At 38.6% G+C, this 121,896-nt stretch overlaps 1 protein-coding gene across 6 annotated transcripts; it reads left to right on the top strand.

Annotated features, from left to right (window-relative positions):
- The first annotated feature begins 255 nt into the window (after positions 1-255).
- On the top strand, positions 256-59,879 carry stpg2 (sperm-tail PG-rich repeat containing 2). 6 transcript variants are annotated; one of them, XM_042420577.1, is made up of 14 exons: positions 257-1,199; positions 1,825-1,928; positions 2,273-2,440; positions 4,339-4,506; positions 7,725-7,840; positions 10,161-10,272; positions 14,672-14,779; positions 22,318-22,477; positions 24,684-24,847; positions 25,082-25,174; positions 46,645-46,810; positions 48,837-48,952; positions 58,853-59,039; positions 59,676-59,762. In XM_042420577.1, exons 1-13 carry the CDS (start codon positions 1,049-1,051, stop codon positions 59,018-59,020), a joined length of 1,794 nt encoding a protein of 597 aa, XP_042276511.1. In that variant the 5' UTR covers positions 257-1,048; the 3' UTR covers positions 59,021-59,039; positions 59,676-59,762. The 6 variants fall into 6 exon arrangements, with proteins under 6 accessions (XP_042276510.1, XP_042276511.1, XP_042276512.1 ...); XM_042420576.1 differs by lacking the exon at positions 58,853-59,039 and having other exon boundaries at positions 256-1,199; positions 59,676-59,879; XM_042420578.1 differs by lacking the exons at positions 257-1,199; positions 58,853-59,039 and adding an exon at positions 1,269-1,342 and having other exon boundaries at positions 59,676-59,879.
- The last annotated feature ends 62,017 nt before the right edge of the window (positions 59,880-121,896 follow it).

Here is a 121,896-nt window from a genome sequence, read left to right as displayed (position 1 = left end):
CTCCACTAACTTCCCTAAGGTGGGGGTGAGTGTGTGTCTATGTGGAGTATGACTTACTACTACTTACAGGGACACACACCAGACTTAAGACTGATTGGGGACGGCTTTGGGGGGGACCAAAACTGTGTTCCCAATTGAGGAAAAGCTGATTTTTAGGTCAGTAGTTAAGCTTAAGGTTAGGTTTAGGCAAGTAGTGGTTATGGTTAGGGGTAAGTCTCCAGGAAATGAATGTAAGTCTATGTAATGTCCCCAAAAGCGACTTAGGACAATGTGTGTGTGTATGTGTTTGTGTGTGTTATGCAGATATAGATTTAGATGATACAGCTAGCATAGGAGGAGAGTGTGAGCATAAATTCTCTAGAGAATCCTTTTCAGGTCTGGAGGTGAACGTTTTTAAATGTTTCTAAATTCAGCATTGTGTGTCATCGTGAGCCCAAAGCAAATTTCCCTCTGGGACAATGAAGTCTTATCTTAAAATGAGGATTCAGTTGATTTTTCTTTTAAATGAACACTCACTGGCCCACATTACAAGATAAATGGGTGGTTGCATGCCTCTCACATTTATCCACTAGATGGTAGAATTGGGCTGTGGTTGCACTTTAACAACATTCAGCCTTAAAAGTTTGCACATTAAATTAATATGCAATAGCCTCAAACATTTTGCAGTAGGTGCAAATGAATTTCAGGATGATTTCACAATTTCACGCAAAACCAAAAAGAGTGAAAATGGCAAGAATATTTGTTAACTGTAGGTGGTATAGACTATAATAAAAGGGAGATAAGTTTTTGTACCCTCATTTGATCAGTTTATTTCTGCATCTGACTCCAGTCGCTCTGTAACTTCAGAATGTAACGACGCGTTGTATCCATGCAACGACGCACGCAAAGTAACGTAGAGTCCAGACAAGACACAGCACCATAGAAGAGAGCAGTGAAGGAACTTTTTAACCTCGTGGCTCAACACATTTAGCTATACAAATGAGAGCTATTCTTCTATTCGGGGCTAAACCTCGCAGGTGCCTCTGCAAATTAAGTTTCATTCATTTGAATGTTTGTTTGTAGTAGGGTAGCTAAGGGAAAAAAAATGTATGGACGCGCTCCAAGAGTCACCCTCTTGACAACAAGTGGAACAAGTGGAACCCCATCTACAGTTGGCCCCGGATCGTACCAAGTCACCCGAGGCAAATTTAAAATATCAGGTAGGATATTAGCCACTATCAAGACTTGACTGAAAAACTGTAGCATGCTGCAGTGTCATTTCAAGATGAAAATGCTACTTTGAGAAAATGAAGCCCACGCTACCTGTTAAGGCTGATTTGCGGTAGGTCGCTCGGCACTTTAGGTAAGTGTTGACAGAAATAACGTATTTTCGACAGATCAAATGTCGCGCACCTGGAGAATTTTGTTATGTCGCGGACACCGTCACATTTTGTCGCTCAGTGTGATTGGGTAGTGTTACTTACGTCGCCATGGAGATTGTAGTTTTCACTGAACTTCCTTATTGATATTTTGGTCTGTAACTTTAGATAACTTCTACCGTCCATGTTTAATTAGTCCCGGTCGGTATGATATAATGTAACTAAACAAGCCGACTGGAGGTTAGCGCCTGGTTACCACGGAGACAACTGAAACCTTACGCCGAAGTGTTAACTGAAAAAGTCGCGCGACCCACCATATATCAGCCTTCTTTAGCCTACAATTTTTAGTGATATGACGCAGCATTAAAACTTCAGTGATTATATGCCGCATTATGTTGGTTAGGCTGAGGCCGAAACAAAAGCATTACTGGCAGTGTAACTAAATAAATTATTTTTTTCTCCCTAGATGGCTATGCTCCTTTCTTGTCCTTGACCAACAGACCGGCACTATTCAGTGTGCCCAGTGAAAGGATGCCAGGACCTGGACAGTATGACGACTCACCTGCTAAGGTACGGCATGATAAAGACAGTTATTCACACATCAGGAAGGCAAGAACTGCTGACCTGAGAGTCACTGAGTTGGGTGGCACTTGATCTGAAGTTATTAGTTATTCCCTGTTACACCCATATATCACAAAATATATCAATAGCGGAAATGTATTATGTAATAATGGTCATTGGGAGATTGTTTGGGTAACACCAAGAGAAAGATATATATATATATATATATATATATATATATATATATATATATAATACTGTTTATATATTGATGCTGAATAACATTTCTTTTTTCTAATCTCATTCTTTCTCCCTCTGCTTGTCTTTCTGTTGAACCCTCCTTGTCTCTTCAGCAAAACGTTCACGGTGGCCGTAGTCTTCAAAACCGTTCCAAGCGTTTTGAGAAGGTTGTGTCAGAGGTTCCGGGCCCCGGGGCCTACAATGTGCTGCCATCCTCAGGAAACACGCTCAGGGCCATGACTGGTGATGCAGGACAGTCTCAGAAGCTCGGCAGGAAAATGGTAGGCATTTGGGTGAATGAGGACAAAGCAAATGAGCAGTGAAAAGTGACTGACGATTATTTATTTATTATTATGAGTTGCTGTTGTATGTTGTCTATATGGAAAACTGCTCTTTAATTCAACCCGATGAGGTTGAACAAAACATCAAGATAGATGTGGTTTTTTAGTTGTTTACTGTGCCTTTCTCTACTCTCTACAAACACATGCTTTTGTCCCATGTGTTATCATCTTCGTAACCCAAATATCCCTCTTTGCTGGTGGAAGTTCAGCCATCTCTCTCCGATCTCTCCAGCCTCCAGTCCTGCCAGCACTACACGACTTTTATTTTCACATAAACAATAAAAAAAAAACATAACATGTAAAACTCTCCTCAGCACTGTGTACTGCGATGTGCTGTATCTGTGCCATTCGTGAAACAAACAATATGAATAACAGTGCCTCCTCCAAATGTAGCGACTGCCAATGCTTGCAGACAGTACCTTGCCAGTACCTTGGCCCTTATCTTTGTCAGTTCTGCCATCTGCAGACCGCTAAACACCAATCTATGGGGATTACAGGCTGCTATTTTAAAACTTTGTAGGAAACAGTTTATCTAGACTTTGGTCAAAACAGTTACTTCTCTCCTGTTTTTATAAAAAGAATACAATCTGCTGTATTTGCTGTAACATTTGAAAATGTATCATATTCAGTAATGCATAATTTGAACATGCCAGCAGAAACAAATGAATTCTTGTATCTTCTCAAAGTAAATATGTCATTATATCACATTTTGCAATGTAAAACCCCTTGTGTATGTGTATCAGTCATGTATAATATGCAACAGACTCAGAAACAAGTTCAAAATAATCAATAGGATGATAAGCACAGGGACGATGAGCTAGTTTTCTGACTTGTACTGTTTTTCTTTATGCCGCTGTTACAGTGTAAGAAAAGTTTTATAAGGGTGAATCTTAATATTCTGAGAAGCATAAACAGCTGCAGAGTCAGACCTCATTCTGTCATAGTCTGACTAAAGACCGAAGACAACCGTGTGTCCATTTCACCACAGTTCTTTGAAAGCCCAAGAAACTTTGCTCACCTTTTTGTGCGAGGTGTCCGTAAACAAGTAGATTTTGGCGAGCGCTCCTGACAGTTTTATTGTCGCCATGAATCAAATTCAACAGATACAACAGCCTTGTAGCTTTGTAAATTTACATTTAGTGCAGTGAACCCACCCTTTTGTTTGGTGTGAAAGATAATGTCTCAGGAGAGTTTAAGACAAACCACCTCCAGTATTAAGCAAGCAAATTATTTTATCACTGAACTCACAAAATACATCACATGATATATGAACTTTGGAGAAAAGATGTTGAATCTTCGATAGTGTAGCCCGTCCACTAGCCTCTAGCTTCATCCGCAGTGAAACATATATGAAGTTCAACCTTGCAGTGAACTCACAGACGATATTGAGTTGCTCTCTGTGTTCGCCTGCTATGTTAAATTTATGTCCCGAGTATACACACATAGATAAGCTTTGAGTTAATACTGAGCTCAGGGCTTTTATCTCATCTACACCGATAGCTCACTTAATTCAAAGAATTTGGAAGAATTTAAAAACATTCACCTCTAGACCTGACCAATCTTTAGAAGGATTCCCCATAGAGCTTATGCTCACACTCTCCTCCTTCTATGCTAGCTGTAATTATCTGCATGACACCACACACACACACACACACACACACAACACCTCCCCTCTTGCTCCTTCTCTCTCTTTCTCTGTCCCTCCCTTGGTCTCACACTATATTGGCCCCAGGCAATGCTCAGCTACTTTGTAAGCCAGGGCATCCTCACCATCACAAACCCTGACTTCTCTCCCCCGCTCTCCCTTTCTTTCCGCTGCTTTATTTCTCTCCGCGCAGTGGCTGGAGGCTAAAAGTCTCCGGCTGGTTCGTCAGTCACATATCCCATCCATTCCTTCCCCGGGCCAGGCCTATGGCTATGAGGAGGACACCCTGGGTGTGCTCCACAAGCAACAGCCTCCACCCAGGGACACAACCCTGGGGCCAGCCTACTACAATCCACTACTGGTAAGGATGAATGCACACACACACACACACACACATACATGCGCATACACTCATGTTGAAGTTTGAATGTACATCCATCAGAGAATGTGAAGTGTTCATTTGTGCACGCATGTGTGCTTTCATTAGTCTGTGCGAGTGTGTGTCTGAGTGTACTTACTCTGCCCGTGAGGCGAGGTCCATTAGTGTTAGGCAGATCTAATGCACCACTGAAACCCCCCTCCCCACCCACCCCACCCTCCCCCCACATTCTGTTGGCCCAAAACCCATTTCCATAGCTAATGAATGCAGCTCCACTTTAAAAAAGCCACAGCGCACCAATGCTCATCCATTTTACATGCCAACAAAGAGAGCCATTAGTAATTATTCTTCAAGCTATATTACAATATTCACTTAAAATAATGCACACGCCTGCTGGTCTGGCTCTCAATTAAGTCATTTTTCATCTGTTAATGACCAGAGGAAGTCAACAGCGTCCTTGAGTGTTGGCCGAGGTTGTGTCAACACACTCGCGCAGGCACAGAGGCGCGCTGTGATTTAGGGCTATCAGCAGTGCATCCATCCACAGCTCTTTTTTTCCCGTCTCAACTTCTGTTGCTCTCCCTTTGAAAGTTCAGCCTCCGTTTCTGTCTGTCTGCTCCCTTCTGTCTCTGTGTCTGACACACTCGTTGCGTTAAACTCAAACACTTCCCTTCGCTCCAACTGAGTTCAAAAGTGCAGAGAGGCGGAATTAAGTGGTTGTCTGAGGACGTAACTTCAAAGTGGCCGTGGCAACCTTTGAATGATAAGACATCAGACGGAAATGAAAGCAGAATAACTTTGTTTTCTGTCTGAATGTTATTGAGAAAAACAAAAACATCTTAATTGGTTTTATCCAGCCACCATACATTTATGTTTCAAGTCTGTATTGACCTAACAATTACTTTGCAGCATAGACTGATACTTACAACTTAGTACACATAATTAGAAACAGAGTGGTGGAGTAGTGATATCATTGGCCAGACATGTCACAGATATATTGGTATAGACATATATGTTGGCTGATATGTGAAAACAACATAATGCAGTACAAAGCACTTTTAATTATTTAGAAACATGATCATGAGATAGTTTGCTAGTTCAGACTCTGTAATATGAGATTTTAGAAAGTGAAAACTGAAAGGCTAACAATGCAGCACTCTCTGACTGGCCAATCAAAGAGCTAACCGTTAGTTATGACAGATCATACAAGTGGAGACAACAGCAGCAACTCCCTCACCAAAGCCTATTCAAGAAACTATGTATTTAATTTTTTACGCATTTATTAGAGAGGTGGTAGCATATAGATGACAGGAAATGAGAGGAGAGAGAGCTATATATAAGTCCATATTTGTGCAGTTCTACTTTTACTCAGTATGTGTAAATTATATGTAATTATAATGTATAATTATAATATGCATGCCAGAAGCGCTGACTCTGAATTCAAAGAGAGAGCAGGCACAGATAGGTGACAGATTCGACTTACTTTGTTTAAGTAAGGTGTTAAGCCACCACAAGCTGACAGAACAGCTACAAGTCTCTGGAAACCTACTGACGTGAACACTATTCTTCCAAAAGATATTCCCTCATTTGGTGCTTTGATGATGGTGGAGGAACATCTATATTTATTATATTTCCTCACTTATTTATTCATGTTTTTCTTCAAATTTGCCACCTTTCTGTATATCTTGTTAGTCACAAAGCTTTTTTTTAATCAACAGACTTTGTCGCAGAGTCTAAAATGAATAATAATTTCATTTTTATCTGTAAAACACTGTGCAATACTAGCCCCGGAAATCAAGTACTGGTCAGTCTCTACACAGAATTTGTCCTGTGATGGAAATGGATATGTGGTCATGATTGTCCTTCCAACTGGACCTGAATGAGATTCAGACCCATGCTGTGCTGTGTATATGTTTGTGGAAAGCACACCAGCAATTTCAGCCTGCGGGATCCTGCCCACACAGGACCCTACAACCAAAAACTTTTATTTCTGGTTGACTTTTTTAAATTCTCATTTAAATAATAAATAAGCTGTCATTCCCTTCTATCAAAGCTGAATAAATATGTTTATAGCCACTAGCTGTGTTTATGTTTTGCCTTTAAAAGCTCTCCTTGACATAAATAGGCACTTTGTGCCTCTGAACTCAATGCCAGCCGTGATACCATCACAGTACTTGTATGTGTCTGCATGCAATGTAGAACAGTTATGTTTTTCTTTTTAACTTCAAGCATCTGAACATCCTTGTTTCCTATCTCTCTTTCTCAAAACTGGATTGGTGGATCACAGGGGATAGAACCTTAGATCTTGGCCTACAGTCACTGCTGAAGTTGAGATAAGGAGACAGGCCCCACATGGAGTTTGAAACTTTTTGAGACTCTCTGCCAGTTCTCCCAAAACCTGTCTCACAGAGTAGAAACAGACAGCTGGGTCAAGCAAAAAGTTAGAAAAGAGACAGAAGAACTTTAGATACTTTGAATTTTGATTCAATAAGTTTTTTCCTTACATGTCTGTTTCATTTTAGCACAGGTGTTTTCAAATTTGACAGACAAGGAGTGTCAGGAACATGAATTTAAGTAATTTGGGAACCCCACTGTTAAGTGGAAGCCCACTGTGAAAATCTACTTACTTGACTAGTCATATTGATGTAAAACTTGACCTGATGATTTGTGTAAGAATCCAAAACCCTGTGGTCTTGTTTTATTTATTTTTCTTTCTATTCAGTTCATTTGCAATCATTGGCATCTCCCACATTGTATCTTTAAAATGTGTTTGGCTATAGCTGGCCAGCTCATTTCAAGACGTAGCCTCCCCTAGTTGTTAAGCTGCAGAGTGGACCATTCCTATCTGAAAAGCCGGAGGCAAAGGAAATCAGGCAGTAAAAGAGAGAGAGATAAGCAAAGACGGAGGGTCTCCCCTAGATCTCTGACATACTCTGGCATTTGGCTGAACTTCACATTTCATTCAGCCCCAACTTCATGAGCTCTGGCTGGAAGAGAAACCACTTTAGTGTGAATGAGTCAATGCTATTTTCTCCTTCTTTGTTCATCCATTTATCCTCTTGTTATCTTGCTCTCTCCCTCTTCCTTCCTCATCTTCTTTCTCTCATTCTTTCTCCATGGCCAATCCTTTCTTTCACCGACTCCTCACCTCCGCTCTTGGTGTCTGTCTCTTCCCTCTCTTACTCTTTCTCTATCTCTAGTTAGAGAGGAGTTCTGCACAGAAGTATAAAGGTGTCCACTTTGGCAACATGACAGAGAGGAGAGATGTGGTGACTGTGAAGGAGGGGCCAGGTCCAGGACAATACTACAATGAGATGTGAGTATCATGTATTTAGAACCACTGGCATAATGAACAAACAACAACATTGCTCATCCTGGCATAACAGTGGCCTGAGAACATGTTAAAGCAATTCACATTTTGGGAAATACACTCATTCGCTCTCTTGCTAAGAGGTAGATGAGACGTTTGCTACCTCGCTCAGCTGGGAAAGTGGTATTGATCTTCTCATGTAACTCTCGTCAAGAAAGCAAATAAGCATTTTTCCCAAACATCTGAACTATTACTCTAAAACTCTCACTTTCAGTTTTAAGATTTTTAAAATTAATATTAATATTTTTAAAATTAATATTTCTCTGTTTTGTCTCTATTTTGTTCAAATGGTTTAAAAACCATTTGAACAAAATAAACAATGACGGCTGATGTAATACAGTATTTTATTACTATTAAAGTAATCAAAAGGCAGTTATGACATCACTGGCGACTGCAGAAATGGAGAGTTTAATTGAGGTAAACTCAGGTGAACTGGGTTTGAAGCGATATTTCATCATCATCAGAACATTTTAAATATTTAAAAAGTGTAGTAAAATAAACTGCCACATGCCAATTTAGTAAGTTCTGATGATCTGTGGACACATCATGCACTTACTTTGAATTTGTAAAATACAGACAAAAAAAGCAAAATGTAAATGTAATATATCTGTTTGGGAATGATGTTGGGGAAATCTCTGTCAAACTACATACTTGTTAGCATTAAAGTCCACTTTAAGAACTGCTGAAGTTAGCAGTCACCTTAGGAGCTTTGCTAACTAAACAGGTATGTAGCATCAACTTTGATGTTGAGATATTGATGGATATCTATTGATGCATGTGTTTGCAAAACCCTCACAAATTCACATTTTGAAGCAGGAACAAAGAGCCAAACAGTTGGTTTGATTAGATACTCTAGGGCATCAAATCTTAGAAGTTCACTGCTCTTGAGGCCTAAGGCTGGAGATATATACTTTTAAACTTTACTTTTTAACCATATGTTCATATAAACAACCAGCTGCGTTGTGAACGTAATTACTCACATACTTGCCTATGTACTTTGTGTGTTACTGGATGATTCCACTAGAGGGCACACCAGAGTACTACAGGTATAAAAAGAACTTTTGGATTTGCATGATGTAAAATCCGCCAAAAAACTCTATTTGTCGCTGTGCAGCGGCAATGACACATTTCACAGATGCGGGTAATTGCGGATTTGGTCTATTAATTTGTTGTCAAAACTTTACGCCATTGTTGTTGCTGCTTTGGTGCCTACTGACCCCTGACCCTGTCAAGTCCCCATACTGCCCCTACACTGCCCCCACCATTCATGTGTGTATTGCATCTTGCGGACACGAGGACGTGCACAACCAACGTTCCAAACGGACGCAGAATACGTAAGGTGTACAGATGTACTACAAGTTGGGCGGTGCTTGGTTTTGGCTTGACAGTTAAACAGTACACTAAAATATGTAACAGAATCTTGATTCATATTTGATCAGCACTGCTCTCTTTCATAGTTTCATCTGAGTATCACGAGCCGCCCGCGTTGCGCTGGACGGACCTCATTTGCATAAAGTTGAGGTTGAGTCATGGTTATGCAAATTCAGATACTCCTGCTCTCTATAGAAAATGAATGGGATCCGTCGATTTGACATCTGTCAACGGATCCAGTGTGTCTGCACCATTACAGAAATGTGTTTTGAACAGAGAAGCGGTTCCACCAAAGGGAAATATTGCTTTAATCCTCCAGCCAGGGCATTACATTTGACATTTCTTACATGGTGATTCTATTGATTGCTATGGTGGATGGGCCTTATTAAGCACCTCTAGATTGGTGGGCACACACCCAGCTCTGCTATTCATAAAGGAATTGACTGAGCAATAGAAGCAAAGGTCTACATGTGAGAAATAATTCACACAAAGGCAGGCAGACATTCACCTTTCCACACAAACATGTCTGTAATACAATCTGATTTTTGATTGAGTTAAAACTGCTGTCTTTAATCCCCTTACAGTTGCTTGCAAACCTGTTATTTCAGTCTCATCTTCTTTTCTCCCCTTCACTCCTCCCTCTCTTGTTCATTCTAACTCTCTTTCGTCCTCTACTCCCATCTGTCTTTGCTTTGTTTATCTCTTTCTATTTACTTTTCCATTTACTCATCTCTCTTCCAATCTCTCAATATATTGTATCTTCCCATTCCTCCTTCTTTCGTCTTCTTTGCTTTGTATGTCTTTAAAAAACACTGCTTTCTTTTTTTTTTTTTTTTTATCTCTTCTGCTTGTTCTGTGTCTCTGTTGTCATTGTCATTGTCTCTGTCCGCCTCAGAGTCCCAGAAACACACTATGTGAATGTGAACCTTCAAAAAGAGCAGAATGGCAGAGCTGAGCTTATCATCCCTCGTTACCATGAACTGGTGCCCAAGCAAGAGGAAAAGAAGGCAAGTATGTGTTTGTGCTTGCGGGTGTTTGTGTCCATGTGGAGCTATGTATGCTAGGTTTGTGTAAATGAGAACTAAAAGAGATAAGATCTCCACAGGGCTGAGATTCAGTATCAAGCTCTACTCAGTAGGGAACATATGGGCTTTGCTTGGTCCCTGCATCAAACTGCACTCCATCTCATCTACGTAATTAAGGAGGTTTGCGTGTGTGTGTGAGATTACCAAACTATGCAGCGGGCCTTACTCTTTTAAAGTGAGCCTATGTAAATTTTGTTGAACAGCGGCCATTATGGCCACAAGTGAAAATTACATGACAGTGGTAAACAAAACATAGTGTACTGGCAGCAGTACAGGAGGAGAAGAGTCATAAAGTCAGCAACTGACTCACTAATGTCCGTTATACAACACTATCTATCTAAAGATAGCTAACATCAATTATCCTTAGCCATCATATGCTAGTGGACAACGTAAAGCTGTAGCAGAAAAACCCTGAGTGTATTGAATTGATTAAGGGTGAATTTTTTTGGCTTACTGTTTTCATTTGTAGGAAAAATTTAATGTTTGTTTTTCCCTCTTTCAAAAGTTGCACAGTCTTGCATTAATAATCATGGAGGCAGGTCAGCTCAAATTCCTGTTCATGTAATTTATTTGGACAGCCCATCCAAAAATATTTTCTTCTCTAAAAACTAAAAAAATAACTTAGTAAGTTGTATATTGAAATTTTTCACTTTATTAATCTTGGGGTATTGGATCGTAAGAGTATAGAAATTTACCTTATTAGCAGTTCATACAGGAGACCCTGCATCATATAAAGATCCCTACAGTTGTAAAACAGATGTAAAAACAATAATCTTAGAGTATTTTATTGTGTGAAAGTCATAATAACCACATTATGAATAAATTAGACTTAGTGCACTACTTCTCCCAGTGCAGTTACTGAAGCCTTTAACCTTTAACACTTTTATACACATTTAACATAATTTATAATGTTGTTGTAATCACTTCAAAATACTAATGAGCTTGCAATGCCTTGACATGTTTCAGGAGTTTTAAATGCTTAAGAAGGGACTACATTTCTTTAGCAGTTAAACAGCTTGTCCACATTCTTCACAGCACTTTGATTTAGATGAATTCTTAACACAATAGGACTTTGAATACTGCAGATTGAGAATGAGTCATAATAGAGCACCGTGACTTACAGTGAGAAGAGAGTCAAACTAAGTGCTTTGGATTTAGTCTGGATTTATTCAAGTGCAGTTGATTAGAAATGAAATAATTCAACCCCCCTCCCTCTCTGATTATGGTTTGTCAGTTTTTCAATTCGCCCTTAGAGGGCAGTAGAACATAAGCTTTAACCACAGCCTGCCAACCACACATACGTGCACAAACACACACACATTGATACATTGGAGCCGGTTGAGTGGAGGGGAGTTACTCACCTGCATATGAACTTGAGTGTGCTGGCAGAATAATACTTTGTGATGGGCGCCCTGGTGGCCTGACGGTTAAGGCTCCTACCACATAACCACAACGGCCACGGTTTGACTCCTGGCCGTGGGACCCGTGTTGCATGTCATACCCCCTGCTCTCTCCCTAGCTTGTTGCCTCTACACTGTCTGTCAAATAAAGGCATGAAGCCTGAAAAAAAAGAATAACATTTACCCCCTCCTCACTCTCTCCCTAGTTTCCTGTCTCTACACTGTCTGTCAAATAAAGGCAAACAGCCTGAAAAAAAAAAAAACTTACCCCCGTCTCTCTCTCCCCAGCTTCCTGTCTCTACACTGTCTGTCAAATAAAGGCAAAAAGCCTGAAAATAATAATAATAAAAAAAGAATAGTACTTTGTGATGCCTTATTTCTCTGGTCGGTGGGGTAGAGTGGGTGAGGCAGAGTCTGAAAAACGTGGGACTGAATTTGTGGAGAGTGAGGTGAATGTATCCCAGATGTTTAAGACTTGCACCTACGCCTTTCTCTCCGTTTGTCCTCTCTTTCCTTGAACATCTTGCTCTGCCAACTATCTTTTAGATTTTATCTTATTTATTTGTTCACTTGGTTGTTTGTTAACTGCTGTTAGGTTCAGATAGAAGTACTACCACATTAAGCATCTCAATACAATGCACAGTTTATTATACATTAGACATTTTGGAGTGATTTATTGAGAGACAGACTCACTAAGAATGTTATCCTTTCAATAATTTATCCTGTGACTTTGAACAACTTTGCCCTCTGTGTGAGTGTTTGTGTGTGTGTGAGTGCACCATGCTGTACTTGGACCCCCTACCATGATGGCTGCGCCTCCATCCGTCATCATTAGTACCTGACACCTCAACTCACATGTATTCCCACATACACAAACACACGCACACACACACATACAGTGACCAGATGGGTCATTACCCGCAGTGGGGACACTCAGGACAAACACCTTTACTTCCTAGAGATCAGCAGACAGTCTGGCTCAAATGGCTTGGGGCTGCTGGTGTCCCATAGAGTTTGAGAGTCTATGTGTAGGATTTTCCCATTAAATAGACATTCTGACATGGCAAGGGCAACGACTGAGCAAACCACTTTAAGAAGCCATTACTGTGTGTATTTCTGCAATCAAAAGAAAATAACAGTTGGGATTGTACCACTGTAATGCTTGATATTATAGTGTAAATATGAAGTTCACTTGTCAGCTTATCTTAAAAATGTTGTGAATTCCATGCTAACATTATCATGGATGATGTTGTTATGTTTGCACCACTTGTTATTTTTAGGAATGGGGAGGCAACACCACCGCCAAAGGGGAAATAGAGGGGAGAAAAACTTAGCACTACTGCTTTACACTAGATCTTAGATTTTCTACCTTAAAAATCTACAAACAAATGTCAAATAAGTTCAGTTAAATGTGTCATAATTATACTTTATTTGCATTTTGCAATGATGGGGTGAACTCAACCAATCCTGGAGATCTGCTGTGTCCTCACGGCTGATGGAAAGAAAATATTTGACCTATTCAGGATTTTTTTGATGTGTCCAAGAGTTGTTTTAAAAGGGTACTCCCATGATTAAGTATTACACTTCTGTAAAGTCGAGGGACTAGCGAGATACAGATTTAGAAAAGAATTATCAAAAATAATACTTTGACTTGAAGTCCAAAAATACTGGATCTTACGCTTCCCACAATCCAACTAGATAGCTCTTTCATTGGACCTTCCCTGCTTGGTTAATTACCCACATCTTTCAAACTCCACAGTCTCAGTTTGTAACACAGGCTTTCTGTTAAAAATAGTTGGGATGCAAGCCCAAGTCAATTTATTTAATTTAAGAAAGCTCCCTCCACAACCGTCGAATATATTAAACAACAGCTTTAACAGACTGAGTCATACTCGCCATGACAAGTAGACTCGGTGGAGTGCCCATTTAGGAGTTCCAAAGACTGTCTTTTTCTAGCCACAGAGTGACTCTGTAGCTCAAAATTTTCTGAATGGCAAAGAAAAGGTGCACAGGCTAAAGATGTCGAGAGATATTGGCCTCAGATGTCACAAAAAAGGCGTGTTTTTGCTCTATGTGTCAAGCATCTTTACTCCAGAGAACATTTTACCCTGCAAAAAGCATTCTCAGTAACAGCTTTACTTATATATATATATGTCAGTATGTGAGATATCATATTCTGAGGACAAGAAACTATGTTCATGAATAAAAATTGAGCTGTCTTAAGGCATAGGGAGGACATATTGTGCTGAAATTCACCACTGTTCCCTTTAAGATTATGTAACTGCTAACAATCTCCACAGAAATCCATGTTGTTTAACTGCACACTCTGGCCCAACAAGCCAGTGGGTTTACCACAAATAAAAAAATTTGCTGGCTCTGCACTAGGGAGTTTGGAAATGTATGTTTGTTTCCTCACCTCTCACTGTCAGCATCTCTATTAGTGTGAGGTGTTGTTAGCTGGTATGCTAGTTACTGTAATTACTGCACTAAAATGGTGCAGTAGTCTTGAGTTGACGTGTTTGTTTCCAGACTATGAAAAGAGCAAATGTGCACACGTATAGAGTCTCTCTTCCTGTCTGTCTATCTTTTCTTCAGCACAGATGACTTCAGTGCAGAATAAAGACGTAAAAAGGCTTTCAGAGCTCTTTACCTGCGTGTTTTCAACAGCACCTTAGTCATTTTCTTTTACATTGCAGCACATTTCCCTCATCACTTAGTTCCCTCTAATAGTCTTTTCCCGTGTGCTTTTCATTTACCTCAAGAGCAGGTAAGAAATTCATCTTTTGGACTCAAAACAACTCCTCTCCTTTTCCTATAATTGACACAATTGAATGAATACTGATATTACCAGAGCACTTCCCATCCCAGTACAACTATTACCTTGTATTTACCCTTCTCTCTGTCTCTCTGTTTCCCATCAGGGAGTTCCTGGTCCAGGCCAGTACGACATCAGAGGTCAATTTGAAAAGCCTATGAAGTCCAGTCGCAACATGCAGAATGTCACTTGCTCCTTCCTCTCTCAGACTGAGGTACAGTGCAAACAAAAAAGTTAACAGTGGAGCCATTCACCGCTCTGCATGAAGCCTTCCGAGTACATTTTTAGATGAATCAGGTTTGTATTGTACAGAGCAGGTTCTCTCTTGAGCAAATTTAGAGCTGCCTTTGTCCAACACTGGCTACGTTTACATGGACCCTAATATTCCACTAATAATCAGAATAATAGCCCAGTCAGAATAAAAATGCCTTATGTAACCAACTCAATTGGAAGAGACAGGCCCGATCTAACCTGATCAGAAGGAATTTTCAATCAGGTCGAGAGGGTTGTGTAAACCTTTGATAATCTGTTCAATAGGAAAATATTAGCGCCTAATAACCATGTAAACACTAAATCCGATTGTTTCTCTCTGGTTGGAATAAACATGTTCTTTCTGCACATGTTTGACCCACGTGGGGATAACATTAGGTGACGTGACAGTAGAGAGAGAGAGTGTGTGTGAAGTTAGCAGCTGTGAACGTAGCAGTGCAGTACAGTTTAGGCTATTTGTCAGTGAATAAATGCTGCAACTTCTCAAGACCGAAGCCAAGTTCCCATGTCCTGCTTTCCACCTGATTAAAGTGAAGGAGGTGAGCTCAGAAGTTAACAGCAATGGGTTAGCCTAACCTGACCACTTCACTTAAGGTGGACTGACTTATGGTGGACCAGTTATTCTCATTCTAGTGACAATCTCAGCTACTCCTAAATAGAGAGGGGAGAAATGTCTAGCTGCTGAGTCTTGCTAAGCCCCCCCCCCTCCGTTCTGGGGCTGACGGTGGCTGGTAGGAACATTTTGACATATCACCCTGATGTATTCATCACTTTTGCACATGTCACACAGCTGTTCTGATTAAATGTGTCAGCGCATGTAAATACCAGAATGTATTAGATTACATCCCATGTAAACAGTTGACTCGAAATCTTCAATTGAAGAATTATTTCAATCATGAAAAAAAGTGTGCTTGTAACTGCAGCTACCGTCTGTTTCAATTTTCTCTCTTTTAGTTTTTGCCTTTTTATTGCACTGATTTGATATTTGTGTTCATCCCACAGCCTTTGACTCCAGAACTACAGCAATTGCTTGTATGAGACCCGTTGCTGTTGTCTGTAATAATTTTTTTTTTTGCCACACGAGTTCAAATTGGATGATAATCACTCAAAGTTCATACTATAAAATGTAATAAAAAACAAAGTTTGAGTCAAACATGACATTAGAACTCCTTCTCTGTATGTTACGTGTTGCTAGTAGATGTCATAATACTGTAGCAGTTTTACACATACGATTCGTACCATCAGAAATCCTGTTGTAATTAAATAAAATCATCTATATGCAAATATAACCTACATAAAAAGAAATAAACATTAGCATTTATTATTATTTATGTATTTTTCTATTTGGATATGTGGACAATTCTCATTACTGGCTGAAAAGGGAACCTCATATTGTTAATGTGGCCAGGCTTATTGTTTAAAATTAATTGATTTTTGGCCGCTTGGGAGAAGTGCAACAAGCTGTAAACACCACATTGACATATTATCATTTAATAAAGTTGATATGGTGAACTTAAATAGGCAATTAGTTGCCTATTCAGCAGACATGAAGCAACATTAGCATTCATTTTGACGCATGCTGGACACTTGACAAATGTAAGGCCAATATTTACCCTTTTTAGCTTTGTTTTTGGTCACCACCAGCTGCTGGGTGAAATACCTGGCTCTTTAGCTGCTAATTGCTCCACTATGTTCACCAGCTGCTTGCTAATTTTGACTGTCTGCCATTTGCAGGTGAATTTTAGAGTTTTTCTGCTGTAAATAGCTGCCTGCTGTTGCTGGAAATTAGGCTGATTAGAGCACTGACAGTAAACCAAACAGTAAAAGTATAGCTGTAGTTAGCTATCCATGAGCAACTGCAGCTGCTGACTTAAGAGTGTGGTTATGCATCTGGGAAACAAGTGTTAATATAAGTGGTTATGATCAGCTGTGCTTTCGATTACACTAACACAACCTTAATAAATTTTTTTTCCCTTCCCTTTGCCTTCCCATGGAGGCCCTGTTGTAGCTCCAGGTCAGCTGATAGAATACCATTCAGCTTGACAGAGTATAAAACTAATTTAACATTTTTCCCTTGTACATTTACAATAATATTACAGATCAGGCTTGATTCTGCCCGTGGGATGAGATCATCATGCACAAATATCGATTTAACTGGCTAAGATAAACAAATTTAAATCCATAAATTTAGGAGCATTACTCTACATAATGGCCTATACACAGAGAAAACAATCAGACCACATTGAAAAGATTTCTCAGACGTAATCTGGGAGACAAATATATTCAATTTACAATTTCTCAAAGGAGACTGGATTTCAATATGGAATATTTAAGATTAAGTTACAGATCCAAGACACTGAGCCGGGCTTTGCTTCTTTAATTGATGTGCTGGGAGTGGAGGGTTTCTTTAGATGGGGGTGAAGATGAGTTTATTAAGAGGCTCACAGGAGCCAAGATGAAGGAAGTGAAAATGTGTAGTTTGATGTCTCAGGAATAGCTGAACTCCTCTGTGGCACTGCCCCACAGATTCACTCCTGTGAAACTCTCTGACTGATATTTTAATTATCACTGTGACACACACACACAGTCATACATAATGTGAGAGTGTATGCTCACGCACACACAGAGACACAGGAAACTCAGACATACACGTGTGCGAATTTCATCTGCAGACAGATATAGACATGAGACAGACAGGTTTGCAAGTACTGTTAACATGCATGCAAATTAGCCTTTTTTCACACATGCACTAACTTACAGACACACACTTACACACACACACACACACACACACACACACACACACACACATAATCACAGTTCCCTGAAATTACCTTAATCACGTCAGAAACATAAAACATTTTGCTAGTTTCCTGCCGAGAACGCCTGATGCAAGATTGTGGATTTCATTTGATCTGTGTGTGTGTGTGTGTGTGTGTGTGTGCGCGCATATGTATGTATGTGTGTGTGTCATAGTTTGCTCTGACCTAATTTCTCTGGCCACATGCTGTGTTAGTGCGTCGACCCTGTGATGTCGTCACCGACACCCACCGAGGAACGTCAGTGAGTGTGTGTATGTGTGCGTGTGTGTGTGCGCGTGTGTCACAAGTCATCTCCAATGCAGAACTAAGAACGACAGTTTCCTTAGATCTTCGTCTCCCTGTGAGTCCGGTTCCATCTGACACTGTTATCCTGCAGAGGGATGGAGAGGAAACGAGGGAAGGAGGGAGTGAAGGAAGGAGGGAGGGAGGGAATTGAAGATAAGAGGACCAGCTGGAATCTTCCAGTTCTTTCCTCTCCTCCTCCCTTTGACTTCCCAATTTCCCAATATCAAAGCATCAATCCGACATTTTGTAAAAAAAAAAAATGCCCTCGCTCCTCCACTAATCCTTATTTTCCTTTTTGTTCCCTCCTTTTCATTTCTCCATTAGCTTTGAATTTGAATTATTTTCTTCCTTCCTAAGCTTACAGGCCTCCTCTGTTTCCTTCAGTTAGTGTTCTATTTTTTTTTCTTTGGTTTTCATTTCCTTGCCCTTCTCCTTATTTGTGGCAATTATTTTATTCTATCCTTGCCCATTCCCATCTTTGTTCATCCCTGAGTCCCTTTTATCCCTGAAGGCCATCTTCTGTTTTGGTGCTTTATAGAATTTTACATAAAAACACACAAAGAACAACTGTACTGTACTGTAATTTGGGAGAAGCACTAATATATTTTTTAAATCATGTACTTTGAAAGCACCATACATACATTTTTTAATTGTCATTTATAAATGACAACACTGAATGAGCCTATGTGTATCCTGATGATGTATCCTATGTCCACAAAGCCCATTCAGAATTGAAAGACACAGCATCTTTAAAGTGGCTATAATCAGTATTTTGATATTAACAATAGATCACATGATTACTTAGATGCAAAGTGGGTCGCTAGTAATGACAAACCCACAGAAGGTTATCAAAGACTCTGTATTTCCCCTGAGCTCTGAGGAGCTTTATAGTGCCTTTCAGGTCATTGTTTTGGTTTTCTGGTGACCTAGAGGTTAAACTGTGGGTTTGACTGCACTGTTGGGTAAACATTATTATTATATAGTATATTATATATGAGATTATTCCCATTTGTTTGGTGCCAGAAGGGACATGAGGGCACTTATGCTACACTTACACTGGCCTCGTTTATCCACATTAACAGACGTTAAGACATTTTGTCTCTGGTAGGCCCCCATACAGAGACACCTTGCATTGATAACGTGTTGGCTCAGGGCATAATTTTCAAAAGTATTCCTTTTGGCATGTCTTATCATATGTGTCTGGAAATGGAACAACAGGAAGCATAACAAAAAAATCCACCTTCAAAATAGATCCAGCATCTATGTGATGTATCAACAAAGCTCAGTCAGTCAGTTTGAGAGAAAAAAAAAAAGTGCCCATGAATAAGACTTAACTAAAGCCAGTAGGGCAGTACTGGATTGACAGATGGCCACAAACCCCAGCTCTACAACTGGCTTTGATTGAACACCGTTTGTTTTGGCCTTGAAACAGCATGTCTTGCGACTCCCGCTCCTCTTCTTGCTTCTCTTCAAACACTCACTTCAGTTCTAACCCAAACACTTCTCTTCTAAGTCATTTCTTCTCCTCTCTCCATTTCCTCCTCCAGCCACACCTCTTCACTTCGTTCGTTTTCCTTCTCATTTCTCCCTTTTGCCTAAAAGCCCAATAATTCAGCTGTGCATTACTAACATAGTTTTCATTACCCCACAACTAATTTTCTATAGGCTGCGTCTTGTTTAAATGGAAAGTGCAAATCAATGATTGGCATGTATCCAGTAAAGGGGGTATTTTTAAGATCATTCTTATAGTTTTGACAGCATCTGGGGAACTGGCTTAGAGTGTGTGTATGTGTGTATATGGTTGGCGGGGGGGGGGCATGAAATTGTTAATGTGGGCACGCTAGTATTTGAGGAATCAAGTTCTTTGTATTCCTCCATTGTGTTCGATAACAACCAACTGAATGGTTCAGTTGTGAGAGGCTGAGGAGAAATTTAGAATTACATTAAAACACAGTTCACCTTCAGTAATTTTGACTGAAAAGGCAACTTATCTGCTTTTGGTCCCTTGATTGCCTGTGTTGTCATAATAGGCTATCAGATAAACACATTTATACCCAGGAAGTAAAGCTGCCAAGCAGTCGCAGCGCTGAATAAGCTCTGGCATCAGCAAAACAGTCAAAGAACATTACATACCTGATTGTATGCATCATTATCTTTGAGTTGGAAATGCTGTTTAACCCAACTTATTTTCTCTCTCCTCATCTTTCCACTTTGTTCTGTCCGTATGCATTTTAATCTTTTTCACTGTTTCTCTCATGCATGTCTTTCTTTTTCTTCTTTTTCTGTTTTCTCTCAGTTCAGTTCAGTGTGTTTTAATTGTCTGAGAACAGCTTTTCCAGTTACTGCATGCAATTAGGAGTTATGAAAAAGAATATAACAGAAAATAGACAATGTTGCACACTAGCAGCATGACTCTATGGATGGCATTGCTGGTCAGCCTGTCTGTTGGGTAGTCCGCCACTTTGGTTCAGATTGATAAACTTTAACAACTGTTGGATTGATTTCCATTAAATTTTATATAGTCATGGTTCCCAGAGGATGAATCCTCATGACTTTAGTGATTCATAACTCAACATCTCCAAGATGGATTGACATAAAATTTAGTACAGACATTCATGCTTCCCAGATGATGTATAGGACTTACTTTGGTGATCCCCTGACCTTTCATCTAGCGCCGGTTCATATTTGTGGATTTGAGTGAAACTAGTGCAGTGCCTGTTCAAAACGTGCCTGTTTGAAATGGGCCAATTGCTTAGTGTCCGGTACTGCTGTTTGCAGCTTTCTTGAGAAATACTTATCCAAACAACTTCACACTCGACACTGCACTTCCTTGGGTTTTCAGCAATACACCCACCAAGTGTGAAATTGATTGGATGGGACAGACATATATACATACAGACAGACAGATACTCCTTCCATTTTAGTTAGATTAGTTTTATAGAGGTGAAATTGTCCTTATATAAGATTCTGTCTTGTGTTTTCTGTATCAGCTGCTGTGTGTCATTTCGGGCAGGCTCATGTTCTTTTGGCAGTTTCCGGTGCTCCGTCTCTCCGGCTCTGCTCTCCTCCTGTATTGCTGAGGTTTTCTTGAGAACCGCTCATCCAAACAACTTCACACTTGATACTGCACTTCCTTGGGTCCTCAGCACTACATCCGCCAAGTGTGAAGGTGATCAGATGAAAGGTTGTCGAGAAAATCAAAGGACAGACAGACAGAGAGACTTCTTTGGCTGCTGTATGTCGCAGCTATGTGTCTGCATAGCTGGCATTTTGGAGATCCGTGTCAAGATCCGCTAAATGTTTTCTTCTAATGATATCTTTGACATTAATCAAACAAACAACTTTGCCCCTGACTCTGCACTTCCTTGGGTCCCAGCAATACACCCGCCAAGTGTGAAGTAGATCAGATGAACAGATAGGACGAATGAAGGACATACAAACAGTACATACATATATGTATATGATATAGTACTATATATATGTGTGTGTGTGTGTATATAACGCCTAATTTAATATTAATATGGTATTGTAAATGCACACTTCTTACCCCCAAAGCAGCATACAGTGTGTCAATCACAGCCGTACAGTTAAAATGTCTGATCAAATGCTTGCATGTTGCAACCATTAAAATCTTTCCAGTCACTATTCATTTCACATAACCTCAATGTAATATAACTACAGCTGAAGCTGATTTATCGCTGAGTTTGAGTGAAGCTTTGATGAAACATCTGAGCCAGGACTGACAATATCAAGCTGATCCTGAGTTGTCCTGAAATGGCCTTCTTTTACTAAAAATGTAGTCTTTCCTCTGGCACTGCCCCCGTCTTTTTTGTAAGAATCAAAATTGTGGCTCAATTTTGCATCCGTTCAACAATTTGGCTATGTGATGTGTAATGAGCAATTCCAGGGGCCTGATAGACTTCTAGTCTTGCTGTTTACTTGTGGGCTGCGGGTAGTAGTCTGTATTTGGTCAAGTTCTGAGTCTGTTTGGTATTACTGACAGTGAGGAGATGCAGTGCCCTGTCATTTTTTGTTCCTGCGGATAAAGCAAATATTCACAGCTTGATTTGTTTTTGTGTTCCAGATGGGCACTGGGTAGAGAAAATAAATTCACTATTTATCATTTTAAAACTGTGCTGAGTGTTCAGTTTGATCAATAGAAAAGGCTATTAATCATTAAATTGTACAATGATTACTTTTTACAAAGTAGACTTTGATGTTCAGCTTTTTGCGTCATGGTTCCTGATATTTCAGTGTGTGCGAGGGATCTTGAATTAAGATTCATCCATTTTTGTCCAGCTCTCTTTCCTTTCTGCTTATTCTTGCTTCACTCTAACCTTTATCTGTCTCATTTCCTTTCATTTCCATCCATTAGAGGTTTAACCCTGTGAAAGAAGTGTCGCCTCCTGTTGGTGCATATAATGACCCGCGCTGTGCCCTGGAGCTGGTGAAGAAGACCACGGGAGTGAAGAAAAGTCCATTTGGCCTCACTGCAGTGCGCTTTACTCTTAACGACAAAAAATGCCACACACCAGGTCAGTATGTGTGTATTTGTGTGGCCAAATGTGTGTGCCAATCTAAAGTGTGTCCAAGTTGGATGCTCTTCAAAGTGATATTCCTCTTGGATACATATAGTTATGTTGTACGGATGTAATGCAGTTTTCTTTTCCTTTAGGGAGTTTTAGCATCCTTCTGTTTGTGCAAAAGACAGAAAATGTTGCTTTGAACTAATTTCTTATAATGCTTAAAATGAATCTAGCTCTTGTAGTTAATAACCAGTACTCTGTCAGACATCATTGGCACTTGATTGTTATAGTATAATATCCGAGGAGAGTATTTGTAAGCATTTTAGATGTGGCTTTAAAGTCCGAATCACATCCTCTTTCATTTCAAACAAGCCGTTTTCTTTGAAAGTTCAGATATCAACTTGACATGACCATTATACTCAACTTAACAAGTAATAATTAAAAATGAGTTGCACGTTGCAGCTTGTAATAACATTTTGAAATTAACTGGAAGGGAACTAACTCCTGCTGTGTTAGCGTGTGTATGTCTGTCCTTTTGAGGACTAATTTGAGTTTCATACCTTGGGAGTGAGGACATTTTTGGAAAGTGAGATACAGACATTCAAAGTGCTGTTTGAGGGTTAAGACTTGATTTTAGGGTTAAGGTTTTATGGTTAGGCATTTAGTTGTGATGGTTAAGGTTAGGGTGAGGGCCTGGGGACTGCATTGGGTGGGTTCTCACATGTATAGAAGTTCAAACGTGTGTGTGTGTGTGCACACATGTCAGAAACACAATACACACTGTCCTGCACACACTAATACACACAGATTTTTAACAACGGCCTCTACATAAAACAGAATTTGATATAAAGTGCTGCATTTAAAAATTAAAGATAAATGCAGAAAACACAAATACAGAACAGATGCAATACAATAGAAGTGTGAAGGTCCAAAATAGGTTTAGAATCATTTATTTTTCATCATACTGATTAAATAAGAGCTTAGAACATTCATTGATAATTCAAAAAATAAATCTTATGTGTGTTTTTTTATGTTGAGTCTCCACGTATAACATGCAGACACATTTCGGGAGCTGTGCTTTGCCACCATACGAACATTTAGACCTCTGTCTTTCCACTCTTTGCTCAGAACATCTTTAAATGTGGCTACACAGGTGTAGCTTGTTTGTGTTGCCATATGATTTTTTTATTGAAGCTCTGCTAGTGTTCACAAAGTTACAGTTGTGTGCTTCAGTTTTCCCACTGTAGCTGAAAAAACAAACAAAAAATATAAACAAAAGTACATAAATTCAATGAATTAAGACAAATATAGAGAACAAACATGGGACGGGAGTAGTCAGCAGATAGCCACACAGCTAAACCTGCGAAGCCTCAATGAAACAGCTGATGCCAATTTATTAACGCAATTGCATCTTTAGTGCTCTGCCTTAGCAAATGCTATGTTTAATTTCTCATATTTCTATATTCAATATCATATTTCTCATATTCAGTGCATAAAATGTTCTCTTCAGTTATACGGTCACAAGCAATGAATGGTCTTTGAAGCACAACTCAATGTGGTCAGTGTCTCTGATGTGCCAAAAATGATCAGCGTGGAGTCTGGTTGCACTACAGCCCCAAACACTTACGAAAAAGGTGCTCGTTTGTGTTGTCTTGCATATTGTAGCATTTCTGTGTTTACTTGCGTTTTCTGTATTTGCAGCATGCGTATAAATGAATGTATGTAGTATGTGTTGTCAAATTGGTGAAAATGTTCTCTTCATTTGTTTATATCTAAGTGTATTCTTAAGTTACAGTGAGCAGTGGCTCTCTCAGCTTATGTATTAATAGAAATGGAGAATCATTCTTCTGTGAGTTTGAGCATTCACTCAGCCAGCTGTTATCAAAGCAGGCACTGACAAATTTAGAGTAGTGCAGGTGTAGCACAAGCGTCATTTTCAGTCCAAACCAACACTACATGAATGCTAAACACACTGCCAGTACTAAAGACTCTATGCCAAAGTTACACCTACGCTACATGTCTCTTAATACCTGGTTCTTCATTGTAAACCTATGTAAATTCCTTTGCGTCATCACAGAAATTTGGACAGAAATAGCAGGTATTGATTTGAAGGAAGGTAAGCTGTACAGGTACTGATTCTTTAGGATGTTGTCACAGGGAAAAGAAGGCATTTTTTAAGACATACACACAATGATCCCGTCTGTACTCTGTCCAGGTCCAGGTTCCTATAATGTGTTCGACTATGGCTTAGCCCGAGAGAGTTTTAAAAAGGCATTTTTAGAGAGAACCAGGAAGGGAGGCTTTGGCTCCACTGCTCAGCGCAACTCCATCTTTCTCAACAAGGAATCGATAGAGACCCCAAGTCCAGGACAGTACGAGGTAGGATGATCCATCAATGTATTCATGCATTCATCTGCCTGTCTTCATTTTCATTGTGTTTTCTTGTCTGTTTTTTCCTCGCTTCTTTCTTTCTTACTTCCTTGCTTCTTAGCTGTGTTATTGTTTTAGCCCTACAGAAAATGCTCATATCCTCATCCCCGTATATGTGTGGGTGTGCTGTGTGTGTATGTATGTACATATACATATGTGTGAATGCCGTATGTTTGCATTCAGACAGAAAAGAAGACAGAGGAGCACTACAAAAAGCAGCACACAGCTGTATTCAAATCAGCCACAGAGCGTTTGGCATCATCACTGCTGGCTAAAGTAAGTCTCTTTCTCTCTATGTTGTTTTACAGTTTCCCCAACAGTTGTCTTTGTCTCACTCTTTTCTATTCCCACGCCAAGTGTGTGCCGTAAAGCTGCTGAAACCTACTTAACAGAGGAGTCTAAGATGAAGTAAAAAAAGCATTACATGCCAAGTTTTTACTTGCATAAATGGGCCATCGCAGCAGTAGCATCTGACCCACTATGCCAAGGGCCTGTTCTCCAGCAGTTAATTTTCTTTGACTGCTTCTTTTCTTCTTTTCCTCTTCTCCCTAATGCTTATTTTGTAGAAGAAAACAGGTCACAATTCTTGATAATTAGTTTCTTGTTCATCTCCCTTTTCCTATTCACTGATCTCCCTTATTCCTCTCCTTCTCCAACTTCTCCCAACGGTAATAGAAATGTACAATTTTAAGGTGAACATGACATCAGTGGTTTTTCCAAATAAATTATTTGCAGTATCTGTGATAGAGGAGTAAAACTGAAACATAAGGACCTGATATTTGAGATATGCTTACTTTATGTACATTTTACATTGAGTATCTTAATGTTACTTAAGTGACTGGGCCATTAACTTTATAGAGAGCTATAAAGGTATTTCTGTATTCACTCAAATAAAACTGAGAGTATTTCTACAGCTACTGCACACCTTACTCTTAAGGCAATGATACAGACGACTGCCTCACAGAGACTCATTTATCTAAACCTCATATCCAAACAGCTTTCAGTGAATTGTGTTGTTTGAAAGTCTACTGACTCCTTCAGGGCAACTCAGCAGCAACCTGAATATCAACATATTTGAATTATCTTTAAATAATTATGGAGGTTTATCTTCAACATTCTTACATTTTCGGTGACATTTAGAGTATGCTGCCATTACATTTTTCTTTGCCCACCATGCTATATTGCAGTTGAATTACATTTTAATCTTTTCTAGGCGTTTGTGTTTTATGAATGCATCCATTTTAATATATTGCTAAAACCTGTGTCTTCAGAATTTACACTAAAACAGCCTACTTATACAAATGAATACGCCACACTGGTGCTACATTTGAAGTGACAGTGTTTGGATGATGAAAACTGTATTTCTTTGACCTATATGACAGAAGATGGTGTTTACCTGTAAATAAACAATGTGCTAATGAACAAACAATGAAGCAGCTGGATTACAGGGTTAGCGATTAAATCTTACTGACGCCTGTATTAAAAAAAAATCTTGTAAAAAAAATTATGTAAAAATCCTGCTTATGTGTATGATACTGCATTTTAATATTCAAGATACACAATTTGTTTTTTTGAGTACCCTTCTGGGTAGCAGCTGGTGTTTACTCTGATTAATCCTAAAGGGTAGAAGTGTAATCTGAATCTTGAGGCAAAGGTCTCCAGATCTGATCTTAACACTGCAAACTACACCGCTCTCTAGAAAGACAGTTTAAAGGGTATTTCAACACTTATTACAGAGGGCAGAAATCTTTAGGTGTCGGCTCCACATCTCTGGGTTTGGTTTATCCTTTTTGCAACTTTCATACACATTTCTCACTCAGTTGTATGCTACCGATATAACAAACACAATAATTATCCAAATCATCCACTTAATAATTTGTGTCAAATAAAGTAACAAGTTTGCACTTGAACTTGCCCTTGTGACACACACTGAGTCAGTTTGCGTACATACATTTCAAGCATGTGCAATTGTGGCCTCATACAAATCATCATGTCATTGTGTCACAGCAGGTGTTTTCTTTCAATTGTCATTGCTGCAAAATCCTTGCTTTGACAATTATCACTGGGATTTGACAACAATGCAACAATGCAACCCTTTGACTACTACTGAAGGGCACACTTTTGAAAGAAATGCTGCCTTTTTACTCAAACTAATGTTAACTTAGTAACAAAGAACACTTAAGTACAGCCATCCCTAAGTCTTACCCAGACCTCAGCGTCAGGACAGAGCCCAGCTGGTTTTTATTCCTGCTGTTTAATCAGGGAATGATTCATACTTTGAACACCAAGTGAATGCAATTAACTACCTGGTAGGACATAAAAGCAGCAGGGCTGTAAGGAGCGCAGCATGAGCAATCTGCAGGTGATCCACATCAATAATCAGTGTAATAGTCTTATATATCTACAATTTCCAACTGGACATTTTCTTGCCTTCCTATGCAGTGAGGTCAGAGGTCAGGGTCAGATACAAACAGTCTATTTTCTTTAGATAGTTTAGATAGTAGATTTAGAGATAGTCTCTTTATACCCTGTGCCACCATACTATGCCCAGCAAAGTAAAAAATAATATGTATTCAAAGCATTGCATCTCTTTCAGTTTCAGTGAATTTGGTATGGTAGTTTAGAAAAAAACCCATTCACCAAGTTTGCATTCATAGATTTACATTATGGTTAGTGTTAAATTGTTTATGCACTTGAATAATTTGAATCATTCACAATATATTTCATATCACAAATGAACTTTTGCAAGGATGATGATACTCATTAGAGCAGTGAGAGTGATCTATTAAGAATTCTGGTGCTGATGCCTGTGTAATAGTCTCTACCTCATATATCTGTCAGCGCTGTTTGCCATTTTTCATGACAATGGCTTCGTGATAGTTTCCTGTCACACTGCAGTATATCGTGCTGATGGATGATCTGGCTCACTCAGAATCCTGTACACAGTACAAAAACTTGACAGCCATACTGCACAGTCCACATAGTGTCTATGTTTCACATTGTTATGCTCTGATAGCTACAGATCTGGAAATTGGAGGTCTGTAGGTTTATGCAGTGTAGACTTTCATTATATGCCGGACACACTGGGTGATTAAATATTTAACAATGGCTTTAACTTGATTCAATCCCCACTAGCGGTACATCCAGTTTGGTTGTGCGTTCCAACAAACATAATTGGCTGTGTTTGTGGGTGGGGAGCTGGCGAGGTTGAAGTGAAAAGAAGCGTCTGGGGGCATCATGTGTCATGGAGGTAGCATATGTCTATCTGCAGCCTTCCTCTGGCAAACAGCAGGGTTGGCAGTGATAGGGACTGCAGTGCAGTGCATAGGGTTTGGACTTTCCACATTTGGAGAGAACAAGGAAAAAAGTTGCAACAAAAAAACAAAACAAAAAACCTCCCAAGAAAATAATTGTTTGACTGCAGTTTAGAGACACAATATTACCTCCATATTTTCCTCCCTGTCTTGCTGGCGCTTTCTTCTGGGTAGTACCTCTGAGTGCTCTGTGGAGAAGATCTGAGGGCACTTGTAATGGCTCCACACAGAGCCTCCTTTATGACTAGTTAATGAAAAATCGCCCGGGGACATCTTAGCTGTAACAGTTAGCCACATGCCGTGCTGCAGCCTAAGCTGTATCCCTGGTAACGGTACCCCGCAGGGACGGATATTAAAAGTGTCTAATCAGGAAACAATCACGATCATCTGAAGGGAGTAAGACTTGAAAGAAAAAGAAAAAAAAGATGAAGGCAGAAAGTATGTCTTTATTATCTGTTTCATGTTTGGGAGTTTATGTCTTCTGTACTTTGACTGAAAAGCTTCATCTAGCAGGAGAGGTCGACATTTTGTTGGAGAAATTATTCACACTGCATGGCTTTTGAAATCAAAAATATTTCACGTCAGTTGAAATGATAGAAGCTGTCTTGTGTGGTGCATTAAACACAGCAGGGAGTCCTGTAATCTGACTTCCAAAAGATATTTACTTTCTTTCCTCCGCCTTTGCTATTACCTACTTTACCTTTTATTTTCCAGATCTTTTGTTTGCTTTGTTTTGGGGCAAAATCCAAGGTGCACAAAGGCCTCTGTTTATTCAGTGGCAGTTCATGATCAGTTTTTCTATTTACACTAGTAATATCAAATGTGCCTCTTCCCAAATCCACTCTATAAGGATTAAATTGCCAAACAGTGGTTAAATGCATATTGAATGCATTGTATTATTTATTTAGGTAGAATTTTCTTATTTTTTGCTATGCCATCATTCAAAGGATGCTTGAAATTCTGAAAGACAGCCTAAATCAAACACAACTCAGCTTGTTCAAATATTTGAAGCCACATCAGATCTGTACTTTAGCTACAGGTCTGGATCTGATAGGAGATGATTATTATGTGTCTGTGGAGAGAAAAGAGTCAGACATGTTGTTGAGAAATGACAGATCTGAAAGGAGAAAGACGATTACAAAGAGTTTGCATTTCTTTCTCTTTAATTCTGTGTTCCTTTCCACTATTTTTTCTTGATTGCCATCTTCCTTTCCTTTCCTCTGTTCTGTCCTCCCTCATCTCTTTCTCTCCCTTTTCCCCCTTCTTACTTCTTTCTTTTCACCTCCTACCCCACTTTGCACATACCCTTCACTCTACTAGCTGCTTTCTCTTCCTCCTCTTTCCTCTTGGTCAACCCTTCCTGATAATGACCTTTCTGTTGCAGAGGTCGTGGGATACCTCCAGGCAGTGCTGGGAGAGAAAAAGTGTAGAATTTAATTTAGACCTGTGTTTTACCCAAGGCAGTGGAATTCCTTTCTCTTCTATAGATTAGTGAAGCCCTTGGAGCGACAGGAGAGAGGTTTGACTGGATGTTTTGTCAGTTTTTACTGATACGTTTCTGCCTTTCGTCATTTCTGTCAATTTTATTGTGTTGCCAATGATGTTGAGAATAATAGAGGTTCTGATGGATGTTTATTGTTACACTGAGTGAGAGTGAGGCATTGTCAATGGCAAGGGCATTGGTTGAATAATGAGGTGTTAGCAATAGTTTTAGGGTTCACATCAGTGACTTGTGGGTAGGGATTAAAATTGCTAATTAATCCATTGAAATACTGAAATTAAATAATATGACTATTAATTAATCTTGGTCGTCTTTGATGCATACATTGACTTAAACATTAAGTTAAACATGGGTAAAATAAAAAACAGAACATGAGTGGAGAATATGAATAAGTTTAACTGCCTCAGGCCCATCATATTTCGCTGGTGTTACAGGGATTGTAGGCAAAGAAATCCATCAAAGAAGAAGCAGAGGCACAGGTTTCCCCAATGATAGTTGCTTTAATACACTTTAAAGGTACTTTGAGACTCTGAGAGGATGCAGTCGCGACCTCTATTGTTTCCAGTGTAAACACATTGGCCGCGCAGGTAGGCTCAGCGGCAAGGAGAGAGAGGGTGGGTGCCTCTCTCATGAATGCGCACAACTGTTTGCTGCTGCTGCCTGTAGATTGGGTGATGGATGGATGGCAACCACAGAAACCACGCAGAGTACAATGATGCTGGAGCTAATTTTTTACTGGTTTGTTAAATTATCCATGAACATATCAATCATCAAAAATGGAGTTGAGCAAAGTCAGCGTCCTACTGCCATTTTTATCCAGTCATGGTCAATAAACAATCTTCATGGTTATAGTTGGCTGAACTTATTATGTGAAACGTGTAACGTGAAAGTGTTTGAAAAAGGGTTGAGGGAAGGTGGGTGGCCCCAAATGATCACAACACTACATCACAATACATAATAGTGTTTGAGTAACCAAAGTTGACTTATGTAAGTCACATACTGTACACAAGTTGCCTACATAGTTTCTGACTGTACATTGGTCACCTAAAAAATAGATTGAAACCTGCTTTTAACATGCTCTGATTGTATCTTTTGAAAAGCAAACTTAAAACATTATATAGATTTTCATAAAAGTTTAATAAGAAATGCAATATCTGTAATAATAATGTAATATCTCATATAACCCTCAATAACATCAGTAAATAAAAAGTAATTTTCAGTTTTATTCTGTCACAGTAGTCAAATATTTGACAATATAAAGTCTTTGATCATGGAGGTCTGTTGGCTCCATGCAAGTAATTTGAAACTGATGTAACCAAGCAATAATGTCTCTGCCAGTCAAACAAATTTTCAGTTTATCTGCACTAATATCTGTCACGCTGACATCAAACAACACTTCCTAATTCTCCAGTGTAACTGGCGTGATGGAATCCGACAGACAATATTAAAACATGGCTTTTATTAGATGTGCCACTGACAGTGATTGGAACCAGGATTCATAAAACACCAACGGTGAGAAAATAATAATGAAAACAAATAGAAAAAGGAGAAATTTCATAACTGGAGACATTTCCATCCTTTGCAGCTCTCACTGTTTCTTGTAGAAGTAATACACTGACTTCCAATGCCATGGCAACAAACTAAATGATTTTTACTAGTCACTCATTGTCCACTTATATGTTACAGTTTTACAAAACCAGGATTGACTGGTAATAAGGTACATGTGCTAAGATTACAGTATTTTGCAGTAAAAATAATTAACAGTGAAGTCTAAATGATCAGGTCAGGTGTTTTTGTATGTGAGGTAGCTCCATATGTACATACTTTAGAGAGTCCAGCCATTCCTAATGTAAACCTCCTAAAAATGTGATTTCCTGTAGGAGCTACTGTATGTACATTATGTGGAGACTGCAATGTAGGGTCAATGGTCTGCTTGGACTGCCTTATTTCTCCTCTCCTACCTGTCTCCCATCATGTAAGTCACATACAAAATAAAAATCATATTCGGTAGCGACAGTTCTGGTTCACCAACACAGACAGACATCATTCATAAGGCCTGGCACAGTCAAGGAAACACTCATTAATGTCTATGACAAGTGGAAAAACACCACATCGTTCTCAGACAAATATACCACACACAATGGGCTTGGGAGAGAGAGAGAAAGAGGAGAGAGTGAAAATCAAACTAAAAGGAAGAGAGGAAGCAGTGGGAGGGGAGTAAAGGAAAGACAAAGAGAATGAGAGACAGAGCCTCTGTGTATAATGTGTAATTATCTATCCTATTAGCTCTGGTTGAGATAATTAGTGTGTTTGCTAAACATACGTTTATCAAACTGAAGAGCAGCATCATGCCCCTGCTCTGTAGAGGGCAGAGTGAACGACAAAAATCTAGCGGGTGAAATTATACTGATAATGAAGGAGGGTGAGATTGACAGAGAAATCGAGAAATGACTGAGAAAGAGGGACAGATAGAAAGAAAAAGTGGCTGATGACAAAGAAAGAAAGACAGAATTAGATAAAGTGAGACACCGCTTTCTGTGGCTCTAGAGAGAGGGACAGATGACAAATAAATAAATACCATGTGAGTCAGACAAAGAGTGTGTGACAGTTGCATTGATAGTAATGCCATGGGCAACATATTCTTGAAGTATCTGGAATAGGAAAATATGCAGCAGTCCAGGTTTGTCACTTATTGACTTTTTGTCTCTGTGTTTCATTGCATTTTTATGATATATCCATGGACAGCTAATGGCATGTCATGGTGCAGCCTCTATTTATGGGAGACAAGGGAGTCGGGTGATGAAAGAAAGGAACAAAAACAGGAAAATGGAGTTATAGATTTGATATGGATTTTACTGTCAGCTGTCAGGGTAATGATGATGATGTGAGTCCCTGTGAGAATTCAAGCACGGTCATATGCACACAGTAGTGCACATACAGAGAAAGTGACACCCTCAAAATGTGCCCTCACACACATAAATGTACATATTCAAACAGTAATGCCCAGACTGTACATACAGTATACATATATGCATGCATCCAGTCGCATGTACTTAAGCATGCACATACTCGCATATTGTAGTACGACACACACAGCAGACATACACATGCACAATTAAGTGACCGAATGACAAGAAGTGCTTAGTGACACTTCTACCCTGAGGCATCAGACAGTAACACTCCCATCATGCTCTATTCAATATTCTCCTGAACAATTCATAAACGTGATAGATGGAGAGATTTAAAGAAAGGAGGAAGGGAGGTTGGTGGAGTGGTGGAGTAGTGGTGCTGTCATATCCTGTATCTGTATTGACTAGTCTGTCGGACCAGGGCTTTTTACTGCCTTTTGCTGTCTTTTTGTTTGTCCTTCACTCTGGCCACTTTCATTTGCTCAGAGCTATAAACAGAATAAAAAAGGAAATGACATGCAATGACATTGATTTTGTGTTCATGAGTCAGTGAAATGGCCAAGTGTAGCTGTCTATGTCTGTGCCTCGCTGTCCGCTGATTTGCTTTTCTACCTGTTCTATCTACCTATCTGAGTCTGCCTCTCCAATTTAAGCTTACTGGAGTCCCCACAGTTTAAGACTGCAAGCAACACTTCTTCTCATTCACCTGCTGTGTGTTAACACTGAAAATAGCACTGTGTTAAAAAAAAGAAAAAAAAGAAGTGGCTGTGTTGGTGTAGGTGTTATTTCAGGTACCGGCGAGACAATGAAAAATGAACCAGGAAGCTGGTTTGGATCAGGAAAATAAGAAATATGCCATTCTCATTCTAAAGTAATCAACCAGAAATGTGCACTTGCACATATTTCATTGTCCAATGCAGTGCTTTGCTGGATGACGTTGCATTGTGTTGAGCGAGGGTCAATCCAACAAAGCGTTTTCTCACTTGTGACAGGTTTTAATAGTATGGTGGCCCCTAAAGTCATAACACATACAAAAGTAAAACCACAAGCATTAAGAAAATACACTCCAAATCCCAAAAATGCTACAATTTGTAAAACACATACAAAAGTGAGAACACAAACATTAAGAAAAATGCGCTTCAAATCCAAAAGTGTTATAAATACTAAAACAGTAAATGTTTTGCTAACAGAACCTTCATAGTGCAAAATCCAACTAATAAAATAAAAATTTCTCTCTCTCAGAATATGAAGTTTCTATAAGACGTCATGTTGTTGAGCCTCTGTTCTTTCCAGATGAGGTGAATTTCATGTTGAATAAGCCCACTTTGTCTTAGCCACTGCGAGGGCAAAGAACTCATCACTGCCCCTAGTGGCCAAGAGCACTTCCAGTTTCTCTTTTTATATGTGTTGTTCTTGTGTGTGTGTTTTGCCATTTGGTGTTATTTTGTGTTTTGGAGCACATTTCCCTCAATGTTTGTGCTTCAATGTTTGTTTTTCAGTATTTGTTGCATTTCTCTTAATGGTTGTGTTTTTCACTTTTGTATGTGTATTGCGCTTAGGGGCCAGCATACAATAATGCCCTTGTGCTGTAAACCTCCCTGAACTCCCTGATTGAACACTCTGTGTTCAATCTGTCAACCTGTGTCCAGTTGTTAGACTTTGTAAAAGAAAAGTCCTGATCATCATGGGCCTTGCAACAAGGTGCTTTTTGTGATACAGTACAATAATGGAAAGAATGGCATACATAAAACATAGAAGGCTAGTGTCAGAGGTTATTGTTTCTGCCAGAGAGTGAGCCACCTGCTGTGACATCACTAGTTGAGGTGTAACCAGATGGAAAGCTGCTGGAAAGCTTAAATAAAATCCATATAGCAGTATGTGTTTACCGTGTTTAGTACATAGGAGTGTCTGAAGTAAAAGCCTCAGGACCAATGCTTTAGCTTGATCTATTTCTGTATTTCCCCTTTTTACTTATAGACATATTATTAACAGACTATTTTTAGGGGATTGTCTGCTCTGTTAAACAGAGCTCCAGACTAACTTTTTTCACCACTGCCATGGAACTGTCCTGAAAAACAATTTTAACTGTCCCAAAGTGAATGTAAACCATCTCAAATTCAAAATGTTAAAAATACTACTAAAGCAAAACAGAGTTTGCCTGGGGCCTCCAAATCACTAAATTTGCCCCTGTTGATGTATGAAAGTTTTCTTTAACGATTTACTTCAAAGATTAGACATGCTATTTTCAGCAAGTGTAAATATTTCCATGGTGAAATGTGCCTTTGCAATACAGTTTCATATTTATGTCCTATGTATGCTGCCTGCTGTCGTCCTGTTTCTGCTCCTGATAACCCATGCGGTCTGGAGAGATTGTAGCATGCTGAGTGCACCAATTTGTCCAGCAGTCTCTCTTGTATACTTATAGAAATAATTGTTATTAGTGTCTGTATATTTCTTAGTATTCCCCGTTGTTAGTTTGTGTAGTTAATTCGTGCCTGACAAAAATGAAGCTGTCCGCTGCAGAGCAGCAGAGGACCAGCTCTGTAGCTCTGCAGCTTTGCTTTCTGCTATGTTCATATGTTAGAGAATGTAATTAATATTTTCCTCATTAATGTTTTATTATTTCACCATACGAGACCCATCCGCTATTAATCAGAATGCAAATTTTTATGACCTAACCTACCCGATCCACAGATTAACCGTCGGTGCCTGCGGATATAACTGCAATCTACGCATCATTACTGTCCATGTACAAGCTATTTTTAAAGTGTTTAAGGTGTAGATTATAACAAGAAAGACCACAATAATATATTGAAATTGTCTAAATGTATACTTTAGCTAATATACTTACACACAGCCAGGGTAGCGCTGTGTTTTGTTTAACCAGCGCAACATATACGCAAGGTCCTGCCAGCAAGCCATTTGTGACTGAGGGGATAGATAGACCGGTACCATGGGAACATTTCACAGGTCTCACACTGAGTAGGCAGCCAGTGATAGTAACTATAGTAACAGCATGAGAAGACACGCTCCATTGTAGTCAGCGCTCGATTCAGTTTGTCATTTGCTAAGCAATAGTTTAAAATAGATAAATAAAAAATTATATATAAAATCCCTTTCGTCCCGGAGGCATCCCGGGGAAGATCTCTTTTCATCCCACATCAACACATTTCCTACCGTCCCCAGGACGACGCAATGCCGTTGGTCTGGAGCCCTGCTGTTAAGCGCCTCTGTCTGGGCTTTTACTCTCTTTTTCTACTCAACTTTTCAGCTAAATTAATGTTAAATTGCTGTCCATCAAAAGATGTGTGAGACTGTGACTGGTGGAAACAAGTCTCTAATTCAAACAGTTTACTGGATCTAATTGAAGTCTGATGCTCAGATCATATAATGGCTGATGTAGTAAGGGGTGGTGGGTGGCAGTGTGTGGGTGAGACAAAAAGACAGATTATCGACACAGAAATTAAAGCACAAGAGTTAAGTCTTTTCTGTGATTTCTGCTAGTGACCACTAGAGGCTGCAGTGTTCACAACCCCCTCACATTACATTGCCTATTATGTGTCCTGATGGTGGCACTACAGTAAAAGTCATGGAAATGGAAATCTGACTGCTAGTTTTTGCGATACAACCAAGGGTTGTTTGCGAGACTGTCTTCACCAGAAACGTTTTTGTTCATATTAGGCTGTCTTTGAAACTCACCTTAGCATGTGGTAAATGTGATAATGACACCGATTCTGATTGCTCTTCACTGGCTCCCCATCAAATTCAGAATCCAATTGAAAGTTCTTGTGATCATCTATGGAGCTCTGCATGGTCAGAAATCTGCCTCACTTACTTAATGAGAAAGACATACAGTCAAGACTGTCAACAACAATTATAGAATGCAGTGTTGTGAGATGTTAGCAAATGTAGCTCAGGTGAACAAGTTGTCACCTAATGTGTGGTTAGTAAGTTTTAATCTTTTAAAATCTTTTACTCTTATTAATTTGTCACTTGCTAAATGAACTGACTCTCACTTCTGACCTCACCTGTCCTCTAATTAAGTTGTTGTAAGCTTAATTTCCTGCCTTGAGTGGGATAGATACAAATGAGGTGATTCATATCTAATGAAAATAATGTTGACATCTTTTAATAGCACCAGTCCATAGTTTCAAATCTATCTTGATTTACAAAGACATCGTGGGGAAGGAGAGGGGTGTTAAGATAAGTTGAAAGGGAGACCATGTTGACAGTAAAAGGAGAGCATCAGAGACAAGAATAAATGTGCAAAATGAGGATGCATGCATGAGCAACAGAGAAAAGAGAGAACAGAAAAAAAGTAGTCTTAAAATGTGTGTTGGGGCACAGATGGAGAACTTGTCTGTGTAGCACTTTCAGATTTCACGATGTGTGGATGCTCTCTAACTCATTGCTTGGAGGAAAAGATCACATACGCTCAGTGAAATTCTTTTTCTCTCTTTCCTTCTCTTCCTGTCTTGCTGTGAAGTCCTGGTTATTGTTACCTCCCTGCTGTCTTGCTGTTATAAAACAAGTCAACTGCAAAACAGCTCTTGCTCAAAAACACCCCATGACTCAGAATGAAAAACATTTTACAAGTGAGGGTGGATAAACACCACATGATTTCTCGCACATTCACACAACTCCAGTGCAAGCCATTGTACCTACTGTATGCTTCATTAGTATGCTGTATACAGTGTTGTTATTTGGGTGTCACCAATCACACCTATTGTGTATTAAATACAGAGGAAATATGAACAAATGCTCTGTTATTAAAATACTTTTAGTTTTGGAAGTGGAATGAGATTTTACATTATAAACTGAAAAAAAGTCCTCAAACCTAAACAACAAATAGGTTGTTCATTACTGCCTTTAAAAACAACCCAAATGAATGTTTTCTGACCCTATTGGTGAGATGATATTGTTTGCCATTGCCTTCCAAAATGAACCATATGACCATTAGTTAGCATCAAATGACTCAGTGAAAGTGGACCATGTCCTTAATCATAAGAGGTTTCTATCAGAAAACATAACAATATTTCAAGATTTCAAGCACTTAACTAAACAACAGATGCAATCATACTTTGATATGGATAATCTCTCATAAGTATCACAAAGATAAAATCTACATTTGGTTCACTGTTTACTGTAAGCTATAAAGTGCCTTATAGCGCCCAGTCAGACACAGAGGTTCAAGTATTCTTTCATATTTGTATATATTCCCCCTCTGTGTCTCAAATCTGGTGTCACACTGAGGAAAATAGAGAAGTGGAAACAGCCTGAAATTAAGAAATACAGTCAGGCAGTGACTTTTCTACATGAAGTAAAATAACATCATTTTGATAATTGAAGCCATTCAGGTGCATCTCTTCTGTCTAGTGTCAGAATCAGCCACATGCTCCGTCTGTCAAATTTCATTTTTATCGACCTTCCTTTGAAAATCTTCAGTACCATGTGAGAGACTGGATTCCATTTGTATTTATTTATTTGAGAATAATGGAATCATCAGCAGATACCTGTGGACCTGTGACACTGCCCAGAATAGAGATCAGTATTTAAACAAATTAAAAACTTATTTTCCACTTTTAGATTGAATTAGAGAAAGTGAGATGTGACCCAGCATGGTCCTTTAATTTGATGCTGTCCATGTCTATTATAAAGGTTGAGTTTTACTTCTGCTGCCAGTTTTCTCAACTTCATTTATTTTCTTCCTTTTCCCTTGGCAATCTTTCTCCATTTTCTCTCTGCAACCCATTCCTCCTCTATATTTATTTTTCTCTATCGTCTCTGCTTCTCCTGCTTCATATCAATATTTATTTCTCTCTGTCCATTAATCAGTCTCTCTTTCTCTCTCTTCACCCACTCCTCATGTGGATGAAATAGACACATGTGGTAAGCAGCTGTGTCCAGTGTGTGCATGCGCACGCCTCATGTATATAGTATGGGCACCAGCTGTGGCCAGCAGATGTGTGTATAATGCTTTTGTGTGCATGAACCCATATGCAGGTGTGGGTACATTCCCATTTTATGCAGCAGCTGTGTGTTTTGTGTGTGTTTGGTTATGGACAGCTGTTTAGTAGCAGGTGATGATTTTAGTAGCCAAGCAGACAGTCAGTCAGGCAGGCGGCCAGGGGGACAACAGGGAAAACTGAGCCCAGAGAGATGTAAGAAGGCCTGGGCCGGGCATTTGCTCAACCAGGCCGTGTGGACCTCTGTTGGATGGATGGTGGTTCAGGAGGGCCCCAGCTGTGGGTGTCAGTGTTTATTCAGGACTCTCAACCTGCCAGACTCGACAGACAGTTTACCGATCATTACATAAATTAATCACAGGGAGACTAAGCTTAAAAAAGTGGTTAAGATCTAAGCTAAAATCCCTCCACATGGATGTTCCTTAAATATAGACTGTACACCGTTCCTGTGTACATGTAAATACTACGTGAGATGTTGTAAGATGAGATGAGCCTGTCAGATTAGACAAACTGAGCACTTGTGAGACAAAGAAAATAAAAAAGGGGAAACTGCAAAGATACAATTGTTTGGACAAACATAAAGAACAGTTAATACATGAAGAGGGACACACTTTTCAACTGTTGAAAGATTAGTGCAGAGAAAGAGTAAGGAGCACAAATAGCAGAGCAGTAGACAGAAACAGAGAAAAGACAAAGAAAGGGGGAAATGAGCAAGAAAGACAAAAAGATAAGATGAAAATAAGAACACAAGGCAGGGATAAAAATAAATAATGGAGAAAGTAAGATGTAAAAGTCTACAAAACAGCAGAAAACTGTAGCTGTCAGCAAATTGTTAGACTAACTGCTGCCTATAAAGTGTGAATAGGAAGCGAATGGGACCCATATGGTTTCTCTCTGTCATTCCATCTATATTGAAGACCTGTCTAAAACCTCATTAAGGCCTTATGACACCAGCCATACCTCCACTACTAAAATCAGACAGATGGTTATCAGGCTCTATGATGAGACACCAGCTGTGCTTATGCCACAGAATGACATACGTAGATAGTCTATTCTGGGAGGAAAACAAGCATATAAATGCTGTATTCACTTCTCATTTAAATACTAGCAATCTATTTTGTTACGTAAGGTAAAACAACACACATGCGCAAAATTAAGCAGGGAAAAAAAGATGCTTAAATTAAAAGACTGTGCTACGCAGCAGACATTTTCAGTGCAATGCTTGTTACAGCTTTGCTAACCATTGTCTGGTTGAGTGTAAGGACAGTATCTGATAGAAAGAAGACAATAAAGACGTCTGAGAACTTTGGCAAAGTAATCAGACTGATATTGGCACTGATAAACCATACCTTTAGTCCCCACAAATACATTATGACCATTGTGCTGCTCCAGGAAAGCAAATCTATATCTGATCACAATCTTTTGAACTTCTTCAAGTCTTCTCCCTTTTTTCCTTAAAATTGTAAAATTGTCTTGTGTCAGTTTGTAAGATGATTTGTGTACAGAAGAAGAATTTAGGCTTAAAATTTGTTATGCTGCTTATGCATTCTAGCATCCAGCTTTGTTGGTGTTCCTTTGACAAGAGGTTCATATGAAAGATGACATATGACTGACTTAGAATCGGGTTGAGGGAAGATGATTTGCCATAAAAAGACATTATCTATAGGACATCAAAAACAAGCTGACAAAACGTGAAGTTATGAACTCAAAAGGGGACATTACTGACAGATATCCCAGTATGTGTAAGTCTAGCTGCTTGGTGCATCAAGTCGTATTAAGGAAGTCTGTTCATTGTGAAGCCATTGTGTAAGAGTTTTGATTGCTACGCACTTTATAATAAGCCATCTGTTTCAGCTGTATACAGGAATAGATGAACCTCATATGACACTGTGGATTTAAGGGGTATCAGTATTATTTATTAGACTCTAAACAGGGATATCCAACCTGTTCATGCAGAGTGTGCCAGCAAGACTGAGGACAAAGTACAGTCAGATTATAGATGTACAGCTTTTGTAATAGACACTTTTACAAGAATATTTAATTAAAACAAAGTTACACTTTTAATTTCAAGTCTACAGAATTGACTTTTAACCATACAACATTAATTACAAATTAGTTTTCTAATAAGAGTCATAATTGAGCCTCAGATTGATTGAAACCTTTAAAAATTTGCTTTACTGATTCAGATTGCGCCTGTCATTTCTTAAAACACCGCAAACCAGCCTACCTTATTATTATCCTGAGCAGATAAAAATAACAAATGAATCAGAGCCAACCCTGACACACCACAATATAGTTAATAGATAGTTAATGGATTTTATGGATTTGCGAATATGTCATAGGTGTTTGTTTGCGTACATTACACACCATGGATGTGTCCCACACACACATACTCATACATATACACACAGATGTGTACATGCATTAGCACACATACACGATTAGAATATATATTATTTCAGTAACCCTTCCTTTTACAGCCCCGTAATTAATAAGTATTTACCTGGTAAATATATGGTAAATTATAGTATATTATTGGATAATTAAATAGGTAAATAAAGAGGAACTACAGCTGAAATACTAAAAAAAACCTCCGCTCTTACCCATCAACTCAATTAAGTACCATGTTGTTGTGACCAGTTTAGATCGGTAATAACTCAGATATAATTGCGTACTTCCTAGGAAAATAGGCAACCGATTTTTAGAAACACTTCCGCCATTACCCATCAATTCAAGTTACAATTATAGTTATCCAGGGTTTATGTTGGTAACAGCCCAAGTTTAATTATATTCCATCTAGAAATTACATATTCTATCTAATGTAATGAAGGAAGTGTTTCTAAAAATTGGTTGCCTACTTTCTTAGAAAGCACACAGTTATATCTGAGTCATTACCAACCTAAACCAGTCACAACTACACAGTACTTAGTTGAGTTGATGGGTGATAGTAGCGGTTTTTCTTAGTATTTCAGCTGTAGTTTTTCTGTATTTACCTACTTATTACCAGTAGTAATTATCTAATAATATACTATAATTTACCAGATATTTATCAGGTAAATACGAGGGGACTGTAAAAGGAAGGGTTACCATTACCTCTACTACAAAGTTCTGAAATATGGAAATATAGGCTGGGTCCGAAAATAGAAATCTTATCTGCTAGGAAGAATGAAAGGTTTTAAGAATAATGAGAGGATGAAGAATGGGATCTGGTGGTAACACACACACACACACATGCACATACACACATGAGTTATGCCTGGCCATCTGGCCATTAGTCAAAGCTGTCATTATACATACTAAGCCAAATCAATAGTATGACCACTGTAAGGTGTACTTGAGCGGTCATTAGTGTGAGGGAACATGGTGTGAGAAGAAAGGTTTTAAGAAGATAACAAGCTACATCTCACTTTGTATTCACATTTTGTTTAGTTTGAATTCTTGTGAAGCTGCTTTACATTTTGTATCTTGTATCTTATACCTATAAAGGATGCAGCTGTGTAATATGTTATTGATCCTTGTAGAAATGTTCTTTTACTGGATTGTACAGAGGGTTGAGAGCAGAGGCTCAAATACTGTAAATACATTCGTAGGTCAGTGACAGATATGGCTCATTAAACAAAAGGTATAAAAAATGAATTTTTTATATTAAAACAGGGGAATATTGGATTTTCAACCCTACAAAATGTAATAAAATTGGCAAGCTTTGATTTGACCTGTTGATTAGAGTGGCCAACTTTTGTCAGAACTAAATATTGCAAATTTTCTAAGACAGCTCTTTACAGCACATGATGATTACTTGTCACTTATCAAAACAACAAGCACATAAATTGTCTGAAAAATTTTAAATTGAAAATGTTTAAACTTTAAATTGTCTTATTCATCAGTAATGCCAGAGACTGGTTTCCAGCAGCCAGTAATTACTCAATAAATATGAAGCACAAAATATTTTTTAAACAAGTACCAAGGTAATGGTCCTGATTTGTGCATTTCAAACACTTTTCATGAATAAAGTCTTAAAGGTTAATAAAGGTTAAATTTGACTCTGGACAATGAACTTCAGTATAATGACAACCTATGGAAATGTGCAACTGCACAAGACAAGCATTAATATTTTGATCAATTTTAGAAAAGTCCTTCAAAAAACCAACTGGATGAGCACTACTATTCATCTTGTTATATAATTAAGAGACACACACTGTGATTTGTCCATAAGCCAGGGGAATCTTAGGCTTTTCATTTTTTGTTTGTCAGTTTTAAAGTTTGTTTTGTGTTTGCATTGATGAAATGTTGTGCATTAGGATGTTTTATTTCTATTTAGACATGTGACTTTGAGTTGGACACAATTTATGCACAGTGTGCTTTGGGACAGTATCTAATGTAATATGTACATACGGTATGTCTTCACTGGCACTCGTTGTACACTTTTACTTAATTTAGTAGCTATGTGTTACTTTATTTAGTATTTACCATGACTTCATGCTCAAATGATTTTCTCCCACAATATGTTTGTCTCAGTGAACCACACGTTAACACATGTTTATGTTCATGTGTGACATTCTGCATGCATCATACTAATAATATTTTTATTTTTTTGTGTTAATTTGTCTCGTTTCGCTTTCATTAAAAAAATGCTGTCAGGTCTGACAATCTGGTGCTTGCATCACATCAATATTCAGTTTCAGTCAGTCTGTGTCACTGCCTGCCTGCCTGCCCAGTTTGTATCTGGCATCTACAGTATATGTGAACTCTGGGATATTTTTCTTGACAGTCAAGGGCAATGTGACAGAATCATTAGGAAAGGGTGTGTTTGTGTGTATCTCTGTGTGTATATTTCAGAAGATAAGTATTGAGCTGTCTAAATGTCATGAGTGTGTAATTAAAGTCAACCTGAGTGCTGTCAATAGGTGATGACTGCTACTGGGAACAGTGGTATGCTCTATATTCAGGTATAATTACAGACCATATGGCTCCCCGATAGGTATGTGTGTGTGCACAATATGTTCTAGGGGTTGGAGGACGATTGCTGTGCATTGTTAGATAGATCTGTGACAGATGTGTGCCTATAGGTGCATGTGTGTGTGCATGTGTGTGTGTGTGTATGTCTAATGCACCCCAAAGCAAACCATGGGAAACAGTAGCAAATGACACAAATTTTCCTCACCATCATTCAATTCATCTTACTTTTCAGCAATGCCACAGTTTCTTTCAACATCACGCAGAATCAGTTTGTGTAGGTGTGTGTGTGCCTGTAAATTGACTATCTTTGTGTATGTGTGTTTATGTGTGTGTGTGTGTGAGATTGGATTGTCGTGCACATGTTGTGCTCGCCTCCTTTTCCTCCCACTGTGTCTATAATGAAAAGCTAAATGGCCTGGGTTAGCGATGATTAAAGATGGACGGCTACTAGGAGGAGAAGGAGAAAACAGCGGTTGGGAAATGACAGTTTGAGGTAAATGACAGCTCTGCTATGTTTAGGATAAATGGATCGCGCAGCTATATTCAGCCTTCGCCATCAATTATTCAAAGAGCCACCGACAAGACAAATCCCCAGTAACTCAGATTCCTCTGCAGCGGAGGTAGTGCAAGTTTCTCACCAGGTGATATAATTCACCCATTTCTCTTTTCAGATCTAAATTTCTGTAACTGTTGTCAGTGGGATCTGTTACATTCACATCAGCAATGGTTCCTCCATGAACTAGCAATGAATTATTAGCAATACATTAATGACTGTAATGGCCTTGATATACAGACGATTTATCTGAAATTACATGTGATATTTTCGAAATGTTGCACATGTTTCTATCATTCCTCTCTCTAGAGAAGCGGCATAATGACCAATGAAAGCTAACCTCTCATTTTTGCCAGGGAGAAGATCAGTGGGTGTGTGTGTATGTGTGTGTGTTTGTCTGCATTTGCATGTAGATGATGTGATATGTATGTCCTTGCTTCTGAACGCCGATATTCATTTATGAATGTGTGTATGTTGGTGATATTAGAACAAGTCTGACAGTGTGTTCTGATAACAGATTGGTGATTGGATCATTTGTTATTTATAATACCTTGAATGTCCATTGTACTGTGGATCTGTCAGTCGTGTAATGTAATGAGGGGACCCCTGAAATGCCACATTTTGTGTATGATTATGTTTTACATAGTCAGACATTTCCCTGAGTGTTAGAGACAGTGCCAGGTGCCACCTCTTGTTTCCTTCACCATCATTCAATTCAAGATATGTAGAAATTTTAAAAATGTTTTTAGCCATTCCCTCGGCAAGGTTCTGTATGTCGATCCACCACTTTGGTCCACACTGATATATCTCAACAACTATTAAATGGATTGCCATCAAATTTTGCACAAACATTCATGGTTATCAGAGGATGAATCCCACTGACTTTGGTAATCCTCTGACTTTTCCTCTAGTGCCTCCAGCATGTCAAAGTTTTCACTTATCCAGTAAAATATGTCAACACATAGTGAACACATTGTCAAAAATTTTGTACAGTTATTCATGGTTCCAGACATGGCTCCTGATTATTGATGTTTACATTTGTGTTTTTAAATGAAATGTCTCAATAACTATTGGATGGATTTCCAGGAATGCCATACATTCATGTTCCCCTCAGGATGAATTGTAATAACTTTGTTGACCCTGAGTCTTCATATAGGACCATCATCAGGTCAAATTTTTTATTTGTGCAATACTTTGGTTTACGACGAAATACCCGCAAAATTGACATTCCCATCAGCCTCAGCTGTAGTTTGTGCTTAGTACTAATCAGCAAATGTTAGCACGCTATCACCAGTGTTGTAGTACTCGAGTCCAGGACTTGGACTCGAGTCGACTTGAGTCCTGATTTTCAGGACTCGAGACTCGACTTGGGCTTGCACACTGATGACTTGGACTTGGACTTTGACCTGAGCATTGACTGCATTTGGACTTGGAAGTTGAAGACGAGGACTCAAACTTGTTAATTGATGAAGAAGTAATATATATATACGATTTTTTGCCGGTCAAATTTTCTCATAGCCACACTACGGTTCACGTCATGCACACATGAGAGTTTGGGGTTTTTGAAACACATTTGTATAAAATTTAACCCTCACAATCTCTATCACATGTCGCTCATCAAGGCGACACGTCTACCTGTATTGTAAATTAAAATGTGGAGCTCCAGGCGACACTTTGGCCAGTTCTGAAAAACTGTACAGAATAATTGATCATAACTGATAAGTTTGATGTTCATATAAGCACAGAGGTCTCTGTACTTATTTTGCAACAATGTGGTGCTGGTTGCACACAGTTTAACCAGCAGAACTGGTGGGCGTAATGGTGCCTTGACAACGCGAAACATCATTCCAATTAGAGTCTGCGGATGGAGCAGGTTCCTGCTGCCTTCAGATGGCTTTACAGACAGTCACCAGGGTGAAGAAAAGGCTGTCAGTATAGGATGCTAGCTGTTGTGGATGACAGATGCTGGTAAGAATCACTCTCATCTTTATTCAGTCTCACGGGTATTTATGCCATTACCAGAAAAAAAAAACTGTCTGGAAAGTTAAAGACAAGCAAAACACAAAAAAAAACAGCCATCGGGAGCAATTTGGGGTTCAGTATCTTGCCCAAGGACTAGAGGAGCCAGGGATCGAACCGCTTATCTTCCGATTAGTGGATGACCTGCTCTACCTCCTGAGCCACAGCCACCCCAAATAAAGTGATAAATAATTACGGAACATAAGTGTGCTGAGCTTTCAATCTGCTCTGAGCTGGCAAGCAGCGGATGGTGCCAGATGTATTCATTCTTGGCACCAAGATTGCAGTGTGCTGCTGGATTGGCATCACCACACCCTCTACTGCGCCTCTCCTCCCAGTGTGGTGCACAGCAAGTCACCAAGATACCAACTTGGTGCAGTCGAGGAAATAACCTCAGTGAACAGCAGGAAAATAGTAGTTTGCCGGTGTGCCACTGTGCTTTACGCCCTGCCCCGGCACGAAAATAGAGCCCCTAGTCTTGTTATGTACATGTAAACTAAGAAGCTTTTTCCTCTACTTTCCCTGTAGGATTCCCCTCCAGCCACGAGTTATGATGTGATTAAGGCATTTGAGAAAACTAATGGCAACTCCTTCTCTGAACCCCGAAGTGAGGGAGCCAAGAGACGACACACCTGCTTTCTCTCAGCTGCACCACGGAATGATTTCTTCTTACAATGTGACCCCAGTGTACCAGGTATCAGACACACACAAAAACATACGACCACATCTATCTAATCTGTCTGTCTGTCTGTCTGTTTATCTGTCTGTCTATCTATCTATCTATCTATCTATCTATCTATCAGCGAAACTGTGCAGCTCTACCCTTTCCCCATCATATTGTCCAATTAGCGCCATCTCTGTGGGCTTCTAACCTAATATTTACCTCAATTACACTCCCATTGAAAAATGTTGTTTCAAAATTGATAGATTCATGACTTACTTGGATAATTTATGAATAGCCCCATTTCACCTAGGGACTCAACCCATGAGGCACCCCAAACCGTTTAACCAAAATCCAATTTGCATATAAATAGATTTGGACTGTTTGCAGTAGTGTTTCTTCTTTCATACTCATATACATACACACACTGAAACAGATATGCAGAGCACAAGCATACACACATGTGGACACTGGAACACACACACTGAAATATGCCTAATAGTGCACACACACACACACACACACACACACACACACACACACACACACACACACACACACATCATTTTACCCATTATTGAATTTGCATTCATGAATTGGCCTACAGTGTATGGAACATTAGGGTACATTATATTCCTCATCATGCTGCGTCCCCTGCAATCATATTCCTGATGGTAAAGGCATTTAATGATAACACATAGTATACACAAAGTCCCTGCAGAATGACAGTGTTACTCATAATGCTCTGTGACATTAACAGTGGATAAAGGTGTTTATTTTGCATGTGTGTTGTGTTTTTTAGGTAGGCTATGTGTTTATGTGTAACTTTGAAAGTCACCTCATATTTGTGTAGGCATAAGCTGACTGCAGCCATTGGGTCAGACAAAGCACCTGCTGCTGTCTTACAACAATGTTGGACCAGTAATGTTATCTGTTTCTTATTGTTCTTATCATAATTCTGATTACGATCCATAACCCTGGGGTCCATTAAACAATTTCAAAATCGATTCAAAAAGTTGTTTCCATAATTCCTGAAAAGTTGGTGGTTGAGGTTTTAAATAAAATGGTTTATGGAAACATGTTGTGTAATGGATAAACCCCCAAGGCTTAGCTTCTTCATTTTTTCAATTTTCATTTTTCAGAATTAAATGTGAATGGAACTTTTTAGCTTTTTAGAAGGAATTTGTTTTTACCCCTTGCAACACTGTGAGTGAGAGTGTGTGCATGTTTTGTGTTTTTGTAAGTGTCTATTCATAACATAGACTCTTTTTTTTTTATACAAAACACCTCATGCCTGGGTGCAGGACAGCATGGTGGTTCAGTATTCCGGTAGCTTGAGCTTTGATCATAGTCCAAACAGTTACAGCTACATTACAATGCAACACATGAAAAAAGCCAGCAAGCTCTGGTGAAATAGATCAGACTCATACTGCACACCCATAATGCTGTGACATTTTTCATCCACTGTGTATGAAAAGGTGCAAACCAAGAAAAAAAACATGATTAAAACCTTATAATAACCTTGACCAAAACACTTTGTCTTAATCTCAATGCAATGGTTAAATTTGAATGAACAACACTTCAATATTATCTGCCACTGCAATTATTCTGTAGACCTCTTATCATTGTCAAGCACAATAATGTGCAGAAAGTTAGAGATTTCAGCTTTAACCAAAATTATTTAACCTATCCTTAACCCCCAAAGATGTAACACTTAAAAACTTGAACAAATAAAACATTTGTATTAGACAAAAAATACACATTTGCAGTTGGTGGTTTTCTTAAAATATGTATGAACTGGATCTGCTGTTTCTGAAAATATTGTACATCCCAACACATGTTGTATGTTCTGTCATGTTATAACCAATACTGTTGCTGAAGGGTACTGTATACTGCCATAAAAAACATAATTAATTGAAAATTTTGAGCAGTTTGAAGCTTGTTTGTTTGCATGCCTTTGTGGTTGTACGCCAGTCTTGCCTGCCTCTGTTAAAGCAGCTAAGTATGAAATGATGTATTTGAAGCTTAGATGTGGATTACGTGTGTATGTGTTCATCAGGCCCTGACCGGTACAACCCCAATGTGAAATCCTTCCCTCAAATGGCTCTAATCTCCTCAAGAGAAGATCGATTCAAAGTCTCTGTGAACACCAATCCTGGGCCTGGCTCTTATCAGGTAAACATGCTGTTAAAGTTACATTTTACTCTTGTAGAACATTATTACATCCCACTACACTCTGCACGACTCCCAGAGCAGCCAACATTCAGTATTAGCGTATCGTATAAGTGCATTGATATGTGTGGATAGTACATTCTTTGATTTTAATGTCTCTTTACTTCTAAGAGTAAAAGCGTACCGGGATGTACACAGACTCTGTTGTGTGTGTTTTTGTGTGTCTGGTTTGTGCACAAGAGGCACAAATGTATGTCTGGCATTACATTATGTTGTGATCCTCTGTGAGAGATTAGATTGTTAAGAGTTCTCTCTGTGACCTTGAGTTGTGCGGAAGAAATTGATTGCTTCGCAAAAAAATCCAAACTCCAATAAGTTTCTGCGGTTTCGACCAATCTCTGTTTCTCCACCGATGCAACACGAGGCTGAATGATGCAGTTTCCTGCTCAAGGCGGCTTTTAACTTTGTGGGAGAATTTGCTCTTAATTGACCTGCCCGGTTAAATTAAACCGGGAAAAGTGAGTGTATTTTTATTAAGTGTAATGTTGTTAAATGCAGCCACCTTAGACTACTGACAGAGACAAATGCACTTTAAGGTTGAAGTATAATACAGTTGTAATGAAACCTAATCTCTTTCTCTCTCTCAGCTCTATTTGAGTGTGTTTTAATAGGAATTACAGCTCTGGGTTACAGCTGCTGGTGAATGTCTTTGTGAGATGACTGAATGAAGAACTCATATCTCTTTTTAGGCAGAGGGATAAAGCTTGAGCAAAATTTAATCAGACAAGTAAACACGCTGACTGGGAAACATACAGACAATTAAGAAATATCACCAATACTCAAGTCCGAAATGCTAAATCTAATTACTATAAAGAATTTCTGAGTGATAATTTTTAAAGTCAAAGCGAGGCAGCTGGATTCACAAGATCACAAAATCGTGAGATCATACAAGAATCCATCTCGTCAGGATTTAAGTTATGCGCCTGTGTCCAAACCACCAGTGGTTCGGACCAGTCAGCGTCCTATGAGAATTCTCACATGTTCTCGTTATCTCTCGAATCCAGCTGCCTCCAAGGTAAGACAGTGATAGATGGTGATAGACAGATGATTTATCCAATCTAGTATTTTTTAAAAGTACCTGCCCTTTTCCCAACAGTTGCCAAGGACAACCTCTCAGATGGCTCTGTGTAACAAACCATCTGGTGCGTCGGGTTAAAACAATTTTGGAGCAAAATAAAAAACCTATTTCATACATCAGATAAATGTTCTGCTGGTAAATGAAGGGTTGCTGATACAATACTGAATGATTCCTCATTGCATTCAATCAGCATTTTTCCTCTGCCTGTTCTAATTTAATTCTTAACAGTGTACATGACTTCTAATTCCATTTCAGCTTGTCAAAGTTCTTTTTATTTTTATACAATAACTCCTAATGATGTCTGCAATGCCATTCATGATTTGAAAGAGAGCAGTGCTCCCAGACTTGATGGGATTGAAATTAAGTTTATTAAATTAGCATCTCATATTCTCATCTACCCATTGGCTGATCTGTTTAATTTTTCACTATGTACATGTGAAATACCAGCTATTTGGAAATCTGCATGTATTACTTCTCTCCAAAAGGATGATGACACATTTGATCCCAATAATTACAGACCTATTTCAATTATCTGTTCCATTGCCAAAGTACTTTTAAAAAACATATTTATAATCTATTATCACGGTACCTTAATAACAATAATAATATCCTTTCTCAATATCAATTTGGTTTCAGATCTAACTTTTCCACAACTACTTCTCTCTTAAAATTCACCATCAATGTTTTCTCTGCATCTGATTGTGGTCATCTCACAGGAGCAATATTTATTGATCTCACCAAAGCTTGAGATCTGATGGATCACTATCTTCTTTTGGACAAGCTTCATGCTATCGGTCTTTCCCAACATGCCTTGCTATGGTTTAAGTTGTCTCTTCACAAGAGAAAACAATGAGTTGTTTTGAGAGGGTTTAAATCAGATTTGCTTACTCAGCAGAGAGGTGTGCCTCAAGGTTCTACTTTAGGACCACTTCTTTTCTTTATTTTTATTAATGATCTACTCTTTTTTCTGATTGTTGTGCACATGCAGATCATACTATTATATATACATCAAAAGCCTTTATATCACAAATTCAAGAGGCCCTGCAATCTGATTTTTAATATACTACAAAGTTGGTTGTCAGCTAACAAATTACTGCTCAATAAAACAAAAACCTATTAAATGCTTCTTGGTGTGAGACAGAACCTCAACTCCAAATCCAACTCTTTGATTTTAACTTGTAACTTGTAAATGGTAGATTTCTTCAGAATATAGAAAAAAATAATATCTAGGTGTGTGGATCGACTCTGAACTTACCTTTCTTTATAGACCACTATGTATCTAAGGAAGTTGGTAAAAAAACTTTTCTGTTTCGGGCTCCTTCTGATTCGAATAAGTTGCCTGTAAATATCCGTACAGGATTATGTCTGTCTGATGAGAGACGCTTTCATGTGGAGCGAAACCAATCAAGACTTGAAGTGAGGGTGACGTACTGCGAGTTCAGGGTTTTCAACATGGCGGCCGCGTCACAAACTTTCTCATATTATGGCTAAACAGTACACTAAAATGTATTTCTGAAAATATCTGAGGCGAGAAATAGGCAATGGAGTAACATAATCTTCATTCATATTTGATCAGGACTGCCTAGTTTGACAGTTTGATCTGAGTTATGTGAGTTTCGACCTCTTCCTCTGTTGAGTTTTATGGTGGTTGGCATCCATAAGTGTTGCATTACCTTTATCTACTGGACTGTCCCTTGCCCCATCTATTCCGGCATTGCTATGGCATGGATGAAAAGGTGCAAGACAGAAATGTTCCTGAATGTAGCTGCATGTGTGAATAGTGAAAATCACTAGTGGTGCCTGAAAGGTTATCCCAGTAATTTACTGGGAACTATGCGTGAAAGAGGCTTTAGTTTGGTTGTTTGTTGTTTGATTGGTGTTTGTCATTGTTGTGTTATATATTATTGTGTCTTGTACTGTTCTGTTTCCCATTTGTTTTGTGAGTGTTTGTTTGGGACCCCTTGAAAACGAGATGATACATCTCAAGGGGTTTATCCCGATATAATACATTTCTGACAAAGCTAATGTCGCTTCCAGTCCCTTCTGACTTTGAGTGGTGAAAATCAAAGATAAAACCACAGAGTTTGATTTAAACCTCACTATGCAGTTTATCGTCATGTTCATGTCTACGGGGGTAATGTTATCACAGAGCTCATCCTTCTCTTTTTCTCAGTCTGCTTGTCTCTGTGTGGATTTATCTCCTCAACTTCTCCCTGTCTTCTTCTCCACAGTTCATGACCTCTGTGTCTCTCATTGCTGTCTTTGCCTCTCTCCTCCTCTGTCTCTTTCTACCATATTTCTTTTGGTTATGTAGTAAAAAATTGTAAGTCTTCTGATCCGCATGCTGCCTGTTGTTCTCATTAGAATTATGTTAACATGTCCAGCTGTTAGGACTGGATTCAAGATTGTTGACCACATGTAATGGGATAGATAATAATAAAAAACTGAGGAGGATGGTAAAATAGCATGGTGTGCGATGACTGAGAATAATTTCATTATCCAGTTCATCAGTTTTCAGTACAACACCACAGCTCACCTGAACTTCACCTCACCGTGATGAAGTAAAGTCTCCTCCAGCTCTCTTTGCAGAGTTTGCAGTCCTTGTTGCCCTCATGTTTGAAGAGTTTTTACTGAGTTTCTTAGTCTTTTCAGTGCAAATTGAATCGGAAACCATTTTTGATGGATGTCTATTTCTTTTTCAGAAGAGGAATTTGTGGATATTAGGGGTTGCCTAGAGACAAAACACTAATTATAGTTCAATATGTGATCATTTCTGACTGTCAAGTCCAGAAAAAAACTTTTTGTCTGTGGAGAGAGTTGTTACATGTTTTGTCTAGTTTTTGTTGGTTTGAACAATCTTAAGTTCAGTCCAGAAGTTTAAGATTGAGACAGAATGCACCTTACACATTTTTGTAACATCTATATTCCTATTTAGATGTACTGTTTTCTTCATCACCATATGCTATATTCTCCTCTCTTAATCTTTCCTTCCTGTCCCTCTCTGCTTCTGTCTCAGTTGCTCTGCTCCATTACTCTCTGTTATGACGAGAAACTGTAGCTGTGGGAATTTTTCCACTGACAGTAACTAGTCACACTGTTGAAGTACCTTGTATGATCCTCTCCCCTTTCCTCTCCTCTCCTCTCCTCTCCCTGGGTATGTGAAAGCAAAAAAACTTCCAAAAACTATTAATTCAACCACGGCATTAAATCAAAACTGAAGTAAAAATCCACCATTTTAGCTTGTCAAGTGTTTGTCTGCAGCCACTTTAGTCAACCAGAGAGTAGAGTTAATTCTAGGAGATAATTGGCTCAAACTATAAATGTGTTGCTCTAAGAGGTTAGTTATATGATTAGATCTTCAATACCGGCCTGTTTTTTTTGGAATAAAGTTAATCAGAATGGTACCTAGAACTGAAATGCAGGCCAATAAATAAACAATAAATAAACTTCATAATGGAGAAACTAATCTTGGGGCAGTGTGGTGGTGCAGGGGTTAGCACTGTCACCTCACAGCGAGAAAACTGTTACATTAGGTCCTGGGTTTGAATCCACCAGTGTTTTTTTTGTGGGTTTCCACTGGGTGGTCCAGTTTCCATATAAACCAGTAGACTAAAGATGTAAAACAAAGACATGTAGGGTCAGTTCTGTGAGACTGGCGACCTCCTCAGTGATCACAATGTGAGCTTGAAGACGCACCAGCCTCCGAACAGGATAAGTGGGTAAAGATAATGGATAGATAGAGAAACAAACAACAAATCCTGAAACTTTGATAAATTGGCAGCATATGAAATAGGGCAAAAAAAAAACTGTAAGTGAAAGTGTGAATATATTCAGATATATGATAATAAAACAAACATGCCTTTAAAAGTCTTTCAAAGTACTATTAAAGAGATACTTAGCATTGCACTTTGATAAATTTTGGGGGCTTGTGTGAATTTTAAAAATAATTTCTAAAGTGGAAGCACCAGTTATCATTACTGCCCAAAAACCTTGGATCCCACACTTCCCATAATGCAGCTTGATGCTGTCTTTCATTAGACTGATAAATTCAGACATCCTTTAAACTCCACACCTCCAGTTTGTAACACAGGATTTCTATTTTATATTAATTTCAAGTCTCAAGCTCAAACAGAGATAAACAGAATAACCTTGATGACATCATCAGCGTAATTTTTCTCAGACTTGAGAAAGCTTCTCCAGAGCCACTGAAGACATCATACGACTGTTTTCACAGGCTGAGTAGTACTCCTCATGATGACTAAACTGAACTTCTGTAAATTGAGCGGCTTGCCCTTTTAAAGAAAAAAAATCATATACATTTCAGACACATAATACACATTTTAATGTTAAAATGGTGCAGTGTGTAGAATTTAGTGGCATCTAGTGGAATGGACTATAATATTCATCAGTATGTTTTAGTTAGTGTATAATCACCTGAAAATAAGAATCGTTGTCTTTTTGTTACCTTAGAATGAGCCTTTCATATCTACATAGGGAGTGGGTCCTCTTCCACGGAGCCTGCCATGTCGCATCACCATGTTTCCACAATAGCCCAGAACGAACAAACCAAACACTGGCTCTAGAGAGGGCCTTTCGCGTTTTCCGTGAGTTTCACGGCCACTGTAGGTTCTCCTACACGCTTGGAAGGGGAAGGGAAGACTATTAACAAATAAATGTGTTGTGATTCATACCTGGTAGAGAGTCTTGCATTGTGAGTGAGACATCGCCTTACTCAACTAAGCTTTTGGAGCTTTGGTTCTTTCTTCTTTTTTTTTTTTTTTTTCTTTTTTTTTTGGTGGAATGCATGTCTAAGCTCTCAAGCTGTGTGACTGTGAATCTATATGACACCATAGGCCATACAGAGTTAAAGATGTTGTGAAGTGGTGCAGAGAGGGACAGAAATAAGAGTTTGGAAGACGAGCAGACAGAGAGTGCGGGATGATAGCAGTGAGAGAGAGGCAGGAAGGGTTAGGAAAGAGAGAAGGAGAAGAGACAGAGTGATGAAAAGGTGGAATAAAAGTGAAGAGGAAAGGAAGCAGAGAGACAGACAGCAGCAAATCGAGCAGCTGAAGAGGGTAGTTAAAGTACCTATTTCAGCATTAGCATCAGCGTGTGTGTGCGTGTGCGTCCACCCATACGTGTGTATGTAATGACACAAAGCTATCTACTTGAGCGGCATTAGGCCACAGTGAGGGCTCATTTGGTGCTTCCATTAAATGCACCATGTGAGGTATCTACTTCTGGAAAGTAGGCCTGATTACCTTCTCACTCACGACACTGTTCTTATTGGTTGAGCTTAATTTAACAGAGAGGGGAGTGTGTGGATAGAACACGGGAATATAAAAAGTCACAGGGAGCAGACGTCAAGCAGAAACAAGTATTAATTAAATGCTGCGAGCTTTGCTGAGATATAAACTGGCCGAGTGCAAAGTACATCCAGAGCCAAACATAAAATAGAAGCTCAAGTTTATTTGGTATTCATTATGAGTCAGAACAGAAGGTGTCCTTAAGCTGACATTTCATCAAACCTTCCTCGGGGTGTGCTGTTTGTGTCTCTACATGCGCTTCCTCCACATGAGAGTTTTTATACTTCTACTTTGAATGCTTCCAAGTGGGAAGCACAGCAGCCTGATACTTTTTCATCACGCTCTCCTCTATTTTTCTGACAAGAACAGCAAGGTTACTCCCTCAGTACAAACTTTTGCATGTGTTTGTTTGCTCCTGTCTTTTTTTCTGTGGGTGTTGGAAACTGTAGCTTAACTACAAGTTTGGGTATGTGGGTACTTTCCTGTCTTGGAATAGATTATAGTGGGTATAGGAAAAATGAATGAATGAGTATGTTTTTTATCAGTTGAAGCTACATTGTAAAGCTAACTGCTCATGAACTCAAGTATACCTTTAAAGGGGACACATTATATACATTTCCAGGTATATATTTTTAATCTGGGGGCTCTACCGGAATATCTTTGCATGATTTACTCCTTATTTAACTCATACTGACCCATTACGCAGTCCCTCAGTTCAGTCTCTGTGACCATTTTAGCCCCCCCGCCCCTCCCGAGGAGCCTGCTCTACACTCATCAGAAGACATTCAGTGGCTTCAGAGGCTACATCAACAAACCGTGAAACAAACTATAGTAGTAGGATTTCGCTACTTTTTCTCGTTCTTTACTCAAAATGTCAACTTCTAAGATACATCCGTACATGTTCGAGCCAGAATCTGATCCGAAATATGACAGTGGACAGCGCAGACAGCACATAGAAGAACCTTAGCAGCAAGAGCTATAGAGCGGATGGCCGTTTATGAGCTGACATCAGCTCGTCTGCAAGGTAGAAAAGCTGTCACAAAGAAAGGATTCAAAGAAGGATGAAGCCCTGGCTTTTGTCTTGCAGGGAGCATTTCGATATACGTTAACCTTAAGTTTTGGAACTCTGACCATGTTTAGCACAGATATCAGACATACAGTATACAAATAACAACACAACCACAAGAAGTATAATATGTCCCCTTTAAACAGAGGTCATTGATTAGATAACGTCCGTATGCATCATGTTTGCCTTTGTGTGTGGTTCCAAATTGGTATGTGATATGCTAATTTCTACATGCACCTATACAGAAAAGGCATCCCTAATTTTGCTGGCATGTGCATATGCATAGTACATTGGGTGAAGCTTGTGTTACTTTTATGTAGCATGTACTGTACATGTATGTGTGTTGTGGGAAAGACTTCCCTGCATTGCACTTTCTTCTGCTCCTGTGTGCACACTTGTACACCTCTGTGTACAGACAGAGTAACATAATCACCAACTCTCTGCATAGATCCCCTTTTCCTTCTCCCTCTTTGACCTAGTGAAACATCCCATAATCTCCCTCATCATTGCCATGCTGATGGTGTCGTCACTTCCAAGGGCTCTTCCCCTATCTCCTCGACCTCCTGGGCAACCCTGAGGGTGACCTGGAGTTGAACCCGCAACCCTTTTCCCATTAGGATCAATACTAAGATCTGAGCGGCCCCGCCAATGTGCCTAAATCCTACTGTGGCATCTCCGGCATACTGATGTGTGTATGTGCACCGGGAGGTTAGGGGAGGCGGTGCGGGGAGAAAGACAGACACGGGGGGAGAGAGAGAAAGAGAGGAGAGAGAGAGATTTGACAACATAGAGGAAGTAGATTCCTTAGGCAGTACCTGGGTGGGAGGGATGGTGGATCAAGTGTATGTGCATACAGCGTATATATGCATGTATGTCTGCATCTTCATCTTGGCTTGTGTGTGTGTGTGTGTGTGTGTGAGAGAGAGAGATTTTCTTTTTTTGGCAAGGTAATTTTAAAGTCAGACTTTGAAGTTTATGGATTTCTTTTGTTTTTTTATGTGCTGTCTGCTTTTTTCATGTACCCTTGGTAAGACTGTGGACAGACAGACTAATACTTCATGTGTATGTGTGCTGTAATGCTAGTTCCATGTTTATGGGTTCAGTGAGAAAAACAACAATCGTTATAGTTTTGTCTGCTACATGTATGTGTTTTTAGGATCTAAGTTATGTTTAAAGCTGAAGTTGTAGATGCTAAAATATTAGAAATTAATAGCAATTTTACTTTTAAGATATAGTCCAGTGACCTCCTCTGACACTACAAACGCCCTGCAGTACCAAGACTTGAACAAAGGCTACTGTAGACAAAGAAAAAAAAATCACTTCATAAGCTGCCCTGAATCTTACCTTACTTCACACTAAACTTTGAGAGATATGAAGTAACAGATATCAGGATAAGTCAAATACACCAGAGTGCACAGCTCCTCAGTCTTAAGCAAGTTCTTTGTTTAGGTGGTGTGTGTTCATATCTTGACAGACACTGTGAAGCTGTTTCACATGAGGTGGCAAGTTGATACTCCGTCAAGGGACGCGGTTTATGAGACAGTTTAGTGGACTGCAGTAAAAACCAGGGCAGTTGGTGGAAAATGTGAAGAATTGTCCTGTTTTCAAGCCAGAAGACAACAACAACCATCATACTAGTTTTCAGCCACTGCCTTCCACCCAGTCATTCGTTCATTCATTCATTTTTTTTTTTCTTGCACAACGTTCTGTACAACGGGACTGTTCTGTGTTTCAGCTTTATGCAATTGTAAAACAACTTCAAGGCTGGTTTAACATTAACCTGCTGAAGGAGGGAAATTTTCTTTGTCTGCTTTTTGTGATGACAGACATGATCTGGATGTGTGAACCTCAAGCGCATAAATTTACACTGAGAATGAACTTTTTGGTGATGTAGGAGACATCTTGTTGAGTAGTATAGATGTAATTTTTAGCATTTTTAAACAGGTAATTGTGTAACTTTTTGTGTAAAAGCCATGTCAAACACATGATTATTCCAAGCAGAGTATTTTTATGTCTTAAAATAGTGGTTCTCAAAGGGGTCCTCGAGGAGGTTCCAGGGGTCCCCAGCAAAAAAAAAAAAAAAATTTCACTATAATTCCATCCATAAGTAACACAATGACAGAATGTGTGACTATTTTGATCGTGGGTTTCATACACTTTCTGTAATAAAACATCTAAAAGCAAAAATCCTACCAGATTGGGGACCCTGGGACAAAATCTTGCCCGTGGTCTAATTTGTGTCAGGTTAGCGGTCCTTGATGTGAAAAAGTTTGAGAACCACTGTCTTAAAACATTCCCTTTTCCTTTGTGTGTATGACACAAAGCTATAACTCTTACTTTGCCTCATTGTTTCCTTTCTTTTTGTTCCTTCCTATTTCTAATTGTGTCTGCAGTTGAGTCCAGGCATCATGAACACGGTGCTGAAGGGCACCTTCAACGTGACGCTCAACAACCCTCTGTGTACCTCCTGTTCCTCCCACGTGGCCCCTGGCCCGATAACGGAACACAAAACCATTAATGCTGTCTCACCCAACACCTTCATCACCAGTAGCACTTCCTAGAGCTCTCTGTGGGTCAGAGGTGAGGGGTGAGGGGTGAGAGGGTAGTAACAGGTTAATCCTTTCAATTCATATTCTGGAGAAAGCTGATTTTTCATGAATATTTATGGTTAAATCCATTTCTGTTGAATGTATAATAGATCATGAGTGAGATTATTTTCAATTATTGAATTGTAACATAACAAAGCTTATTCATTAAATGAACAGGAAAGTGGTTTTAGTGAGATCTTGCATGGATATTGCAATAGTATTGTGCAATTCAAAACAAAGCTTGAAGAGGTTTTCTGAACAAACTGTTTTAGATGAATTGTGATAGTGACAGTAATCACTTGAATATTTCATAGCTTGTTTAAGCTTCTCTCTGTTGGCATTGTTATTTTGAAAACTTGTATGTGTGTGTTTTATGGGTGTGTGTGTGCGTGTCTAAGCCCAAAATTTGCCAACAAATAATGCACAGTAGATCCCCAGAGCTGTTGTTTTGGTAATACTCCTCATTTTTGTGCGTGTTAGAAATTGTTAGAAATTGCCCTCACAGTTAATTTCACAGATAATTTACTAATTAGAGCAGCTAATAACTTGTGACTTTTTAAACCTAAAATTTACTGGAGCAATATACTGACTGATGAATTTATTTTCTTTGCTTTTTTAATAATTGCAGGTGGGTGTTTGGAGGAAGATGACTGCTCTTTCTTCAGTGTCGCATGGAGAGATACGTACAGTGCATCTACAGCTGTTGGTTTCCTCATCCTTTCCTCTCAGTAATGACAAGCTTGACACACTGATTCAGCTGTTTTTGTGGATCTGTTCTCTCTGCATAAGCCACTTTGGTAATCAATAACAATTAAAGAGCTATTAATATGAATATTGTCTAAAGTGTTTCCAAAGCAGCTCTTAAAAAAAGAGAAACACGTGGCTCTTTATTTTCTTAAAGCAGCAATCAAAAAATCAATTCGTCCTCATATATAAAGTATAGTTTAAAAGTTCAAAAATATTTTATTTTTACTCATGTTGCAAGACAGATCGCCATGCTGCTCACATCTGCTAGTGACAGGAAACCTGGGAAAGTCTGCATCTTTTCTTCCTGAGGTGGGGATTGTCAGAAATCATGTTTTATTTAATGACAGTGAACCAGCACAAGAGACAATTATAAAAAATGCCATTAGAATTCCTAAAGATTCGTAGCCATACATTATTGCTTAGCATGCATAAATCATGAAGCCATTCATTATGTATATTTGTGCTGACTACCAGAGAAACAGGTGTGAAAGTCATATAAAAGACTCATGACTTATGTTCCAATTTGGTTGTACACTGATATGCTTTGCTCATTAATCAAATTAGCCTCATCTTTTGTTTAATGCACACACACACACATGCTGCACCAATGCACCAACATGCATTGTTTTGGTCTCATTCTTGGTGCGATTGCTTGTCTTGTTGCTTGTGCCGTGTTTTGCTGTTTTTGGTTTGGTTTTAACTGAGCATGCAGAGGAGAGATCTGTCCAAATTTCACTTGCCGGGCTTATGTGGCTACAACATTAAATATTGAGTGTACAAATACTCTGATGCTTTCAAACACCTGTAAGAGGAGAGAGGCTGGATAGAGAGAGAGAGAGAAGAAAATACGTGTGGAGCAATGATAAAGGGAAATACGCCCTAAATTTAAGAAATCTAAATTAGCGTCCTCACCTAGAGCGACTACGGTTAAACACAAGCTCAATAAGTTTCTCAGGTGATGCGGTAATTCAAAGACCACTGAAATCTCAAGGTCTGCCACTGGCTACTAGGGATACATTTTTTAAATCAAGGACTTTTGATATACATTTTAAAGTCAAGCGTAGAGAATATAAAAAAAAAAAAAGTAAAAAAGAGAGGGAGGAATAACTTTCTATATGAAAGTAAATATGAAAACAGCTGAAAGGTGAAAAGTGAAACAAGTTTCTGACCTTGTACGTCTGGTATCAGAGAGGTAGAGATGGTTGGCTGTGATGAGGCGATGCAGGCGGTTCAAAGTGTCAGATAAACTACTTTTACTGGCCGTTACTACTGGAGAGTGTAGATTTATGCTCCTCTTCTCTGCTGATCACTCACTATAAATCAGATATTCATGGCTCTGTGTGTCCACAGGAAACAAAGAGGGACAGGAAGAGAGCCACAAGAAGTGTTTAAGCATCAGAAGATGCACAGATGACACTATGCATATAGATCTAGTTTTTAAGATGCAGTTTAGTCATATCTGATCTGGACAACCTTTCCAGTGAATGACTGCACCCCCCTCCCTCTTATCCACTTCCTGTGTAGAATCCATCTTGTTGTGCTGTGTTCAAAATGTCTCATTCAGAGTAACAGGTTCGACTGAGTACCATGTCTCTGATTGTTCCTGTGGGCCTTTTAGCCTAATGAGGTGTTTACCCCCTATCATTATTCAGCTGGGAGCGGAGCAGAGGGAGATGGAGGAGAGAGGGAAGGGGAGGGAGAGGATGGGCAGAGCAAAATGGAGACAGAAGAAAGCAAAGGAAAAGAGGTGAAGAAAAAGAGGATGTAGAAAAAAAATTTGAGATTGTGTACGGGCAGGGAAAAGATCAGAGAGCTGAAAGAAAACTAGAGGCTGAGGAGGAAAGAAAGCGATCGAGGAAGGGGAAAGAGCCTGGTGTTATTTATGCCTCCCTTGGCACTCGTCTTTACCTTTTTTTCCCTGCGAGCTGTTTTACATCGGCGATCTAATTAAATCAAATAAATCACAGTGCGTGCGCACACACATACACACACACACAGCCACAAAAGCCCCTCCTGATTCTGAGATTGTGAACATCTCCTCCCCTTACCCCGCCACCCCCCGACTGAATAAATCTCGATTATGGTGCATTACACGGCACATCATTCATGTTGTTTATAGGTCTAAAATATGCAAACAGACCAGGGGCATAAAAGTGATCGATGCTCAAATGGGCCTTTTTCTCTGTTCTGTTCTCATCTCTCACATAGTACCAAGCACCGTCACTTGCAGATGTCTTGTGTGGGATGAAGACATATTGTATTGTGTCCTTGCGCTGGTCCCCTCATGATGGCTGTTTTCATTGTCTTTGTGCCCAGGCATCCAAAAAGCATTTTTATTACCTCATTTACTAAAGCGCTCTATTCAGCCATTATTTAATCTAATTAGCTTTACCAAACCTTGAAGCTGTCCCCGAGAGATCTCTTGCTAATTGTAAAGTAGAGGTTGATCAGTATTTTTATTGGTAACAGTAGTGTAATGCATGAAACACATGCATGCGAGGGGCAGCTGCTTAAGCTGCAGACTGTTTCCAGGAAATAACTGCTTCTGGAGGATAATTGTTCGGGCATATGTTGTCCAAATATGTTGTTAGCAAATGTATAATTTTTTGGCCAAACCAAGCATGAAATTAATATTCGTATTCCATGGTAATCATAGCTTTCTCAAGGCTTAAACGTTCCAACTGTTCAAAAAGACAAAACTACGCAAATTGTAATATATGTTTATGTTGCATAGAGTTTGTTTTAATCCTTTTTTATTTCCAGAAAAGATATTTCAGTGGATTGTTCATAAAAGTTGACATTTATTTCGAGTCCTCCAATGTGTTTTTTTTTTTAGTGTTTTCCCATGACAGCACTTAAATACAGTACTGAGTGAGTTTAAAGATGTAATTGTACTGTTTTGCTGTGGCATTTTAAAGTCAGTAGTTCACCTTGTTTGAGGGTATTTCTGACTGTTAGCTATACTGTATAGTCCTATAGTTCACCTTTAAAATCATTAAAAATATTTTTTTTTGAATAAACATGGTTTCTCATGTCTTTATTTTGTGATAGAAATAAAATCTTGCATACAATTTTGTTCTTGTTCTGGTTTTCTCTTCTTGTAAGTAACTTGAAGTCCAGCTTCAAATATTCAAAATCAAAAATATTGTGATGCATACTATGAATTTTAAAATATTTGAAAATACAATTTGACATTTTGTCCATGTTATCCAGCCTTATCGCCACTGATTTTAATGATGTTTACATGCTGGAAGCTTTAATATTCAAAAACCACACACCTGATTGTGAGATGGATCAAGATAGACGCCTATAGACGCCTCGTATTTACCACATTCTTTTTTTCCCATTATGATTGAGTCCAAGTCATCGTATACTAAAGTATTTCTCTGTCAAAAGTCAAAGTCATTGGTGCAACTCACCAGAGATCAAACTACTTTTATCAATCCTCTGTAACTCAATCCGTCAATACATGCAAATGTAAAGCTCTGTATTTAGCTACAATCATCTTGAGGTTGACAGATATTCGCTGGCAAATACAGCTTGGTGGAAAGCCAGATTAGCCGATGTCTTTAATTAAAGGAGATGTACAGTAGTGCAGAAGAATCGATATGGAGGTTAACAAGTGCTGACAAGGGCAGACGAGACAGCGAGGCTTCATTTAGATACAGTGAGAAGAACGAGGCAGGGTTACAATTAGTGCCAGTCAGTGCTCAACTCTTCCCTGCATCTATCCACTTTTATTCTTGGAGCTGCTGTGGATAATTCTTTTCTTAATGTAGTGCACAAGAGCGTGATGAGAAGCTCATGTTGTCAGGTAGCTGTTTGAGAGTTGTGCAGTAATGAGATTTACTCATGCATCTTGAAGGGAAAGGTATTAAAATGCATGCAGGTTTTTTATGTAGATTTGATGATGTATAATGCTTTATTTCCTATGATTACAAGCACCCTGATACTGGTTTCATTCAGGACTTCAGCTGCTTCATTTTGTCCCATAAGACAAAATGTTATGTTTTCTCGCAGTGTTGCTGCAGGTACACAAATCTTAAGATTAATTAAAAAGTTAAAAATGCAAGTATTCCACACGCTGCCAAACACTAGCTGGCTAAAAATCTTGACTAAAAAAAATGTATATATTTTTTACACTTGGCTGCATTACTTCTACTTTCCTCTACTTCACTCTCACAAACACACACACACACACACACACACACACACACACACACACACACACACACATTGTCTCTGGATCATTTCATCAACATCTTTTTCTCCCCTGTCCCGCCCCCCCCCCCACACACTCACACACTTTCCACCATACTGTAGCTGCAAGTTACTGATAAATTATTTAACTCTTGTCTGAGACAAAATGTCTCCCTCATTTGAAAGTTTTAAACTCTAGTGCAGTGATTTTTTTTCCTGACCTCATACTTGGAGGTAATGATTTTAAAGGAGGAGAGCAGTATTTTTACACTTTTTGGCTCCTTAACTCCTCATATCTTCACTATCTATCAATACTTTACATAAGGGACACATTCAGCGTCGTAACTTTGATAAGCAAACATGGTCGGAAAGAGAGCCAGAATACAGTAGATTTTATAGTAAAGGCTGCAATAAAAGACTATTTTTTGCAGGTGATGGACTCAGAAGTGCTCTTTCTGTCCATTCATGTTTTGTAGTCTTCAATCTGAGACAATTTAAGTAGATTAGACAATCACACCTGGATGTTTAATGCACAGCATTTTTTTTTACAGCTTCAAGGTGTGAGCTATTTCCTGAATGCAATTTATCAACAGACGTTTTTAGTTTATTTCACAGTATAATAATAATCCACTGGGGTCATTATCTTAATTATTATCAAAAATGTATCACATTGCGTGGATGTATTGTCTCATTTGCAGCTTTTATACTTCATACAGTCCACATCCTTATGTGTATGGAGCATCAGTAAATATTTTATAGAGAGTAAGTGATATAATGAATATTTATGCTCTGAGATATTTAACATCTGAGCTATTTCACTTCACATCTCAAGATTAACATTTTCTATTTAAATATATAAACAATCAGCTGTCTTACATTTGATGCTTAGTCAAAGAAAGCTCTTACAATTTTCAACACACACACACATACGCATACACACACACACGCACACACATTTTGGTCAGGACTCCTTCACTGACCAAAATAGCTATCACTGTTATTTTAATAAAAACACAGCAACAAGTGCAGCGGACATAATATAGATATATGGACCACTTTATCTTCAAGTAAGGTGAGTCAGATACACCCTCTGTCTTCTGTCTCTGACAGCTGTTTGTGTGTATTTAACTCTTTGCTGTGCTTTTGTTGATCTTATGGAGGTTTGTCTGGACACTGGAGTTGTTGTATTGTATCTGCTGTCAACACAGACATTTGAAATATCTCCACTGTTGTATCTATTAGCAGTTCAGTCACCTGTTGATAGTGTGATTGGTGAACCTGTGCAGAAGGCCTGTTACACTAATTGCTTGTGAGAGTTGCATCAGTCTTGTTTTGTTTTCAAGCTGTGCTGCATAATCGGCTGTGAATCTTTAAGGCTGCATGCTAAGCATTTAGACGAGAGTCTGTAGGTCATGTATTTGTTACATGCATTGATGCTCTTTCATGTGAACATATCGTTTTAGATCTGAGAATGTTTTTAGTGTTCAGTCATTTCAGACAGTTTTCAGCACTGATTTGTACCTGTGTCAGACTGTAAGCTTTGTAGTCCTAAGAAAAAAATATGCATGAGTCATGTATTCATAATGTGTATTGTTTTTAAATATGAACTATATCTGTTATGTGGTTTCATGTGTTACACGTCAACTAAACAGCACTACAAATCTAGATTTGTTGACTTTGTCAGTAAAATGACACATTAATCTGCTTCATATTGTGTTAAGAGGTCCTGTGGGACTTGCTAAAACTACTAAAATACTACTTTCATTGTGAAAACTTTAAATGAGGAAATTAAGGCAACATTTCCCAAGCATTTTTTGTTAGTTTAGTGAACTTCATGGTACAGTATTGAGTATGACAAACTCAATAAAATACAGTAACTGTAACAGTGAACTGAGTAGAGCCTCGGTGAAAATGCAAAGACAATGAGTTCAACCAACTTGATTAAAGTCAACGTATGAATTACATCAGATTTGATATAAACTGAGTAACGTTCAAAAGAATTGCAATAAAACTTGAGTTGCATCAACAACAAAGAAAACATTTCTACCTACTCTTCTTTTTTGGGTGTGTCAAAATGACAGTTCAAATTTGAATAATTAGTTTGCATTATCACAGTTTACATTTTAACAAATTATCATCATGTTAACATTCAAGTATTTATTTTATGTTTAATAATCAAATACTGTAACACAGCAGATAAAATGAAACATTGTTTAAACTTACACGCGTAGTTTAAGCAGTTCTGAAAGTAGAATTTGGTTTAAATAGGCTAAAACTGCAATTTTGTGTTCATATTTTACTGTACTAATGTCATTTAAAACCTGTGTACTGTGTGTGTGCATCTTTTTGTGGTTATTCAGTTAATCGCTGCCTGTGAGTTTCTTGCGTTGTGCATATATGAAAGAGAAGATGAGAAAGAACAGCTGGCTCCACTTGTGCATGTCTGCATTCGCTACAAGAACGTGTTCATGTGTTCGCATCCACACACGCCAGGCTTTTTCCATGTGTGTGGGAGTGTCGGAGCGTGTGTGTGTGTGTGTGTGTGTGTGTGTGTTATTGTGACATATTGAATCTATCCCTAAGCTCTGTTCGCTCCAGTGCAGCGGGAGCCTCGGGGCCACTCATCTATCTTCCTGGTCTTTGCTGGTGGGCACAGCTACGGTGATCCTGATTGGCAGTCATTACTGAGCCCCGGCGGGAGGACACGCCTCATTGGTTGAGAGCAGATTTGAGAGCGGGTTGAAATGAAGGATAAAGAAGCGCGAGTGAGCATGTGTGGATTTTATTGATGAGACGGAGGTGTACTCCGGCAACTGTGTCACTTTTCCAAGATTCATAGACATACAAAAAAAGGGATGTTTGAAGAAATGATGCGTGCACATATATGTTCTTACACACAGCAGCGCAGGATGCATTCAGATGTTAATTAAACTGTGTGTGTGTAGTGTCGTGTGTCTTTAAGTTGTTTGCATTCCTGTATGTGTCTGTGCGTGTGGACTGGATATCAGCCCACATGCACGTGTGTGTGTCTGGGTGTGTGTGTGGTCTGGGTGTGCCTCTCTTCATGGCTTTTTAAGCAGCAAGGCACTTTAAATGGAAATGTACTTGACATTTAGGAGGAGATGTAATCAGTGCCCATTAGAAAGCAGCTGATTTCCTCTTCAGAGCTCCCTCACCGCCTTCTCTCTTCCACTGCCTCCCCCTGCGTCTCTCTCTTTTTTTTTTCCATCTCACCACAGTATATCATTTCTTTTTCACACTTTTGATTTATTTCTATTTCTTCCACATTCTGCTGCCTGGGCCTCTCTCTCTCTCTTTCAATCTAATTTACCTGTGCACTCTCTTCCTCTTCCTCTCCCTCCCTTCCTCCTCTGTCTTTCTCCATCAGGGCATTGTAGTTCAAGAATAGATGTCTGATTTCATTTCCACATTTTGCTGCGTTCATCTGTCATTATCAAGGCTCATTCTCAAGCAGATAGCAGCAGCAGCAGCAGTGTTGTATCATGGCAAATCATGCAAAGTAGTGAATCACTGGAGAGATGTTCTGTTTTGTGGGTGTGAGGTTGAGATGGCAACATAACAACACACAAACAAATCTACATGATTGTGAAAACTGCTGCTCTCTCTCATCATTATGAGTCAGGACATTATTGTAAAAATGTACTCTATTAAAGTTAGTGATGACTAGATTAGCAGCCATTGCTATGATATACTTTAATATTCATATAAATGCATCATTTTGTAGAGCATATGATACAAATATCAGTTTATTTAACCTTTTATTTGTGCTTTGTCAGGCCAAGTCTTGCAGTTCTGTTAAACACTTCTGTCATTATTCATCAGTTCAATTGACTGTACAGTCGTAGTTAGTTTTCAGGGAACAATGCTACACCTTCTATGGGATAGTATGTTTGCTCTGCTCTGAATCAGTGGATGAGTTGGTAAATTTGGTGTGTTTTCCCCTTGGTTTGGTCTCTTTTCACACAAAAAAAAATCCAAGTGTACCAAAATGCATCACTAAAAGCCACGTGAGATAAGATAAGCTATACTTTATTGTCCTACAAGGGAAATTTGTCTTGGGCTCCGAGCCGCTGCATCACACAACGCACTTGCCGATAGTGTCACAATGCACTTGTACACACAGAACATAGATCATACATACATACATTCAAGATTAAACTTTAAGTTTAAACTTAATATGTTTAAACGTGCTTAAATTCACATGTTGAGTGAGACAGTATACTTTTAGGGATAATAAAGGGGAATAGAGAAGAAAGGGAAATGAACACAATCATTTAAAAAAGCCAAGTATCGTCAAACCAGATAATAGATAATCAAATCATTGTATCCTATTCTGTAAATGAAATCATACAGTACCACTACTGTAAGTAATTGCAATAAATAGACCATAGTTTCAATTAAAAAAGCCAAATAAAATCAAGATAGTAAGATAGTAAGCAGTCAAATCACAATCACTTAGTTTCAAAATAAACTCCACTACTTGTAGCTATTTAGTATCTTGATGGAGGATGGAATAAATGAGTTCTTGTACTGGTTCAGTCTGTTTTTTGGGATTCTGAACCGTTGGCCTGAAGGCAACACTTCAAATTCAGAGTTCAGGATGTGTGTTGGATCATTCAGAATTTTCTGTGCCTCTCTGAGCACAGATTTTTCAGATGAAGACTCAGTGCCAATAGGTTACCATACCATACTTGGATGCTGTAATGAAGTACGCTTTTTTAAACCATTTGGTAAAATAAAAACAAAAAGTACATTCTCTGTTGTAGCCTGGAGCAGAGATTTTCATTTCATTTTCATTTCATTTTCATGCCACGTGAGTGCGCTGTCAACGTGATCACCAAGATAAGAAAACCTTCACTCTCATTGGTTAGTTGTGTCTTGAGTAAGAATGTAAACACAGGAAAGTCCTGAAGAAGGTCCACTGTCCAAATATGAAGAATACAGCTAGATCTGTCAATCAATCAATTCAATCAATTTTTATTTATATAGCACCAAATCACAACAAAAGTCATCTCAGGGAACTTTTCACATAGAGCAGGTCAAGACCGTACTCTTTAGTTTACAGAGACCCAACAATGAGCAAGCACTTGGCGACAGCAGTAAGGAAAAACTCCCCTTTAATGGGTAGAAACCTCAAACAGAACCCAGCTCTTGGTGGGCGGCCATCTGCTTTGACTGGTTGGGTTGACAATGATTAGTCGATGAATCAGTTAGTTGCTAACTACTATATTAATCACTATTTTGATAATTGATTAATCACCATTTTTTGAGGAAAAAAAAGTCAAAATGTTCAGATTCCAGCTTCTCAAATGTGAATGTTTTCTGGTGTCTTTAGTCTTCTATGACAGTAAACACAATATCTTTGGGTTTTGGACTGTTGTGGAAATTTTCTGACATTTTATGGATCAAACAACTAATAGATTAACCAAGAAAATGATTGATAGATTAATCAATAATGAAAATAATTGTAAGTTGCAGCCCTAAATGCAGCACACTTCATTGTTAGTCCAGGTTCGCCCTTGATTCATTCTCCAGCTAGCTGCTAGCAGCTGTTGATTTCACTCATTTGCATCCCTGCAACCTGCTTTTGGCTACTCACTTGCAGAGTTGTCCACCTTGTAGTTGGATCACCTTCCCACCACAAATGTACTGCTCCAGAATTTGTTTGTGTCCGAGACCACTTCTTCAAAGGGTCTCTCTAAGGTTGTTTTGGTCTGCACCTGAGTAAGATTGCTGCATTCAGATCTACCCAAACAAATCGTATCAAGGGAGACAACGAACTTAAGTCCAAACGGAGTAAACAAATCAGGTTTGAAAATGCCCTTCTTGTAAGTGCACAGTTGCCTAAGAACAAGCTATTTACAAGGTAAATATGAAGTAAGAATGCATAGTGCCTAATAACCTGGTTAGTACATAGTAATAGTACATTATAAGTAATTTTAACAACACCTGAGTAAAACTGTAAAACTAAGTATATGTGCACGACATTCGTTAGTAGGGCTGCAATTTTCATTATGGAGGATACTGAATTAACAATCACATAAAACAGAGGAAAGCAACAAATTCTTCCTTCCTCTTTTTAAATTGGCATTGAATTTTTTTCTTGCAAAATGATTTATACGAATAATCTTTTATCTGAACTGTTGACTTGCCAATTAATTTGTTTGTTAGCTTTTCTAGCAGCTCAGTCAGAGCACATTTTTAGAAAGACCTTCATGACCCTTCTTCAAGGTCAAGAGAGTCATCAATTAATTGGTCAGTTTTTTTTTTATTCATCCACCAATCAGTTAGAAAATAGTGAAAAATGCCCGTCATAATCACAAGAACCCAAGGAGACATTTTTAAATTGCTTGTTTTCTCCGACTAACAGCCCACAACCCAAAAGTATTAATTTATGAAAATGTAACACAAAAAAGCAGCAAATCCTCCCTTTTAAGAGGCTGCTACCAGGAATTCAAAATTAGTTACAGTTTATTTTCTCTGATCGACTAATCAATTCAGCAGTGATCTTTTTTTTCCAGTTTGTTTGTTTTTTTTTCTCGCTCCCCCTCCTCTCTTTGTCTCTTCCTGTCTTTCTTCATCAGCAGACTGGAGTTAAAGAATAGAGGTCTGATTTCATTTGCACAGTCGTCATTATCAGAGCGTCTTCTCAAACAAATTGTCGGAGGGTTGTGTTGCGACAAAGAATAACAAAAACAATATCCTGATTAGCATTGATTAGCGTTTGCTTTGAATATCCTGGAAACCTTTTTCCCTGATTCTCCACAGAAACAAGACAACTGTGTCTTCAGTCATGCTGCGCACTCCTCACGACGCAAACATGTCCTTTGTTTTAAGAAGGGTTGGGAAAAGTCAAATGTCTCATTTCTGAACATGACTGTGTGCACATGTGTTTTGAAGTTTATGCGTATGTGGATTCACTTTTAACAAGACTTTCATCTGCCCTTCAACTAAAAAGCTCTTTTTTTTTTTTTTTTTAGACTCTTTCATGCTTAGTTAGTTGTCAGATGAATCTCTTCAGAAAGTTCATTTTAGTTCACACTTTGAGTCGAAACAACAAAACAACAGTGGTGTTACTCGCTGAGGGATGCTCAGAGGAGTATTTGAATAATAGAAATGATGAAAACAAGTGGGAGAAGGAATCATGATAAACAGTAGAAAGGTGAGTGTGTCAGGGTCGTGTGGATAAATTGTTTGATTTCAGATCTTAGGGTAAGAGAGTTTTATGGAAAGGAATACAGAATATGAGTAGGAGTGAGAGGAAGTAGTGAGGGCAGGTACATGAGGGTAAAGGACAATAAAAAAAACATCAAATATCTGCAAAGTCGGGTCAGCCGAAGCTGTAGCTGGAGAAGAGGAAAAGCAGCACTTTTAGCCTCTGTAATAATGAGAATGAAACAGTGGATAAATGTATTCTTTGTAGATGTGAACTGCGAAAACAAAAGGAAAAGATTCTGCAGAGAAAACATCTATTTATTTGCCACATGTGGGCATGCAAAATGTTGATCCGATTTCCAATTTTATGTCCTTCTCATTGTGTCCAAAAGTGACTTTACTGTCATTTTCTGAAGCTGAGGCAGATTATCAGATAATGATATTTCTGTGGAAACACAAAGCAACATGTACTCGAAAAGAAATATGAAGTTAATCCATTCCTGGAGATTGATGGACAGAGATGGCATGAAAGGACTCCGAGGCACCAACAGATTGAAGGTCAAGTGGATTTCATTATTTGACATCCAAGCTATGTGGGAGATGTGATTTTCTCTTCTCCCTCTCTGATTGTTTAATTTTGCTGTCAGTAATTACAATAATTTTCCAGCTGTATATACATGTGTTTGCGCAGTCATGTGTGAGGTTGATTTCAGGATTAACAGTAAATAAACACTGCCTTCATGGCCATTAATTATGAAGCCAGAAGTATTGACACGAGCTGCTACATAATTTACATCAATGTCACAACAATGCACTTTGTAAACCTTGATTTTTGGCAGATGGCATTTCTGTTTGAAATGTTTTTCATTTCACTCACTCTGTATCCAAAATTGATGTGCCGCCACCCAGTGATTTTTGGCTGCTCTTGTGACAGAGATGAGATGAATGCTTTCATCTTAACAAAAAATAATAAATCAATAAAAGTTAATAAAATAATGAAAGGCATAAAAATAGTAACAACTTGGACAAATATGCAGATTTTGCAATACATTGTAATTTGTATGTTAATTTGTATTTAATTTAGTGATCTGGAAGAAGTTTTCTTATTTTTTGTCAGAATTATACTCATATTTGTTTGGCTACTTAGTGTACCATAAGACAGACTTCAAAGCTATAAGTCTAATCTTTGCTCTCTATACATGTTTATTTTTCTTGTCAGTCTGTCAATGGCAACAGCATGCGTTCTGTATTACAAAGATTCACACTAGATTAGGCTTAGCTTCATGAATGCTTCATGAATGCAGTATGAGCATGCTGTGTCATCTCTCACCGTTGGGGAAAAAAACCTAATTAAATACATCATTTCTCAGTCATCCTGTGTACAAGCTCTATTAATAATCATGTCTCCACATGTATATTGAATGCAAGTAGAGCATGTTAAGCCTGATCAGGATTTTTTAGTAAGAGTGTACAGTATAAGTGTTTGAAACAGGAAACAGTTACTGTAAGTAATTTAAAAAATGTCCTTTTTCTTTCATCTCAAATTATTACAGTTCCAGTATTTCTAGAGAGAAGAATTCCACCTATGACTCACCACTGCTGACTGTTTGATCAAAAGGCATAGCAGCAATATAATTAACCCTCGGAGACCCGCGGGGGCGTCTGCACTCTCAGTCGACATTACTGTCTTTCAGAGGCTGTAGCTGCCTCAGTTTTAAAGCTAGAAGATACCGGTATCATATGAAACTAGACGACCTAAGGCATCCATTGGTACCAACCATGTCATGCTAACTTGTTGGGAAGGGGGCTAAATAATGCTCCAGAGTTGGGCTAAATTTTGGTGAGGGAAAAATTGGTGTGGCTATTTTCAAAGGAGTCCCCTGACCTCTCACTTCAAGATATCTGAATGAAAATGGGTTCTATAGGTACCCACGAGTCTCCCCTTTACTGACATGCCCACGTTATGCTAATCCCATGCAGTTTTTGCATGCAGTATAAATGTGTTATTTTTGCCTATTCTAAAAATGGTGTATTTGAATATTAATGCATACTGGGGTCCTTGGAATTGCATAAATTTGATATGACTGGAAAGCTGAGACTCTTGTGGATTTAGTCAGCCCAATTGTATTCATGTGTGATGATGTTGGTCCCCATAGGAGCAGTTTCATTGTAGTGAGACCATTTTTTGTAACTTGACCTCACTGTATAAAATGACCTATTGTGACCTTTAGGATAATCACAGCCTCATGAAACTTTACAAGCACAGACTAGAGACCTAGGGATGTATGGCTCCTAGGTGTATTGACAGTAAAGGGTTTCTTGAGCAATTTCCAGAACAGAAGTGCTTTCCTTTCAATCACTGATGATGCCAAATCACAGCATGATTTTTTCTATGATGTTCCTCAATGTCTTGGTGTCTTATTGTGGTATTTTGGAGGGATTTCTGACCATTTTTTATCAATTCTCGAGTGGTCAAAAATGGTTAAATTTTGCACCCAATCTGTGTCAACAAAATCAATCAACAAAAAATTGCTGCAGCAAATTATGAGACATAACTGAGCATGTGAATGGCCATCATATACTTCCATCATAATGTTCTAAGCCCTTATACACTCTAAACTTTCAAAATTTGAATAGGTGCCCAACCAAAACCCAATGTTTATTGCAGATTTATGACTAGAAAAACTTGACACACAGTGCTGAGCTGCATCTCAGATTCCCAGCTTTCAGATGATGTATACCACTTCTATGTGGCATATACTGTTGACCTACTATCTCCCTCTAAAGATCTCCTGTCTCCCCCAAAACAGACAAAAATGGGTCTATGGTGGGTCTCCAAGGTTTAATAGCATAGCATTTTCAACACATACAGAATGCACAGCAACCCCAGCAGAAACAAAAGATGCAACTTAATTAAACTGAACTTCACTCTCAATGCAGCTGGGAATGACAGAAGTTAATAATGTCTTAAAGCAAAATTACAAAAAGTTTGCTTCTGGTTTGAATGTTTCTGTTAATTTTGTAATCAGTTGATCCAGCACACAGAATCAAGGAAAATGAGGCATCAAAAATTGAAAAAGAGTTAAAAGATAAACAACAGATGTCAATTAAAATTTTGGCATGACTTGCAATAGTACAGTACGTGTCTGCTGAGGCAAATACAGCCCCAGTGGTCTTTTTTGAATAATGCCAAACATGTTTTAGTTAAAAGATAACTTTGTTTTGGACTTAATGTTTGTGAAAATATCAACTTATATTACAACTGTAGTCATCATTTGGCTGGTCACAACATTTATTCAGCTAACAAGACAAGGTATTGACTGAGTATTGACAGCTCATTTATCATCCCTAAAACAAAGAATCAGGGACAGGTGCAGCAGTGTATGTGTGTGTGTGTGTATGTATGTGTGTGTGTGTGTGTGTGTGTGTGTGTGTGTGCATGCACATGCGCTCCTCTGTTACTTTCTGCGACAACAAATGGTGTGTCCAAATTCAATATGGGCAGTGTGTACAAAATGTACACACACTGTGGATCTGTTTTTATGCTGCAGTGTTTATGTATAATTTCAGTGTGTGTTCACATGCACATGTTTTCCAGTGTCAGCAAATGTATACACACAGATGCTCTCTCACTCATATACACACACATACTAAACTGTCATGTCTCCATTAAACATTATGTTTCTTCACTAATACTTTACGGGACTCTGGCCAATAATTTGTTGCAGACATATTTTCTTACATCACTTATGATGCATATTATGTGCATTTTGGCAAAAATATGGGTGGTTTAAGAAATGTAGATAGATTTTTCAAAGCAAATATACTGTATGCTTAAGTTAGAAACCATTGTAACAATTATGAATCCAAGCTGACTCTGGGAACACATCAGGCCCACTGTGCAAAAGACGGTTGTAATCTTACTGAGGAGTTGCATATGGTCTAAAGTGGAGAAAGATACTCTGTTAAAAGCTTTTATTCAGGGAATAGATTCTTCTGGTATCTTGCCAAGAACTCTGGTAAAAGCATAATCTATTAATAGCATCACTACTGCGTGAGGATGTGAACAGAGAAAGGCCTGTTTGTGATGGTGGTGCAGATATAGGCCTGTTTCTTATGGTTCTGTCAAACCGCACAGCGCTCATTGGAATAACGGCACTGCAGCTCTGGGTCAGCTGAGAGACTGATATTTTGGATGGATGTTGGACTTTGGCTCCTATGCTTGGCTGCTTAACGGAAGCTGAAGGAACAGATTGTCTTCCATATACATGATAAATATTTATTCTAATGTAGCATGATGTGGATGGTACAGAAAACTTTCTTAAGGAAGAGTTGAGGTCACATTTAAATTGGTAAATTGAATTAGCCTGTAACCTGGAGTACTGCACATTCTGTAACGTTTTGATGTTATTATCAATTTTTTAAAAGGCTCATGCCCCAAAGACATTCAGAAATCTTTCTACAGTCAGTTTTGCGGCATACTCAAGTGTTCCACATTAATATAACATACATCATTTAATGGATGCTCTGATCCAAAGTGTCTTACAGTCCATGGGTGCATTCAGTTTAAAGCATGAGTGCCCTAAGTGGGACTGAAATTCCTTATACCTGGCAGTGTTAGTGCTACTCTACAAGCTGAACTATATACAACCAGTATGAATATAGTACGTATGTTTTCATATGGCACCTGACCATCTATCCAATCTGCAGCTGTAACCCTGGACTCATGGCGTTCGTCTTGGTACTGGTTCATGAGCCAACCAACTGGTTCTCTCTGGAATCCAAACTGCTGATACTCGACTGCTCCCATTAGTAATGTTGCCAGGCAACACACACTTTTCCAGCCGCTTGTCAGAATTTTAGGCTGATTTTCATTCTTCCAAGAAGTATAAGTTGGATCACTGGAGACTTAAAGTCACAGATGCTCACACTGCCACAACTTTGCCTCAGACCAGCACAGCATTCGTTCAATAGAGCGGTTACCATACAACAGGACGGCACGGTAAAAGCTGTTGTTTTCCTTGATGAGGTTTGAGGTCTTTATATAGCCAACTCATTTGTATCTTTATCCTCTTTTACCATAACTTCCTTCCAGCATTTAAAACTAATCCCCCTATTTAAAAAGAGCAAGGCAAAAACTACTTGTGTCAAAGACTAAAGCCCCTTTTCGACCAAAAGTTCCTCCTTGTTTTATTAATGAAGCGGTGCACAAGTTGAAGAAGTTGAAGAGGCTGCGGTGTCTGTGTTTGACCAACCAGCGATGGCCATCCCTGCAAACCCTGCCCCCAAAGTTTCTGTACTTTGGAAAGTGCCATCCCCCGAGCAGTGACTTTTTCGAGGGTAAAGCCAATCTCCCTGGAACTTCATTTAGACTCTGGTTCCTCTCGTGGAAACACAAGTAGGGGAACTGAGTTCCTCAAAAGATTTTTAGTCCCTGAGGAAAGTTCGTGCGGTGGAAATGCAGTTTAAGTCAGCAGTTTCCTGTATGTGTTTCACAGTACAAGCCTTCCAGTGGATTGCTGGTGGAAAGCTTTTAACATGAACCAGCAGCAGGAAGAGCCTGGTTTACATAACAGCATAATAACATAGCAATTAATTAGAATTTTGATTTTGTACACAGTGAGGCTACTATCTGTAAATGAACACAAGAAGAAGAACTTGTGTCTAACTATATGAAGCAGAGGCATACTGCTTAAAAAATGATACTTTAGTAACCCTTGGACATTTTAAATTTATGATTACCAACCACTTAACTTCTGTTTGTACTTGTTTTAATTGATTTGTTTTATATCTTGTATCTTTTATTATCTATATACTCATTTTAATTAAATTGTTTTTTCTATCTTCTATCCTTTAACTCTACTTATCCTTGTTTTAATTGATTTTTTTAATCCTGTACCTTTATCATTTTATTATACTCAACATCACTGTAAATGAGGGCCAGCCGTCAATTATTTTCAGTTTTAAATAAAGGTAATAATAATAATGACAATGCTACTGTATGCAGTACAGAACCAGTGGAAAAAGAGATTTGTCACATCAGTTCCAGGTTTTTGACAATTTCTGAAAAGTTGATTTTAGCTTGACAGTTGGAAAATACTTTTCCATTTCTAAGATAAAAATTCATTGAGGGGATAAAAGATTTGGTGGCTCTTTCTCTAAAGAGTGCTCAGTAATTATGGCATTATTCAGAGGACAATAGCATTCCTTTAAATACAGGCGGCGTGTGAGTAGCATTCACTGATGGAGAGGTTGTGATTAGAGAGAGGAAGAATGTGATTTTCTTCATTAGTGCGGACAGTTTTGTTGCTTTGCAAAGTTTTTCATTCCTAAAAGCCTGTACATCAGAAGATGGAGAGGAAGATAATGAGATAGGAGAGAGTGGTGGTAGAAAGAGCTTTTACCAGAAGCCCGAGATACAGAATGGAGGAACAATCAAAAATGAGAGCCGAGTGAGAGACTGACAGTAAAAGGAGGAGGGGGAAACCGACCGTCATTTGTCAGGTCATTTGTAAAGATTTCTCAGTACAAAAGACCAAAGACAGAAAAAGACAGATCTGTTCTACTTGTGCTGCTTGTTACTTTATTACAGCTAGCGGAACCGATTAATCAGCATAATGCATTTAACCAATTATGCTAGATTTGATCTGGCTGCAGAGCTAATTCAATAGAGATCCTTGGTGATTTACGAGGGTCAGTTTATTGTTGTGCTGGGTTGGGAGGTCCGATGTCCCTGTGGGAGATGACTAAGGGGCTTTAAGGAGACCTCAGGAAATATCTCTCCACAGAATATAACATTACAAATATGAAAACCTTAAAGATCCAAAACATTGACAGTTTACAATTTACAATTTTCTTATATTGATTTCCTAACCCAGAGACCCATTGATCACATTCAGAGAGCATTAGTAACAAAGACAGGATTGTAGTAAGGAAAAAAAAAAGATGGATAAACAAGTTATGGAGTAATAAAAGAACATTACATCAAACAGTGGTCTGAAGAGTTTGTACAGGTTGAAGTGTAGTGGGGATGTAACATAATACTCACACAGGAGCTAAAAACTAGTCTGAGTATTTGGAAAAGCTGTTCTTCTAAAACTTCTAGTAATTCTGAGGGTGTTTTCATTTATGGTTGATTGGATCTCTAAATAGGTTGAATTTAGGTGGAGGTGTATGCTTGGAATAGAGAGCAAATTCATGATATCACATCCAGTTAGCCTCTGTTCCACTAGCTTCTGTAACTCAATGTTATTTCTCATTCAGAATTTCTTTTTGAGCATCTGTCTTTCTGAAAAAAATGAAGCGTGGGGTTTACTTTCTATATTCTGAGACAACTCAGCATCTACTGCAGCACTTGCTTTCAGAAGTTGAAACCTTTGTGATTTTAACAAAGTTAAACAATGATTACTTTGTGAGCACAGAAAAAAAAACAACAGGCCCCATAAAACAACTTCAAGCGCGGCAGCACAGGTACTTATGTCATCAGTCAGTCGTAACTTGGTTTCGTCCAGTCCCATAAAACTCACCAACGCTTTCTTCTAAAGTAATTTTCTAGTTGTAATCTCTGCTGTGTACAAACTTCTACAGCATTTGCTCCTCTTTCCCCTGCTGTTAATACAGATATGCTTGAGCTAGCCAGGACCCCTCGACTCGCTCAAGGATGTGCCTCCTCTGTTGAGCCGTGACATTTAGCCTACAAACGTCGAGGGCTTATGGGAAATGGTGTTCGTTAAAGGCTCTAAAAACATAAGTAGTAACAATAATATGAGATAGTTTTTCAAAAAACTACCATCCTTATCTAAACATATGAAGTGAACCACACGACATACTGTTGAGAAAGGTTCTGTTCCAAGACTGGATGTTTAGTTATCAGCGTAGTTGCAAATGTCGGTGGGATTTTAAATGAGGTTGTCTTACTTTTGGAACAGAATCCGGAAATTCAGGTTTTACTTCGGCTCTCTAATGTGAGATCACTAACTATGTGTATGAATAAGAATAACCTGTTCTGAGAGGTGCAAAAAAAAAAAAAAAACATGAGCATGAGGGAGATAAGTATGGTCTATATATATACACCACATACTCCTTAGAAGAGTCTAATGAGAGAAAATAAGTGGAAACACCTGTGTGGGTGAACCATGGATGTGTAGGGGTTTGAACAATCATTGTAATTACACACTATTTCTAAGATATGTGTTATTATTTTGGACACATTCTATCTTTGTGAATGTTCTTTATCTAACTTTATTTGCTACATCTATCTCATTCTCTATGAACCCTCCTTCATCTGACACAGGAGAAAAAAAATCTTTATATAGTATATATAGCATTTTTCAAAAGCAGGTTTAAAAGTGCTTTAAAGACATAAGAGTAGATAAAACGAAGAGAAAATAAACACTCATGGGACCACATTGAATAAATATTAATTAATATGATTTACAAGAGAAAATATATGAATAAACAAGATCAAAATAATTCAATTAAAAGCCAATCTATAAAAATAGGTCTTTAGTAGAGATTTAGAAAAGGCTGAGCAAATATGCTCAGATTTTGGCCACTAATTAACAGTAATTCTTAGATCTGATATAACACTTATGAACTTATGGGTTAAAGCTGTCATCGTCATTGATCTCTGATATTAGTGCTGCTCATGTCTCTTGTCCAAGAGCTTAAGAAGCCCTCTTGACTGTCATGACAACCAAGGTCACTCAGAGGACACAGCCAGTGCATTTCACAAGTCTTTTAACCTGGACGGGAGTGAAAAGCTAACTTGGCATCATGTAATCCTACAGCAGTTGAGTACAGTTTGGAAATCATGACACTTAGATTAATTAAAAGTATTGTCATTATTCACGATTTGTTAAACATGACATAGATAACATTTATTTTGATGAATGCAATGTGTGATAATCATGCAGTTTATTTATTCCTATAAGCCTTTAATTGTATTTTGATTGTATGGAAAAAATAGCGCTTGTCTCAGTCCTCCTTCCTCTCCACCTTTTGTTTCTCTCCTCCCTTCCTTTAACATTTTCTCAGTCCACTTACTCTCTCTACCCTTTTGTTAAATTCATCCTTCACTTTTGTCTTTGCTGTAAATTTATTTCCCATATCTCTTCTTTTACACGCAGACCTCACTTGTCTTTCTTTCATCCTCCCTCCACCCTCCACACTCCATTATCTCTGTTTTTGCTCATCTTTTGCCTGGCTAATGTTCCCTCTCCACCCCAATACACACTCACACACTTAAATACTCACACCGACTCACACACATACACACTAACACACACAGACCATTCAGTTCCGCCAGCTTGTCGGAGTGTGACTGATTGATTACTACCCAGAAGGCTTGGCTTTGTTGATGTCAGAAACAGGACAGGTACCCCAGACCACAGGGGGCAGCGGGAAGATTGATGTCTCTACTCTTTCACTCCCCCCTTTCTCTCTCTCTCTCGCTCTCTCTTTCTTCTCCATCTTTATCTTGAGTCACTCACACACACACACTCATCGACACCCACTGATCACCGTGAGGGCTTTTAAAACATTTTATAGCCAAAACATGTATTTTTCCCCTATAGTGTTCAGCTGTGAATTGTCACTCGTGGACTCATGGATGTTAGTTGGACATCCAATCACAGGCATGCATGTAAATTACATGGCTCCAATTGTGCAATTATTGTCTTGCATGTAAATTAAATTTCTCAGTGGCAGCATATGTGTGCATTTATGCAAATCCATGTAAAAAATAAAAACATATAACCACAGAATACACAGGCGAGGACAAGTAAATGTACCCTAATTTGAACATAGTAAGATACAGTAGAATTTCTGATTACATAACTACAGTATTAAAGAGTATGGTCTATGTGAAAAGTGCCCTGAGATAACTTTGTTAGGATTTGGCACTATATAAATAAAAACTGAATTGAATTGAACTGAGAGTATGACTCCTCAGATCAAGAGAGTTCCTCCTTCCTTTTTTGCTCTACTTTTGAGATCAAAAGGTTGAGTCTCAGTGACACAAGGTGCAACTCTACCTTTACACGGTGGGTGTGTGATTGTGAGGAAACTTGTGAACCTTGGACATCTTTAAACAGTTGGTCATCTATAAGTCCACACTGCTGCGCAAATGAGTAAATGGGGCTTATAGGTAATAAGTGTCCTGCAGGGATGCTGGGCACCAACCACCACTGGAGGTTAGAGGGGATGAGAATAGAGTTCTTCTCTACTTGTCTATGTGCCCTACTAGCTCTACCTCTCCATCACCCACCCCTCCCCACCCTCCCTGGTTCAGCTCTGCAGGAGGCATTAATGATCGGATGTGGGATCTGCCCTTTACTACCCCAACCAGCTGTAGCACAGCATTTGCAATAATAATAGCTGATGTGGGACCACCCATTGTTCACCCCCAGCCAGGTGTTCCTTTGCACCTGGAAATTTAATGATCTAACTAGGGAAGCGACCCCTTGGCTCCTTGACCAGTTGTCTGTTTCAACTCTACCTCTCATACCAAATGATGTACATATTCCATGAGCCTGGTAGACGAGCACATTTGGAAACAGCTGAAACAGGCGGAGTTGGCTTTAGATGAAGGTTGGTAAATGTGATAAATAAAATGTACTGTGGGGATTCCTGACTGGTCCTAAAGGGACTGTGGATCAAGGTGTTTTGTTTCAGACATTTTTAGGTGCTACAACTTGTGCTACAATCAATCCATCACGACTAATTTAACCTACCTTACTACCCAGAAGCTACTACTATTGCTTTTGATTTGACAGTAATAAACCATCACTATAACAGCTATCACTTTTTGATATTGATCAAGGACAAAGCTTCCTCTCCTGGAGAGTTTTAGGAGTCCTGTCAATCTGTATGTTTCTTACATCATCATCAACTTTTTCCCACTAGCAACAGCCCTGCTAACAATACTTAATTTTCTAAAAACATTTTCTAAATTATATCTCTGAGGACAGGCATCTTGTCTGTTTGCAACCCTGTCTCCTAGAAATTACGTTTACTAAATTGTTTTTCCAATGATGTGGCAGCAAATGGAATCACTGAGCCACAATCTTTCCCTAACCTTAACCAAATGCTGTCAGTGCCTAAACATAGCCATAAGAAGGTTTAATGATGCTGTAGTTACAATGAGCAGATATTGTACTATAAGATTGGGTATTTTGGCAGAAAACAAATGAAATACATTGTCAGTGAACATTTTACTGATATGTTCAGTGTCGAGATTTTTTGTCAGATTAATTAACATTTCTTGAATATTTTATGAGAAAACTTAATCTGGCTGGCATTAAAAAGGTAATATAGGAGACAGGGTTGCTGGCTTTAATATACAGATATATTAATAGATACATTTTTGATGGGACCTTTTAAGGGAAAATGGCTGGCTGGCTCTATATCCACAACTCTCTTTTTTTCCACCCCTTCTATTTTTTTTTTTTTACCATCCTCTACATACATTTCTATATAATTACTCAGTCAATCACTCACTCCAGTATAGTTGTGCTGCATTTCAATGCAATGCTGAATCCGTAAAGTCAAGGCTCAGTAAAGCATCCAGACAAGGTTAGCATCATATAGACGTAGTACACAAGTGGAGGTTGTGTTGGGAAATATTTCACAATTTGCTGAACTCTCCAATTTAAGAATAAAGTTGCACTGTGCAAACTGCAGAAGTGCAAGAGGTGAAGGAGATGCTACTTTTAATTCTTAAAAACATTTTAATTATTTTTTTGTAACATTTATAAGTCTCTATCTCTCTCTTCCTCTTCATCTATTTTCCTCTCCCTCTCCCTCTTTTACCCACTGTTTATGCATATTTGGACAAATGTATTTGCACCTCTTACCAATCCCCTGTTGCATATTGAGCTATAGAGAAGAAATAAAACCGTAACTTGAAATTGCCTCCTTCATCATGGCCAGCGGTGCTTCAGGAAGTGTGTCTGTGGGCCGCTCGAACCCCCTGCAGAGCTGAGCTCAGTGTGGAGAAAATCCCCAGACCTGCCTCTGTCAGATACAGTAGATTACACTGCACATGCTCGCTCTCTCTTTTACGCCACACACACACACACACACACACACACACACACACACACACACACACACACACACACACACACACACACACACACACACACACACACACACACACAGTTTCACATCTTCCCATGGCTTTGGACTACATGCTGTGCTCTGTTCCATATTACTTGAACAACCTTGAAGATTTCTCGTTATACAGTTTGATAAAATAATGTACATTTTATGCAGCTGATAATAGCTGTCAGTTTTCATCATAAATGGGCACAAACACAGCTTCATAGTCATGTAAATCACTTTATACTGCATTCCCCTGCATGTTATGTACTACTAAAGATTTGCATACTTTCAGATCAGTTTAAAAAAGTAAAAGTTATGTATACCACTGTTGCAATTATACAGCTTCAGGTAGTTTAATAGTCTCATTTTGTGCATAGAATATTTCATCTCAGAATGCAAGATGAATTAGGTGACAAATTACTTTCAGTATATGAAGCAAAAGAGATGTTGTTTTGACACAGGTAGCGATTGACACATAAAAAAATTCTATAAATGAACATTTAAATGAGCTCTGAAGTTATGAACATGATTCTGCAGATCACATCACTTAATCAAGCGTTTTAACAGCTGCAAAGTTACAAAAGTCATTAAGATCTGTCCATGATAATTAGTGTAGTGCATTGGAAGAGTAATTTGCATCTACTGGATATCTTTTTTTTCATAACCATAATGAACAATGATAATAATAGAGATTAGATAAGAACAGCACAATATAGTGTTCTAGCAGATGATTAAGATAATGATCAGAGTCTGGACACAAAATTGGGTCACTTTCAGTCTGGAGAGTTGCTGGATGGTGACCATAGTAACATGCTTTTTTTTTTAAAAAGCTGCAGTATGTAAGATAGGACCAGAATTTTAATTTAAAACATTCAAAAATTAACTAAAATTATCAATAGAATGCGAGGACTATGCTGTCCCCCATTACTATTTAGATAGTGCACCTTTAAGTTTAATACTAAAATTCAATGTTCGTTTGAAAGAAGCATTCCTGGTTGAAGGTTAAATAACAAGACTTAAACAGAAAAGATGAGTCACACTGCTGTCTGAGATGTTTGATGACAACATTTAAAACCTTCTGGCCAATGTCATGTGGATTAATTACCTAAAATGTCACTGAATATGTGCAGGAAGACTAAGGGGTTGAAGATGGGCTACATCTAATATATTTCAAAAACCCTCCTTACCTATATCAAAGCCTTTTATGCCTTTTCAGTCATATGAACTGAAATCACAAATCATCTTTGTGTTGAGGAATTTTGAGGACTTGTTTAAAGTAATTAGAGAGTAATAATGAATGTCATCATCACCTGCGACTGATATCTATCTGTTTTTCATAGTGTGAAGTCATCTTTTCTGGTAAAATGAATCTTTAATCTGATGACTTTATCTGGTCTGACTTTTTCAGACTTCTATATTTTACCTAAACGCGTTCTGTTACTCCCCAGTCGTGTGAAAATGAAACATCAAGCCGCCAACAAACAACACAAGCCACCAGACGGCTACAATAGGAGAAGACAGTTTTGTCTCAAAGGGTTGGCATCAAAATCTGACACTGTATTGTGCTCCATGGACACTTTAAATGCCATTTCAAACCATATTGTGAAAGCGATCTACTACACCCATGAACATATTGTAAGAGAGTTGCCAAATTCCATTCAGCCATATGTGAAACAACAGAGGGAGGGCTGTCGGTGTCATCCCAAAGGACTGATGGAGATATCTGAGGCATTTTCCATTTACAGTATGGCTTACTGTTTCAAACCCACTTATTTTTAAATATTGTTGCGGTCATTTGGTATAGTGATGATTCATTTCAGAGTAATTTAATTTCTCTGCATCCTATGTCTAATGCGTGTGTGTCAAGTCAATTTTATTTGTATAGCCCAATATCACAAATCACAAATTTGCCTCAGGGGGCTTTACAGTCTGTACAGCAATCATCCTCTGTCCTTAGACCCTGGATTCAACTAAGGACAAACTCCCTAAAAAAACCCTTTTAACAAGGAAAAAAATGGAAGAAACCTCAGGAAGCACACCGGAGGAGGGATCCCTCTCCCAGCTGGTATTACACTTGAAAAGGCTTTTAAAATTCTTCCTTCATCATGTTGGAAGTGACAAGATGCCTCAAACAACCATATGTGAATGACCGGAGGGATAAGAAGCGGAAATAGACTCAAGGTGTCATCCCTAAGGGCTGATAAAGGAGTATGCAAAAATTCTTGCTAGAAAAACAACATATTGCTACATGTTTTAATTGGAGCAAGGTAATGGTCCGTGAAGACTTGTGCGTTAGTCACTAAGACAAGCTGTTCTGATCAAAAATGTGTGTGCGTGTGTGTGGGTTCGTAAATATGTCTTCACATAAAAAGTTTGGTTTGCTGCTATTAGGTTGTTCTTATCTCCCAAAGTTTTTCTGTGTTCAGATCTCTCAGGAACATAAATAGAAAACACAGATCACCTGTGTACCCACATAATTGCATTAGTTTCTCTGGTAAAATAACCAAACAATAATTACACTACATGCACAACATATGGCAAATATTAAAGGTAGATATAAGGAGATAATAAGAACTAGTTGTATTTATTTTATAGGTAATCTACAGGCAGAGAATGAGTGAGGTGAATGTGTGTGTGGTAAAATTGCTTGCCTTAATTGAAGTGTCTGCATGTAATTTTAGAGAAAAGCAGAAAGCTGGTGTGATGCGAATACAGTGTGTCTATCATCTTTATCAGCTATCACCAGAGTTAATAGGGGAGACAGTTTTCTAAACACACACACACGCACAAACAAACTAATATACACACAACCATGAGCGGGAAATGAGGCAATTTGATTAGGATGACATAGATCATGCCTTTACAGAGCAGTTCATTTTACACCTCAGTCAATATGTTATTGAATTATTAAATCTCTCAGCTGTAATACTTCTGAATTAAATGCAATTACCATTTTGTTATTGTTACAGGAAACTAGGGCTGCATCTAATGATTATTTTCATTATTGATTAATCTGCTGATTTATTTTCTTGAATAATCTATAACAGTGAGAAATGCCCATTGCAATATCTGAGAGCACAAAGGCATGTCATTAAATGTCTTGTTTATTCTGACCAACAGACCAAAACCCCAAAATGTTCAATTTACTTCAATGTAAGACAAAAAAGCAGCAATTTCACACATTTGAGAACCTGGAACATCAAATGTTTGCCATTTTTGCTTGAAAAATGAGAACTGATTACTCTTTTATATTATCTATCGTAAAGCTTTAATTTTCATTCAATCAACTAATTGATTACTTGACTAACCAGTGCAGCTCTACAGGAAACACTATAATTATATTAATTGGTGTTCAGTATTTTCATTTTATCCATGCTGCTTTATCCAACATGACTGGCAATGGCACTTTTGCTCTGTTGGTTGCTTGGTCCAGCACCTTGGTCCAAACTAAAATATCACAACTATTGGATGAATTTCCATGAAATGTACCACAGGTCATGGTCATCAGAGGATAAATCCAAATGACTTTTGTGATGAATGGATTTCCATGAAATTTGGTACGCACATTCATATCTACCTCAGGATGAATTGTAATTTCTTTGGTAATCCCCAAACTTTTCCTCTAGTGTCATCATCAAGTTGTTAGCATATTAGCATGTTGATGTTATAATTTAGCTAAAAACATCGCTGTGCTTAAGTACAGCCTCTCCAAGCTGCTATAATGGCAGACTCTTTGTCTTGTTCATTTTATTACAGGATTTTCCTCAGCTAATTTTGTAAGTGCATACATTATTTATCATTTTATAATTTTTATTTATATAATTTTTAAAATGAGCTTTCTCTGTTTATTACAAGGCACTTGATTTGCCAGTGATAAATGATAAAGTAGAAAAATTAGAACTTTACTTGGAAGAATTAATCTAAATTGAATGAAAAAGAGTCAAAAGCAATGATCACCAATCACAAAGGAGGAAATTGAACAAGTTATAAAGAATTTGAAAACTAATAAGTCATCAGGGATAGATGGGTAACCATGGGAATTTTATAAATGTTTTAAGGAGGTCACGCTCCTTCTGCAAAGAGTATTTAATTATGCTCTCAATGAGAATGATCCTCCTAAAACATGGTCAGAAGCAATAATCTCCATGATTCCCAAGGAAGGGAAAGCCCCTATAAATTGTGCTTTATATAGACCTATAAGTTTGCCTTGCAGTGATGTAAAGACACTGAATACAATAATGGCTAAAAGAATCCAGACATGTATTAATAAAATGATTAAACCAGATCAGACAGTTGTCATACCCGGACGACAGGGAACAAATAACATTAGACGAACCCTGAATATAATCTCAGTGGCATGAAAAATTAAACGATCTTTAATGCTTCTCAGCTTAGATGCTAAGAAAGCATTTGATAGAGTAGACGGGCTGTATTTGGAACATACACTTGAAAAAATGTGATTTCATCCAGATCTTATTAATTGGGTTAAAGTACTGTATTCCGGACCACTGTAAAAGTTCAAGTCAGTGGGTATATGTCTGAACAATTTAAATTGAAAAGGGGGACCAGCCCATTATCCCCATTATTATTTGTGATTATTTGTGAGCAAATGATAAGGGAGAATCCTAGAATATATGGAATATCAGATGGAGGAGGATCACATAAAATATCACTGCACGCGGATGATGTCATGTATATTAGTGACCCTCTAACCACTATCCAAACACTTTTGAAATGTTTGAGGGATTTTGGGATGGTGTCAAGTTACAAAGTTAATGAATCCAGATTGGAGGCTATGATGTTGGTGGGTAAATGGCCATCACAGTTGGATCATTGATCAGCACAAGGATTTAGGCATCTAGGCACCAGGAACACCCCAGAAGCATCACAGTTGTACAAAGCAAATTATGGTAGATTAATTGCTCAAATAAAATCAGATTTGGCACGATGGGAGATTTTCCATCAACCCCATCTATTTGGTGGAATTGAAATTATGTTAATGAAATGAAATTATGATGAATATACTCCTTGGGCTATTTTTTTCTCAGTCATTACCCATCTGGATACCAGTATCAGTCTTTAAAAAAAGTGGATTTCCACATTTATATGGCAGAAGAGGAAACCTAGGTTTAAACTGAAACTGTTAGTTTGCCCAAAAAATCAAGGAGGCCTTCATTTTCCAAATTTGAAATGATATTACTGGGCAGCACAGCTTTGTGAAATAGCTGAGTGGTTAATGTGAGTAGAAATAAATCCATGTCCACTAGCGCCTCTTGAGACGTTGCCATTTTTGGGGCAAAAAATCTGGAGGAAACTTAAGTTAAAAAAATGAATGGATGACTTGCACCCAGAAAGTCACAGGTGAGAAAAAGAGTGGAAGCACCTTTAACAATATCAAGAGCAATAAAGATCGCAAAGAATGTGGATTTTCTGTCAGGTAAACCAGATGCTGGGTTTAGGGAGTGGGCAGAGAAAGGACTTATTACAAAAGACCAAATGTTTGAGGGATAAATTTTAAAACCATTTAAACAATTATGAGATAAGTTTGGAAAATGCTCTGAAGATTTTTATAGATATCTACAATTGAGAAATTATTTAATGTCACATAAAGAATGGAACACCCTCAAGCGACCATCCACTCCCTTAGAATTTAAAAAAAATAAGGATTATGGAAGAAAAGAGTGGTCCAAAAATCGTGGAACAAATATACAAATGTTACTCAGGATATAAAAGTGGGTGCTGGAGATGAATGTTATGATCAAAGATGAAACATAGGAAGAAGTGTGTGAAGGGGGACATAAAGTAACTAATAGCCAAATATGGAACAGGAAATGAAAATTAAAAATGAGGTATTTTATAACTCCTTTAATTGTTTCATAATATGACAGAAGTAAAACAAATTTGTGCTGGAGGGATTGTAAACAGGTTGGAGATCACACTTTTTGCGATTGTCCAAAATTGAAGTCATACTGAGAAGGGACTCATACAGAAATACTTGCCATTTTGAACATTGATCCATATCCTTTTATTGTTGGCAAACAAACTTTATCTTGGCTCAAACCACTGCCACCCACCCTACATCAATGACAGGTTAATGAAAGTGCACTTAATGGAAAAAATAACAGCAAAACTCCACGTAAACACAGACATGTTTTAAAACCGATGGGCTCCCAAAACTAACACCTGGTTTTTTATGGCATTTTTATTATGGCATTTTTATTTTATTTATGTATTTAATATTTTGGAGACTTCTCTCTATGTGGATGCACATGATGTCATGATTTATAATTTTTTTGTTTGTTTGCCGGACTGTGAATAGTTCTCCTTTTTTAAAAAAACAATTCCTGACAAGCAGTGTATAATTCAAATGTACATAAATATAAATAAACATGTTAAAAAAAGAGAAAGTTCTGAGGTTTGTGTTTAATCCTCCTGCTGTTTGTGTCGGCTGCTCTCACAGGAGCATTAAAGCTTCCAAGACGTCTTTATTATGGTGTATCCCCACACCACATTTAACCTGCCCAGCATATGCTCTTTCTTCTCCTCTCCTCTCTATTCCTCTCTGCCTTTTCAGCTGCTTTTTTAGTGGATTTTTCCTTCTCATTGTTTCCTATTGTCTTCCCTTTTCTTGCAGCAGTCCTGAACTTGTATTCACAAGTCTTTTCATTGTAACAATAGATCAGAATAGGTGGTGTTATAGGCCCACTTACTTTGATCTATTCAATTCAAGCAAGGCATTTATGCTACTTACACCCCCACTCACTAGTCATCCCTCTTTCTCCATAACCTTGGTGTGAGCCAAGTCTGGCAGGAGTACATATTCTGTTATCCCTTTGTGTGTGTGCGTGCATATGTGTGTGTATGAGTATTCATCTCTCTCTCTCCCCCCCCTCAGCAGTGTATTGTCTTCATATTTTCCATGCATACATGTGAGTGTTCGTTTGTGTGTGTACTGGCCATTGTTTGTTCCCATAAATTCCCTTGCCTGTGTGTGAGTGTTATTGGCTGGTTAAAGCCTGAGTGGTTGTGTAGATCAGGTGGTCTTTATGAGGTGCTCAGGGAGCTGTCTTTATCACTGTATGTTGAGGCACATGGTAAACTTGAGGTGTGTTTATTTTTGAAGGTGAATAAAGCTAGTAAACTAGTGCTATTTTTTCCTCAGTGGTCAATGTCAACTAACGGGCTCCTTAAATCCAGATCAGCAGTTTAACAGGTGAGATGAAGATTACTAATATAGTGTGGAGTGGGATTTAGTGTGCTCCAAACAGGGCAAACAAAGACTCCTTTTCAGCTGGATCAGCTTAAGTGATCATAGTTCAGTGCAAATTTGGACTCACTGAGAATTTACCTGCATTCATGATCATCAAACACTTAGTAGACTAGTAAACTAAACACTAATATGTAGCCTTCATGTGATATTTGGTGCTTCTCTGATAAGCATTTTGACATTTGTTGCATTGCCTTAATATTTTACATCAGTAATGGTTGTTACCTTGTTGTAGTTATTATAGAAGTACATCAAAATTTACACTTGATAAAGGTATCATTTTCTATTTTTTAAAAAAATATATTTTATTTTATTATGTAGCTGTTTTGAAGATTTCTTTTAATTGCACTTTGGCCTACATGTATTGAGAGTGACGGACTGAGGGTCCTAAAATGCGCAGAAATAATTAGCTGTCAGTTGAAAGTTTAATTCGTGAGAGAAAAATCAGTCACATATTCATCCACAAATGATCCATTTTACTTTATTGAATTTCCAAGAATTAAGTGGATTAAAACCTTCAATTATGGACAGACATTTTGTCAGTAAACAGAGTCGTCACTGTGAAGAAAACAAAACTGTACTGTAGCTGTTGTTTTGGCAAGTAGCACGGACATACTGATATTAAACTTCTAATATTTATTTAAAATTTAAATTAAACATGTTCTTTTTGCTTTTTAATCTATCTTAAATCATGGTACATGTAACAACATGTACAATACAGTGTACATGTAACATAAATAGCATAACTTGATTTGGTCGTGTCTTATCTAATGAGTTCAGCTAAACATTCTGGGAGGTGACCAATAATTGTTTGTAATATTAGTCAGTTGTAAATATACTGGACTGAATTAAACTAAAAGTAAACTCCTGTGAAAGCTTCCGCAGGCGAAGTTTATCACTCTGACATCACTTTTTGAGTCCGAGAAGAGATATTGAGCGATCACTACAGCAGCAGCACATTTTAAACAATGATTGACAAGGATTTTGTGTTGTGTAGACACATACAGTACTCTTACAAATATTTATGTGCTCACATTATAACTGTACATGCAGTATGCATATCTTAGGAATACACACACACAAACACACACACACAAACACACACACACAAACACACACAAACACACACAATTTCACACTCAGACCTTTATGTAACCCCTATATGGTGTCCTTGCCCTCAGCTGCCACTGGCTAATGTGTCACGCTCTGAGGTGGTGAAATCTGGTCATACATGCTGGCACTTGCCCGAGGTCCCACATAAACACACACACACACACACACACACACACACACACACACACACACACACACACACACAAACACACACACATACACAGACACATACACAGAAATGTCCTAACTTCTCCCCGAGGGTGTGACAAGAGGACAGTGAATCAAAGGACGCTGAGAAACAGTCACATCTGACACAGATTGACTCAGACAGACATGTTCTTCCACCTCTTTGTTCTATCTCAGTCAACAACACAGAGAATAACCTTTAAACATGCCAGTAGACACTAATGCAGTAGTATGTATACTAAGTTAATTGTTGTGTAAAATTATTTTTACCTACAGGCACCAACTTTGTACCTCTGTATCCAGAATCCATCTGTATTACCTCAAACCTAAATGACTTATTTTGTTCTGTTGTCAAAAAAGGTGATGTCAAAATGTGGTGTTAAATTACTGTACACCACCTCATTCCCATCCAGTGGACTTCAGCTGTATAGCAGAGAATGATGCTGCTTACTTGTGGGTGTGTGTGTTGATAGAAATTGTCCCATTTTGTGCTGGAAACCAATTATTTGCTTCCAAGCCCCCTTTGAATAATTGTACAGAGTTGGTGGGGTTGGTTGGTTAAGGTCACGGCTGGATAACTTCAATTCATCATCACTCCATTTAACTTTGACTCTATATCCACAACATTATCATTACAAATAATAACTGAAGGTAAACGAGCATATAACTCTCTATAGCTGTCCTTTGAAGTCCTTGGGAATCCACACACATACACTTGATTGGAGCAAAACCACATTTTATATGCACACACATATGCATGCACACACACACACACACACACACACACACACACACACACACACACACACACACACACACACACACACACACACACACACACACAAAATAGCAAACCAATTTTCAAGCTACAAATATATTTTTCCATCTGTTTATTGTGGAACAAACAGTCGACGGGTAAAGAAAAATGCTCCAGGGAGTTCAGTTTGCCATTCATGTGTCCTATCTGTGTGAATTAGAAGCTGAAAGTGCCGGTGTAGATATTGCATCCCCACCCCATACCTCACCCCGCACCCCCTTTATCCAAATGTGTAGAAAGTGGCAAGGTGGTGCAGACATCAGCAGTTTAGTGAATCTCTGCATGCACTGAAAAATAGGAGGACCTGAGGGAAAAGGTCAAAGCAATATAAATTTGACATGTAGATAGGAAGGGCTTTTTCACCTTCTGGGGGAGTGGGCGTTCTTTTCTACAGTTTTGCACATTACACAAGGCTGTGTGCTGTGTGCAAAATGCTCTCTCTCCCTCTCAAGTGCAAAGCTATATTTTTGTGTTTTATGTTGTGTGCATGTACACAAACCTTTGCTGCTTTTTCAATGACATTTCACTTAACAAGTTCAAAATCTTAGCATAATATATATTAGCTACAAAGTTACAATGGAAATATACTTGGTAAACTTGCAGTTTTAGTTTGACTTGACTACAGTTTTCAGAGAAACAGACGTAACAGATCTATTGTAAGTTATAGAATACTATAGTTTATTTCCTAAATACAAAACAAACCAATCATGATAATCATTCCACATTTCAGACTTCATACTAGGGCTGGGCAAAATCAAAATCTTGAATTTTGATTTTTTTTCAAGCTTGTAGATGATTCATGGTTTTGATTGATTTTTGCAAAATGCAGTATTAGAACATCATATTTTCAAGACAGTTGTGTGAGAATAATAAAAGGACCGGCACCACCTGCAGAGCTGTCATCATTATGCATAAAATACAGGTTACCCCACACAACTTCACTTCAACTAAGTAGAGCACATCCAATGTAATAGTCAGTTTCAGCACAGACAGAGCAGAAACGATCGCTCACTAATTGATCTGTTGTTTGTGTTTCTTGACAAGATATCTTCAGGCTGCTGCTAGCTAGTGTTTGCTACCCAGCAGGTAGTGACAAACTGAAGAAAGTAGAATCAGGAAACTGTTCAGTATTGTTCTCGTGAACAAAGATCATGCCTCGTCAACAAACAGAAGCCGAGAGCGCGGATCACTGTGCGGAGTCATTTTGAATCTGTCCCTCTTGTAGATGTAGCCATTAAATTAACTATGAGATAGCCACCTGAAATCACAACAGTCTTGTAAACTGCTGCAGGTGCACATATAGTGAAGATATTGATGTCACAATTTACAGGACTGTTGTGACTCAGAAATGTAGCAGCTACCATCTGTGTTACTTTTTGACTAAAGATAAACTTTTTGTGCATATTTAATAACTGGATTTTCACCATTTTGACATTTTACACATTGTGCAAAAACAAAAATTTGAATTAGTCGAATTAATTTGATATATTGCCCAGTCCTAATTCATACTGTATCTTCTTGCTGGTATGACTTTGAATTAACAACTCTACAAAGCCCTTGTGATACATAGTGCCCACACATTAATCAGTAATTAGCAATTTGTTTGCATGAATTAGTAATTTGTACCCTCTAATTACTTTGATTGGTTCTAAACAAGGAGTGCTGAAACATCCGATGTAGCATCCAAAGCATATGATAAAGAGTGTTAAGGGGAAAGGAACAAATGTACTGAATTAGATAATTATATTATTTTAGGGGATCAATTAATAATATGAGGGCACCGTTAAGCTAAAATGCAGCTACTGCTAACACTTTGAGGACAAGTTACTTGGGCCTATATGTGGGCATGTGGGCAAGTAAATTAATGCATTTACATGCACTTAAGTAACCAGCTTACTCAGTTATGCAGGTAATTGGAGAACGTGTTTACATGCACTGTAGTAACCTTGTTACTGTAAATCCATATATACATGCAGCAGGCCAGTAATCAGCTTGTTTTCTCTCCCTTTATGCTTCTTTTTTTCTGGTGTGTGTAATCCCCTACCCTGATAGTGGTAGGTTTTTAGTTTGCATCACAGCAAAGCCGACTTTGGTTACTGCAAGTGCATGTAAACACACTGATTTATTAATACTCACAAGTCTCCAAACTATTCTAGGTGTCAAAGGTGTAATGAATATATGATTGTAAGAGTTTTACTAAAAGTCCTTTTTAGTGCTTCGATTTGTTTTTGTTTGTTTATAAATAATGTTGGTATAAAGCGCCACACTACTTTAGCAGTTGATGATTTAAGTGGATGGTTCAATGCATGATTATGATTCTTTTTAATTGAAAATCTCCAAAACATCTCACAAACTAAGAAAACACACGCACACACAGACATAGCGTGCACACACACACACACACACACAGTTGTGTTTCCATCACTTCAGAGGACATTAACCCTAACCCTAACCCTAACCATAACCCTAAACTTACTAATGACTGTGTAAACAGATTTACGTCCCCACAACGTGAGGAATACCTGGACCACACATACAAACATGAGGCAGAGATACACCCCTGATTTGTATGTGCTAATACAGACCCGCATGCTGCTGGTGGCAAAATATCTATTCACACATTCCCATAGACGGGGAGATGTTAATAGGAAGGGACAGCCTCCCCCAGGCGCCAATCAATCAGCATGTCCTTATGCTCTAAGACAGCCTTCATGTGGGACAGGCTGGGTGTTTGCGTGCTTGTGTGTGTCACTCTCTGAAGTCCAGTTTTATGATTGATGTTTGTGTGTGTATGCGAACACGGTCTTTAAGTGCGAATAGCCACGTCAGTAATTGTATTGATCAAGCCCTAACAAACTAGACGGAACATGATAAAAGGCAAAACCACGCTTAACGCAGGATGGAATTTCCCTTCACCAGTCTGTCTTTAACCTTCTAACTCTCTCTTCCTCTCTTCGTCATCTCCATGACGCATAGAAAATGCATGTAGTGATTTCTGAGAGGTCGTTTCTTAGATGATGTGTATAAAATGACCTTAACAGAGAGAGGAAAAAAGAGAGAGTGACTGGGGGAGGATGAGCAGATGGCTGAGAGTGTGAAGTATGGGTGTTTGCATGTTGTAACTGGTGTGTGTGTGTGTGTGTGTGTGTGTGTGTGTGTGTGTGTGTGTGTGTGTGTGTGTAGACAGCGCAAGATAGAGAACATGTTTTGCCTCCTGTGTGTTTCTCAGGGCATTTGAGGAGAAAATTACATTTCACACTGTAATAGTGTGCGGAATTATGTTTCAGAATTCAGCAATTTTTCCCAAGATTACATGCAAATATTTTGCATTATCAAAATATGTTTTTGGGGAAAGTAACTCTAACCAGCCTTGATGATGCATTTGTTTTTTTGTTTTTTTTTATATCAACATCAGTATTGTATACACAGTGTTTCCCCTAGAATTTTTTCAGGCTCGGTGGTATGCACCGAAAAAACCCTGAAGAGACGAGGTACGTGGGATGGCATATTCGTGCAGTCAGATCGCAAGGAGAGGATGACTTAATAAGCTACATTTATTGCAGAAAAATAAGCTTGAGCTTCCCCCCCCTATCTGTCCCTCTCACTTCTCTCACTTCTGTTATTCTCCCTTCTTCCCCACATGTATTTTTGCTTGGCTCCAGAGTTTTCAAGAAAAACTTTAATATATTTGGTTATATTTGTCCCCTGTATTAGAGCTTTTCTTTGGGTGGCGCCATTAGCTAACCTGCATCCCATATGCCCGCGCTCTTACTCTGCAGTAATTTAAAGGTACTCTGACAGCAGTGGCACTCACATCGCGTCAAGAGTTTCCCAGGCAAGGACACAGAGGTAGACTCACATTTCAGAACAGCGCTGCACCAAGGCTCCCAAACGCAAATGATTATTGATTTCCGAATGAATGGATATTTAGCGTTATTTTTGGCATTAAAGCAAAGATTTTTTCGCCTGGTGGGGCCTCTTGTTGGCTTGGTGGCCCACCAGGTCTGTACAACTATAGGGGAAACACTGATATATCTACAAAATGTTCTGTTCATTTTTTATGCTAAAATAATTTTCTAAATTTTTAAATATTCATGACAATATTTACTTGGATTACAACTGTAGCAAGGTTAATTTATGGTTAGTTTAAAGCTGCACTAATCAATATTTCTATACTAACAATGAAAACATGACTGCACGACTACAATTTGAAAGAGGTTGCTCGTAGTAATGAACCCCCAGTTCATTGTTGTTGTCAATGGAAAAGCTCTGATAAACTCACTGTACGCTACCTGGCTAGCACCAAACAGCAGACAGACAAAGTTAGCGAGTAATTGGTAAAGATAATTCTGCATTGAGCAGCTAAAGAGCGAGATATTTCCCTCAGGAGTTGTGGGAGAGCAACATAAATCTAAAATGAGAGTGAACATTTGACTTAGATTTCTCAGGTGGCCAGAAACATGACTCCAAATAAATGCTAATGGTGCTTTGTATCTGCTAGATGTGTAAATAAGGAGCTGTTAAATGTTTGCTATATCAGCCTTTTGAGGAGCTAATATACCAATGTCGTGTTTACAGCTTGTTCTGTGCCCAAGTGGCAAAACATCAATAAATGCAGGTTGAAGGCAGCTAAAACCTTTGGGTAAAATTCAGGAAAGACTGTGGTTATGTTGAAGTATTGAAAAAGTCAATTCAAAATTTAAAGATCCCCTCCAGATATGTTTAAGATGATTAACATGATTAACTCTAAAATTGTGTGTATGCTCATAGATACACACCCTAAACTCAAAATTTTCAGTGAACATGGAGAAACTTTCCTCCTTCAGCAGATGAATGTGAAAACAGTCTTCAGGTATTGAACTTTGCACCTACATCGTTTGACACAGTGAAGCTCAAACACCCAACTGAAGGAACAAGAGGAAAAATACTTTTTTGAGTGGAGGCAGACTTTAAGTGTGACTAAAACTGTTGTCTCAGATGTCAAAGTCAGATGTTTTATACGCTTACATAAACACTTGTACATTTCCTTGTTCTGTATCACACTACTCTATTAGCAGAAACATTGCTAGTAAATGTAAATCACAATAAGTACTGTGTCTATTACCTATGAAACTGGAATGGGAACTACAGTAACCAATAACACAATGAGATGGATGCAGGAAAGTTCGATGTGTGTTTGGCAGGAAGGAGAAAAGGAAAAACGGAACAAAGTACAGCTAAGGAAAGTGAACAAGGAGGAAGCACTTAAGAGTTTAGGGAGGAAGGAGAGAAGAAAGAAAACTCTAGAAGTAGCCACATTTTGGATGGACAGAAAACTCAGATCTGTCCATGTGGGCGCAGACCTCTATTCCTCTATTTCCCCTCTCCTTCATCTCTCTGTGTCCTATACCTCTGAATGACTAACTTCACTTTTATCCATATCCCCTGGCTTTCATCTCTCCACCCCTCCATCTTTTACTTCTCTTATCTGTTTTCCCTCTGTCCTTTCCATCCACCCTTCCTTTCTCCTCTACAGCAGACCTGTGTACAGCTCTAACCTTCCTTCCCTCTAACCACTGCTTTCATCTCTTTTGGTCACCTTGCATCCCGCTGCCTGTCACCTCAACTTGTAACCCGCTCACCATGCCTCCATCCGTCCCTTTACTGCAGCCAGCTTCCGCTCTCTCTCCGTCCTCTCTTCCGATCCTGCTCTCCTTCACCACCAGACTCCATGCTGCTCTATCCCTCTAGCTTTTTTTAGTTCACTCCCTCCATATACCGTAGCTTTCCCACAACCTTTAATTTCTGTTAAATCCCTCCCATTCCTCACCTATCCCTCCATTTCTGCCTCCTTCCCTCTGTGCAACAGATCTTTCTCGGCAGGTCTTTGTACACCTGAGAGCACACAACCATCTGCTCAGTGCATCTCGTCCTTTGACTTACATCTCTCACTATCTCTTTTCTCTTCTCTCCTCTCCTATCCTATCCTCTCCCTTTCTCCTCTCTTCTCTCCTGTGTTTTCTCTGAATACATTTACATTAATACCTCAGTATCACCTCATCTTACATTAGTAACTACATGGCTGGAGATTCATGGCTGGTCTTTTTTAATCACAGTCTTTCTAGCATTGAATCAGGGCTCAACATTAACTTTTTGAGACACTTGTCCTTTGGAAAAGTAAATTTCACCTTTCACTTGTCCAGGCAGAAAAAAACATTTGTCCATGTAAAAATGACAATAATGTACTTTTTTCATTTTGTTTGTGATTGCAGAATTCAGACGACAAACAGTTGAAAGCATCCAAACAGTGTCAACATAGAAATGATTCAATTTCTGAATTTTATCAAAGTCATTACTTCCCTGTTAATGGTCTTTTCATTCGATCCTGAATTGTGAAGCACTTTGTAAAGTCTGTTTCAACATGAGCTCTATAGATTAATCATCGATCATCCTTCTAAAGTTGAATAATGATGATTGACAGTGTTTCCCCAATGATTTTTTTCGGGGGGGGGGGGGGGGGGGGGGGGGGGGGGGGTAGGCCCCTGAAAGTATTAGTTTTGTCCTGGACAAACCAGGACGTCTGATCACCGTATGTGTCACAGATACAGATACATGGTATGTGAAACAAGTGCACATAAATGAGGTAAATAAATATTAACAATATTTATTTACAACACATAAATAAACATAGGCCTTATGGATGGTAGATGGACCAATCAGTTAATCACTTAAAAACAAAACGGTTCTCACACCATCTATAAGGTCCTTAATATAGATCAGTGTTTGTAATATAACAAAATAACAAAACTGACTTATGGAGAATTAATTTGCTCAAACTTAAAGCCATATTAAGACAACAGTTAAACTTGTAGATGATACAGTCAGATGAATGATGAATCAGCATTTTGTGTTTCCTAATAACTGAAATCAGTTACTAAGGTCAACAACAACAAGTTTAAGAAAACATCATGTTGTTAGAGTAGTTGTGTAGTGTTAGTATCTGTGTTAAAAGATCTGTAAGTCCTTTTATAGCAGGTTTGAATCTTGTGCTTTGACTTTTGTTTGTTAAGATGTCCTCCAGTTTACATTTGGATAACAGATTGGGCTTTTAAAAATATTTACCAGAGCAGTAATTCATCTAGTTAAAAGTATAAGTCAGACCTTAGCAGTTTTTTCTGCCTCCTGCTTTGAATTTGTTCATGTCTCTCCCATCACCTGACACCTGGGCTGCCTCTATGTTTCTTTTTCCTCCTTAAACTTATTTTCTTTAAATATTGAATCAGTTGCACCTTCTCCCTTCTTGAATCAATTCTTTACTTTCTCCTTGTTTTTCTTTCAACACCATTAACATTACAACTTGAGATTCTTCCTGACTTCCATCTCCTCTCTCCTGATTCTTTCACTCATTCTGGAGATGTAAAAATCCTTCCTTTTAAAAGTCTTACAGAGCATGATGCAGAGCTTTAACTTGTATGATGTTAATTACAATAATTGTGGACAAATGACACACAGTGGGAATACATCAACAGTCAAGCTATCCGAACTATTAAGCTACATTAACATTACTGTCATGTGCAGCAGCAGCAGCACCACATAAACTTGAAGGTTAAAACAACACTAATGTCAATTTTAAAAACTTGAGCTTCACTGAAGAGCTTTTGTAGATACTTTGTTGTCTTTTGTCTGACATTATCATTTAATGCCACACATGTTAGTGACATGATCCTTTGAACTCTGATTCATTTGTCTGTCTCATGAAAGCGGCTCCAGTCTGCCTGCTAACTTCAGCACAGAGAGTTTAGTTTGTTTTAAACCCCCGTGTAGCAGGAGCTGTTGGTTTTTTGTTGGTTTCTGTTATGTCTCATACAAGGCTACAGTGTTCAAATGGAAAACAAAACGCACCTTCCTAGAAGCTACAACAGAAACTGCGGTAGGGAGCCAGTCTGAGCTAACAGCTATAAAGTGATGGAAAGTTTGCATAAACACTATTTCTGAATTTGAGAGGTGGCTAAACAGCATTTACGTGTGTTCAGCCTCAACTACAGCCCTGATTACAACACACCATATACAGTCTATGCAACACACATATGAACACATGCGAGCTTATCACGATTTCGCTATCTTGCTAGTATAAGTAACATATGTTTTTATTTGTTTCTTTCAAGAGGGGCGGGGGGTCAAGCAGTAGTAAGGGAAACACTCCACATAATGTGAAGACATGTTTCTTGTCTGGTGGGGCAAGTAAATTTCTCTTCCCTCTCTTGCCCTACAAGAAAAATCCACTTGTCCCGGACAAGCGGATAAGCCTTAATGTTGAGCCCTGATTGAATTCTACTGCACTATATCTTAAATTAAAGATGAAAGCCAAGGTACTAATGCCTCTTGGGAAGGTCAGATTTTTTTTGTTCCTTGTTAGATTTTGATAACCAAAGTGGTTAAGAGCATATAAAGGCTGTGATTATGGGTTATAGGTTGACATTACAACTACATACCTAACTGTATCTGTACCCCTCTCTCTCTGTTGTCTAAAATGAGATTCACCTCAGTTCAGTTCATCCTAATTTCCTTGAGGGAAATGATTGTTTGTGTGTGTTCTTTACCTCATGTAAACCTTGCGCAACACACTGGAAAATATAGATAAAGTATAAAAAGTGCTTGCGAAGTGCTGTATAACTGGCAGAGCAATATGTTTTTAGCCTTTTGAAATGTCTTCTGCTCTTTGTCTCTTTTGTTTTCCAGATTCTTTTTCTCATTATTTCTTTTTTCTGGCTTGCTTTTTTTCTTCTCTGCTCTCTTTCTTCCTACACAATATGTGAAGGTCGTTTGTATTATGAGTCACTACTGTTCTTCTGTTGAGGTGCAGTTGTTTTCCTGTGAAAGAGATTAGAGGCTACGAAAGAACATTCACGTCAGGTTCACTTGCTGTGTCTTGGCACTCACTCCTCTGTGAGTATGTGTGATTGTATGTGTGTGTGTGTGTGTGATCGCCTATGGGAAGGTGTGTACTGTGTTAACAGACGGCTGCCGTGTGGGAGACCAGTACGTATGGTTGCAATGGGATGTTGTCACTTCAAATGATGTAAAGGAGCTGAAAAGTAGGTTGTCACCTGTGTGTGTTTGTGTGTTAGAGAGCTAAATGGGAATTTGGCACCTGTGTGCTTACTGCGGGGACAGAAACACCAACGCATGTCATGTTGTACAAGGACTATAGGAGCAGGAGAGGTACTCTTCCTGTGTGTGTGTGTGTGTGTGTGTGTGTGTGTGTGTGTGTGTGTGTGTGGGCATGCTCTTGTGTATCTATCTTTGCAAGGGCGAAATTGAGCTTTGAACCTGGAGATTGAGGACATTTATGGAAAGTCAGGACATTTTAGCTGTTCCTCACTTCTTTAAAGGGCTGTTTAAGACTTAGTTTTAGGGTGAAGGTTAGAATTAGGTGAAGACTTTGTAATGCAGGCTCCTAAGGAGTATAGGAGTGCAAGCATCTAGCAGCAGGCACACAAGCACAGGAGTGACACAATACACCCTTCTGTTGACTACAGAAGGTGGTGATATAAATGTGAAGTAACAGAGCAGAATTACAAAATCATTAATCTGCCTTGCAATATGGTCTTATGAAACAGTTAAGCCTTTAATGTATTCATTTTTACTTAAGCCTGCATATCAGTTTGCCTGTTGGTAAATGTTTGATGTCCCTTGATTTCATGCAATTTTACATATTGAGATTTAAAAGTTTAAAAGTCATCATCCATCAATAAAGGATTGATAGTTAATGTAAAAAAATGCTGATTTTAAAATGTTAAACGAAATGATGCACTGATCATTGCAACACTGGCACTTACCCCACCAACAACATGTTTGTTAGACTTTAAGGATACATACATTTCAGTGAGGACACTCACGTCTAGAGCTGCAAAATGAATTGCCAACTATTTGATTCACGTGATTCACTGATTCATTGTTTTGAGCTATTTTTTTAAGAATAAATGCCCAAATTCTTTTGTTCCAGCTTCTTAAGCTGTGTTTTGACTGCAGGAATTTCCCCCAGGGAATAACTGTAATGTAAATACATTTTCTTTAGTCCTCTATGTTAGTCAAGTCAATATCTTTGGGTTGTAGACTGTTGGTAGGGACAAAACAGAAGATTTTAGGTCGTACTTTGGGTTGTGGGAAACCGTGATGGACATTTTTCAGTATTTTCTGACATTTTATAGACCAAACGACTAATTGATTAATCGTTAATGAAAATAATTGTTAGTTGCAGCCCTACTCACATCAAGGTTTAACCATTATTAAACAATATGTGTTTTAGTCAGACAAAATCTATGTAAGCGAAAATGTGTGTAAAATGAAAATATTTTTATGCCTCCGTGCCAGCGATAGCCGTGGCTGGAGGCATTATATTTTCGTGTTGTCCGTCCATCCGACCGTCCGTCAGTCTCCTTGACATCAGAGGGTTGCAGGAAAGATGAGCCACCAAGAACATCATCGAAGCCGTAGAAAAAGCGTCAAGGTGGCTGTGGACCAAGAGGGGTTATCCATGGTGTAGTGTGCTACTTGGATACAAGCTGGGGACTGATCGTCACCGGCTGGGTTGCCCAAGTGAGGGTGTCTGATCTAAGACTGGAAACACCCTATGACCCTAGGTTCATCACTGATGATGAGTCCAAGTCCCACCATCTGGTGTTTCAAGAACCTAATGAGAGGAGTGTCTGGAGCAAAGTAACAGTGTTGATGTACAAAAATAGGAGAATGTATAGAAAAAAGTAGGAAAGAAAGAGGAGAGAGTGAGCAAGATGAAAATCAAAAAGAGGTGGAGAGATAGAGGATTCAACAGTAAAAAGAAAGGAGTGATGTGCTGTCTGAGGAAGAAAGGAAAAAAATGAAAATAATAATTTTACCTTGCCAGTTTCACATGTCAGAATGCAGAAGTCTTTTGATTTTAGTAACGTATATAAACACACTGAGAAGAATCAAACAGACTTAACATCAATTGACCTTTAAGTTGAGCCGCCATATTGGCGGGCCATATTAATATTCTCTTAGAAACTGTTTTTTCCCTTCTTAATTATTCTCTCTATATGAATATTCCTTTTATAAGCCTTCTAATTTGATTTCAGAAGCAAAATACACATTTTTATTAAACAACACACAAAAACGCAGCTCAAAAAGAATTGATTTACCCAGTCCTTCACCCTCTGGACTTAACCACTTTGCTTTCTTCACAGTTTTAATCAGATGATTAGAAAAGGGAAAAGAGGATCTTCCTCTTCATGTGGTGTTCACTGAAATGTTCGTCTTTTAACTTGCAGGGGCAAAGATGCTGTGCCCATTTTGAGAGGCTGTGGAGTGAATGTCAATTTTAGATGAATGTGGAGCTCTGAGTGAGAGTACACACACTCATGCACATTGATTTACAAACACACAGAATAGGGGATTAACGTCATACTTTTTGGCACAGGGCTGCTTTTTTCACTGATATTTTATTCATTTTATACACAAGAAGACCTGAAAAATGTCACATAGCTTCACTCTCCATCTTCTTTCATGAAAATCAGAAGTGAACTTTGTGGCAGCCTCTTATTGAATTTTTTTTTCTTTTTTGGAAGTTGGCAGCCTGGTGATTTCAGAGATGTATTGTATATTTTCAACTCAAGCAGAACGTTGATACGATTCTGCAAAAACTCATTCAGTGCCAAAGTTTTTCAACATGCCCATGGCATATGGGATACGGCAATATTCTTACAGCAAGTACAGTATGATTAAGATATAGTTATGGTTAGGGAAATAAACACCTGGTTAATATTGGGGAAAGATAAAGATCATGGTTAAATATCTTTAAAGGTTTGTCTCAGGCATGATCCAAACCTAAATCTCTGGCATCAAATGTAAAGGTGCTGCTCTTACGTCAACATGCTACATACCCGGCATACTGCTTTTTGCATTTGGACTGAATGTTAGTATTGGACATAAGTCGTTTGTTGTAGAATCGTCCAAAGGGAGACTGGGCTGGTATTTCCCCTTTTGTCAATCCTCCAAGATGTCACAGGGCAGACACCTACAAAAAGGTACCATGATCTTTACTAAAAAGGCCTCAGGTGTTGGCAGAGATGTAAGATAATCAGGACTACTTTGGCTTGCTTGTGCATCGTGATATTTTCAAAGATTTGTGTGGGCAGGCAGGTTTGACATTAAAGAGCCTGCAGTCGGCCACCTCTCTGTTCCTCTGTATGTTGCTCTCTGTTCCCTTCTCTCTTTTACTCAGTCTCCCTTTTGTCCTCTCCTCAAATTTTCTACTGGTCAAGTTAATGGGTCTTTAACCTTGTGTCAATGAGCTAGGGGCTTTGGTGTGATCGCCCACACCAGGACTATTCCCTTCCCAATTAGGCAGAAATGCAGGCCAGAAGACAGCCATTGTGTGTGTGTGTGTGTGTGTGTGTGTGTGTGTGTGTGTGATCTTCAAAACATAGCCTGAGGTGCCCACAATGAGATGCCATTATTGTCGTTAATGACAAAGATAATGGGATACAGACGTAAGCATACACACACGTGCACACACACACACACTCCAAATTCAGCTTGCCCCTTCACCCTCCCAACCACAGATATAAACATAATAATGACTGTTATAATACACACAGACTCCCACTGGGGGCTTGTGGAGATAATACAATCAGCAGATTATTAGCATCACCAGACTTGAAGCGATTAATTTTATCAAGAGATTGCCCGATTTGATAGCGTGTAACTGCATTGTGTGGGGTTCATGTCTGAGAGATTGTATTAAGCCTGATATTAGTCTGATATATTATTAAAAGCCTTTATCATTTTGTCTGCAACTAAGGATGACAATGAACTCACATGAACTATAAACCGGTCTGTAGTATGTCTTATAGATTCTTTTGACCAAATACCCACAGGAGCTAAACTCAAAACTCAAAAGTTCCATTTGTGCCTTCCTGTTTGCGTTTCCACCAGATGTGAAGAACCGTGAAGATTATCCAAATTAGACCAGTATAGGATTAAATGGAGATTACTTTGTTTGAGACGCAATATTTGTGCACAACAAGACAACATCAAGTCACACAAGTCATTGTGTTGTTTGTTCCAAATTTAGTCTAGGACCAGCTGTGATGTTTGATTGGATTTTTGAAAGGAGATGTTTGTTAAATTTCAGGAACCCTAACTCTACCTCAACCCAGTAACAACAATGAACGCTGTAAAGTTTTAGCAAAAGGTTGATATATGGTCGATCAGAACTGCTTCTTACGATGTGTTGTTCAACCATGTTGGATATCAAATGTGTATATAGTTGTTCAAAACGGCCACACTCAAAGGCGAAGTGAAAAGCCGACCGTCATAGAGAGGGGAGGAGGATAGGGGAGTCATGATGTCATTTAAATACGGTGAAAACGGTGCATATTTTCAGACATTCCCTCCTGGAAGGCAGTCATGGTGTTGCACTTGGTTGTTCACCTAAAAAGTTGTAGAAACATTTGTTTAATTTGTGGAGCCATTTGTTCCTGGCTCCGTTCTCACCTTCGCACAGCTGGCCAATCACTGCATGAAGTGGGTGTGAATGACGGCTCGTCTGTGTCGGGAATGTTAGGAGTGATTGGGGGCGGGGTTTATAGTTCCTCTTTCTTCCTTTCCCTTTTCTAAACACTGGACTGGTTTTCATTGAGAAGATAACAAGGGGCGTGGTTAATCTGTGTGTTGATGAAGGACGTGAAAGGACGTCACAGTGAGGTGCGCGCGCAGTCACTGGAGTAACTTAATGACGTGATGAGGCTCAGCTGGAAAAGCGCGACAGTTGAATGAGTGATACGAGTTGAGTTAAAAACCAGAGACGTCCTTTTAGAAGCGTTTTTTTGAGACATCACACCTTCACACCTTTCCTGCGCCCGGACCTTTGTGTAAAATCAGCTCTGTTCTTCAGGTAACCATCCCCTAACCACAAAAAACTTAACTGAAACGCCAGACAGAGCTTGCGGCTCACGAGAGCAACGCCCAAAGCTGGCGAGGCCGAGTTGGAGGGACTTAATAACTGCTAGCCGGCTTGGGAATTCGTTAAGGCAACCCACCTCCCGGCTGTCTCTCAAATATTGGAAACCAGTCCTTCTACCTCTGTGTCCTTCCATGTTTTCTCCTTTTCTACACCCTCCAGGTTAGGACTAGTATCGGTTCTCAGCACTGAATCCCCTAGACTTGACTAGTCCGTAACAGGAAGTTACAGAAATGGTCCTGCACAGACCCCCTGAATCCGCCGTTAGAAAGGTGTGGGGGGAAGGTTTAAGAAACTATTTGGCCATCCGACAGGCACGTCTGAAGGAGTATACTGTCCCCTCAACCTTACCTCAACCCAGTAAAAAAAAATTCCCATTCCAGATCCTAAAATTGAAAAACTGCATGCAACCAGTGCTGACATACAGTCTCAATGAAGGCTGTTAATATTTAGCAGCGTCAGAGCTTAAGTTAGATCAGTCAGCAACTTTCAGCACTTCTCCACCCTGATCAGAAAGTACCTGCACTACCTCAGGAGCAAAAACCTTTTGAGGGGCAGGGGACTATTGGCCAGGAACCAAAACTTAAACTAGGTATCTGCAAAATTTAGGTAATGTTCTCGAGATCCTAAAGAGGTTCCTGGAAAAGTTCCTGTGATGAACACTGAGTGGAATCATCTATACTGCTTCCACCATGTGTGCTATAAGCCCCTTGAAGTGTAGGAGTGACTCTTACAGGGTCATCAAGACCCTGTATGTATGTATGTATATATATATATATATATATATATGTATACACACACACACACACACAGACTTGTGCATGTACACATTAAGAAGTCTTTTGCTGGGCCAATTATTGTAAATACAAATTTTACACTTAATTGAGTTGCCTGGTTAAATCAAGCATAAAAATTCCTACAGGCACTTCTCCCACAAGTGAAAAAGAGAGATAGTGTGTGCCTTTGTGTGTGTGTGTACTCACATTTATTTGTTTATTGTGCAGTGAGTAAAACTGAGTGTTTGTGTGAGTTATAGGGTTGGCATCTTGCAACGTGAGTACCCCTCAACGCTCCCCACCACCAAATCCAACTTAAAGCTTTTCCCCCCTGCAGAGAGTGTGTTGGGAGGGGAAGGAGGGTGAGGGGTTGTGTGCATGTGTGTGTTGGGGAGTGAGTGGAGGCGGGTTAGAGGGAGAAAAGAGAAGTGAGGGGGTGGTGGGGGAGATAAGAGGGCATTATCTGCCCTGCTCATTCTCTCTTTCACCAGCGGGGGGTGTGGCGCCTTATCCTTGCTTCCTGCTCTGTGGGTCGCCTTCACAGTCTGAGAGAAACTGATGGATGTCACGCACGCACGCACACACATACACACTCATTTTCACTGTCACTTTCCCTCACATCCACACACATTATCACTTTCACCCAATTACATGTCTGCATTGGCACAGAAACACACACAAACAGGGACTGTCACTCTCATGCAAACACTCAGCAACTCAACTGTTTTTCTCTGTCTCGCATGTACACACTCACACTTTCAAACACACACACTCACACTTCCTTCCAAACACACACACACACACACACACACACAGACACACACACACACACACACACACACACACACACACACACATACACACACACACACACACAAAGTGGCTCTTGGGGGCCATTGCACGCCTAGACAGACAGCTTATTATCACACTGTAAAAGAACGAATTTCAAAGAGAAAACAAAACAAGATGCAGTGGAAAAAAGAGCAGGGGAGATGGAGGGAGTAAAGAGAGTAAAAGAAAACAGTATGAGCATAAAAAGTAATGCTAAAGGCAAAAAGTAAGTAGAGGAGAGAAAGGGGACACAAGGACTGCGGAACACTAGAAAGGGAGTATCCAAGGATGCAAGGACCAAGGATGGAAGGGAAGTGAAGAGCAAGCGGGTGTTTTGCATCCCTCTGCACCAGTCCTGGCCTTTAATTTCTCTCACAGCAGGGTTGAAGTTATCAGCCTTCCTCTGAGAAAGAGCTTTTTTAATTGAACACAGTGCTGTTATCGGTCACATGTTCTTTAAAAGCAACAGACTGATGGTCTTTGCAAGCAGGAGGCTTTTTACATGATAAGAGAAGAATGGAGCCATAATGAACAACGAGACAAATTGGGGCAATCAGTGTAACATTTACAGGGGAGGTGTGTAAGAGACAATGTATTCATGTGAAAATGTCATCAATTTATTGGAAGACACAAGGCTTTTGTTTTGTTACTAGTGAGCATCAAAGTTTAATTAGTTATTGGAATGCTCTGTTCTGTTTTTGTAAAAAATGTGTAAGCAGCATAATGTATCTCACTTTTTATAATGGCTTAGCAAAATCTCACAGATTTTATATTCCAAGGCTTTTAAAGTCACCCATAGTCCAAACATGTTAATAATCATTTTCATATTTGACAATCACAAATTAAACAGACAAGTTTTTACTAAGGCTACCTCATATCAAGAGTTGAGTAGATGAAGATGTCACCTCTTTTCAAGCGGTAAGTGGAACAAAACAACATTGACACAAAACAGTGTTTTACTATTCAGTAATTACATTCAATCATAGAGGCCACTGCTGTTTTAATTATCTGAGAAAAAGTCATCATAAATGTGATATGAGTTAACACCCCCACACACTCTCCTACCCAACTTTCAGAGTCTCTTGATTTGTCCTTGAGGTGACATCGTCTGTACTTGTGTATGTGAGTGTGTGTGCCAGCCTTCCTTATTAAACCGTGTCCCTGTCACTCGGCACCGCAGATCAGCACTCTAATTACACCAACCAACAAGCTTTTCATCTTTAGTAAATAGGATGGGTGGATAGGGGATGCAGAGGATTGTCACCTATTTACAGGGACTACTGATGATAATGCTAGAGCTGCAACTAAAGATTATTTTCAGTATCAATTAACCTGCTGATTATTTTCTTGATTAGTCAATTAAGCATTTAGTCTATGAAATGTTAAAAAATAGTGACACAATTTTGCAAACCTTCATATTTAAGAAGCTGGAACGAGATCTGCAACTAACGAGTATTTTCATTACGGATGGATCTGCTGATTCATTTCTCAATTAATCGATTGTTTTCTCCATAAAATAGTGGAAAATGCATGTTATAATTTCTTAGAGCCCATGATGTCATCTTCAAATATCTTGTTTTGTCCGAACAAGGGTCCAAAATCCAAAGATATTCAGTGTACTAGCTGCAACCAGCAAATGTTTGGCATTTTTTTCTTAAAAAATGACTAAAACGATTATTCAACTATCAAAACAGTTGCTGATTAATTTTCTGTCATCGACTACTAATCAGTTAATCGACTAATCATTGCAGCTCTAGATGGGACCATCTGCATTTTGATAGAAAAATGATGAAACGGTTAATCGATTATAAAAATAGGTGGCGATTTAATTTCTAACAATCGACTAATTGATTAATCAACTAATGGTTGCAGCTCAAAATAATATTGTGCATGTCTGTTGATGCATTTGTTTGTTAAGATATATATTCTTGCCCAGAGGGGCATATGAGCCTTTTAATTTCATCGGAGGTGATATGTTTGACATCTTAACTGACTCATTTATGTTCCACAAAGTGAATGGAGCCATGTATATAATGCACAAAGCTCAGGGGATCAAGAAACTCAACCATTTATCCAAACTCTGAATCACACATTTTATGATATATGTTTGCTCTCAATGCCACATAAAATATTTCATTTGTTATTTTTACTGACTAAGCATACAGAAGATACATTGTCCTTTGTTTTACTCTTACCAATTCAATGTAAATAAATAAAAAAAGGAGAGGAAAAGGGGGAGTACTGCCCTCCCTTTGCAAAACATATAATATTTATTTTATATCCATTTTTTGTGCATTGCAGTGTTCTTCATATACAATAACTTACTTCCTAGTGTATAAAACAATCAGAAGAGTTTGTGAAGAGAAAAACATAAACTTGAAATCAATCGACAGCTGAATATCCAAATGTTTCCAGCTGCACTTGGAATGAGATATGATTTCCACCCTGCCAGCTCGTAAAAGGAGAGCAGATAATGAGCCAGTAGTAGAGACACTGGGCATCTGGAGCCAGCATATGGATATCTCTGTTAATGGTGAGCAGACAGACCATAATTCTGCAGCCTTTCGACAGTGACTTAGCAACAGCTGGAACCCAATAAACGCCAATTGTTTTGAACTGCAACTGTTACTTAATGAAGTAAGGGAAGATAAAGTGATGAAATGATTGAAGTCCAAATGGTTTCAAAGTCTTTGTAAGTATGCCATGAAACCACTGAACACTACACCAGCATGCCAGCTTAGTTTCCATAACCTTAATTCGTCCTTTTTCTAAAATAGAGAAAGTTGATGGTAAACCAAAGAAGCTGTCTCCAATGAAATTCAGAGCATGTCGTTATGCTTCAGAAATGTTTTGTTTAGAAAACACTCTGAACATCTTCATCATAAAAGTTGTATAATGTAAGAGCAAGACCATGAATCTTTATAATGACAGTGCAGTTTATAGGATACTAATGAATAAAATGCTCTCTGAATAGCCTGTAATTGTAATTTGCAGCCATAGGCATTGTGTTCTTAAACCACATTCATACAGTATGAGTAGATTAATTATGATAGTTGGATTGGATTTTATTGTATTGAACACATTTTGTAGAAGTTGTCTGAGGTATATTAACTGTAAACACAAGCTTGCCAATGTCAATCAAAGGCTATTTTCAGACAGTCCTTTCATTTATTTATTTTTTTTGTATTCAATGCCTTTTGTCCAGTCTGGACAACATTGAATTGGTTAAACAAAAGTTTCTCAAGTTAGCCCATCAATCAAACAAGGCTGTATCCAGTGTGATATCAGCTGTCTGTTGTACTGATCTCATCCACAAACCAAGGAGGCAGCAGATACAACACAAGAATAAAGTGTGACTTGTTTTTTTAAGGAGAATAGACAGTCAACTCCAGAGCTTTTTTGCAGTGTAAACACAAAGGATTACAATAGAGGCAGCTGTGACAGTTTACATAGGTGATTTGACCTTCAGCACATCCATAAGTTTAGTTGGGAACAGACACATCATCATTTCACTTGACGTTTGTTAACCAGACCTATTAGACCCCGCGTGTTGACTATTGGCTTTTAGAGAGAACTAAGACTTCAATCAGAAACGTAATGCTCTGTGCCCTGTTGTTTCTGACATTTTTCAAAGCTTAGATTCTGCTGTATTCCAGCCTTAAAATACAAGAGATGTCATTACCCACACTGCCTTGACACTTGTGCTACAGCTCCACTGACATATGTTACTATCAAAGCAGCCAAGCTAAAGTGGCTAGAACAGTTTATGACAGAGTCATACTAGCAGACAGCTTTATGACCTCTGTCATGTCTGCTGCACTGTTATAACTTATGTTACGCCTATGACAGCTTAATGGGGTGCACTGATGTATGGACTTCATACTGTGGTACAAGTCTTGATAACTTAAGTGATATTATTCCCGCATGCTCGGTGTGAAAAGCATCGTTTCATGATTTGAATGCACAGTACATTTTGTATTCAGTGGAGAAGAACCTTTGGCACTGCTCACCTAGACACGGCCCACTGTGTTTAGTGGCATTTTGTGCTGGAAGACACATTTATAGTCGATCTCGCTGCTTTCCCATGCTTTCTCTCTCACTAGAAGTGTGTGCATTCATGCGTGTGTCCGCATCTGTGTGTGTTTGTGTGCTGCTCTGAAACGTAGCTATCTGTCTTGCCTCAACTCCTTTCCTTCTCATTAAATTTGGGGGTTAAATTTGCATGTCCTCACCTTCAGAAAGAAGGTTATTCACATCCTGAGGTGTTTCTTTTTGTAAGTGTGTGTGTGTGTGTGTGCATTCGCAAAAGAGAGACACCATGAACAACACTTAACAAGAGCTTAAAATTATAGCATCAGGAACTTTCAGCCTGCTGTAAACACAATAAAAAAGCCAGACAGTCTTTGCATTGATTACGCCTAAATTACACCCACACTGAAACATGGGATCAGATTACCCAGACACCTACAAATGCATGTAGAAAGTGACTTTTTTGATAATTAACACCCACAAACAAGCCCTCAAATTCACAAACCCTCAAGTTCACATACATTATGAATGTGCTGAAGCTGAAGGCTGAAGAAGAATGTTGGCAACTCCAATGATATCTATGCTGAAAAACATAGTCAACTAAAAATGGTGACTTACTTCAAACGTGTCATACCATGATACTGTTTTGGATCTCGTGGCAGCAAGTGGTCCTGACCACACATAAATTCTGTTCTTACCTGCCTTTTGGAAAAGAATAATATTGAGGAGTCAATAAAAAGCATATGTACAAGTTAAGATAGTCTCCCCTCTCTGTGCATACCTTTGTCATGAATGAGGCTCATTGTGTGTGTTTCTGTGTATACATGTGTGTAGATCTCTGTGGCACTGATTTGATTATTTGTGAGGGTGGGGCATTTGTAGATGTAATTACTTCTCGGCAGTGCTGTGGTTCTCGGTTGACATGAAGCTATTCATTATGGCCATTACAGAAAAATATCCAGACTTTCACCCCAGAGGAATATATTTACCTCAGATGTATAAATAAGTATATAGAAATGGATTTGATCCGTCAAAATGTGAGTATTATGTAAGCAAAGGTGTAAAAAGAATGTAATTAGGATTACTCTGTGAGATCAGTGTTTTGGCTGAATCATGCTTTCTCCAGTCTAACTGTTATAACGTGGATGTTTCTGGTGCATATCTGTGGTACTCTTCTCGGAATAACTCATCTCATGTATTATCTGGTATCATTAAATTCCTGAACGCACTTCTTCTGACTCACTCTGTCACTCAGCTTTCTTGCTCTGCCTCATTCTCTCCTTCTCATTCACCCTGTCTCATTTTCTCTATTTCTCTGCCTGTCTCCTTTTTTCTCTGTCTGTCTACCCATGAAGCTACAATATGTTTGCTTTTTCTGAGCCTCTGAGCCTGGTAAGAGGAAACAAAATCATTAAAGGCCACGGTTTAAGGAAAATGCACCAAGTACATAATCAGCGACCGCCTTTTGTGCCTAATGCCTTAAATGTCACAAGTCTGGAAAAATTGCAGTGAGAGAAAACAGGAACACGAGACAATAGCACAAGCAATAAAATAAGGTATTATATCTGTGTAAATAGTGGTAAGAATACAATGGGAGACTCTGATGCTTTATAATTGCTTATTAAACTCAAGGGGAAAAGTATTGGACAAAATTCAAAGAAACATCAGATTTGTTATCCGGTAATAATGACAATCACAAGGTTTTTATATTAAAAAATGATTTACACTTGCATCCATTGGACTTGGATGACAAATTATACGCACATACACCATGACCGCTCATCTTCAAGTGAAATAGTGTTATGCTGTCATGTCATGTTTTATCATACCAATTCTTCAGCTTTAGGGCTTCTATTTTTCTTCTTAACTTTGAATTCTCTCTTTCAAAAATCTGTGAGATCTTTGGTGCCAAGCAATATTTTGGGTGGAGTATAAATAACAAGCCATCACTTTACAATAACTCTCAATTTTTTCATCTCAAGGATGTGAGTCTTTTGTCAGTAAAAGTGATCAAAGCCAAATGGACTCACAACTCTTTCTGATTGGACAGCTTCTAGACAATCAAACTGATATATGATCCCATCCAGCAACTTTCCATGAAACGACTGCAATTTCATTCCACTATTAAGCTACTAAATTCTTACACACCACCAATATGCTCAATGTGCTCAAGTCGTAGGTTAAGAGTCATGTGTTTTTTTGTTTTTTTTTAGGCAAATCCTAAGCTCCATTCTCTGGTGTTAGTGAAACCATAGTCATCTAGTACCTGCGTTTCATATATTCACCACAGTTGTATTATATTGTGTCATGGGGGGACGTGGGAAAGGCAAAATGTACACGCTGACTTGAAGATGATGAGGGGGATGTTGCGAAAGTGCAAACAAAAGAGCTTATCACACTGATGAAGTGTGGAAGAAAGTAGTAGGGAGGGAGCCTCAGTGATGCATGGATTGTGCAGGCTGTGGCGAGGGGGCAGGTGAGGTGATCCAGTCAAAGTAAGGGTTCATAGAAGGATAAAGGCACCCAGTGCAGTTGTCCTAGTGGCCTTAGATGTCTTTAGAGATGGGAAAAAATGTCAGAATGTGAGTTAAGGTGATGCTGGCTGTGATCTCATCTCTGTCTGCTCTCCCTACTCCTTATTCAGCCCACTTGCTGTACTCTGGGTCCATAGGTATGTGGAATTCTCAGTCATTGGCCTCAGGGCTGAATGTGCACCAGCGAAGCTTGTGGCTGCTGTCACTGTCCAAGGTGCTGAACCTCTGGAGGTACACAGAACTGGGATATAGTGAGTCCTGTGTTCTACTAATGAAAAAAATATTTTCTCCATTTTTACTGCTGACTGATTTTAATTAAGTTCATCAGCAAATCAGAAGTTTAATCTGTACAATTTTACATTTGATCATATATTGTCATTTTGTTTACATCATCTTCATTTTGGATATATATATATATATATATATATATGTATATATAGCCTGTACGTAGAGTATGTTTGTACGACATAGCTTCTATAGTAAATAGCCCTCAATCCACCTCAGCAGTCCAATGCCAACTCTTACTCCTCCTACCTATTACTGTATCTAGGTCAGGTGGCACTTACTGAGTCAACTCATGACTGTGATTGCCAGAGGAGAAAGGTAGCTGATCAGGATCCTCATTTCTCTCAACCCATCGCGTGGAAATATCAGAGCTGATGGGAGCAGATCCTGCTCCAAGAGTAGGAAAATATTAAATTGTGTGGAAAAATCAGGAAGCAGGTGGCTTTTTCAGTTAGTTAGAGACACACACAGTGTACTTGCATCATATACAAATTTATTATTGCATCTGTAATATTCATGCAGTCTTGTCTTGCTGCTTAAGATCACTTTTGCTGGCTCTTCATTTTGACCTAAAATCAACAGTGAATAATAGAAATGTATGATATACAGAAAATCCTACTGCTGCCTTATTTCTTGCCAAATACATTTCCAATTCATATATCTTGTAGTTGATGTCAAACCATATAATACCCATAAACTGTCCTGGAAATTTAACTATAAAGAATGTGCTGCTTACTAATGTTAAAAGTGAAAAGAAAACATGACACAAAATGAATGTTTTTGATGCCTTGCTAAGCTAACCCCAACACTAGAGCACACTGTGTGAGTGATGTTATGCCTTCTATTAGAAACTAACTAAATAACAACACAAAGGTATTTAAAACCATTGTCTGGTTTTCAACATAGACATGCCAGGGCAGGACATGTTCTGCTCACTGGTATTAGCATAGTTTTACAAATTCTTTGAAATATTACTTTGACATCTCTACCTTGTGAACAGCAAACATTAGAGAAACACAAAAGGATGAACATAGGAGAGGAATTATGTTAGAGAGCAAGAGCCATAATCAGTCATGTAATATTCTGAGAACCGTATACATGATTGGCACATAAATGATCAAAACTACACCAGTGACAAATGTTTCACATCCTTTAAAAGTGACGATTTCAGCAAAACAACAGCTCATAAACTCACACAGTGATAGCAACAAGCAATTTATTGAAATAAAAAATAATTTAAAAAACATCTTGTTTCCATGCTCCACTGAAACCAATATCTGTAATCAGGAGCAGAAGAAAGTCAAGTCAGCCTAATTACAGGCCGTGTAATGAACCACCTGCTGTGAGACTGTGTCTCTGAATGTTTATGAAGTGGGCCAGAAATGCTGCGCACTCATATTGTACATACCTACACACAAACACAATCTCTCTCTCACACACACATCCTGTTTTACACAAATTGCACTCATGGAATTTTAATTTTAAGACATTTTAGTGCAGTAGAGAAAATAGCAAAGTGCATCCATAAGTTCACATACACATGGAACACAGACACACACAGACACACACACAGATCTGGCTGAACACAAATTTCCCCAAAATAAACAGTGAGGTGACTGATAACTGAAGAGCAAATACTTGTCAGTGTCCCCCCGCTGTGACCGGTATTAACACAATGTTTCTGCTGTCGATGCAGATCAACATGTCTTTGCACATTCTGACAAACAAACGTCCTGCTATACACAAATGCACAAACACACACACTGATCCCACTGCGCACAAATTATCCTAAAATAAACTGAAATGATTAATATTAAAGAGCAAATATCCATCCATGCCAACTGTGACCAGCCTCACACAGATACACACAACACACACAGACATACACACACATGCACACGCTACAGTATAACTGCCCATCTAACCTTTTATCTCCAGATGATGAATGGAGGTTATGAAGGATTCTGCCTTAGACAACGTTGCCAATTTTCTCCTTCCATGGCTTTCAAATTCTAGCAGATATTTTTCTGAACTTTCAATTCATCATCCTGGACACTGTCCACTCAACCGGCAGAGCTGAGCACAAAGGCCAGATCCATTCTCGCACATGCACACAGACACACACATGAAATTACACTTACATGCGCGTGCACACACACACACACACACACACACACACACACACCCCCAGGCTAACACTGAAGAACACATAAACATACAGTAGATAGAGACATAAGTTTGGCTGCCTTATTTTGCCTGCAACAACTAAGATGGAAAGACTGATTCCTTTAACTTATCTGGTTCTTCAAAGGTGACAGTGGAGAAGTCTTTCAGGACCATTGTTTTTTTTTTTTACATCATATTTGTAGACAACAGCAGCTGCTTGTGAGCTGATTTAGTTTAAAGTTCAAATGACATAAGCCATTCTTCTTCGTGGGTACAAGAGTGTGAATTGTGTGAATGTCAGTGTCACCAAATCTAAAAAGGTGCAATTCTCAAATGGTTCTATTTGAAAACAGATGTTGTCATATCATCTGCAATGAAACAGATGTTAAAGGCCTCAACACATTCAAACTGGGTTGTAAATATTTAATGTTACTCTGAAAAATATGTCACTGGGATCAAAACTACCATTCAATCCAATTTATGTACTATAATATAGTGGTATTGTTTATTAAGACATGCACATACAATTTCCAACATCTTTTGTTCTATGTCTGTGTGTGTGTGTGTTTACAAAATCACATGTACAAAATTATAATGAGAAGCTAAAACTGAACATGTATCTCAATAGCTGATGAGTTCTGAAGCAAATAAAAATGGCAAATATATAACGTGTGAGATAAGATCAGTGAGGAAAATTCAATAAATCGTAAGATGATTGATTTATGATTTATGATTTATTTATTCAATTGAGGTTAAGTTTACTTGCAGGTAGTCAGAAGAAAAGCTACCCACATATGAACAGAAACTTTCAAACTCACATACAAACACATACAATGGGGACCTCTTGCCCACAACCATTTGCTAGCCTTGTGTTTATGTCCTTGCCTACAGCCATATCAGTTTCACCAGCTGAGCTTCACAGAGATGACAATCCTATAGAAATGTGCGAGTGTGTATGTGTGTGTGTGTGTGTGTGCATGTGTGTTTGTAGAAAGAGGCAGAGGCAGAGAAACAGTCAAGTAAACAGACCTGTTTTCAAGGCTCTGAAACCCCTTGTGAGGAATGTTCAGAGTGAGTGAGAAAACTTCACCATACTTTTGGATAAAGATTGACCAGCCGGTACTGTAGTAACAGCACAAAAATAACCTTCTGAAATTCCATGCTGCTCACTACAGGTGCAGTAGCAGTCGACTCAAACATATTATACAGTCAGGAACAACATATACAGTAGTTCTGCTCTAAAAACAGGAGAATTGTGTTCATACCCAGCTGTCTCTGGCAAATTGTAGTTTGTTTTTAGTTGGCACTTGTTCTTAGTAATGTGTAGCTATTTTCAGTCAACTTGAGTGATCAAACTCAGATAAAAAAAACCCCCAAAACAATCTGTCAGGATGTCTAAGTGAGCAACTCCTTTTAATGTTGTAATTTGTGCCTCAGGGAACCTCTGTGACTCCACCATATCTACTTCCTAACCCTTGGACATGTTATGGTTTATTCATTGCGTCAGATATGAATAAAAAAAACATCACCCTGATATACAAGTGACTTCGCAATATAATATGACTAGCATGTTAGCAAATAATTACCTACTTACACATTAAGCATAAAATATACACAAGCAAAGCTCAATGTGCATCATTTATTTGATAAGACTCTAATTTTTTCTTTACTAGCTCTCTTTACACTGCATCTTAATACTAGTAAGTACAGCACTGAAAGTACTGATAATCCAGTGGTATGAGATGTATCTACTGTAAACAATATATTTATGCCAATGTAGGCCGAGAGACATTGTGAGAATTAGAAATCACAGGGAGAGGAGCCAAGGACATCCAATAAGCAAAGAGTGTAAGAAAACTGGCAAGAGTACGGCGGAGAGGAGCCCAAAAGATCACAAGAGGTTAAAGGCGAGTAAAGAAAGTGAGGCAGTCAGGCAAACAGCTTTCAGTCAGTCAGTGCATGGCCACATAAAGGGCAATTGGGTTTTCTTTAGTTGTGTTACATGACTACAGCTCAGGCTATTAGCTGCTCTGCTGATCAATGTTTTAACCTGTGACTAGCCAGATCAATACCGATGGATGTTTAAGGCTGATAAACTGATAGACTGGTTTAAATGAGAGACATAAATGTTACTGGAAGAGTTACTTGATATTAATGTCACACTGTGAGAACATCTCAGGAATTTACAAACCTATAAAATCATTCACATAGTTAAAATTGGAAATGGTGCACTCACTGCGCTAACAAAATATTTGTATTTTAGGCATTTAATTGTAAATGCACAATTCTCCACAGTCAGACATACTGTGTGACGACTAACAAGATGTAGAATCAGTGTGCTAAGACATGTCCTTGCTAACGATCATGTAAATATAAAATAAGAGTGTGAGAGAGGGGATATGATTCAATGACACAAGCCAGTTCTCTTGAAGAGAACTGCCTTGTGGATGGAGGACAGAGAGTGGCTTTGCTGCTTTTGTGAGAGTGAAGAGTCCGCTTGAAAAATGATCAGGTCAGTGAAGTAAAGAAAGAACTGAAGTAGCTCATACAGAAAGAGTGACGAAGACATGCAGGCTATGTCCTGAATTATCTGGTCCTACTTCACTGTCATCCATTTTAACAGAGAGAGATGAGTGCAATCTAGATTATACATGTACAGTGGGAGGCTTCTCCATACATTATTCCTACTGTTTAATGTATAATTGATTAGATTACACAGTCAACATACAATTGCCAGTTTCAGTCACATAATTACTGTCTTAAAATAAGGCAAGCATATCTTTCATCTGTCTTTTCAATGCATGCATTTCAAGAACTAGGCAATCACATACCTTTTTTAGTTCTCAGCTGTTATATGAACCCACCAACTCTCTCTTCATGGGTTGTTGCATTTAAATAACTCTCAATCGCTTCTCAGACTGCAAACTGATGTTTTCATTCTTTCCTCTACATTCATGCCACTAGCGGACAAATATATATGTCCTTTGTGTAACATTGCTGATTACACATGTCTCTAAGATTTAATAAATAGCCTAATTAAAGTTATTCTATTCATTTATTTTGTTGTCTTCTGGCTCTGTATATCCATAAATCTATTAACAGTGAGAGAGGAAGCCATAATAGGTGATGAGAAGGGAAATTGCACATAACAGCATCAGATTAAATCAAGTGAATGAGATTTTCCTGGTAATAAGAATGAGTTACAGAGTGAAGATGAAAAATGGATGAAGTGGGATACATTTGAATTAATAGAGCTCTACTGTACATGACACAAGTCATTTCTGTCCATTAAGTAAAGCAGTGATCAGTTTAGTAAATGTGCTTTCTGCTCATATCACAATTTTCTTCCCGCTAGCACAGGTCATGTATACACACACAAACACATACACATACACACATATACATACAGTACACCTTCATACATTCATACAGATAAGAACAGGTGCATGAGAACATGCACGCACACACACTCCCTCATACACACATCCACACAAATACCATGTCAAGCTGAATAAAGTGCAATGACAGCTGGATAAAATTGCACCTATAAATCATTTGTCAGACTGGTCTAAATTCTATCTGCCAGCCATACATGCAGTCAAATTTGTCCCAATAGCCACACACACACACACATATACACACATTCATATTCCTGGATGGATCTGTTCGTTATATTGGGCCTACCACACTGACAAATAAACACAAACTCATAAACACATGAACTCAAAGCTCTATGGTAACACTTAACAATAAGGGTACATTGATTAACATTAGTTAATGCAGTAATAAGCATTAACTAACAGTTAATTAACAGTTAACTAATGTGTTTAGTAATAATTATTAGTAATAGTAATAATTGTAATTTAGTAATAATTTACTAATGGTGTACATGTTAACTAAGGTATTGATTCATACATTATTTAATAGTTTATAAAGATGCTATTAACATTAGTTAACACAGTAAGAAGCATCAACTAACAGTTAATTAATACAATAATAAACATTAAGTAACTGTCAACAAATGTCTCTTGTTAACATTTATTAAGAGTTTACATGTCAATTAAGGTGCTAACTGATATTATTAAATGGTTCATAAGGATGGTAATTAACATGTATGTCATGAAGTTAACTGTTTTTTTGAAATCTTTAGTTAAAGATAATGATTGTCCACTTACTTGTCCATCCTCCAACTCATGACTTATTTTTGGTAAAGGTTGAGATCAGTGGGCACACTCCATGGTCTTCATGTAGAGGTTTGCTTGTTCCTTTATCTTCATGTAGACGTTCCTTAACTTATAGCCTAACCTGTAAATTATTGTTCATGTTATACTATATAAGCATTACTTACCCATAATTGGCCATTAATGAATGCTCTTTGTGACCATTGTTGTAAAGTTGAAAACATGCATCCCTTAAGTAATGCTTCCTAAATACATCAGAGTGCTGAATAAGCATTACTTAACCGTAACTAACCATTTATTAATACCGTTATTGTAAAGTTGAAAATATATATGTTTTCAACTTAAAGGACCAATGTATAAGATTTAGTGGCATCTAGCAGTGAGGTTGTACACACACAGGTTACACACATTGCAACCAACTGAATACCTCTCCTCTTTCAAACATGTAGGGAACC

This window comes from Thunnus maccoyii, chromosome 9 (assembly GCF_910596095.1).
Source record: "Thunnus maccoyii chromosome 9, fThuMac1.1, whole genome shotgun sequence".
NCBI lineage: Eukaryota > Metazoa > Chordata > Actinopteri > Scombriformes > Scombridae > Thunnus > Thunnus maccoyii.
This window is presented reverse-complemented; position numbering and strand designations above follow the sequence as displayed.

Excerpts from the sequence above, each read along its gene's own strand:
- stpg2 (XM_042420576.1), top strand. The coding sequence starts at position 1,049 with ATGTTTGTTTGTAGTAGGGTAGCTAAGGGAAAAAAAATGTATGGACGC. Across the intron at positions 1,200-1,824 it reads AGGCAAATTTAAAATATCAG|ATGGCTATGCTCCTTTCTTG; the intron begins GTAGGATATTAG and ends TTTTCTCCCTAG. Across the intron at positions 2,441-4,338 it reads AGAAGCTCGGCAGGAAAATG|TGGCTGGAGGCTAAAAGTCT; the intron begins GTAGGCATTTGG and ends CTCTCCGCGCAG.